This window comes from Equus caballus, chromosome 26, assembly GCF_041296265.1.
Source record: "Equus caballus isolate H_3958 breed thoroughbred chromosome 26, TB-T2T, whole genome shotgun sequence".
Taxonomy (NCBI): Eukaryota; Metazoa; Chordata; class Mammalia; order Perissodactyla; family Equidae; genus Equus; species Equus caballus.
The window spans coordinates 32,833,512-32,977,690 of record NC_091709.1 but is presented as its reverse complement, the minus strand read 5'-3'; the positions used below and the strand labels follow the sequence as shown (position 1 = coordinate 32,977,690).

The 144,179-nt window shown below is 39.4% G+C and overlaps 2 long non-coding RNA genes and 1 other non-coding gene across 6 annotated transcripts in view; 1 reads left to right on the top strand and 2 right to left on the bottom strand.

The window, feature by feature from the left end:
• Nucleotides 1–69,448: 69,448 nt before the first annotated feature.
• On the top strand, nucleotides 69,449–121,224 carry LOC111770772 (uncharacterized). Of its 4 annotated transcripts, XR_011432765.1 has the most exons (8): nucleotides 69,449–69,553; nucleotides 88,137–88,315; nucleotides 97,124–97,247; nucleotides 97,895–97,979; nucleotides 99,281–99,357; nucleotides 114,916–115,024; nucleotides 118,097–118,168; nucleotides 120,327–121,224. It is a non-coding gene; the product is annotated as an uncharacterized lncRNA (long non-coding RNA). The 4 variants fall into 4 exon arrangements; XR_011432766.1 differs by lacking the exon at nucleotides 97,124–97,247; XR_002804178.2 differs by lacking the exons at nucleotides 97,124–97,247; nucleotides 120,327–121,224 and having other exon boundaries at nucleotides 118,097–119,343.
• LOC111770862 (U6 spliceosomal RNA) lies at nucleotides 77,898–78,002 on the bottom strand. The gene has a single exon (XR_002804298.1). It is a non-coding gene; the product is annotated as a U6 spliceosomal RNA (small nuclear RNA).
• Nucleotides 121,225–144,044: 22,820 nt separating the features above from the next.
• The window catches only part of LOC102148879 (uncharacterized), an 11,871-nt gene continuing 11,736 nt past the window's right edge, over nucleotides 144,045–144,179 (bottom strand). Inside the window, exon 3 of the long non-coding RNA XR_289561.4 lies at nucleotides 144,045–144,179. This exon is cut by the window's right edge and continues 145 nt beyond it. This is a non-coding gene — a long non-coding RNA (uncharacterized lncRNA).

Sequence of the window (144,179 nt, the reverse complement as noted above, 5' to 3'; positions counted from 1 at the left end):
GGCGAGGAGAGAGGGGAATGAAGATATTCCATGGGCCTTACCTTACTGGAGTTGAGGAAGCAGGAGAGGTGAAGTAGAGCATCCTGCTGGGGAAAAAGACTAGTGAGAGACATGGTTGACAGTACAGACTGGGGTTCAAGTGAAATGTAGCTCTGTGCTCTTTACAAGAAACAAAACCTCATTTAGGCAGCGTTAACAGCTAAAATTAAAGATTGAACAGAGATATGACACAAATTAAAATAAAAAGAAAGAAGGAGTGTGTGTTGGAACTTTGTAGCTGTTTTATGGTCCAGTCACAAAAAGATAAGAACAAGGATAGAAGGTCTTAATAGTGGGATTACAGGCTGAGTTGGGTCAGCCTGACCTGTGAAAGAAGAGTCTGTTATTGTTTGAAAGTCAAAACCAACCACACTATCTGATGCAACCTGGATCGTGTTTCTACGAACATCTGACCACTCAAGAGCACTGTCCCTAGACCATATACAGTTTTGTGACGCAAATGCATGCTAGTTAAACAGTATAAAGACATATGGAGGGTAGCTCATAGACTACCTTTCCCAACAGGAGGGCTTTCACTGGCCGTTCTTTATAAGACTCAGAACAATTATTTTCTGACATGAGAGCAATTTGTCTTATGCAACAAATGGCAATATTAATAGTAGACAAGGTCAAATTCCAAGTGAAATGCACTGAAGTACATTATATAATAATAAAAGGAACTGTGTGTGAAGAGTACATTACATTTATAAATCTGCACCAAACAAGATAGCAGCTAACTATGCAAAGCAAAATATTTTAGGAATGGAGGCAAAATTTGAAAAAATTAAAATTATTGTGCGAGACAAAATATTTCTATCCCAGAAGTGGACAAGCTTAGTTAAAAACAAAAAAAGGACTCACAGGAAAGAATGATACAATGAATAAACTTTACTTAATGGATGTATGTGAAATCTTACATCCTTCTATGAAAGAATAAATTTTTTTGGCATGTGTTCACAGGACATTTACACAATAGATCTTGTTCTTGTATTGTACTTGGTCTCAGAAAACTTCAATAATTTTTATGGTAGAAATTTCGTAGCTCAAAATCTCTGATCAAATTCAATAAATTGAAGAAAAATAATTAAAAATTGGCCTAATATTTTATTATCTTTGGAAATTAATAAGCATACTTATAAATGACCTTTGGATCAAATAAAATATTAAAAGGAAAATTACAAACTGTATTGAAAACAGTGAAAGGAGGACACTTCAAATCTAAACCTTTGGAAGCCATCAAAATCTGTACCCAGAAGAAAATTTTTAGCTTTTAATGCCATCATTATTAAAGAAGAAAACCAAATAGATGGGATAATGACTCCACTTAAGAAATTGGAAAAAGAAAGACAAAATAAACCAAAAGAGATGAGTTGTAAGAAGTAAAATCTGAAATTAATGAGTAACAAACAAAAATTAGGGAAAACAAAATAAACCAAAAGAAATGAGTTGTAAGAAATAAAATATGAAATTAACGAGTAACAAACAAACAAAAATTAGGAAAAAAAAATAAACCAAAAGAGATAAGTTGTAAGAAATAAAATATGAAATTAATGAGTAACAAATAAACAAAAGTTAGGAAAAGGGATAACAAATCCGAAAGTAATTTTTTAAATACGTATAAAATAGATGAGCATCTCACAGCCTTGATTAAGGAAAAGAGTGAGAAAAAGAATAAAGATGAAGAACAAGAAAAGAAACACAATCACAAATAGAGAAAAGGTTAAAATAATTATAATATAAAAATGCATGCAACTCTGGCATATTAAATGTGAAAAACCTAAAAAATATTTCCTAACTAAAGTGACCAAAACTGATCTAAGAGTAGATTAAATCTTAGATTTAATATAGGAAAAGTGAATATAACTTAAACATTCAGAAAGCACTATGATCAGAAGTTTTCATAACTGAGATTTAGCTAATCTTTAAAGAGTGGGTAACTACAAAATGATTTGAGCCGTTGAAGGAAATCTTTCAAATTTATTTTACCAAGCCAAAATAACTTTGATATAAAACCTGATAAAGATGGCTAACAAATAAAACCATAGATCACTTTCACTCAGAAATGTAGAGGGTAATTCTTAACAAATTTTACCGAATAATATTTGTAGCGCATTTTACAAAGAGATTTCTCCTCCGCGATTTTCAGGAGTTGTTGAATATCAGGAAATCTACCAACATAATCTATTATATCAACACACTGAAGAAAAAATGTAATTATATCAATAGATGCTTAAAAAGGATTTGATAGAAATCATTAGTCCTTCCTAATAAAGTCACTAAGTAAAATAGCATATAATGAAATAAGAAAATATAAAGCCACTCAGGAAATATTTTAAATTTTAAAACATGAAATCTTTTAATTAAATTAATTACTAGATGGGGATATTTATTATCACCATTATACTTTACATTATCTTGGTGATGCTAGTGAATGTACAAGGTAAAATAACTGATATAAACTTTGAAAAAAGAGATAAAGTTATCTCTTTTTGCTGATGATATTATTGTATACCTAGAAAATTCGAGATGCCCTCGTAAATATCACTAGATTTAAAAAGGAGAGTTTGGTAAAGGCATGGATACAAGATAAACTCGCTAAAGAAGCAATGGTTTTTATCTCCTTTAACAAAATACTTACAAATAGAAATGGGAAAACTTTTCCATTTACTATCATTGGAAAAATATTAAATACTTAAGAATAAGTTGAATAAGAAAGGCAATAAGAAATTAAATAAGACTTGAACAAATGGAAAGGCATACCTGTTGGACAAGAATACTTAATAACACAAACATTAACTACACACACCTAATGGATGTGCAAACATAATGCACTAAAATTAGAATTAGCACTTTGGGGGATGATTCATCAAAGAAGGTTAAAGTCCATACCAAAAAATAAATGCCTCAGAATGGTTAAGAAAATATCCAAAGGAAGAATATGCAAGGTCTTATCTTACTGGGATTTTAGTATATATAATAAAGCTACTGCATTTCAGTCTTGTGTTATTGGTAAAGGAATAGAATAAAGAATGTAGAAATAGACCCCATTGTAGATGATAGTTCAATATATTTCTAAAGTGGTAGTTCACTTGTAGTGAAAATGGATCAATTATTTAATAAATGATGTTTGGACAACTGACTATCCATCTAGAAGAAAAGAAAAGTGGATCTCTTTTTTATTTCACATCTAAATATAAATTCCAGATGGCTGCAAAGCTTATGTGATCAAAATAAAATTGCAAAAGTCTTGCAAGAAGATCTATAAACTAAATGTATAAAATCGATTGACTGAGGAGCATCTTTTCCAGAAGGTATAAAAGGAAAGATAGACATACTTCAATTTATAAAAGCCAAGAACCTTGATATGACAAAAGATACCATAAATAAAACAATAGACAAATATTCAATTTAGAACAAAATATTTGTAACTGATTTGTCCAAATAGCTAAATATCAGACAAAAAGAGAAACAACGCTATTGGAAAATGGGCAAAAAATAGTGAATCCAATGGCTAACGAATTTAGAAAAAAATTCTTAAATTCATTATTAGTATGAAAAATTAAAATTAAAGTGAAAATAAAGTGTTATTTTACACCAGACTGCCAAAAATGGAAAAGACCTACGATAACCATTACTGGTGGTGATTTAGGGAAAAGATTATTCTCATGGCTGGTAGAAATATGAAGTGTTATAGGTTTTGGGAAATCCATCTGCCACATCTATTAAATTTTTAAAAATATGGATACTTTTTGGTCCAGCAATTCCAGTTGTTGGATTCTGTCCCACAGAAGGGAAGGCATCAGTATGTAAGGCTGTGTTTGTAGTGACAAAAACCTCATTAGAAATAATGAATTATTGCTATATCTCTTGACTTGTAGTGATTTCCATAAGGTATTTTTGAGTGAGAAGGGCAAGACATAGAAATTTTCAGATTCTCTTTTGTAGAGTAACCAATGATACTCATATATACATATAGACATGTTTACATGTGCATTTCTCATAGTCAGGGACTATGTGGAAGGTTAGGCTAACATGAGGGAGGGAGAGAAAGAAGATGGGTACCTGAAGAAAACTCTCTCTTCTCCACTTACAAAGGGTGAATACTAGCCATTGTTGAGGGTATTTAAAATTTCATGACATCGACTGAATAAAATTCCAAATGAGGCAGTAAAACAATTAAAGCTTGTCAAATTGAACACTTTGAAAGACATAGACTTTCTGATGTTTGTGTATATATATATATATACATATGTATTATGTATACTATACATAATGTATATATTTTTTGGTCACGTTTATTTATGGTCTCACATTTTCGGAAGTAGTGTTATATAACGCATAAATAAGCAATAGAGTTTTAAAACATTTTTCTAAAACAGTCATACCTGTAACACCCTAAATAGTGTATGTGAATATGTGTTTTATGTTTTATTTTTAATAGCTAATGGAAAAATAAAAATAAAGGATTTACTTTTTATTTAGAAGATGCTCTGTTTCAGACTGATGAAATAATTTATTCTTCTTAGATTTATATGTGATTGTTTGCTTCATGTTCTTTTACTTTCTGTGTTTGGAAAATCCTCTATTGAAAATTAAAATAGAACAATAGAATGCTTTTCAAGGAATATGGAGAATGAAAGCCAGGCATTTCCTGGGGCACAAGTGTCCTGCCAGCATCAACCTCAGAAGATCTTCTATGGAAGAAAGGTTAGGGATATTCTTTTGCTGTCTGTCCACTAATTATCTAAGGTATTTGAAACTTGGCATTGTTCAGAGAGGTTTAAACATTTAGATCCAGCAATTATTAAATCCATATTCCAATTTTAGAAGTATTTTTAAGTCAAGTTTTGGACCAGGCTGTGGGATGTAAAACTTCTCTTTATGGTCGTGTTGTATCAAGTCAAAATCTTGTCAAGCCTCATTTGAGGTAAGGTGACACAGGTTTGGACTTCTTGCTCACCTCCAACTCCTCACTTTAGTAATGAAAAATGTAGACACTGATACATTTTTCCTTGACAAATGCCATGAATTTTATGCTCACCAACACTGAATTTCAAAGAAGCATATATTTCCAATTTCAACTACTAAGGATTATCTAGAAGAGAATCAGCATAAGTCTTCAGAAGCAGAATTCAAATATCAATAACCATCTTTGGAGTAGATGACCTAAAACCAATTTTTAAAAGAAAATTAAAATATTTAAGCATTGGAAATATACCCAGTTCACTCACTGGATAAATGCAAATTCATCTTACGATAAGATGTCATTATCCTCTGACTTGTTGGCATCCAAAAGTGCATCTTGAAAAAAGTATGGAAAAACAGGGACTCTCATGTTTTCCTGGTGGGAATATAAACTCATGCAACTTTTTTGGAAAGTAGTTGGCAATGTCCATAATAATTTAAAATAAACAGAATCTTCAACCCAAAATTTACTCTTCTGGGGTTTTTCTACAAGCAAACTCTCACATGTGTATATGAGGTTGTTCTCTGCAACATTTTGCAAAATCTTGGAAACAACATGAATGTCTGCCAGCAGGGACCTGGCTAAATAAATTATGGTACATGCATAAAATGGAATATTATGCATCATTTATAGAAAAATGTGGCAGATCTAAATGTGTGAATATGGAAATAGCTCCAAAATATTTTAAAGGACAAAACAACGTGTGTATGGTGTGCTTATATTCGTGAAAAAAAGGAAAACATGCATACATAAGATGTAAATGGTATACGTAAGTATATGTATGTGTGTGTGTCTGTGTTTATATATACGTAGAATGTCTATGTACACATACTATATAGAAACTGATACTGGGGGTTATCCCTGGGAAGGAGAACTAGGAAACTGGAGGACATGGATGGGTTTAATAGTATATTCTTTTATACTATTAGAATTAAAGAAAAGGCAAGCATTTATTTATCACTTGCATATTTCAGATTTTGTTCTAAGCACTTTATGCCCATTTTACGGATGAGGAAACTCAAGCTCAGCAAAGCAAGGTGCTTGTGTTTCCACAGCCGGGAAGTACTAGAGTTAGTGTTTGAACCCAGGCAGCCGAATTCCAGAGCCTGTGTACTTACCCAAACATGTGTGTGTATGGCCACTTTCCATAAATTAAAAAAGATTCTTTTTAAATTAAAAACAACCTCATCAAGTTAGAAATTTTAAAATAGCAGAGCCAAGAAAGAAGTATAATTTAATTCACCCTGTTTAATTGGGAAATGGTTTCTTTCTGCAGCTGGTGAACCATTCTTGGTCTTGGACATGTTGTGAGAGTGACTTAGAAAAATCTTGAAATTACGTAACTGCCATTGCCAGACTATGTCACATCCATACGTTTATGTGTCTCTGCTGTAAAGTTACATGCTCCCAGGAACTGAAAAGATTTGATGAAGTGTGTCCCCTCTCGGGGGCTTGTGTTCCCTCAACCTGGTGTCACTAACCTATTGGCCTATGGGAAGAGCCAACCTGAACTGTGCGTAGGTTCCATTTCTTCCTGATCAGTCAGTGGTTTTGTTTGTTCTTGATCAGACGCTCTTGAACATAGAGCAGGGAAGTTAAGTCATGAACATAAGAGAGAAAATATTACCAACTGGAAAGAGCCAGAGGACGTAGGACTGAAAGACCAGTTTTAGATCTTGGCTGATTATATGACTTTGGACAAGTCACTTAATGTTTCCAAGTGTCACTTTCCTATCTGTAACATACAAATGCTAATGCCCACCACGGAGGTTGTTTTGAAAATCAAATGGGATAACATGTTAGAGTAACCAGCTCAATCGCTAGCACATGATAGGTGCCTACAGAGGTTAAAGTGTTCAGCTCAACGTGTGTGACTGCATGGCTGTTACTCTAAATATACGAGCTGAATCTGAATTTGAGTTCCTTGAGAGCACTCAATTCATAGTTGTTGCTTGAATGTGTGAATCGGTGAATGAATGATTATGGTTAACAGAGTCTGTACGTAGTACAACACCTGTATGTTGAATTTTTAATGATGGATAAGTGAGCCAGACCAAAGACCCACAGCGTGACTATTTGTCACTCAGGTGTGAGAATGGGAGAGGTAATGGTTCTTAGGTGGAGCATGATGTTTTAGAGAGTTTTAACTCTGAGTATAGCACACGGTTTAGAATAATCTTCTCAACTAATATCATTGTACAGGTTTCTTGGTGCAATAAAATCTGCCCTCAATTCAGTGATTCATTTGTTACTTTACTACTATTATTATATTGTGCTCCAAAGAGCTCAAGTGTTCCAAAGCTTTGCTTCCGGCTCTTATTACTAATTGTTTGCATCAGTGGTAACTGAGACTTCCAGAGAGTTAGAGAGGGAAAAGGACAGGAAGACTCGTTTCCTGTCTCAACCCAGCCTTGTGATCATTATACCTTTGGCTGAAACCACATCCTGAAACACGACTGTGCCTCTTTGTACCTGCTCAAGAATGCTTGTCCTACGATGTGAGATTTTGTGCCCCTTCCAGGGAAGGATACCTAAGTCCAGCTCTGATAATTAGGCAGAGCGACTCCAGGGAGAAATGCCCAGTGTCTGGGCCATCTATGTTGGGTTTACACTGAAAAACTGAAAATCAAAAGCCTTAAGCGCAAGAATTGTGCTTTTAAAGTCTAAAGCACTATATAAATATATGAACCCTCTTAAAAAGAAATACTTTAGTAGTTAGTAAATTCCCCTTGGCAGTTTGCTAATAAATCAAGCCCTGTTCGCCCTGCAAAAAAATTTTCAGTAAACAATTATATATATTATATATATATATAAATATACATATTACTTTAAAACAGTCAACCTGAACTGAACAACGCTTTTTGTTTTCCATGAACTTGAGCACAGAGAGTGAAAATGACATAGAATACAGATGGGCAGGGACATGAGTCTGACAATTCTTGGCATATGGACGTCAGGGACCAATCACTATTTGAAAAGTGATACATACCATTCCTTTTTGTAGCTTCAGATTATCAGGATGCTGCTGTTTGTGTAGCCACGACATCATGTTGCATCCCTCCTGTCCTCACAAATTAATTTCTACTCATTTGCTGAATACCGGGGTCAGTGGCTCATAAACCTGTAATGTTGAGTCCACTAGAAATCAGGATGGAAGACAATACACATTTTTAAAAGTTTTTTTCATTGATGGAAGATTAATTTTTCCCTTCCTTTTTGCCTTCCTCTCTCTCTCCTTTCTTTTTTCTACCCACCCATCTTTTTTTTAAAATTTAATTATTTTACTGAGGTCATATTGCCTTATAACATTGTGTAAATTTCAGGTGTATATTATTGTATATCAATTTCTTTACCCCTTTTTCCCTCCCCCCAATGCTCTTCCCTTTGGGTAACCACGAATCTGTTCTCTTTGTCCATGTGCTTATCTTCCACATATAAGTGAAATCATGCAGTATTTGTCTTTCTCTGTCTGGCTTATTTCACTTAACATAATTCCCTTGAAGTCTATCCATGTTGTTGCAAATGGCACGGTTTTGTCTTTTTTATGGCTGAGTAGTATTCCATTGTGTATACATACCAGATCTTCTTTATCCATTCATCCATTGATGGGCGCTTGGGTTGCTTCCATGGCTTGGCTATTGCAAATAATGCTGTGATGAACATAGGGGTGCATAAATTTCTTTGGATGGTTAATTTCACATTCTTTGGATAAATACCCGGAAGTGGGATAGCTGGGTTGTATGGTATTTCCATTTTTGATTTTTGAGAAATCTCCATACTGTTTTCCATAGTGGCTGCACTAGTTTGCATTCCCAGCAGCAGTATGTGACGGTTCCCTTTCCTCCACATCCTCTCCAACATTTGTAATTTTTTGCCTTGTTAATTATAACTATTCTAATGGGTAAAATGTGATATCTTACTGTTGTTTTGATTTGCATTTCCCTAATGATTAGTGAGATTGAACATCTTTTCATGTGCCTGTTGGCCATCTGTATATCACCTTTGGAAAAATGTCTGTTCATGTTCTCTGCCCATTTTTTGATTTGGTTGTTGTATTTTTTTGTTGTTGTATTGTATGAGTTCTTTATGTATTTTGGAAATGAACCTCTTGTTGGATATATGATTTGCAAATATTTTCTCCCAGTTGGTGGATTGTCTTTTTGGTTTTTTCATGGTTTCATTTGCCTTGCAGAAACTTTTTAGTCTGATATAATCCCATTTATCCATCTTTTAAAAAAATATTTTGAAGATATTTCCTGCTGTAAGTGTGTGCATGTACGATACCCAGGATTCTTTGTTTCAAATAACAAGATTTGACTCTGGTTAACAGAGGCCAAAAGAAAAGGAATTTAATGGACCTCTATGGGATAACTCACAGTTTGGAGGACCAGACTCTGGTAAGAATTCAGGAAGGCAAAGCCTTGCTAACATCTTGGTGGAGGAAAGATCCACTCTCTGACTGGGAACAAGCAGATCTCCTGTTTCTTAAGTTTCCATATGGGGAGGTGGGACTTCTACCTTACCCATTTCAGGGATTTCCTCCAAATGAGCAGAATGTTTCAAGCCACTGAGACTTAATGAAACATGTCTATTATAATGGGTATCCATGAAACTTTTGCTTTGATGGAAACCATGTCTCTGTTTTCCAGAGTTCTGGGAGCCAGTAGAGAGTACAGGTTGCTGTAAGCTGACTGATCTAAGAAAAATGTCTCTGTGAAAAGACATACTTAACTCTCCCCATCCAGATGCTTGAATATTTGTGGAGCTTTGTCTTTTAAAAGAAATTATTGCAGCTAAGAATGGGATACCAAGGGTCAAATCACAACTAACAAGAATTGGGTAATGGCAGATGCCTAAGAGTTTATTGTGTAATTAGACATTTCACTTGTTCTAAGAAGGATTGCTCAAGAGGCAGCCACAGACCATCTTCATCAAAATCATTTTCAAAAATGAAGATTCTTGAGAATCACTCCAGGCCTACAGAATTAGAAACTCTGGGAGTAGCCTAGACATTGGCAATGTTTACAAACCCCTAAATGAACTTCAAGCCTACTAAAGTTTGAGAAACGCTAGGAATGTAGGTCTATTAAAAAATTGTTAAAGTTTTTGTTACAATCGCTCATTTTCAGCTTCTCCTATCCCCACTTACACTTATCACTGTATGTGTTTTTATTAGATACTACATTTACAGTCATGCATTGCTTAATGATGGGGACACGTTTCTGAGAAATGTGTTGCTAGACAGTTTCATCATCGTGCAAACATTATAGAGTGTACTTACACAAACCTTGGTGGTGTAGCCTACTACACACCTAGGCAATACGCTACTAATCTTATGGGACCACCATGGTATATGTGGTTTGTTATTGACTGAAATGTTGTTATGTGGCACATAATTGTGTGCTTTACAAAGAAAGGTGCTGTTCTAAGGCTTAATGGATTTAAAAAATCAAAACAGGCTGTTGCAACTGAGTGGGGCTCTTTATAACGGGATGGATATTTGTAAAGCGTTAGTCGACTATTTGGGTAAAAGGTCAATGAGCCCAGTGAAAACTCATAGAAGGTGAGCAGATATAGTTTCTGGAAGGAAAGGGAACATTTTCTGACAGCTGTTGGTCAATGCAGAACTTTTCTCCACTGCTTCAAAGTTATGGAGGATTGACAGTTCGAGGGCTCCCTAAACTCAGTGGCTTAGAGTCTGTCTGTGGTCTGTTTTACCTGTTTGGTTTCCAGTAGCCTCTCAATTTGGACAAAACCCTGAAGCTTCAATTTTTTCCCAAATGTGTTGTCTAGAACTGGCACTGCTGTTGTGAGTGTTCACCTAGTAGATCTCAGAGCCTAGTAGGTGTCAGAGCCACCTACACGCCCTACTTCTCAGTGCTACATTAAGCATTAAAATGTCAGATTCACTGTCTGGGGAGGGCTCCCTTCCTGGTTTTTTAGATGGCTGCTTTCTTGCTGTATCCTCACATGATGGAGAGGGAAAGAGCAAGATCTCTCCTTTCTCTTCTAATAAGCGCATTAGTCCCATCATGAGGGCTCCACCCTCCTGACCTAATTACCTCCTAAAGGCCCCATCTCCAAATCTATCACACTGGGCACTCGGGTTTCAACATGTAAATTCGGGGAACAAACATAGATGTTCCTAGCACATCAGATCTGGCACTTAATAAGTATTTGTTGAATAAATAATTGCACGAATGAGTAAACGCGTGTTTCTTCTGGCATTCTCTCCAAGGTTATCTGGGAGATTTTCAGTCTTCTTCACTGTACTCTAAACTCTCTCTTAGACTCTGTGAGGGTGTCCTCATTGAGTGCCTCTGTTTCAGCTTATTGGGTGATGTGGCTCATGCAGGAAGGACATACTTGCATATGAAGACCCCGGTTATGCCGAATTCTTCTCCATCATGAATACTCAGCATATGAGAGCATTCTTTTTTCTAATCCTCTTAGGCTGAAGTTCATCACCACAGCGAACATTTTGAGTGTGACTGAGGAAATTGTTTCCATGAAAGCAGCATTTAACAGGTTTACTTGGTTGCTGGGAGGATGGATTTGTTCAGTGTTTACCTGCAGATTCCTTATGATGGTTTGGGTAATTTCCACCAAGGAAATTACCGCTTAAACAGCTATCATTATTTGTAGGATGTGCTATGTTGATAGTGGCCTCATGCTCTCCGTTGTAGTGGAACGTCAATTAATACTCAGTCAAGGAAGAGATTTGAAATGGCTCCAGCATGCTAGCTAATGGCACTAAAGATCTTAGGTGGAATCCACATACCAACCAGAGGATTCTTCCCCTAGATTTAAATGTCCTTTAGTGTTTTATCATCTTGAACTGTGTGTTTATTCCACTTAGCTTATTTTTTTTTATGGGGGGAACGAAAGTTACATGGGACACTCTGCCAATATTTTTTTTTCCTAGCAGGGTGTGTGAGCACATATCAGGGCCCTTTAAGGCTATACTTCTAATGGGATCTTAAGTGTGTGTGATGACTGTCAAAAGGCAGTGAGGGTGACTTCCATCTACGGGGTGTCTGGATTGCTCTGTTTGTGCTGAACTTTTCCACTTTCATGAGTTTAGAAAAACTGCAGGCCTGTGGAGTCATTTAACGTTTTTTGACCATTTAAAGCAAATGTATTTCAGCATTTATAGGCTACTTTTCTAGGTGCTCTTTTTTCCTTTCTTGAAGGCCATAGGCTGAAATGACGATCCTGGCTCTGTGCCCATCTCTTCAACTGGCCTCTCCTCTTCGCCCTGCGTCTTCCTCTCTTATGTGTGCGGCCACCTTCTAAGAAGATGCAGGTGGGTCTAGGCTCCAGTCTCCTGAGATCACTTTTAGGTGACCAACTGTCCTGAGACTGAGGAGTTTCCCAGACCCTGGACTTTCAGTGCTAAAATCAGGAAAGTCCTGGGAAAAGTAGGATGGTGTTCGCTCTATTTTTATTCTTGTCAAGGTATCTTTGAGAATTCCTAATTCACTAGTCCAGTGACAGACATTATGCCTGTGACCTTTCATTGTTGTCTCAGCACTGACTTTTGCCTTGATCTAAGGTCAAGAGCCTACCTTGCACCAATATCTAATACAAAGGTCTTGATCATACTTCTTTATGATTGACATCCAGTTCTGATTATCTGCCTAGTACTCCGGTTCCTCATAGCCTGGGTCCTGTGATGTTAACTCAGATAAACTCAGGGACTAGAGTACTGTACTTGGTCTTCAGCCTACATCTCCATCTAATGTGGCCTGCTTCTTTGGTGCCAAGATGCTACCTGCACCACCTGTTACCTATGCTCAACTGGAAGTCTACCTGGCACTTACAGCAGTGGTTCCCAAAATGTGAGCCTGGATCCAAGAGCATCAGCATCAGATGGGAATGTGTTAGATACGCAAATTCTCAGGCCCCACCCCAGACCTACTCAATCAGGAACTCTAGGGGTGGGGCCCAGTGATCTGTGTTTTAACAAGTCCTCCAGGTAATTCTAATGAACTCTCAAGTTTGAGGGCCGCTACCTTAGATTGTGCACTGTGCCTTGCCAGCTAGGCCTTGAAGCCTAAAGCCAAGTCTACCCACCTTGGTGGATATTTATTGTTTCACTCCCTGCCCATTGCTGGCATGGCCTATCTCCTTCGTGATCAGCCTCAAGCTCCCATTCCTATATATGTCCTTGAAGCGTGCTTAGTTCTACTTCTGCTGAGGACTGTCCAGATTCGCCCAGGACTGAGGGGTTTACTGGGTACGGGAATTTCAGTACTAAAACTGGGAAAACTCTGGGCAAACTGGGCAGAAGACAACCCTAACTGAGCAAGTCCATCAATGTACTCAATGTTGTTGACTTATGGACACAGTAGAAGCAGGGAAATAGAAGGAGGATTATTGATCCTTCAGGATATAACCTCATTTTCAACCAAAAGAAAGAAAAACCATAAGGAAGACAGTCTGTTATGAGGTATGGATGTGCTGATTGTATATTTGAATAATTTTCAGGATTGAATAGGTTATATTTCAATCAGGACTGTTTGGAGAATCTTTTAATTTCTTTTCTGGGAAGCAAATCTAGTAGAGTCAGATTTTTAGAATGAATTTGCTGTGTGATCTTAGGCAAAGTACTGATCTTTTGCTTTATCTATAATGAGGCTAGTAATAAATTTTTCTCATAATTACATTACAGGGGATGAATTGAGGATAAATGAGATTAAGTGGTATCTGTAAAAATACTCTATTTCTTGGATGGAGGGATGCTGTATAAATATGTCATTTTATTAACAATAATAAACTCATACAGAGACACTGTCCAAAGAGAACACAATGTCTTTCGCGAGATATGAGAAGAAACTAAAGATAGCATCTGACCTCCCCAGATGGGAGTCATTTCTCCCCCTTGTGAATTCCTATAGGGCTTACTGTCCAGGCTGGTTCTCAACCTTGACTGCATATGAGAGTCACCTAGGGATCTCTTAAAAAATAAAAACAAAAACAAAAACAAATGGATGCCAAGACCCCCTTTTCCCCTAGAGGGTCTGATTTAATTGATCCACTGTGGTACTAGGTCATCAGTAGTTTTAAATTCACCAGGTGATTCAAGTGAGTAGCCAGGTTTGAGAGTCATGGGTCTAGAATATGTCTCAAATATTAGTATAAGAATCACTGGGGAGTGTGTTAGAAATACAGAATTAGCCTTTTCTTCAATCTGGTTGAGTAGATCTGGGATGAGATTCAGGAATCTACTTAGTACATCAGCTTACTTAAGGGTTCTGATGGAGCTGGTTGGAGATCCGGTCATTTTAGAAAACTTCATTACTACATTTATTATTTTTTTGCGCAGTATGTAGCACATGGTTAGTAGAGGGTCTAACATATGGCAGATATTTAATAAATGTGTGCCGAATGAGGCTTGCTGACTTGTGTTCACCAAGTGACAGCGATGTCAGTTCTTAGATTGTAGGGCACCAGGCCTTAGGACCTGGGGGCTACTTTTTAAATTATTTGTGCTTCTGTTAAGTGTGACACAGACAAGGTAATGCAAAGCTCATATATGTCTCCATAGTGTTCAGAACCTTACCCAGCTGGAAAATGCCCCAACAGTAGAAAGATAACCTCACACCGCGTATTAGTTTGTAACTCAGTCTTGTGTTTCAGTTTCCGAGATGGTTCAGTGGAACCAGAGATCTGAAACAAACTTTAAAAAATACCAGCCAAGAGAAATTAGCAGAGCGCACCATGATACCCAGATCGATGATTTTATTCCATTATTTTTTTTCTCTTAGAACCCAGTTTCTAAGCTTGAATTCAGCAAACAATGATCCATTGAGTTTGCTACGTGTTATCGTGCCCTCAGAAATGAAAGCCCCCAGAACACTTTGAACTTTCCTGCTGAAAAAATCACAACAGAAAAAGCAAAGCCTTCAGATAGAAAATTGTCAAAAGCCTTTGGATATAAAATTGTTGACTTGGCGGTTTAACAAGGCCCACCCTGTGTGCCGAAAAGGCCAAAAGTCCAAGAGAAGCAAAGGCCTATAGCAATCATTTAACAGAATTAGCCCTGCTGCCCTGTTCACATTACATTACATTTGTCAAGCTCGATAGCATCTCTCTCTTCCTGGAGGAACCAACTTTTTTTTTTTGAAGTCGATTTTTGTTTTCTGAGCCATGCCAACATTCCAGCCACATGAGAAAGCCTGAACAGATTTAAACCCCAAATTCGAAGTACTGTTTGTACTACAAACATGTTACAGTTGTCAGTGAGAGGTACATAAACACATTAGGAGGGGGGACTGGAAACTGAATGGACATTAATTTCTGGGGTTAGCTGCCAGGTGGAATGCTACATTTCAGAAGGTCCATCTAAACTGTATTAGGCTTCCCAAAAGTCTATTTCAAGTCATTTTGGGGCAAAGCTTTGTTGATGCTAATTACAGCAGCTCAGCTAGATAATTAAGTCAAACCTTCAGTAACAATTTGAGAAAGGAAAGACTCCAGCTGGAGTTCCTCTACTCTTTCATAGCAAAGCTGGTCTAATGATCCAACTATTAAGAGGACCCAGGGACATTTATATATATATAAAAGTGTGTTGTAACCACTTTTATGGTGTGGCTCATTTTAAGGAAATAAACTAGAGAAATTCCTCACATGCTTTATTCCACAAATGTTCTATGAAACTCTTGCCGCAATTGATCCCTTATAATATCTTTTTAGAACAGGGGCCAAGAAATCTGGTATTTTTCAAGAAAATTACAATTTCATATGATTCGTGATTTAAACTGTGGATATTTTAATACTGTCAATAGGACCTAAAACACAAATTGCTGAATGGTTAAAATAATTTTTACCTTATTTTCTGCTTAATTTGGACTGATACCGTTACATAAGATGTAAGTTTGTAACTGCTGAGGAAAAAATACTTTATTTTTCTTTATCCCAAATGGTACATACGATACCGCCAAAGAGCTTCTAAACCCATTGCCTCCACTATAATGTCGGGTAGGAACATGACTTTTGACAGTTTGGCTAAGCTGGGGCCCTGAATTCTGTAGGATGAAATGTCCATAAAAAGGGAACAGGGAATGTAATATTCCACAAGATAGAATAACTGTCTTCTTGCAGCTGTTTGTCCAAATTCCCTGATTGAGTTACCCTAATATTTGTGTTTATGTCACTTCTTGGCACTCCACCATGTATTACTAGAATGAACTTCCAATATGTACCTCCAAGGAGGTAGACGGTGAAAATAACCAGAATAAACTACTAATAAATGTTCTTGTCAGCAAACAGAGATAGGACAAGGTCATCAGCAAACAGAGATGATAGGACAAGGTCTTAAAACACATTTTGACTTGTAAAGAAAATACTAAATTTCACTTTAATTTGAATACATTTGATTATATTAAGATTTTATTGAAGATTGAGCCACCGCTCTAGTCCAACAGCAAGCAAACATCAGATCTGTTGGTCTTATCATGCACAATTGGAGAAAGGGCAGTAGGAATTCTTGGTAAGAGTATTCTTGAATCTTCTGAGACTATGGAAACTTGGCAGTGGATTTTAGTGATTTTTTTCAGAGAAACATTTTAGTCTCTTTTCTTTGATACTCTGCCCTTGAATTTGCATTTAGATTGTTAAGATAAAATCTCGTGGTGGTCAAGTGACAACAGTTTACAGACACAATCACTATTCTTCTTCCTTCCAAATTTCTCAAACCGGGGAAGAGAAACTAGTTTTTACTGAGTATCTATCATAAGCCAGTTTCTTTCACATAGGTCAACTCATTTAATCATGTTAAGATTACTCAGTTTGTGCTACTAACTCCACTTTTACGGATGAGAAAACTGAGCCTCAGGGAAGTTAAGAATCCTGCATGATATCATACTACCACTTAGTGGGGCAACAGGGATTCAAACTGAGGTTGCTGATTCCAGAGCCCACACCCTCTCCCACTGCAGGGCTCTGTGATGCTAGGTCTTAGGTTTTGGAAGCTGTCAGTGAAACAAAGGGCTGGAGGTGTGATAGGGATCCTCAAGAAAAAGAAAGCAATGGAATGAGTCTCAAGTCAGACCAAAGCTATGTTTCAGGGATTTCACTACCTGTGCCTTACTCTGGCCACATCTTTAAGAGTCACAGTGGTTTAAATAGCGTAAGGAATGAAAGCATTTGGTTTGTGGAAACCCGAAAAGAGGAAACACACTTTGGTGGGAGTGGGGAATGTTAAGACAAGTGGGCTACATTTGGAATTTAGCTTCTGATGTAAGTGTTTGAGGAGAAGCCACTTTACTTGAGTGTTTTATGTATGAAGTTAAACGAAAGCATATAGGATTGCTTTTGACCCCCTGCATTTTAGGGTCCCCACATTTTTACTAGACAATCCCCCTGGCATTGTGAACATTCAAAAAATAAGTGCCAGGAATATAGTAAATCAAAAGCTATGTGCTTTAAAGCATTGGGACATCATGATGAAAACTGGAATTTTTTTGTATACTTAGCTTTTTGTGCAAAAGAAGTAATTTGCCTACACAAATTTTTATGGATTTTTAAAAGTATACGTATGTCATCACCTGTGATGAGTATACTCTACCAGCCTAACTTCACATATCCTACCCTTGAATTCACATCACTTAGAATAAATTGAAAGCCAGGATGACATTTCTGAGACATTTTAAAACAGGAAATCATTGGTAAAAAAGCATTGTGCACCTTAAATGTGATGTACTGACTGAGTGGGGGACCTGGGATAATTTTTTAAAGAAATAATTACAACATAAAGATGGAAAGCTAAAGGACTATTTTGCAAATCCTTCACTAACTAGAAATTCAATAAGCTAAAAAATTGCCCCAGTAGTCTCAAATATTTGAGTTAATTGATTTGTCAGTGACATTTACCTATGCTTAAATCAAAAAAGTTGCCTTCATATGTAAATTATATAAAAATACTAATAAACACATGAATGGCATAGATTTAAATTACAAACGTTTCTTTTAAGCTAATAAATTATATGGTTGTTATTTGGTTTAAATGGTACGCTTTGACTTTGCAACACAAAAGACTTTGTGTATCTTTACGCCATGCATCCCCAACAATACCCATCTAGTTTTACTTGAGGCTTTTCTATCCCCTATTATTTGATGGCTTTTTCTTGAGCAACTACCAAAGCTTCAAGAATTCCCGTTTCTTCAAGTATTTACTAACTGAGGGTAACTAACACATTAATGAACGACTATAGATAACCCACAGTTCTTAGGCTTGGAAATGGTAACGAAGGGACGTATAAGGAAGAATATTAAAAGCAAAACAATAAGTGTAGGTGATAGTTTAACATACCAAACAGCAACTTTTAAGTCAGCGAGAATATACCTCTGTAATTCAATTACTTCTGGCACGAAGAAATGAATCCTAGTACCTTTCTCTGTGGTCCGTTCTACTTCATTCTATGAGCCACCCAACAAGATTTGAGAAAGATGTGAAAAAATAGTTCTTTGCCTCGATATGGTGGCCATCAGTGGTGAAGCTAAGCTGAGGCTGCCAGAGCTTTACACCAAGCCTTCTAGGCTCAGATGAAGATCCTGTGAAGTTCTGGAGCAGACACAATGGGGTCCAGCTGCAGCAAGCCCACCATGACAACTTCCTTCACAACTGTCCCAGAGTTTGGATTGGCTGAAAATTCCTAAGGAGACTGTAGGAAAAGAAAAGGAAGAAGAGAAAAGCAGAAAGCAGTTTGGGGGGTGGGCGGGTGCGTCTCAGGCTCTGTCTAGACTTTACTCTATATTCCTGTCCATAAGCACAGATGGTTTGTCACCAAGAGAAGCTTACCTTATATTATTTTATTTATCAGCACAGCAATTTTACAAGGTGGTATTAATTCCGCTTTAACAGTGGACAAACCATAGCTCTGAGAAGGTAAGTATGGAGACTAAGATCACACAGTTAGTAAATGGAAAGCTGAGACTTAAACCCCAGTCCATGCTTTTGATCACCTTACTGTCCGTCTCTCAACACAAATGGCCAAGGATGGAAGGGGCAACTGAGGAAGGTCCTTGCTTTCTGCTCCTTTCATAGGCCCATTTTCTTCACCCCATCAGACATCTGTTAACAATTATTTGGTACAATTACTAATCTTAATAAGATCCATCATTTTCCTTCTTTACTGACTCTCACAAGGTACGTATTTCTCAAAAATGAGTACTTATGAAATGAACCATTTTAAGCTTGAATTTTTCAATTGAAATCTAGAGTTAGTAAGTATCTAAACGTTACCCGCAAACAAGAATTGTGCCTGCCCTTTCTTCCTCTTTAATTAACCCCATACCTGCTGTGTTGAAGTTATTCGTGATTTTGTTATAAATGTTCCTTAAATTTAAAAAAATACTTCAATGACTTTTGAAATGGCTATTGTTTTCTTCACTCTCCACAATTTATTATGTTCCACGTCTTCCTCTTTCCTATATTTTATTTTTATTTTTTTTTAGAGTGAATCCCGTGAGAAATTATTTCAGAAAATTTGAAAAAATAAGCTTTCTGAGTTATTCCCTATCTGAAAGTGCCTTTATTTTGTGTTTCCATTTGAAATTTGGCTGGCATAGGATTCTAGGTTTAGTGGTAATTGTTTTCAGAATTTTGAATATAGTACTTCAACATCTTCTCACACTTGGAGTTGCTGTTGCAATGACAGATAGTAATCTACTTCTCATTCTTTAGTTGATATTATTTTCCCCCTCTCTGGAAGCGTTTAGGATTTTCTCTTTATCATTGGATTTTTGAGGTTTCATGTGGATGTGATTTGCTGTGGTTCTTTTATCCATTCTGCTTGGTGCTTGATGGTCCATTGGAATGAAAAGATTCATGTGTTTCTTCAGCTCTGGGGAAATTTCCTCAAAACTTCTGTGTTATCTCCTCTTTTCTGTGATGTCTGTTTTCACTCTGGGATCCCTATGAGACAGCTGCTGAAGCTCCTGGATCTATCCCCCACGTCTTCTCTCTCTTCCTTCCTGCCTTCTATCTCATTTTTCTTTTGTGTGGCATTTTGCGAGAATTGCGTAGCTTGATCTTCCAGCTCACGAATTCATTCTTCAGCTATGTCGATTCTATTTAGATAACTTAAAACAATTTTTCAACAATAACATTTTAAATTTCCAAACTCTTTAGTTTGTTTTTCTTTGTGGCAATATCCTCCTGATTTCTCTCTGAGAACATCACTATGGTGTCGTTTTGCTAAGGCTGCCATGATAGACTGGGCAGCACAAACAACGGAAATTTATTTTCTCACAGCTCTGGAGGCTGGAAGTCCAAGATCAAGGTGCTGACAAGGTTGGTTTCCTCTGAGGCTTCTCTTCTTGGGTTGGAGATGGCATCCTCTTGCTGCTTCTTCAAATGGTCTTTCCTCTGTGTATACATGTCTGCTTTCCCTTGTATGTCCTAATCTCCTCTTCTTTTATAAGGACACCAGCTAGACTGGATTAGGGTCCATCCTAATGACCTCATTTTAGCTTACTTACCTCTTTAAAGGTCCTATCTCCAAATACAGTCACATTCTCAGGTACTGGAGTTTAGAGCTTCAACAGATGAAAAAATGTTTTTTCTCCCCAAAGCCCCAGTGTGTGGTTGTATATCTTAGTAGCAGATCATTCCAGTTCTTCTATGTGGGATGCAGCTACAGCATGGCTTGATGAGCCAGTGCATAGGTCCTCGCCCAGGATCCAAACTGGCAAACCCTGGGCCACTAAAGCAGAGTGCACAAGCTTAACCACTCAGACACGGGGCCAGCCCCCTCAACATATGAACCTTAGAAGGATTCAGTTCAGTCTATAATGACTATTTATAACTTTTACTTAAAGTCCTTTCATCACGATGGTTCTATTAATTCTGTTTTTTCAGATGTTGTTCAGTTGCTTGCATTCAGTGCCATTCTTTGATGGTGTGGTTTTTACTCAAAGGTTTGGTCATTTTTCATGTTTTCTCATCCTTATACTTTCACTTGTGTGATGATGCTGATTGTGGTAACTGCTGCTCACCTTAGGTGATTGCATGGGAGGGACAGAATGCTCTGCTGGGTGACAGGTGCCATGTGAGGAGGTTTCCTGCTCCTCCTTGGGTCAATTTTTATGTGGATACCACCTGGGTCTTGGACCCTTGAGCCGACATCAGTGCTTTAGCCCAATTGCCAAGGTCTCTCCTGGCAACTGGTTAGCAGGAGGTGGGAGGGACTAACCCATTTAGCATCTTCAAAACTGCCTTCAGACTCTTCCCTCGTGTTTTATCTATTGACTCTGGAACATCCTGGACTGGGAGTAGCCTTCTCCTGCATATGTTTCATGCTGAGGCTCTTTTCAGTTTTTTGACTCCGGAGATATGAGTCTGTCTGCTTACCACTTTTCAGAGATCCCTCAAAATGTCTTCAGATGGGACACTTTCTTTTCTTCTAACATAGTGGTGAATTTATCCTCTTTTATGGCTTTTTTTTTTTTGTTTCTCGTGAAATTTTGGGTGAGTGATTTTATATATATATATAATCATATATATATACATGTATATATATATGATCATATATATATGTATATATGTACATATATATGTATATACATATCTATGTACATAAAATTGCTTCTAAAATTTTACATCATTGTCAAATAAACTTGGAAATGCCACCATAGCAGTAGGTATTCAAGTACTTTAAAAATGCCATCAATATCTCTAGATGGATCACAAATAGTTGTTGCCCAACAATCTTCATTTCTACCTTCCTAGAAAATTTTTACTGCTACCATTTTTGTTACCACATCTCTTCTTAAATGTCTTCAGTAGCCATGTAGATCTATAAGACACCTTGGCCTTAGGAATTATCTGCCTTTTTGATGAACCATGTTGTTGAAACCTCTCTACTAACCTATCGAGAGGAAAACGATGTAAGGAACAGATGAATTTTATTTTGGATATGTTGTGTTTGAAGTGACCAAGTGACATATACATGGGAACATTGAATAGCCACTTGGCGACATGGTGGAAAACTTTTCAAGCCCCCTCTTACCATTCCATTTATTCATGGAAATCTTATTATATAATTGGTATTATGTCATGTGCCAGAGATATAAAGACTAGCAAATCATGATACTTACATCAGGTAACTGATAACCTAGTGAGAAAGTCAGACACACAAGAGAGTTAGACACATGTAGGATTACTATAAAAGGTGTGTACAATGGTATGAGGGATGAACGTAATAGAGAGAACAAGCCACTCCTAAATCTCTACTTACTCTGTGGATTCTCTTTGGATTGGAATATGCCAAAATAAAGTACCATGCACACTTCTGGATATTTGTACATGCTTGGCTGGCTAACTGGAGCACTGTTCAGTATGTATTGCACAACCTATATCTTTTTCATATTAGAGGTTTACTCTTGAGTTTGGTGAAAGTCTCCCCACACTATTCCTCCTCCACCTCTCTACCCACCATAACACACAAATTTACTTGAACTCTGGAAAAGTGACTCTTTGGAAGATGAGGTGTGATTTCCAGGGGAGAGAAGATATAATTACAAGAAGGACCAGCAGAACATAAAATAAGGAAGGAGGAACACTGAACTGAGTCTCTGGAGGAAAATCACCACGATGAGAATACCGGGGAGGAATGAGTCTCAATTTCCTGGGAGTGGTTTTTGCTATGGGTTGTGAAAAAAAGAAAGTTGTACTGGATATTGTCTGTTGGTTCTCAGCAATATCCTTGCCCTTCTAAGCTCCTCCCTGCACTGGAAGGATGGAATGCTAAAAATTACATTTCCCAGTTTACCTTGTCAGCAAGTTCCAGTCTACATCCCTCCAATGTAAGGCACGTGTGTGAATTTGAGAGAGCAGAAGAGAAGGAGGAGCCATTGATCTGTGAGGTCCAGGGGCAAGCAGGTGACTGAGCACCAGCAGATGACAAAAGTGAGGTTTTGCAAATGGCTACTGGGTGAGTGTCCTCCTGGGAATCATCCACTCTAATGCCAGTGGAAATTTTTTGGGATTCTTGCCCTTTCAGGTTGATTGAATGAAAATGGAGCCTTCCATGACCGTTGCTTCCTCAGTCCTTCTGACAGTTCTATAAGTCTCTGAATCCCTTTGTTAAATTATTTCTCGGTTGAAATACCTAGAGTGGCTTCTCTTTTCCTGACTGAACCCTGATTGACCAAAGAAAAATGACTTCTGTCTGAACTGGCAGGAAAGGTGTGTGTGCCATTTAGGGAGGCTAATTTAGTGCTCTTTCCAGAGATGGTTTCCCCAAGCACAGGGGCGTCAATGCTGCTGAATAGAGAGGAATGTGTTTCCGGCAGGGCAGAACATTGGCAGTGGACTGACGGAATCTCTCTGCACCATGGCCACAGTGGTGCCAGGCGTTCAGACTTGCTGGGCTTTGTTATATACCATTTCTGTAGCCTTGTAGACCATGAAACTGTGTCTACTAGGAGATCAAGGCCATGAGAGAATGCACGGAAATTTATACCCAGACACTGATAATCCCACAAAGTTTGGATCAAACCTGCTACCTATTCCTGGAAGCATTTCCCTGAGTATTTCAGACTTCCTTTTATATTTCAGAGATCAAACTGCTTTTGGATGCCACTCACAATAGATCCAACTGCTTATGAATTCTGTCTGTAATTAATAGCTTTATAATGAGATTTCAGCATAGTATATCAAAGCATTTTAAGAAAAACATTAGAACTAAAGACTTTTTTCCTGAATAATTTCATCCACAAAGCAAAAAGTGCTTCTTCATTTCAGAATATTATATGTATATTAGCCTTATATTAAGTCATTCTTATAATATAGCATCTGACATGGGGACTTCACGCTCTGGCCTTTTAAATGAAGTTGTCAGAAGGTCATCAGGAATATTAATTATTTATTTGGCTTTGCATAAACATGGGCACAGAAAAACTGTGTTCAACAAAATGGGAATAGATAGAAGCTACCTGAACATGATAACAGCCATATATGAAAAATCCATAGCCAACATCAAACCCAATGGTGAAATACTGAAAGCTTTGCCTTCAAGATCAAGAACAAAGCAAGAATATCTGCTTCCACCACTTCAATTCAATGTAGTACTAGAAGTTCTAGCAAGACAAATTAGGCGAGAAAAAGAAATAAAAGACGTCCAAATCAGAAAGGAAGAAGTAAAATTGTCTTTGCAGATGATATGATCTTATATGTAGAACACCCTAAAAAGTCTACCAAGAAAACTGTCATAACTAATAAAAGAATTCAGTAAGGTCATAGGATATGGGATCAACATACAAAAATCAGTTGTGTTTTTATACACTAACAATAAAAAATCCAAAAAAGGAAATTAGGAAAGCAATACCATTTACAACAGCATGAAATAATAAAATACTTAGGAATAAACTTAACCAAGAAGGTAAAACTACAAAACATTGCTGAAAGAAATTTAAAAAGACACAAATAGACAGCCTGTGTTTATTGATTGGAAGACCTAATATTGTTAAGATGTCCATACTACCCAAAGCGATCTATACGTACAATGTAATCCCTGTTAAATTCCCAATGGCATTTTTTTAAGCCATTGAGTTGTACATTTTATTTAATTAATTTACTTATTTGCTGAGGAGGACTTACCCTGAGATAATATCTGTGCCAATCTTCCTCTATTTTGTATATGGGACACCACCACATCATGGCTGCTACCAACTGGTGCAGGTCCATGCCTGGGTACTGAACCCTGGCCACCAAAGCAGAGTGCACTGAACTTAACCACTAGGCCATGGGGCTGGCCCCCCAGTGGCATTTTTTGCTAAATTCTTTTATTATAAATCTCCCTCTCAGAGTGAGTATCTCAGGGAACTGACCTAGCACATATTTTGGAGGTAGAACTCACAGGACACACAGATAGATTGCATATGGTAGTAGAGGAGAAGGAAGAAGTCTCCTGGGTGTTGAATAACTTAGTAGATGGTGATGTCATTTTCTTCTATAGAGTAGAGTAGGGGAAGTTTGGCTGGGTATTGAATTCAAAGTCTTGATTTGGTCATGCTAATTTTGGGATGCCATTAGATATTCAAGAGGTGCTATTCACGAATCAGTTGGAGACTTGATTCTGGAGCTCAGGGAGAGGTCATGAGTAAAGATAAATACCTTTGGAAGTCATATGATATAAATGGCAGTTGGAGGCTTGAGTTGGATAAGTTTACTGAAGCAGAGACCTTAGTTTAGTTCTGGCTCCCTCTGACATTTTCCAGCAGTCACAGCTGCAGATACCAGCAAGGGCTCTCCGTTAGTTTCCTAGGGCTTCTGTAATGAAGTACCACAAACTGGATGGCTTACAACCACAGAGATTTATTGTCCCACTGTTCTGGTGGCTGGAAGTCCCAGATTCAGGTGTCAGCAGGGCCATGCTCCCTCTCAGGCATCAAGGGAAATATCTCTTCTTGTCTCTTCCTAGCTTCCAGTGGTCTCAGGCATTCCTTGGCTTGTGGTAACATAACTTGAATCTCTGCTTCCATCTTCGTGTGGTCTTCTTCTACCCAGAGGCGTCTTCACATAATCTTTCTACTGTGTATGTCTGTGTCTGTGTCCAAATGTTTCCTTTTTATAATTACATCAGTCATATTAGAGTAGAGTTCCACCCTGCTCCATTATGACCTCATCTTAACTTATTACATCTTCAATGACCCTATTTCTAAATAAAGTTGTATTCATTCTGAGTTACTAGGGGCTAGGAATTCAACATATCTTTCTTGTGGGGCCACAGTTTAATCCGTAACAGGCTCCTACAAAGATTTTCTACCAAGTTTACAGAGTTAAAAGCATATTCGCAAATTACAGTCATATTACATATGATATATGAGATTTTACATTAACCAGAATATTAAATGTATTAAGCCATTGCATTGTACATCCATTCTGAATAAATAAGAACCGATAATTATCTATCCTGACAATATTTCCCTTAGAAAGTAAATGCAGAACACTTTAGAAGCATCACATGCAGATGAGAACAGTCAGTGTGGAGGTATGGAGATGTAATTCCTGGAAAACCCCTTCGGATTCCATGTATACGCTGCTTTACCAAATTTGTAGATGATAGTCAAACAGCTGACTCATGTTTCTGGATTTCTGGAAAACAGACACTACGCCACAGTACATACTGATGTGTGTACTCAAAAACAGACAAGGGAAAAGAGCTCACAAAACTGCTGAAGCTTCAGCGTAGGCAGAAACACTATGTACTGGCTGAGTTCTTGGACAACCTCAATTTCAACCTTCTGTCCAAGGTTTTCCTTGTTTCAGCTTCACATAATTTTTCATGGTTGTACACTTTTAAAGCCTGTAGCACCTATCATTACACTGGTTTCAGAGATAAGGAAGCCGAACTTTAAAAAAAACAATGTTAAGTCGTGCAGACGTGTCTGTGGAGACATTACCCGGCTGAAAGATTCAGGAACATGAGACTGTGTTTTGCTTGAGAAGTGAGTCAGCTGATGGAAGCCTCTGAATTCCTGACAAGTAGTGTTGATTAGAAATGGCTAGTTGTAATTCCCAAACATTTTGGTTTTAACCAACTGTTTTTCCTTTATAGAGTATACTTAGAGATAATTAGGAAATATGATATGGTACTCATAAGTTTGTCTTTTTGCTCAAGCTACTAAGTAAAAGTCCATGATATAATAAACAATAATAAAGTTCAAAAGCCTATGTGATGCTGGGTACAACGGGCAGGTGATGGGAAGGAAAAAGGCAATGGGAGCTCGTCCTGTTGTGGACATGCCACTGAAGCAACTATTGCAGGCACAGAACCCACATGGGGTTTCATTGGCTTGTGGCATGGCTTGGTGACAAAGTTGGCTTTGGAGCCACCTTCCTTGAGACCGAACACACAACTCTACCCTGTGTCATCTGGGTGTCCTGACAAATTGTTTAATTTCTCAGTACTTCAATTTTCCTGCTTTTGCAAGATGGAAACAATAAAAAAACCATTTTATGGTGTTGCAATCAAGAGTAAATTGTGTTAAAAACACGGATTCTTGGGCCCCAATACAGCCCAACTGAATCAGAATTTCCAGGGGCAAGGCCTGTGTATTTAATGACAATCCGGGTTTCTGTATATTTAACGAAATCTCAGGGCACTTTGAGAAACATGAATTAAACAGACAGTATGTAAAGTGCATAGAATAGAGTAGAAGGCATAATAGGCACTCCATGATTGTTGGCTTTCTTCCCACCCCTTCCCTTACTGAGTATGTAGAGATGAAGGAAGTGTGCTTATGTAATGTGGCCGTGGTTGAGCTAGGTGGCAGAATCATTCTTCTAGTGTCTTTCTAACTCCTGATTAACAAGTGTTCTGAGACATCAAACGTTTGGATAGCATTCTTGGTTATGACCCGCCAGCCTAACGAGTGTCATCCTCTCTTCCCCACAGGGCATATCATTTTGGGGAGTGCATATTACTTTTAAAAATGATTTCAACTTTTTAATTATATGACATGTTTAAATTGATTACTGGAATTATTGTTGATAGCTAGACAAAATATTTGGCTGTCATCTTTACTTTGGATTACAAAAACGTTCAAATTTTGTTTTGCACTTTTTTTTGTAAAGTGGAGGAACTTTGCCTAAACGTAGGGCCAGAGTGCCACAGTAAGCAATTCTTAGGCTGGTTTGAACTGCGTGGAAAATCAAGTAAATTTGTCAGAGCCTCTGGATGAGAGAGGCGACGGGGAAAACAAGCTGGTTTATAAGGCAGTAGCATTTCATTTAGAATGTTGGCTTCATTTTTCAGACATTGATGGAACACTTGTTCTTCATTACTCCATTCCAAAACAATTTTCAGTCGTGACTTTTCCTAAGGAATATGCTGTGCTCATTTTACGAGAACTTCTGTTAACAGCACAAACATTGTGATAATTGCAACTGTAACAGGGCAAACATTGTGAATGTGCATAACTAATTTCCCTTCTCTTGCTCACGACAGACAGACAATTCTGGCATTGCCCTGAAGTTCTTGCTCCAGCCCAGCCTTTATGATTTAGATTACTTAATTGAGATGTCCAAGCAATGGAAATGGATGATTCACATTTGAACACGGGAGAAGAGGGAAACGTAATGAAGGTAGAAAGAAATGGGATAGAGAAAGAAAACCCTTTGTGGATGGGGGATGAAGATGAAGATGAAGAGGAGTGGGTGGGGAGAGAATTTTGGGAAGCAACTATACCCGCTGCATGAAGGAATCTGATGGTGGCAACGATGAGATAGGAGTTTAAAGACTTTTTGGAGTATTAAGACAGTATTTCCTTCTTTGACATTTCCTTAAGAGGCAGAAAGAAAAAAACTTTGGAAAGTTCTTTTCATTATTTATGGCTGTCAACTATAGTTCTTTGATTACAACCCTAGACTAAGCTTGGACCACGCTGGGCTCCAGAATTTAATTGGGTTTCACAATTTAATTGAATGCGTTAAAATAAAACCTTTGATTATTTCAAAAAACCTGACTATGTTTACAAATACCGTTTATAGAGATTTTAACATTTTGGATGACGACGAATTTATGATTTAAGGTGATTATGTTCCAAAGCTCAAGATTTAAAGATGTGTATGATAATCCCATTGGATTAAAATCAATGTATTTTCAGATTAATTGTTTAGGAGCCAAGAGAACATGAAGTGTGTAAGAAATCGAGAGAAATGAATTTTTCTAAGATTTCTGCTGCCTGGAACTTTGAGAAGCAAGTTGCTCTCCTTTGGGAAGTACATTAGTATTTTGAGTTGTCTCTGCTGGCAAATACAGTCATGTGTACAAGCAGGGCCAAGTTCACGTGTGCATGACTTGTGTAGTCTCACAGGGCCCATACTAAGAAGGGCCTTATGCTTGGTTTCATGCTCTGTTGCTGCCATCTTTAGATTCTTAAAGACTTTTTAACACGAGGCCCCATATTTTCATTTTTCACTAGGCCCCACCAATTTATGTAGATGGACTTGTGTATAAATGATAAACAGACGTCTTTTCCAGATTCCTTATTAATTAGTCACAAGACTAATTTATTTTTAATTTACTTTTTTTTTTTTTTTACATTTTTTGAATAGGTAATGCATTCACCTGTCTCAAAAAGCTAAAATTATTAAAAGCTAGGCAGGAAAATATATTTCCCATCTCTGTCTCCCATCCATCTTGTTCCACTCCCTCTGCACGTAATTAATGTTATTCATTTCTTATGTTGTATCCTTTCAGAGTTTCTTTACGCATACAAAAGACTATGAATGAAGAGTCTCTTGTTTCTTTGTTTTATCTTACACAAAAGTTTACACGAAATACACAGTGTTCTGCATAATATTTTTTCCATTTAATATTTCTTGGAGATCTTACTATATCTATACATAGGGGACTTCCTCTTTCTTTTTTACAAGCTACGTAGAAAGTCATTGTATCAATGAACCGTTATTTATGAACTGGTCCCTATTGCTGGACATTTGGCTTGTTCCCACTCTTCTGCTACTATAATCAAGGCTGAAATGAATAATATTGTGCGCTCATTATTTTGCTATGGATAAGTATAGCCATAGGATAAATTCTCCAAAGTAGAATTGCTTAGCAAGAGGTTATATGTATTCATAATTTCAGTAGATATGCCAGTTGCCTCCAAAGATAAATTAACTTATACCAATGATGCTTAAGAGCAAGTTTCGCTACAGGCTAACCAATATAGTGAGTTTCCAAACTTTTGAAATGTTTTTTTGCCAATCTGATAGTGATGTTTTAATTTGCATTTTTCTCATTATGAGTGGGACTGAACATCCCTTTACATGTTTAATAGCTATTAGTTTGAACCAAATAAAATTGCCAATTTTCGAACATTTTTGACACACAGAAACTGCAATTTCGTATGATTTAATTTTACACTTCTTTTTTCTAAACTATCTGTTCATATCCCTTGCCTATTTTTCTGTTGTGTTAGTCTTTTCCTTATGAATTTCTAGGTGATCTTTATATATCAGTGAGATTAGTCTTTTGTGATATGTATCAAATATTTTTTTCCAAAATGGCTTTTTGACTTGCTTTTGATATTTCTATTCATGCAGAAGTTTTATGTTGTCAAATTATCACCTTTTTTCTTTTATGGTTTATTGAATTATAGTTAGAAAGATCCTCCACAGTCCAGAATTATAAAGGAATTTCTTTAAAACTCCAAGGTTATAAGGGAGCTATCGTTTTTGGGGTTTTTTTTGCTGAGGAAGATTAGCCCTGAACTAACATCTGTTACTCATCTTCCTCATTTTTTTTTGCTTGAGGAAGGTTAGCCTTGAGCTAACATCTGTGCCAATCTTCCTCTCTTTTGTATGTGGTTCGCTGCCACAGCATGGCTGATGATTGGACTAGGTCCGTGCTTGGGATCCGAACCTATGAAACTGGGCTGCTGAAGCAGAACATGCTGAACTCAATCGCTACACCACAGGGCTGGCCCCTAGCTATCTCTTTTTAAAAAAGAATATTTATAGTTTTATTTTTCCTATAAAATCTTTAATCCATTTGTAATTTGTCCTGAAATAAGATATGAGCCATGGATACAATTTTATTTTATTCTTTCTAGTTGGCTACCCAGTTGTCCCATCTGGGACCTTTCTCCCCACTGGTTTGGTATGGCGCCTCATCATATGCTAAATCTCGACAAACATTTGAATTTATTTTGAGACTTTCTAGCCTCTTCTACTGGTGTGTCTCTTCATGTGCTAGTACCTTACTGCTTTAATTATTGAGATCAGCCTCATGACCCACAGCAACATCGAGCAAGAGAGAAAAATCTGTGCCAACAAGGACAATTTTTCATCTTAACGCCCCATTAACTTCAGTTAAGGACATAAAAGTACTGTGTAAGCAGCTTTGTGTCAAAGATTTTTCTGGTAGAAGCTGACATAGCAGTAGAAAGTAGAAAAGCAATTGTGATTGTTAATGCTACGTGTCATCTTGGCTAGGCCATGTTTCCTAGTTTTCTGGTCACACACCAGTCTAGATGTTGTTGTGAAGGTATTTTTTTAGATGTGGTTAACATTTACAGTCAGTAGACTTTGAGTAAAGCCCATTACCCTCCATAATGTGGGTGGGCCTCACCCAATCAATTGGAGGTCTTAAGATCAAAGGCTGAGGTTTCCTAGAGAAGAAGGAATTTTAACTCAAGACTTCAACATAGAAATCCTGCCTGAGTTTCCAGCCTGTGGACCTGCCCCATATATTTCGGACTTTCCAGCCCCCACAATTGGTATGAGTCAACTACTTAAAAGAAATCTCTCAGAGGCTGGCCTGGTGGCTGAGTAGTTAAAGTTGGTGCACTCCACTTTAGTGGCCAAAGGTTTCGCCGGTTTGTATCCTGGGCGCAGACGTGGCACCGCTCATCAGGCGGTGCTGAGGGGGCGTCCCACATGCCACAACTAGAAGGACCCACAACTAAAATATGCAACTATGTACTGGGGAAATTTGGGGAGAAAAAGCAGAAAAAAAAAGAAGATTGGCAACAGTTGTTAGCTCAGGTGCCAATCTTTAAAAAAAAAAAAAAGAAATCTCTCTCTCCATATCCTATTTATCCATGGAACACTTTTGTCAGGGCTGGTCTTTGACAGAAATGTGAAGCTCAGCCCCCTTTTCCTTCCCCAGCAGTTTCTCTCCTCCTTCCTGGCAGCTGTCCCCTGTTTGGTACCCTGTCCTGCCCACAGACATCCGTCTTGCACCCTTTTCCCCTACCATTCTCTCTAGGTTGCTCTATTTTTACTGGGGAGAAGGGCTGTAGGAGATGAGTGGAAAGATTCTTTAGTCAAGAAAGGGCCTGAAGCTCATTTTATTTGGGGGATAATGTATTCTGCTTTTCTTTTGGAAGTCTGAGATTGCTACAGAATAACATGAGCCCCTTGAAATCATTGAAAATTGGCCTTTTCTAAAAGAATGTTTACTCAGGAATTGATATTATCACTTTCTGTTTTGAAAAAAAAAAACTTCTTTTTTTAAAATGCAGAGATTGGGCTGGCCTGGTGGTGCAGTGGTTAAGTTCGCATGTTCTGCTTCTTGGTGGCCCGGGGTTTGCCGGTTCAGATCCCAGGTGTGGACATGGCACTGCTTGGCAAAAGCCATGCTGTGGTAGGTGTCCCACATATAAAGTAGAGGAAGATGGGCACGGATGTTCGCTCAGGGCCAGTCTTCCTCAGCAAAAAGAGGATTGGCAGTAGTTAGCTCAGGGCTAATCTTCCTCAGGAAAAAAAAAATACAGAGATTATTTAACACTTTTCCAATCTTTAGAGGTCTCCCAATCCTCCACTTAAACCATGAATATGTATGTACACACACACACACACACACACACACACACACACGATGATGGTTTTACTACAAAGGGTGCAGATCAGGACCAGCCAAACGAAGAAACACACAGAGTGAAGTCTTCATGGATCCTGAACACAGAGCTCCCACACCCACTCTTTGCCTCCACTAAATTTTAAAAGAAAAAGATTACATTACAGCTTTGTTTTAACTAAACTTTTTAGTGGTTGAGTTGGTTTTTTTGTCACAACACTAAGCAATCCAAGATTGTATAGTCTGAGAATTTCACACGTACGTAAGCATAGTAAGATGAATAAATGTGGTGTTTATCTAAGTGCCACTGCTTTAAAACAAAGGGGCTGCTTGGAAGCAAGAGGCCGATAACTCATACATGGTGACAGTGTTTTGATTTCCCAACCAACTGTAGGTCTGGCCCAGTGAATACAACCATTAGAGGTTTCCCTGTCTTGGAAAACACCACGGCACATAAATTGCGCATTACACGCATAGAACAGGATTGGCAAAGCTATAACGTGAGTCTGAGTGTACCCTGCTCAACTCGAGTGTTCTCGGAAAAGACCATGACTTGCAGAAATGAAAAAAATGAGTATCTGGGTATTTGATTGAAGCTGGTCTTTCTCATCTCTCAACCACAAAAAAAGGAAACTCATAAAAGAATTTTCCAAATTTGGGCATGCCAAACTAAACCTGATCAAAATCAAACCATCAGGATAATTTTGTAGAAACAAAGACACAGACCTAGGAATGCAAAAATCAATAAAAAATGATGTTTCCTACTCACATAAGTACATTTTTGAAAATCTCATAGGACTTTGCAGGCTTTCAGGAATTAATGCTGATTTGCTTATCAAAATACTGCAGAGAGTTTCGATCTGTCACTTTACATGAGGAAACCAAGTTTAGTGCAGTGGCTTTCACAAATTTTTGAAAACTGTGAGCCTTCTGTCTAAACATTTTATGAATGAGGTCGAGGTGGGGGTGGGGTCAATGCAGAAGACAAATCAAAGCAGAAGTACTCTGAGTGAAAGGGGTCTGGCCTTGGAACCCAGCTTCTTGGCCATGCCACCTGCCCTGCTATTACTAGGGAGGAGCCGTGGAGTCTGGAATTCTTAGTGCTGTGCAGAATGCAGTTTGAAAACTGTCAGTTCAGTGTTTGTTTGCAATCTTAGCACAGTGCTCAAATTAGGGTTCCAGCAGGTTGACAGAGCATCTTGGAAGATCCTCAGGAAAGTACACACATCTCAACTTATCGAGTGAGAGAAAAGGCAGCCTCTTGCTGGAGGAGACGTGACTGCTCTAGGATAGGCTGCATCTCTGGCTGTAAGGGTAGTGGTAATGAGAGATGCAATGGAGATGTGTGTCCTTAGCACAGTCCCATCCACAGAATATTAGCTGTTACTATTACTGCAGCTGCTAGTACTAATGGCGTGATTCCTACTAGGACTGCCATTGCTACTGCTATTAGTGTCTACTGATTGATGATCTGACACTGCCATTTTTTTCCTGACCCCAAAGAGCAAAGTGTGAGTATCAAAATGAAAAAACGAATGGCCACAGACCTCTTATTTTAGTTTTCATTTATGCTCCAGAGTTCCAAACTTCATTGATGGTAAATAGAATAGTGAAATAAATAACTAAAAATAGTTGATCTCGTTTATCCAGTTATTGGCATAGTGTAGCTACAAAGTAACTGCTGGACATACAGGATGGCATTGTATTCTCATGGCAACTCTGTGGGGCGGGTACTTGTATTAGCCCCATTTTACAGAGGAGGAAACTGAGGCCCAGAGAGGTCGATTCAATTGCCCACAGTCGCAGAGCAATGAAGTGAAAAAAGTAGGACTAACTGTTCTGTTTATATTATGATTGTTTTGAGATTTCATCCAGAAAGGGTTAAGAGGCATTGAGGGAGTGATGTTAATCACCCAACCCAAACCCCACTCTGAGGTTTACACACTCAGAGCCCCTCTGTACCATGTGTGCAGAGAAGCCTTGGCAGAGGGCACCTGCTGCTTGATGATCGAAGGGGAGGCAACCTCAAGCAAGGGGAGCAGAAGGATGGTTCTGGAATGCTCAAGATGGCTTCTAGCAAAACGGGGTCACTTTTTTCCAGTGAGTCTCTGGACCGGGGGTTGGCAAACACTAAGCCAAAGAGGAGGCAGGGTTGAAGGTGCTCCAGCCAGAAATCAAAGGACTGAACATTCATGAATAATGGAGAATTGTTTGGTGGGTATCCATCAGTTCAGCCACGCAGATAGAAATCAACAGCAATCTTGATTGTCTATATCAGCTCCAAATACTCCTTTAAGTCTTTCAGTAGCTCCTTTTGCACCCCTACATTACAGAATCTCTTATTTGTACCTTGACTACCAGGCAGTACCTTTCTACCTTCCACCCATCATCTCCTATTTGACAGTAGTCAGTTTTCTTCACTATTAAACAGTTGGGTTTTATTTTCTTATGCCTGTCTATTTCAAGCTTTTAGCTCTCATCCAAGTTATTTTTTTCCTGTCCTTTAATATTCAGAATTGGATTCTTAAGTCTCTAAGTTCCTCTTTTTCTTTTAGAAACATCTTAAAAGCCTTTTCCTAACTGACCCCCTTGCCTGACACCATTGCTCACCTCCTGTCCTTCCTGTGCCCTTCAGGACAGGGGCATCATGTGCATTCAACAATGAGGAAGGCATTGGCCTCGGTGAAGAATTAGGGTCTACAAACTGTTGTGACGATTTATGCAAGGAGTGAATAAAACAAGAGTAGTCATCTCCTAAGGCCATTTACCAACGCCTCAGCTCTTCTGGTAGAAAAACATATTTTTCACCCTAGAAATTTCAGAAGAACCAATCAATGGCCAAAGGAAGACTTAGGGGCCACCAACAAAACTCAGAATAAACCAAAAATACAAAAAAAATAAAACAGGGACCCTAGAAAAGCTTAAATCACTTAAAACTTTGCCTAAGGTTCATATGGAAGTGGTTTTGATATTAGCTTTCACATCCAAGGGAAATACCAATAGACCTTTAAACAATCAAACTACTAATTGCTTCCTAACTCAGATTTGTTATATTTTCATCGCATACAGGCCAAACTTTCAGCATCACTTAGGGGTAATTTATTTTGGTCACCTACCCAAATATTACAAAATCCTGAATCAAATTTCCTTCTTGACTGGGCTCTAAGTTCCAAAGAGTATGCCCCAAATTCACAGTGCTAATGGTTTGCATTTAGTGAACATCGGTCTATTTTTAATGTATTTTATGGATCAACATGTTGGGATGTTTATATATGATTGATACTTACATATGGAAATGGCAAATACTCCTGAAATGTTCTCTATTTTTCTTCCGCAAACCTTTCCCTTTTTTTTCCTGTACCTTTAATGGGTTCATTTACTAAACACTCTTTAAGTACTTTATGAGATCTTATTGAGGATGGATGATTGCTGTGCTGGATGTTGCAGATGTAAAGATGACAAGACATGGCCACTGTGCTTTACAAATATCCAAGAGAGTCAGACGGAACCAGAGAGAGGAGGCTCTTGGCCAATGGTCAGGTGATTAGAAAGACCTTTATCTGAGGTCCTCATTAGGTAGTGTCTTGCCATCAACCAGGAAGTAGCACAGGCTCTGGGAGAGAAGGACTTTATTTATTATTACTTATTATATAATGCTGGGGAGAGTTCCTCAACCACTCTGAGCTTTAGATTTCTCATCTATTTAATCAGTATTATTTATCATAGGTTTATAAATGAGAGCCATCATTATCTGAGTAATTCTTTTGCTCTCTTCCTTCCTTCTCAGTCTATCTAAAAAACTTTGAAAACAACATAGATGAAAAATAATGGAATGAATTCAACAAAGACACCGTTCTCCTCTCCCCAGGGACATTGTTCGTTCTTTGCCAAAATGTTCATTTGACCCCACGAGGTAATTTAAAGTTTGATGTAGTGTTATGCTTGGATAGACTTATTAAGAAAAATGGCAGAACCTAATCCTATGACACATCAAAGTGATACAGAACCAGGTGTGGACTTCAATGGTACCCACTTGTAGACTCTTGGGCTCCAGAATTCTATCAGCACATTTAGTGTAACCATCTCGTGAGCACACCACAGAATCCACACTTCTTACTTGAGTCTCATATTACATTGAACCTCTCCTTCCCTAGAGAACGAATCGCCTTCACCGAGCCAGACTTCAAACAGAGGCTCCTGGTGGCCAATCTCCTGGCTCTTTAGTAGTTACTTGTCAACTCTGTAGTCTGTGAATAATTTAAAACAGACTCTTCATGCATTATTCAGTAAAGCCAAACCTGTAATACAGTGTGTGGGTACCACATTTCCTGAAGGGAATTTGCTGCCTTTGATTATTTGTACATTTCCTTTCCCCCAATTCCCAAAAATTCAGTTACAAGATTATCTGCTGATCTGAACCCCTGTTTTATTAATGTCCCCATTCAATTGTATTGACATTGTTGTTTTCAGTGTTCACATAGCTTCCAGATACCTCATATAATGGGCAATTCATGAACATTCCTGTTGAATTTACAGTGTTGTCCCAGCTGGACATGACTTCTGAGTTATTCTGATTACACATACCCATATTTAGGCAAAACTCTCATTCCTTCACTTTCTCTCTTAGAAAGGAGAATTTTATTTGACTGATCTTTCAGCTTCAGTATTTTTAGTGAAAAACTTCTGACATGAAAATTTTGATATCCAAAATACTTTTGGAAATAATGACTAGGCCGTGAAGTATGTATGCTATCAATTGAACAGCATTCTGTAATGCTGTAGACTAAAGAATCTAAAAGTATCATATTAAAAAAGAGAAATTTAGGGTACTAGTTCCTGCAGCAGCCCCAGTTTTGGGTGAAAGCTCCCCGATTTGATTGGGCAAATGTTCGCAAAAGGTTTGCTCTCCCACTTTACTGTTTTTTCCCTTGCCTTCTGTTGGGCCAAATCATTAAGCTCCTCCTAATTCTGTTTGTTATTGACTGAAAGGTAAGTACCTCCCCTGGAGAGGAGTCCTCGAGTCAAGCTCATGTTCTCTCTGGCACAAAAACAAACAAGTGAGCAAACAAACAACTTTAGGTACCCAGGTCATTTCCAAACATGCTATTTTTGTTTCCTGAAGGAATACAGTGAAGAGAAAACTGTTTCCTGTGCCTTCCGTAAAAAATCCCCACAAACTAGTTGTTCTGAAACAACAGAGATTTATTGTCTCACAGTTCTGGAGGCTAGAGGTCTGAAGTCAAGGTGTCAGCAGGGCCACATTCCTTCTAAAGGCTTTAGTGGCGATTCCTTCCTTGCCTCCTCCAGCTTCTGGTGGCTTCTGTGGTTCCTTGGCTCGTGGCTGCATTAACTCCAATCTCTGCCTCCATCTTTACATGGCCTTTGTCTCTGCTCCCTGCGTCTCCTCTTTTCTGAGTCTCTTACAGGATTGTCACTGGATTAGGGCCCATCCTCACTTCATTACACCTGCAGAGACCTCTTTTTCAAAATAAGATCACATTCATAGGCTCTGGGGATTAGGATGTAGACACATCTTTCTAGGAGCCACCATTCAACTCACACCATAAGCTGAGCTTTTATCGCTAGCCATTTCTCTTTGAGTGTATATAAACTATTTCGTAACCACCATTTACTTTCATCCTATCAGTCACAGAACTTTTGAATTCACTTAAACAAACTTACTTGCCAGAATCAAGAAATTACTTTTCCTTTATAAGTTCAATTCAATATCAATAATTTATCCTGGAGACTTTTGCACAAACAGCTTGAAAATGGCAAAGCTACTTTTACCAACAGGTGCAATTTGTTTTCGGCAGATGAGTTGTTGAAATTGACCAGCCACTTCCCCAAGAGCTTTGTTCAAAGTTGAGAAACCCAGTGTTTGCAATTCAGCGGTAGTCACCACTAGATGGCAGTCTTGGCTCATTGGAGGGCATTCATCGCTTGCCTGATAGTTTCTCCAGGAAGTGGTTGCACGGAGACCACCACTTCCTAAGGCGGCTTTTGCTTCCCTTTAAATACAACACAGTTAAGACACTAACATACATATGAATAAGTTTATACTCCGCAGGAAGAGAAATGAGATCCCGAATTAAAACAAAAACGCAAGAACAGAGTTCCCAGGCATTTTGAGAAAACTTCTTCAAGTTTTTTTTTATTTTGGGCTAACGCTATGTGTGATTATTAATCCAGGTTGCCTTACCCATACCCCTTTGGTGCAGTGGTTCTCCACCTTGGCTGCACATTGGAACCCTCTGGGGAGCTTTCAAAGGTACTGATGCCTGGGTGTCACATGAGAGATTCTGGTTTGTCTGGGCATTGGGAGCAAAAGCTGAAAAGATCCAAAGAGAGACAGAAAGCAGCTAGGTTCATAGGAAGGCAGAGGGAGCTGCACTCTGGAGTAAACACGGAGGTAGAGGGGAGATGCAGGAGGGAGGGGAAGAGGGCTGAGAAGGTAGAAGCCGACAGAGGGAGAATTGCCACATCACCCTAGTGGCAGAGGTTCAACAAACAGCTGTTGCTGAGTGGGTCCATTGGTGATTTGGAATTCACATTTCTTTCATTGCCCCAGATAGCCACCTAATAAGTCCTCATGACTTGAGACAGCCTGTGGGACTCTGTTTCTTGCCACCACAAGAGCAGAGCAGGGAGGACCTTCCCCCGGACAGGATGTGGCCTCGGGACTTGAGCACAGTTGATTTGGCTAATCCTCCTCCTGCTGCTTAAGGTTACCAGGTGACGGACTCATTGCCAACTCAGGCACCAATAAAGCCAGAAGCAGAAGACACTGGAGCAGGGGTTCCCAACTCTGACCCTCTCTGACATGAAATTCTGTTTCTATTAGAGATTTCTTAAAAGTTCGTGTGCGTCTCTTTTGAACATTAATGTTTATAAGTTTATGTCAAATGGAGCACCATAAGAGGGATCTTGCTGGAAGAGGAAGCATAGAGCACTCAACTTATCTTAGCCCCTGCCCCCCATTTTTGTGACCCCCCCAGCTGGGAACATAATGCAGAAGAAGATGAATGGTTCTCAGCCAAGGAGGGACGGTGCAACACTGTCTTAGAAATGGAGGTGGGTTTTATCCATTCTTTGTCTAGAATAGAGTTCTATGCACACTATTCTTGGACAGAGAGGAGAATCACTGTCTCTGTCTGTCATTCTCAACCTTGATTACATAATGAAATCCCTCTTTAAAAATACTGATGCCGGAGTTCTACACACACAGATTTTGATTGAATGAGTGTGGAGTATGGGCTGGGAATCGGGGTTTTGGAAAAGCATCTGAGGTAATATTAATGTGCAGCTAAGCCTGAGAACTCTTGGTCTATGTACTCTCCCTAACTCACATGGTTATAGCCATAATTTTCCATGTCCAACCACTGGCTCACGGTTAGAACGCTGTCTAGACAGAGGCATTTGTTTTACTTTATTTTCAACATATCCTTTAGAAAAGATAAAAAGGCATTTAAAATGTACATATACACACTATCACTGAGATTATTTCCAATATGCACTTAGAATTCATTTTTTTCCTTCATTAATATTTCTCCTAAAAGTTAGAGGGAAGATAGAGAAACTTATTGATTCAACGAGTGTGTATCGATCACCCCCATGTGCCTGGCACTGTTCTGTCAGATACTCACGGTGTGTTTTCTTCACATCAGCCATGGAATAATCTTGTGCTCTGTTTTCCACAGTTAACGACAGATGGAAACTGCCATACTCAGAACAGTCACATCGTGTCCAAAACAAAGATTCAGCAGAACACCTCAACTTTGGTACCCCCTGTGGCAGTCCGCAAGATGCTTGACAAGTGCTGGTTCAGTCATTTAAGTTCTCTCTGAAAAATACAAAATATTTTTAGCAACAACAATAAAGTCCCCAAACCTGACCAAATAGCACTTTGATATTCGATGGAACTGGGAGAGTGGTTTGGAAAAATGTTCCTAGTTTATTGCAGGTGTTTATCATCAAAATGGAGTCACGCTTCCAAGTTTTTGTTTTGAAAGCTGGCATTTGAAAAGATTTCAGAGATGTTTTACGGTGGAGTTCATCGCTTCAAGTTGCTGAAATTCATTTAATTTCTATAAATATATTATGTTATGAAATGATTTAGCCACAAAATGGCCAAGCTTGTTAAGTTGTTAGAAAGGAAAACACCAAGTTAAAAACTTAGTTAACTTAGGTGTAACTAAGTTAATTAAAGTTAACTCACAAGGCATTGAGTTAACAGTGCTATGTTGGTGTTTGACCTTTATAGTAATATAATAACATAGCCAATGTTTAACAATAATAATAATAATAAAAATCTTCATATAGGTACTGTCATAGTCTTCCATGGGTAGGATATCACTGAAGCCCTTGTCTATGAGTGGTTAAGGCTGTGATTTTAGTCTGGTCTGGGTCCAAGCCTTCTTTTATATTTTCTCAGGAGCTGCTGTCCACCAGCCCTAAGCTGGTGTACTTTGGTTCACATTTATTCAGGGTGGGTTTGCGGACCTGCCGGTCTAGAGGCTGAAACGAATATATGGGGACTTCTTGCTTGTAAGACTTTCTCCAGTTATTCATGTAATCCATATATGTGGGCTATTTTGTGCTAAACTTTCAGTAGGACTTGGCACCTTTTAGTGGCAAAAAAGAGTCGACTCAGAAAGCATCTATTTACCCCCATCCCGATGCGTTCATGAGCAACGTGGATTTTACTGACGTATTTGTAGAGGGTAAGGAAGATGATTTTACATCTCTGGAAAGTGGCATAAAATTTCATACATGTCCCTTCCTTGTGTCCCTTCTCCCATGCCCCTCGGACCTCCACCGAGTGTCTTGTCTTCTTTCCCTCTCTTTGCTAGCACTAATCTTCCCAGCTTTCGCTTGGTTGTCCATCTCTCTCCCTTTCATGTGAAAAGCTTTTAGTCTCAGCACCTTACAGTCAAGCTTGCATACTCAAATCCTTATAAAGCAGGAAGGCAGTAAAAATAAAAATAAAAAATAGCCTCCTATCACTAGGGTTTCCAGATTTAGCAAATAAAAAATACTGCCAAAATTTCATGGGACATATTTACACTAAACACTTACTTGATGTTTGTCTGAAATTCAGGTTTAACTGGACCTTTTGTGTTTTACCTGGCGAGCCTAACTGTCGCTTTCAGAAGACTTTTTGATCTTCTACCATTTAATATTCTTCAGGAGTTAAAATCTGACCATTATCATAAAAATTCGCCCTTAGCTACAGTTTTGCTTTTTAAAAGTTTCACATTTAGCACACATGAATTACAGTGTTATTTCTTTTTTGCCCTTTGTCAAACTCTGGTGAAAATTGTCAATGTCCAGCCTGACCTGGCTCTTTTAAGTGAGAACGTGCCACGAGGACTATTCCTCTATACACGGACTGAGGCTCGTCTCTGCCAAACCGCTCACACCAGTGGTACCCACCTTCCCGCTCTGCTGGATCTTATCCTTCCAACTTTCTGCATACGTTAGAATACGTCCAATGATAACAAACCATAAATTGTAAACTTCAGTTAGAAAACCCTGGGTGTTTTATCTATATACAGTCAAGATGGGGATATTAGATATCAATTTTGAACTCACTTTTTCAGTGTTTACAATTGGATGTTTGGTAAAATGTAGAAAAAATTTTAAACATATGTTGTGGGGCTGCATCTGCTTCTGGAATTGTCTGTGGAAATGGAAATTGTAATCATTAGACATGGCAACTTATTTTTCAGACTTGTGTTCAGACATTTGGTAGGGCAGCAAGAAAAAGCTTGAGTTTAAGATTTTCATGAACCTTTCCTACAAAAGAGGGCTTTTGGTCCAGGTCTCATTAACTGATGCTCTGTAAAATTCTTATGAGGTCTTAACATAAACATATTTAGAATTACTAAATTAAATTATGTTAGCAGTTGCTGTTCTTAAAGGTGTTGATATGAGGCATAGAAATTGCAATCTAAGCATGTGCTGCTCTGAATTTCTTCAAGGATCCTATTGATGGAGTTTTGGAAGATAAGAAACTTATGTTGATCGAAGTTAGAAAGTTGGAAAGGCACTTTTGGCTAAAGGAGGTGGATATTTGGCCAATGTGTAAAATCTCAGCAATTAATAGATATTTAGATTCTTACCAAAATGAACCAATAAATTGTCTTTCACAAAATGAACACAAGGAATCCTTTATCTATATGTTGATAAACTGTTTTTAATCACATGCGCAAATGAAAACATTTTTTCACAGTCACATGGCAGAACCAAAATACTGTCTCTGGGAGAAGAGGGCTGGCGTGCTGTTTCCCACGAGGCCAACAGGGTGGCATCATTGCCTTGGTAGATGTCATGTTTGCATTGGCCTTCTGTCTTGCAGGCTCTTAAACTGGATTTTGGCAGAACACTGAAAGCAGATCCATCTCTCATGAGCAGACTTGTTAAGCAAGCTCACAAGGCCCAGGAATGAAGTCAGAATGTCCATCGACCTCTCCCACTGCATCTCCAGGCCTCTTCCCCATTGTTCCTTCTGCTCCAGTCATATGAGTTTTCTTTTAGTTCTTGAATGTTTCCTGCTCTTTATTTCCTATCAGTGTACTTACATATTGTTGCCTTTTCCAAGGATGTTGATTTCTGCTATCAATGCCACCCCCACCCCATCTCTCTCTCTCTTTCACACACACACACACATACAACACAAGCTCAGAGAAGTCTTTATGTATGTGTTACCCCTGCCCCCTCCCCCTGGCTCAGATTATGTTAGGCCCCCACATGCCATAACTTTTCTCATGCATGGCATTTATCATTCTTATAATTATTTATTCAATGTCTACCTCCTCTTTGAGGTTGTGACCTCTACGAGAGCAGACGCAATCTAGCACTGGGTGGCATGATGGCTATGCAATTAACGGTGATGACTTCATTGCAGAGTGTTCTCTGCAATGTCCCTTTGACAGCTTGGGAGCTCATATCTCAGTTCTATGAGATCCTAGTTCTACTACTATGCTAGCCATCAGTGGGCATCTCTCTGGATGATTCTCAAGAAAGATGGACATTCTGCTTCTTGTTGTTCAAATATGCTTCTTCAAGGATTTCTGCCCATGTCCAAACAGAGAAAGGAAGCAGCACATGGCATCAGGACTTACGTTTGTGGTTTTCTACCTAAGCCATAGATTCTGGGAGTGAGTGGTGTCTAACCACGATGGCTGGCTCAGGCCTTGGCAGCTTGACGCGTGCTGGCTAAAGTTATTGGGCATTACACCATAAACCAACCCAAAAAGTTCTTTTGGGAACTTTTCAATGACTTCCCTATAATGACTTCGTCTTTCAATGTCTTCCTTTTAATGCCTCTTTCTTCTAGGATGAGAAAACTGTTTTTTGGAAATTAAATTAATGTCAGCAGGTTTTGTTTTGGCATGGATAGAATCAGACAAAGGGAGTTAGCTGATCTTGTAGATTTCCTTCTGGCCTTGACCTGGAAGGAACTTTGGGCTGGATTCAAACGCAGAGAAGTTGTGTCACTGATGTCCTGGCCTTGCGTGGGTCAATTTCCTCATTGACATGCTTTCTACAGTTCATTCAGATTTGAAATTTTTTATTTAGTCTAAGGGGAAGAACATATGCTATAAAGGAGTCCAGGGATCTTGGAATCCCAGTGCCACTGTTAATGCATGTATGATAAACATTCTGAGCCTCAGTTTCCATTTCTGTAAAATGGTATAACATTGGCATTCACTTAATAGAGTTATTGTGAGGCTTAAATGAGATAATCCATGCAAAGTCTTCAGTGTGGTTCTTGGCACAGGAGAAGCACTCGTTACACTGTTACTCCTATTTGTGAAATGGGATCAATAATGCCTCCTACCAGGGTTGTTGTGAGGATCAGGAAAGAAAGCATATGTAGATGCCAAGCTTTATGTCTGGCCATGTACTTATCCAGTAAAAGTAGCTTCTCTCCCCTTCTCTTTCCTCTTCCACTTCAGAATAATGATATATCTTCCTGAAAACTAGAATGGGCTTCCTTCTTGCTCAGATAGTTCCGAAAACACAACACATTTTCTTCTTTTTAAAATTATTTATTTTTCTTCCGACTAAGCTGGTAAGTGATCATTATTGCACTGATGTTATAATGACCAGCCCGTAACCCAAACCCTATGATTTTACTCCATTTCTTCATCTTTTCCACTATCATATATTCCTTGTAGCGATCTTGGTCTTGAGTGATTCTGAGTTATTTTATTTGTGGGTCTCCTCTATGTTATTTAGATCTCTGCAATCCTGAAGAAAATGAGGGCTACTGTGATTTTTGCCTGTCTCTTCTGTCATCTAATTATGTAGGTGCTCCTCAATTTTTAAACATGCTACACTTTGAAATTTCTTTTTGATTGCTTTTATGAAAAACGACACTGACAACTCGTTTGGTTGTGAATTTGATTCCTTTTAAGCAGAACAAATCTGAATTCTGAGCCCCCTAGCGAAATTCCAGATCAAACTCCTCCTTCTGTTTCATTCATTGGAAAATTAAGAGCTTTCTAGAAGAAAAGCTTCCTTTATTTCATGGGTCTTTTTATATAGGACTGGCACCAATATTATTTACATCTGTGTTTGTGACACCAAAGATGTCACATGCAGGTTTCTTTTACTTACTCCAGTACGTTTGTTTTGATTGAATGTTCTTTCTCCTAATGAGTTTTGGTCAATATGTTCCGTTACCAAAAGCCGTTGCCAGTTTTATAGCTTATTTTCCAAGAGAGGCTTTATTTTCCCTTTTTATAGAATTTACTTGAGTTTTTAAAAAATTTTCTACAGGAAAGTTAGAAAGAGCCATTCTGTCCCTTCTCTCCCATTTATGCTTGTGTTCATTCGTCTTCCTCAAGAGGCTTAGGGTCATGACCTGGGCTTCCAGAAATTCCATCCAGATTGACTGTGGTCTCATATGAAGTCATTGCTTGGTTCTGTCACCGTGCTCCCTTCGTTCAGAGCAGCTTCCTATTGCAAATAGAAAGAAATCTTGTCTTCTCGTAACAAGATTGCAGTTGACGGCTCTCTGAGAAGTTATTCTTTTCTTCTTCGCTTATGTAAGTCTGTGTCCGTGCTTACTCTTCTGTAAAGTTCAGCTCCTCTCAGCCACCTCATGACAATAATTTTTAAAAGATTAGATCATTGGCTTTTTTCAGATTCCATCTGGGAATAAATTTTTTTTCTAATTTTATATTGTTTCCCATCCTAAATTCAGGGCATGCAGCATGGAGAGAAGTCTAAATAAAATAAATACCTACTATATTTTCATTTTATATGTTTTTCTTTAAGTTATTCAAGCTGCTTCTATCAACAATTGAAAGTCTTACGATACTTTTGTTTCAGTTTTTTGGAGGTATAGCTGAGAAATAAAATTGCAAGATATTTAAAATGTACAACAATATGATTTGATATATGTGTACATTGTGAAAGGGTTCCCCCCATTGAGTTGTTTAAGACATCTGCTACCTAACATATTTAACTTTTTTTTTTGGTGAGAACATTTAAGTTCCATTCTCTTCGCAAATTTCAAATATATGATACAGTGTTAGCAACTATAGCTGTCATGTTATACATTAGGTCCTCAGAACTTATTCATCTTATAACTTAAAGTTTGTACCTTTTTACCAACTTCTCCCTATTTCCCCCACTCCCCAGCCCCTGACAATCACTTTTCTGCTCTCTGTTTCTATGAGCTTGACCTTATTTATTTATTTTTTTAGATTCCCCATACATGTGACACCATGCAGTATTTGTCTTCTTCTGTCTGGCTTATTTCACATAGTATAATGCCCTCAAGGTCCATCATGTGTCACAACTGACAGAATTTCTTTCTTTTTGAAGGCAGAATAATAGTCTATTGTCTTTACATTCACGTTTTCTTTATCTGTTCATCTGTTGATAGACACTTAGGTTGTTTTCCATATTTTGTCTATTGTGAATAATATTACTCTTTTTTTTGTAAAAAAAAGTAGTCATCTGCATAGAAGCATTTTGCAAATTGATTTTAAAAATATCATCAGTCTTTCTTGTATGAAAGTAATATATCTGACAACAGAGAGCATCAGTATTTCTAGAGAATTACAGTTCCATGATGGGGTATTAGATCACTTTTTCTTTTTTGTATTTTAGGACTATTTTTTAAGAGCAGTTTTAAGTTCACAGGAAAATTGAGAAGAAGGTAGAGAGATTTCCCATATATTCCTTGCCCCTACACAGGCATAGCTTCCCCATTATCAACATGCCCCACTGCATGGTACGTTTGATGAACCTGCACTGACACATCATAATCACCCAAAGTTCATAGTTTACGTTAGGGTTCACTCTTGGTATGTGTCGTACAGCTTCTGAGTTTGGACAAATGTATAATAACATGTATCCATCAGTATAGTATCACGTAGAGTATTTTCACTGCCCTAAAAATCCTCTGTGCTTCTCCTATTCATGCTCCCTCCCACTAACCCCTGGCAAACACCAATCTTTTTTACTGTTTCTGGAATTTTACCATTTCTGAGATGCCTCTTTCATGTCTATTGACCTGGCTCTGGATGAGCATATCCTAAGTTCCTTGAGATAGGACCTTGAAAAGAACCCGAAAAGTGAAAATAATAAAAGCCATGTTAGTAGAAGTTATTTAGGAACCAGAGAGAGAAAGGATCATGCTTTTGAGAAACTCTGGAGATCTATAAACATGATGAGAAAGCGCTTGCTGTCTCAGCAAAAAGCCTTGACTGCAGAGTAGTGTAGCCTGACTGGGGGACCTGGTGATGGCTGAGTGATGTCACTGAGCAAGGATATCACAGTCATAGCACAGGAGCAACATCAAGCGGGGAAGTGGTCAAGAGCCAGAGCTGCAGGGGCAGATAAAGGTCACCAGGAGAAGAAGATGGTGTCAACTGTGGCTACAGAAGGACTGTAATGGCAGCTTAGAGGAATTCCTCAGTCTTCCAGGACTCTTCCATAGAGTTGGGTATTGAGGGGTTTGAACAAATTTTTTACTGCGTAGACACTGAGTATGACCACTTTAGAGAATAAAGCCTTAGTTCAGCAAATATTATTGTGATCTCTTTGAATCTCAAGGTTTGAAGGAACTTTAAAAGTTGTCTAGCTCAGTTTCCCAAAGTTACCCTAGCAAAACCCAGTGAGGCATCATTTGCCGCATCAGTACCTGGTCCAAAGCTATGGTGTTCATGATGGGAATCCAGTCCTTATTGGATTCTAGGCCCTTCCTTCCATGGGAGGTTTTAGTTGGAGGGTTTTTGTTTGCTTAAAGTGGAACCCATTGGGCTGGCCCCATGGCCGAGTGGTTAAGTTCGCGCGCTCCGCTGCAGGCGGCCCAGTGTTTCGTTGGTTCGAATCCTGGGCGCGGACATGGCACTGCTCATCAGACCATGCTGAGGCAGCGTCCCACATGCCACAACTAGGAGAACCCACAACGAAAAATACACAACTATGTACCGGGGGGCGTTGGGGAGAAAAAGGAAAAAATAAAATCTTTGAAAAAAAAAAATGTGGAACCCATGATCAGTTGGCAGAGGGTGTTACATGTCTAACATAAAATAATGTGGCAACAAAAGAAGAAATTCTCAGGTGACAGCAATATTAATCTCAGCTATAGATGACTTCTTTTTTGTAATTTTAAAGAAAACATTTATAATAAGCCTTTCTTGCATACTCAAAGAAGGCCAAGAGCTGTCACAGGTGGGCGTTTGGAGTTGAATTCCTCCATCTTATAAAGGAATAGACATCTTGGAGCTGTCCCTTGGTGCTTGAGATGTTGGGAACTGGAAGAGGGATGACAGGAAAGGTCTGGGGAGGAAGTGCCTGAGAAGCACGGCAGGAGGCCGTGGACCAAGGAGACAGAGGACCCATGAGAAATGCTTGTGGAGTGGCTAAAAGTTTTCAAGAATAAGGTGTCTGATATTCTATTTGAAGTTCTTATTTTCCTTTCTGGTACGTTGTGTCTTGATTCCTTTATTAAAATATAATTTTCGAAAAGTTAAAATCATTATTCTCTTACAGAACTTTTATTTAATTCATAGTTTAAATTCACTTGTTTAAAGGATAGCTATACACATATACACACGTGTGCGTGTGCACACACACAAATATATATGTATATGTATGTAATATGTGCACACACACATACATGTTTAGATAGTCAAGAATGCTGAAATGGATGCAAAATTGAGTAATATCTTACTAGGCAATAAAATGTAATGTTTGGGGTCATTTTTATAAGGTAGAAATCAGTTGTAGTTATACTGGATAAAATTTATTTATGTCATTATCAGTTTTCTACAGTTTACTCCTACAGAGTAGTAAAATAGCCTAGTCAGTAGGTAAGACAATCAGAAGCGCATACTCCTGGGATCTTCCTCTAGACAATGCCGTCACTGTATGGAAAGGGCACCTGATTATTGGTTTTGCAATTACTGCACCCATTTCCAAGTCTTTGATAATTTATCTTGACAGCCTCCAGAACCCTTCAAATATCATAAAATTCTCTTACAGCAGCCATGTTTTAATGGTGCTTTGTGAAAATGAAAGTGGACAAATGTAGAGCAAAGCAGAACAGAGCGGAAACAGCACATAAAGAATGCCAGATTATCAGTGGATGCCAAAACTCAAGCTGAGAGTAGGATTGAAGCTGAGATCCTCAGGAATCCCAAGGAGTATCCTGGCCTTTGCAGCATTGGGATTGGGGACTTAAAAAATTTCATTTGGAGAGTAAAGTAAACGATATCTTGGAAGCCTGGAAGGCTTATGGACAATTGGGTTAATAGATTGTTTGATTAGTAGGATTTGTGAGAAAGGAGGAGGAAACACCTTAAGTGAATTCTTTGAACTTTTCCTCCCCATTAATGAGCATTTTTAGAGTTTTAAGAAAGATAATACATGGTAATTAAAAATAGTTTATAGATAATACTTTCACATAGTTCAAAATCTCAAATGGATACAAAAACACACTTATTGAGAAGTCTCATTCATGTGCTGGTTCCTGTCCATCCTATTAGGATAACATTTTATTACATTTATATATTCTCCGATTGCTTTTATGCAGACATAAAATTCTTATTTTTCTCCCTGTTTAACAATGTTAGCATCATTTATGCTGTTTCGTACCTTTTATTTCACATATCTTGGAAATCTTTCCATGTCAATACCTAGAGGTCTTCTTCATTCTTTTTGACAGTTACATTGTAAATCATTATGCAAGCGTACAATAACTTATTTTATCAGTTCCTTATAAATGGACACTTGGATCGTTTTCAATCTTTTTACGTTGTGTGATAATGCAATAAATTACCTTGAACATGCAATATTTCCTGTGAGTTCAGGTATAACTGTGAGATAAATTCCCAGAAGTGGGATTACTGGGTCAAAGGGGAGGTGTACTGTAGTCAGTTGCATTTGAATAATTGTCCTCTATGGGGCTGCACCATTTTGCACTCCCATCACTAATAGAGAGAAGAAGATATGATTCCCCACAGCCTTGCCATGCTCGATAGTTTCCATTTACTTCTCCCCACCCACTCTTCAGTGTTCTCCGTATTATCTGTACCCTAGGAGGCTAATCTTAATGTTCAGCATTAAGAGACTGCTTTGTCCTGTGGCTTCCTGTTGGGTTCATCTAATGGAAGGAAGAGAAAGAAGCCAGAGAGGGAGCAGAGAGAGGTCTCAGTACTTATTCTCATTCCTTTTCATGTTGTAGATTGACTGAATCCCTCCACCAAAGACCTCACCTCTGCCTCCTCCTTCTGTTCTCTCGGGGTTCGGGTCATAGCTTCCTCTCCTTGCTCCTTCAGGCCTAAGGGTGGTAATGGCTTTCAGCTTTTGCTAATCTGTGCCTGTTTTTTCCCCTTAACCCACATCTTTGTAAGTGTTCCCTTTGTAAATAGTCACCCCATTCAAGTGTGCCATCTCTTTCTATAAATGACCTTGACTGAAACATATGCCAACAGAATATGTGGCTAAACTTTAGTTGAAGGCTGACATGTGGGATCAGTATTTCAGTGCAGTTTTAACTCATTGTTTTTTCATATTTTGAGAAAGCCTGAACATTTTTTCATATGTTTAAGGGCCATTTGTAATTTTTTAATTCTGTGAACTGCTCGTTTCCTTTGTCCATTTTATTCACTTATGTCTGTAACTTCACTTATACATTATTCTGAAATATTTTTGTTTTACTCTCTTGTATCTTTACATTTGATTCATTTGGAGTTTTTTCTCATTATGATGTGAGGTATGGATCTGACTTTGTATTTTCCAGAGGCTACCCTGGAGAAGGGGTAACAGATGGATTAAAAAGACCATCTTCCAAAGAGTTCTTAGACTTGGCCCCAAAGCATGATGCATAAAAGGAAATTGATAAATTAGACTTCAAAGTTAAAAAGTTTGCTCTGTGAAAGCCCATGTGAAAAGGATGAAAAGGAAAAATATATCCTGGGAGAAATATTTGCTAACCACGTATCCAACAAAGACTTGTATCTAGAATATGTAAAAATTCTCAAAACTCAACTGAATTCAAGTAAAAATATTCAATTAGAAAATGACAAAAGACATGAGTAAACATTTTAGTAAAGAAGACATACAGATGGCAAGTAAGCACATGAAAAGATATTCAACATTATTAGCCATCAGGAAATGCAAATTCAAACCATGATGAGATACCACTACATACCTATGAGAATGGATAACATATAGTGACAACACCAAATGCTGGTGAGGATGCAGAGAAACTGAACCACTCACATGCTGCTGTGGGAATGTAAAATTGTACAGTCACTTTGGAGAAGTTTAGCAGTTTCTTATAAAACAAAACCTACAATTACCATATGACCTAGCAACTGCTCTTTAGGGCGTTTATTGCAGAGAAATGAAACTTTATATTTGTATGAAAACCTATACACAAATGTTTACAGCAGCTTTATTTGTAACAACTTAAAAGTGGAATCAGTCTATTTATCCTTCAACTGGTGAATGGTTAAACAAATTTTGGTATATCCATACCAATCCATACCATAGAATACCACTCAGCAATAAAAAGGAATGACTATTGGTACACACAGCAACTTGGACAAATCTCCAGGAAATGATGCTGAGTGAAAAATGCCAATCCCCAAAAGTTATATACTATGTGATTCCACTTATATGACTGTGGTAGTGGATACACAAGGTTTCTTGTTGTTTCAACTACTTCAAATCAGATATTCTGTGACTTACATAAAAAACATTCTAACAGATACATCTAATGCTTACAGAAAGCAAAAGGAACAAATTTTAGTGAAAAACATGTTCAATAATAAATAGAGTAATCACAGTTCACACTCCTTCCCTACTCTTACCACACTTGTGTGAGTACCTCCAGAATAGGATTATGTGCAGTAGCCTTGTGTATCATGGGGTGATTATTCTGTGACTTGCACTTCATTCTGTCCCCACTGTGAAGTAGGCTGATGGAGCTGAGCACAGGCAGATAAGCTACTGGTCCTGTGACCTCCACTCTCATGTTAAAATTGTGTAACTTTTGTCTTAAGCCAGGCTGCCTATACAAGATGTAGGAAATTCTACCCATGTTTTCTTCATGCCTCAAGTTTTGAAAAGCAACCCTGACTCCAGTATTGCTTACCCTTCCTCCATGCTGGAGGTGTCACCGATGAAAGTCTCAAAAGTCTACCAATTCTTCTGTTTGTTGCCTATCTTTTCTGTACGATCACTCCTACTTACCTCTTCAATCTCTAACTCTCTACTGGATCTTTTGCAGCATAACCTAGACAGTCTGTCCTAGCTTAACAAGATCTGCCCTCCACCTTACTTTCTCTCCCAGCATTGCCCAATTTCTCTTCTCTTCTCCAGTAACAACTGGAGAGTGTGTACTCTTAGTGTCTGTTTCCTTCCTTCCCACTCACACTTCAATCTTTTATAACCTGGCTTCTATACCTATCACTCCACTGAAACTACTCAAGTTAATGTCAACCAATGACCTTTTATATCACTAAATTCAAACACCCTTTATAGTCTGCTTTGTTGAACTTCTCAGAAGAATTTGATATTGTTGGGAAAAAAACCAAAACAAACCCAACCCTAAATCATTTCTTGATTTGCATGGAAACTCATTCTCTTATTCTCTGGGTTTTCCTTCTGACACTTGAGTTGCTCTTTTTCTAGCTCCTTTGCATTCTCTTTATCAATCTCCAGTTCATGGTTAGGGTTAAAGGTTATATATATATATGTATATATGTGTGTGTGTGTGTGTGTGTGTACACACGTTCTCCTGAGCATTAGACCTGTGTTATCCATCTGTTTTCTGGACATGTCTACCTGAATTTGTGTAGGCAACTCAATAAATCTCAATAAGTGCAAATATCAGATCCTCATCTCCAACTCTCCCTTCTACTCCCCAACGCCGGACATCATCTTCTACAGCTCCCAATTTCAGTAAATGGCAATATTAGTCACTCATTTGCTCAAGCCATAAGCCATGGCCTCAATTTCTTAATCTCTAAAAGAAAAGGGTTGCATTAGATTATCTCTAATATTACTTTCAGCTCAATAATTTTTAAGATATTAAAAAAATTAAATGAATAAAAGGGATTTGAGATGAGTTTTGCTTGAAGGTCCTCCTTCATTAAAATTTCCCCATTACTGAAGCAAAACTCTTCCTTTCAGGAATATGTAATTGTCCTTTTGTAAGTTTCTTTCATACCAGATTTTCCTCATGGAATTCTTTAGTAAAAACAAGACAGATACAAATTTAGATGCAAGTTGAAGATAAGTTGAAGAGATACTTCTTCGCAGAATTAAGTACATATTATCAAGATGCTCATCTTTTCATTTTTGCACATCATTCAGGAATACATAATTTAGGAACAAAGGAAATAATGCTTATGTCTTCCAATATAGTCTTGAAGTACAGAAACATTTCTACTTTTAGTGACCTTGATGACATCCATATGAGATCATCATATCACTAGAGAAAAGAAAGGAATCAACAATTAACAAAATTTCAACGGAAGTGTGAATGGTTATCTATATGGACATTTCTTCATATTGGCAAAAATTTTCAGTAGGTAAGCTTGATTCTCCAGATATCTTGATAGAATGCTCTGGGAGGAATCTCAGATTGGTTGAATTTAGAAACCAAGTAAATCATAGTTAAAGATAACCTTATCCATCTCTTTTATTTTGAAAATGAGAAAACTGAGCCTGGGATGTTCAGTGATTTACCCGTACTTACACAACTTGGCAAAACCAGCCAACTCTAGGATCCGGGTCTCTGTGTTTCTAGCCAGACTTGCAGGATTAAGAATGCAAATGATAAAGAAAAGTTGGGAATCTACTCTTAAATTGTGCTTGATTTCCTTCTCTACAAACATAATCTCACAGCATCTGTAAGATTTGTGCCATTCTCGATATTTGTAAGCAGAATCCCGGCCACAAATTGCAGCCTGGGAGTAGTTTTCCTGTTATAGGACATCAGGTTTCAGGTCATAGAAAAACAAAATCCAACCACATTAGTGAAGTTTTGGCTTTCAGGGAGATGTGGTGGTGAGACTTGTGCAGAACGTCAGTACAGCATCACAGCTGGAATTTTCCCAGAGATGGTCCCTGTCTTTGGATTCATCTTTGCAAGTACTCCCTCCATGCATGGCTGGTGACCTTGGTGTGTATTATTCCTGTGATCTCCATGGCACATTGTATATATTTGAAATGTAATTGCTAGAACAGCCCCTGTCTTTCCCTGATAAACTCTCCTTGTCCACCCAAGGCGTATTCTGGATGAACATTTTCTCTTCAAACAATCTTTTAGATTTTTGGATATTAAGAGGTAGAATCTTCTATTGATATGCTCCTACGTTTCTTTATATGAGGTCAGTTCCATGTCCTTACTGAGCACTGTATTTCCAGTTGTTAAACATGCTGAGTGAAGGAATAAGTGGGGGAGTTTAAAACAAAGCATTTATAGAAGAGCCTGCCTTAATTAATCATTAGCCGGCTTTCCTGCAAGCACCTAAAATCAGGCCAGATATCTAGCGTATCATTCACGCACTTGGACTGTGCGATCTGGTGTGGTCCCAATCCGAGACAGCGTATGAATCAGAAAATGTTTTGCTTATCTTCTGGCACCTACTGGAACTCAAAATTAAGACTGGAGGAGAGAAGGTACTAGAACTATTTGTCCTAACTGATGGAGGTTTGGGTCTCATAATTATTGAAATGAACAAACTCCTTCAAACAAACCGAGAGTACAAGCTGCAAAACAATTTCTAGCTGATCAAACCCATACAATTTTATGTAAGTTAATCAATCACTATTGGATGCTTACTAATTCCAGGCACCCTATCACTTTCCTGGGATGCAAAATGAATAAGATGCTGTCTGTCCCACTGAAAGTATCATAACTCAGAAAGACAGACTCAGGCAAGTAACAGTAACGTAATGCAAAATGATCATTATAAATTCTTAGTGACGACAGAAGCAATGTAGTTGGGAGCAAAGGAGAACATTTGGTTAATGCTGCTGGAGAATTAGGAACAGTTTCATGGAGGAAAGTGGTATCTGAGTTAGGCCTTGAATGATAAGGAGAATTTTAAGAGACAGAGAAGGGGATAAAAGGACATTCTAGGCTCAAAGAATTACTGGAGCAAAATTTTCCCAAAACGTTATAATTTAAAAAGATATTAAATGAGGTAATAATTGTAACTCATTCCAGATTTTTCCTCTGACATGAAGCAGTTAAGAACATTCTTAGGTATAAATAACCTCTATCCAGAATTGGATAAAATCTGAAATGGTTTTTAAAAAACTGACATAATGATGAATAATTCTTATGGTGTTAAGACAGTGTAATGAGCTGTCGTATAGCCAGGGACAAGTCAGGCAACATTTTAAACAAGCTGAATATGCCCCATAAGAATATTTTAAAGGCCAATTAAAATATTTTCTTGAGTCATAGCGTGCTTTCAAAGTTTACGTGTAAATCTTTTAATGTAAACAAAGATGTTCTCGGCTAAGGTCGTCTTAACATCTCTCATTTTTTGACTTCTAGGTCTTGCTTAATATAGGCAAGGTTGGGACATACATTTTATTACTGAAGCCTCTTGAATTTATCTTCTGACTAATTGGACTGTGATTTCAGAACCACAGAACAATACATTTTCTCCACATTGTCTCTTCCATTCTTGCAAACCCCAGAAAACATGCCATTTGAGTGTGATGGAAATTATTTCACTTTCTCTTGATTTATGGTTAGTGGAGAGAGTATTGAAGACGGGCATCAGGTTACAGGTTTTTTTTTTTTTCCTTTCAAGTTTTCTCATTGCAACGGCATGTTCCAGGGTAACCACTCTCCCCACCCCCAACCGCTTTCCTGAAACAAGATTCCAGGAAGCACCAGTCCTGAAAGTGATGGGTGTGGAAATGACAAACAGTTGGTCTGCTGGGTCACGGTTCTGAAAATAGTGCCCTCAGAGCATTTTGTTCCGAGCAAGGTGCTGTCCCCTCAGGGGATTCTTGGAAAGTCAGTTTGTGTGTCCTTTATCCACATTCTTCCTTCTTCCTAAACTTGAGGTGCCTCACAGTAAAAGATTAACATAATATCAAAACGGACATGGAGAATAAAAATCCACAACAAAGATTGGGATGGAGAGTGGGATATGTGCCAACTAGACCAAACCCCTAGAGCTGGTGTCTTGCCCTAAGCACAGTTGACATCCTAGGCTGGGTAATTCTGTCTTACGGGGAGTCCTCCTGTGTGTTGTAGGATGTTTAGCAGCATTCCTGGCCTCTACTCACTAGATGCCAGTAGCAGCCCCCGGTTGTGACAACAAAAAGTGTCTCCAGGCATGGCTAAATATTCCCCAAGGGCAAATCACCTCCATTCAGAACATCTGCCATAGACTAATAAGAAAATATCCACTTTACACTTTCAATTGCTCTCTCCCTGAATCATAACTCCAGATGGTGCATATACATTCCAATATTGTAATCTAGCACTTAGCTGTCATACTTCCTGTTCTCAGAGCACAGTGGCGACTACAGAGTGGGATTCAAATCTGGGCTCGCCACTTACTAGTTGTATGGTGACTACTTCTCAATATCTTTATCTATAAAATGGGAATAACAGCTTTATTTGTGAGGCTGAATTAACATTGTGTTTCTAAGGCACTTATCACAGTGTCTGGCATGGAGTGGGTGCCCCATAAACCCTAATGAGTAGAGTATGGGTCTTTTTTTTTTCCTTAGGAAAAACAACGTCCTTTCTCCATCCTGCGTCATTTCTAGGGTAAGAGAAGAGAGGTGGCGTATGGTATTTACTTGAGATGGAGGAAGAGACACATAGCATAATTATTTCAGGAGATATCCAAGAAGAGTGCTGGGAAAGGTCTCAGGGTCTTGTAGATATCTGACTCATGTTGGGAAGCCTCCTTCCCCATCCTTTTCCCTTCTCCTAGAAAGAAGTGGAGCTGAATAGCTGAGGAAAACTCAAGGAGAACCCAAAGGGAAAAGAATAGGAGTTTAAGGAGACTGGGTGGCCGTGGAACGTAGAGAAAAGGAAAAGTCCCAACAGAAGGATTTTTTCCTATCTATCATGAACCCAGTGGCCCGTTGAGGAGGAGGATGTGTGTGAGAGTTTGTGGAATGCACGTAAGTGGAGGAGCTTGTCCCCAAACTCTACCTCTTTGTGGAATCCTATGTGAGCTGGACAAATCTTCTTCAACAACAAAAAACCTTGCTGCAGAGATTGCAAATAAGAATCACTCACTTATGGTACAGTCAGAAGGTAAATTCAGCCCTCAGACAGTAGTTACTCTGGCCTTGGAAGTACTACCCCCTTGTGCCCAGAGTGCTGGTTGATGACTTTGGTGCGTCCAGATTTAATTATGATGTAACCCATTAACTTAAGGGCAGAGGATGGTTAGTCAAAATGTGACCCTTGTATGCCATTCATTCAGTGAAAACTATTGCTCACACAAGAAGTCTTTTCAGAAATGATTCAGAATAGGAAACCCTTACAGTTAAAAAGCTCTGAATTTTTGTCCTTGGAACTGGGCAGCTAAAACTTGAGAAACATAATTTTAGCCTGTGCAGGCTCTTTTCACGTAGGACAAGAGAGCCTTCACTTCACGGATTTTCTGGAGAAATTTTTCAGTTCACTGCTCCCCTGTTTGAATCATTATGACCAAGTAGGAGAGTATGAGGAACTGTTCCGATGGGAAATATTTAAATTAGGAGGGATTAGAAAATATCTACCAAAAATACCATTATTTTATATCATCTCCAAGGGAACCCACAACCTCATTTTAATAATATGCTAGGAAATTTCCATCTGGAATAAAAAAGACAATGGAGTCCAGTTATAGGTGTCCTAGTGTACACATGTGGTGCTGTTAGGACCCAAACCTCTGGCTATGTCCTGCTTTGCTGAAAGTTCTAGTAGGTCTTGAGCTTCATTTTGGGGGAGACAACCAGGACACCTTCGATGTGTTACTGAGCCGAAGTGTAAGTCCAAATATTATGTTGGCTAACTCATGGCCTAGCATAAAACTTTTGCAACTTTAAAATTTTTCATAAGTACTTGAACATCAGCCAGGGGCAATGCCAGAAACTGCAGGCCAGAGATTGGGTCTTTTTTTAGAACCTGGGGGTCCTAGGTGGACCTAAGATAATTGACACCTGGAGACATTTCATATCTGCTGGTGGACCAGTCAGGATCCTTATCAGTGTACAAAGTGCACCTGGATCCTAGAGCAATGGTGCTCAATCCATCAAGAAATTGGTGGAGGAGGAACCTGGTCTACACACTTTGGTACCTGTGAGATGCTGCATTGGTTGTGCTCTAGATGAGACTGAAGAGGAGCTGGATCTTCCCTCATATCCGCCCTATCTAGGAGTGAGTGGTAGGCTGAACACGAGGAGAAGGGTACTTCTTGGCTGAAAATTGGGGAAGAGGAGAGAAAGGCCCCAGTGACTTTGAGCTAGGAAGTGAGGTGTGAGATGGTTGGGCCCTGAAGTGGAGAAGAAGTGGTATGTCCATACAGGGGACACTTGGAAATCCTCCATGCTTTAGGCTGACACATGAAATAAGGTGGATGTGAAGAGTGGCCATTGTCCAAGTGGCTGGATGCTGCTCACTGCATGCCTAGGCAGTAAGATACCTCAATCCTTTTCCAGGATTCTGTGGCTGTAATGGGGAAGGAGAGGCACTCATCCTTTGAGCAGACTCAGAGAGTTAGTTTAGCTAGAGAGTGTGGCTGGATGGCCTTTTGCTTTCCCTAATCTCTGAAGCTCCCTATAGCCCTATTGCAGCTTGGTACATGGGTAAGAGAGTGAAGCCCAGGGTAAGAGAAGTGCATGCTGTTTGAGCAGAGGAATAGCACATGGGAAATGTGCTCTAAGAGGAGGTTACCTCCAGCTGTGAGATGACTCAGTCCCTCGGAGATACAATGAGAGGCAGATTGTCTTCTCCCCCTTTCCCACACTTTCCTGACACCTTGATTGCCTACTCCTCATCCATAAAGGAATCAAATGGAACAGAACAACTGGCAACCATGTTAGAGGATGAGATGAATAAGAGGGAAACAGGAGGATGCATACAGGAGCTAAAGGGACTGAGCGGCCCTGGGAGAGGACATTTATTTCTACCAGCCGTAAGACACGTGGCTATGAGGGAAAGTCTTATGAGCCATGTCTATCAAGAAATTGGGGGGCCAGCCCGGTGGTGCAGTGGTTAAATGCGCACGTTCCGCTTCTGGCCGCCTGGGGTTTGCCGGTTCGGATCCTGGGTGTGGACATGGCACGGCTTGGCACTCCATGCTGTGGTTGGCATCCCACATATAAAGTAGACGAAGATGGGCATGGATGTTAGCTCAGGACCAGCCTTCCTCAGCAAAAAAGAGGAGGATTGGCAGCAGTTAGCTCAGGGCTAATCTTCCTCAAAAAAAAAAAAAAAAAAAAAGAAAGAAAGAAAGAAAGAAATTGGGAAGGATGAACTCAAGAACGAAAAGAAGCCACTTCTGAGCCCTATGAACTACCACCCATCCACATACACCCCAGCCATTTATGGGTTACAAGATGTGACCTGAATGTGCAGCAAAGGCCTGTTTTATCTGCTCTTCTGGGTTCTATGTGTGGTTACAACAGATTACAGTAAAGACATTTCATAATGAATTTTACAACCCCTTTCTTTCATTATTAAAAGCATTACACTAATTGGCACTATATTGTTGTTCTTGTCAATTCTTTGACAAGTATTCTTAATCAGATAGGTTTATGTGCAGGCTGAAGTCCTCATTTCTGAGTTCTGGTCACTGTATGGTAATTTCACCAATTTTTCAAGAACATGATTTTTTTTTTAAATCTCATGACTGTGTTTCAAATCATGGCTCTTTAGCTAGTCATTACTCACATTTCTGACTTTCTCCAATTTTTCCTGAAGCTCAAATGGAGGAAAATGAAGCCCAAAGCACTGAATATTTCCTTCTGTTTGGAGGTTGATGCTGACGCCTATCAGGCACAGTGGGACTTCTCTAGTTCCCCTTCAGATCTGGTCATGGTCGGTCAGGTTTCCTCTTGTCACCTCCTCAAGGAGTTGTGTGTTGTTGGAAATCTTTTTGGCCAGTTTGGAAGCCTCCATATTCACTATAACAGATTTTTGAAAGGCAATGACAAAAATCAATAATTTTCAAATCAAATGGTTTATTGGTTAGAACTTATTCAAGATAAACAGCCCAATTTTGGGATTAAGAGCCAATGATAAGTCAATACAAGATTATTGTTAGCATGTTAGTTATCTATTGCTGTGTAACAATATTACCACAAACTTACTAGCTTAAAACAACATGTATTTATTATTTCACAATTTCTGTAGGTCAGGAGTCTGGCCTTGGCTCAGCTGAGTCCTCTACTTCACACGGCTTCAATCAAGATGTCAGCTGGGGCTGCAGTCTCATCTGAGGCTTGACTGGGGTAGGATTCACTTCCAAGCTCAAGTGGTTGTTGATAGAACTCACTTCCTTGTGATGTGATGGATTGAAGGCTTCAGTTTCTTGCTGGTAGTTGGCTGGAGGATGCCTTCAGTTCCTTGTCTCATGGACCTTCCCCACAGAGCAACTTGCTTCCTCAAAGGCAGCAAAGGAGAGAGTGCCCTTGCAAGACAGACATTACAATTTTATGTATATCTCTCCACCTTTGACATATTATATTGGTTAGAAGCAAGTCACAGGTCCCACCCACACTCAAGGGGAGGAATCACACACGGGATTGAGTACCAGGAGGATACTATGATTATCAGGTGGATCATGGGGACCAACTTAGAATCTATCTGCCGGTTAGCAGTGCTTAAAAACTAATAATACCCATGGCCAGAATTAGAAGTCAATGTAGCTGTCACTGCACACTCATGCTTTGCCAAAGCACATGGGGGAAAGACATGGAATGATCCTATTACCGATTCCCGGGCACTCAGGAATGGTGAGCCTGTCTCCCTCTCTTCCCGGATGGGCACAACCTTCTGTTGTACAGGAGGCAGCATCTACTCAGATCTGCAAATACTTCTATTAGGGGACAATATTAGATAGGGGATTAGCTGCCCTCTCCGTTCTCTCGTGGTAGGTAGATGCAGAGTCAAATTGGTGGACTGCCAATGGGATATGAGTCTTTATTTTTTAAAGGACTTTTGTGTATTTGTGCATGTTCTGATCCAAGATAGGTGTGTCAGAGGTAAAATAGGCTTCATTGTAGCTTCTCTCAGTCCCCTACATTCTTTATTTATTACTAGGTCTTTCCTGTTTTCATCTTCTTTTGCTGCCTGTTGGGCCTCTGCAGAAGTATTTCCTGCTTGAGTTTTCTCTTGCTCTTAGGAGTTTTGAACACACTTCGAAATTTTTATGTTTAAGCTAACTCACTCTAAGCTCTCTTTTCCACACCGTAAATGGGCATGCACAACAACTTACAGATACAGTTTGTCCTTCTGACACAAATCTTAGGCTTGTATCTTGGACTAGTGCTAATGCTGGGTGTTTCTGCTTGGCTATCTTGGGTTGGATCTTCCTAGTAACAGATTCTACGAAAAGGATTTGAGTATAAGTGGTTTATTTGGGAGGCAATTCCAGGAAACAGCAGCAGAGAGTGGAGAGGTGAGATAGGAAAGATAGTGAAGCTATTAAAGGGTATGATGTCAAGCAGGTTACTGCTGTGTGTGGCAGCTCTTTAGTTCTGCCAGGGTCTCTTATAGGACCTGCTTCAGACGTGTTGCCTTGCTCCCGCCCCCAGGGCGAGGGAGCTGGGATTTTTCCGTCACTGGTTGAGGAATGCCTCTGGGGCACACTAAATCCTTAGCATTTTTTGCCTGCTCCATCTGGTCCAAATGGGCTACAAGGGCCAGAGATTATCTTAGGGAGAGAGTGGCTGGTGCTTGCAGTTGAAAGCCATTGGTTTGGGAGCATCTATCACATCTGCTTAACTGTCTCTCAGTTTTTCCCCGAAAAGAACATGGCCATACTCATCACCTCTTTTTCTGTCAACATATCTCTTCCCCTTAACACCTCTGTCTGTCAACATCACCACTCCTCCGTCACCTAGGCTTGAACTTACTGGATTATCTTCATTTTTCCAATGAGGAAGCTGCAGTGCAGAATGCTCAAGTGATTTGCTCAAAGTCACATGACTGGTTGGTAAGAGGTCTTTCCACTAGTCTGTGTCGCAGGGTCTCCCAGGAATGTAAAGAGGCCAAGCAGCTTTGCCTGCAGACGCTCTGGCTTCGACAAAGTCAATGACCTACCCTAAGGCAACAGGGGTCACATTCCAGTAGCATTTCTTTCCTTCTGTTTCTGAACTTCCTGTTTCCTCCTAGCTGAAACTGGTGCACCAGCTCTCTGTAGTTACGTAGATGGTTTAATAATTCTCCTGAATCTTTGCCCTGCTCCCAATTCCAGTTAGTTCTAGAAGCTTAGACAAAGCACCAGCCCTCTCTAGAACTGATTTTTCTCATTCTATGAATTTTGGGCACCCTTCGAATCCTGACAGTGTGAGACAGGTGACAGAGGCCTTGCTTTTTATAGCAGGCTGTATACAAAGGGAAAAAACTCAGCCTTATTTATTTTTAATATAGAATGTGGTTTGGATAATAACCTTCATATGTCAAGCAGAAAATATTGTAGACCTTTTCAAAAGATCCATGGGCATGTTCTTCGTCTTCTTGTGCAAAGACTTAACACTGTGACAGGAAGAGCAGCCGATGTGACTAAATACGGCCATAACAGTGGCCGTGACACGTAATGTGCTAGAGGTGGCATCTCCAGAAGTAACACACAAGCTGCATTCCTCTCTTCCTGCGTGAGTTCCTGCAGGTTGTCAGCAATCTGAAGGCGACATCCTTTCTTAGGGTAAGCGAAGATATTCAGTTTTACCCCAGAGGGAGTATCAAATTATCTGGGAGGGTAAGGAATACACAATGGGAGAGATTTTATTTCTAAGGAGCAGAGATTGAAAACACATTTGGAAGTCTATCGTGATGTTTCTTTTCCTACCTCAGTCTAGTGATCTCATTGGGTTGAATTCTCCGTGGTTTGGCTTTGAACTTTTTTCGTTCCCATCCTCATCTTTCCAATTTGCTGCCCCATTTTTATGGTATGCATCTCTCCCTCCGAGTTCTTGCTCCTTTTCATCTTCTTGATTCCTCATCTTTATCCAAGCTGCTGCAAGCCCCTGCACTTAGTTTTGTAAAACAGATTAGCGCATGTGGCAACCGGGGAGACAGAGCAGAAGAGAGACCAGCAAGCGTCTCCAAGCCAGGCTGTATGATTCTCCTTTATGGCTTTCTATGCACCCCCCAAATATCAGATAATAAATTGAAGAAAAGCTTTGTACAGCAGACAGGGAAAATGAGTCACCATGGGAGTAAAGACTCATTTGGGGTTATACAATGTAAGTAACCAAAAGAACAAACTTCAGGTCATTTGATTTTCACTGTAAGCTTTGATTCAATGAGATGACTCTTCCCTCTAGAGGTGGGGTTGGCAAACCTTAACCCCTGGGCCAAATCCTGCTCACCACCTGTTTTTGCAATTAAGGTTCTATCAGCATACAGGCACGCCCATTAGCTTACGTGTCATCTTTGCCTGCTTTCCTGTTATCATGTGTTGTCATGACAACACTCAGTAGTTGCAGCAGAGATGAGTGAGCTGCAGAGCCTAAGATGTGTCTTCTCTGGTTCTTTGCAGAAAGGGTTTGCTGACTCCAGAGGTGATGAAAACTTCGAATTTCATGGGTTTGATATTTCTCATAATAAACTCTAGAAATATGGTTGGAAGCCTAACTGAAGCTCCAGAGGCCTCCAAGAAACTCGTCTATGTACGGCGATTATCTTTCCCATCATTGTATGAGTCAGGGTTCTCCAGAGAGACAGAACCAATAGGATGTACGTATATAATTTATGTATATATGTATTCTGTATGCATATATGTTATATAATTATATGTGTTTGTGTTATATATAAGAAGTTATATATTTATATATTATATATCTTATTATATATTCTTATTTTATATGTGTAAGATATTATATAAGAGATATATACATATATATGAAATTTATTATAAAGAATTGGCTCACACTTATGGAGGCCAAGAATCCAGACCTAGGAGAACCAATTTCGAGTTCAAGTCCGAGTCCAAAAGCAGGAGAAGACTGATGTCCCAGTTCAAAGACAGTCAGGCAGAGAGAAAGAATTCTTTCTTATTTAGCCTTTTATTCTATTCAGGACTTCAGCGGGTTGGATGGGGCCCACCCACCCTGGAGAGGGCAATGTGCTTGACACTGTCCACTGATTCAGATGTTAATCTCATCCAGAAACACCCTCACAGACACGCCTAGAAATATCATGCTTAACCAGATATCTAGGCACCACGGGGTCCTGTCAAGTTGATGCATAAAATGAACTATCACAATCCTTCTTCCCACCCCGGGAGAGGGAAGTCGTGATTTCAGCCTCTTCTCCTCCGTCCAGATAGGAGCTGTGAGACATCCTGGACCACTGCTGCATTATGAGACCTCCCAGTCTCCATGTGGTAGTTTGTGCTCTGAGGACAGAAGTCCTGAAGAGAGGCTGTGCATTTGTGGTCCCAGAAGTGAAGACACATCAGTCCTTGTCCAGTCAGAGTAAACGACAGGGATCCCAGACAGGACCAGCTCCATAATTTGTGAGGCCCAGTGCAAGATGAAAATTCTGGGCCCTTGTTAAAAAACATTATTAGGAATTTCAAGATGGCAACGCAGAGCGTTAAACCACATGCATGACCCATCTGAGCACATGTACAGGTTGCATGCCCAGGAAGCCAGCCTCGATCCTAGGACATTGGAGCTCAAAGGGACATCAGAGGGCAACTATTCATAGATTATGGTGGTTGCACTTTGAAGACTGGCTCTGCCACACTTCTCAGCTGACTACCTGAAGTGAGAGTGCAGTCGACTCTGGCAGGCCTGGAGAAGGGCCCCACCAGGAGTGTCTGCTTCTCCAACTTGGCATGAGTTGCTAGACTGTGCACTTTCTGGATCTAAAGAACAAGTCTGGATGCACAAGCCACTCAGCTCCAGCCCACTCCCCACCTCTCCCAGTACCTGGATATTATTTTTAGGTGACTCGTGGTGGAGAGGTTCGACTTGTAATTTTCATGTCTGAGGATGAGGTTTCACAGGAAATGTTTCAAAGAATTTAATACAATGCACCACACGCATATGAACAAGGGTATGTTGGCTTTGTTCTTGTTGCCTTACCATTGAGTATTTCTGTTCTTAGTCTCTCTCTCCTTCTCACTGCTCCTTCCTAACTCAGTTTTCTCCACCTTCACAATTCTCTCTTGTGCCGGTTCCTGAGCCCCTCACTGCCACACGGAATTTCTTTCCCTCATTTGCTGCCAACCCCTCTGGTTCTCTACAATGAATGAGTTTGTGTTGTTACCAGTTTCTTTTTAGTTTTTTCTAGACTCCCTTCTTTTACTCTTTGCTCTGATTAGATTCTCCTAATTTTTAGACCTTGAATCTAAGGACTGACTTTCTCCCTTTGTCCCTCTGAACTGATCTCACAGCGTAACTCATACTTAATCATGGCTCCTGCCTTCCTGTTGTTTTCTCAACCCTCTCCTCAGACTTCCATCTTCATTAGATTGGTAAAGGGTCAGGAAATAAGTGACTGGCCACTCTGAATGCCTTAGCTCATTGATCTTCTGTCTTAGTTGTACTTACCCTCCCATCTTCTTAGAGCTTTACTTGGTTTAGATGTCTAATCCTTTTATATTGCTGAGAGGAAAATCATCCACTGTACTCCCCTGCCCCAAAGTAAAAAGAAAACCTGCACATAGTATGTGCATGATCTGCCTGCATTGGAAGATGAAATGAAGAAGACATTGGAAGTTAAACCACGTAGCGATTTAGCTACCAGGTGGTGCCTGGGTTAGCCGAGGTCAGCCTGGTTGTGCTATGAGGTGGCCTCAGGGTGGGCGGGTGCACAGCTCATAGGGAAGGCATGGTTGAACAATGCGCCTATTGTTCAGAATAACCAAGTCTATCTATAGACACTGGTAATGAATCAAATGCCTGACTTTTCCTTGTGTCCTTTTGAGTTACAGAGAACATTCATGAAAACTGTGCCAATGATCAAGTCAACTTACTTGACTTCAGTCACTAGAATTCAGGTCTTAGAAATGTGGGGTTGGACTTACACATTTATTTTAATGTTTGGTTCAATATACATTTTTTTTTTTGGCTAGAATATATCTTTTGTTTTCTTTCTATACCTTTCTCTCTCCCTCATCTAATTTACTAATAGATGGGCCAATCCTTTCTTCATAAAGATAGGGCATTGCTCTCATTTGTCTTATTAACTATTTTCCAGGCATGATTTTTATCACCTCATAGGTGTATAGACATTGGGTACTGAGTAACTGCTTGTTGAACGACTGTGTACTAGCCACCTGGCTGGCTCTATCTGATAGTGTCAAAACGTGGTAATACATCCTCTCCATAAGTGCTAGATAGTTCTTCTTCATCATTTTAGAGGTAAAAATAAAGACAACTCCTGAGAAATTCTCCCAAATATCTTACCATCCAAGATGTTACACCTCTTGATTTACTCCCCCAAACTCTACAGTGGAAATATTGTTGAAACCACGAGGTGCAGCTTTTTTTGTAAATCTCTGATGGGTGGAAGATATTTAAAGTAAAATCCAGAACCAAGAAGATTTGGGTTGCTGAAAAAGAAAGAACGACTGTGCGGTGAAGGGCCTTGAGTGAAATGTACATACATATACATTTGCGTGCACACGTATGTGGTAGCCTAAGGACAGCCCTTTAACATGCCACCAAACGAGGATCAAGCTTGGCTTACCTTCAGCTTCAATCACCACACTTGTGGTTTTGGCCATTTTGCAGAAATGATATTTTCCCTCTCGTTTAGAATCTGCTGCTTTATAGTGCATTTTCTCCATTGCAGGGATTGTGGGAGCCATTATCCTGGTGCCATTAGCCTTCTCATTTTGGAAAACCCCATCCCTCGTGATAATGAAAACAACTTGAAGATCTCACATCCATTTTTCTAATGCCCTGCACTTTCTATCTCTGCATACTCATGTGCTTCTTCCACCTAGAGTTCTTCTCCATCTCTGCCTGGCCAACTCTATCTACTCCTAAAGGCCCAGATCAAAATGCCACCATCCTCATGAGGCCTTTGTCAGTCCTCGCCAGCAAAATTAATCTCTTCCTTGTCTCTTCTTCTCTAGCTTTTGGTTTATGCCTCTTCTAAAGCAGGGATCATGGTTTGTCTGGCCCAAGAGCAGCTCATTCCCAGGAAAGGTCTCAACTCTTCCAGCACTGCAGTCAGATTCAAAGTAAGGACGATTACTTGCTGGATCTTACATTCTTCATGGGGCCCAACAAAGTGCCTTGTGTATAATAGGTTCTCAGTAACTATTTGTTGAATTAAATTTGTTTACATGTTATACATGTTTATAAATGAGAGAGCACTGCCTTATATGGTTTACAAAAAAAAAATCTGTTGGGATGAAGACAGACAAGTTGAAGAGTTACGTCTTACACAATGAGGTTGTGTCATTGAGACTTTTGGAAAGCCTCTCGGAATTTATGCTTCCTAAAGTTCCTGCTGCTCTAGCGTTTTGCCCTCATGCTAAAAGGCATCAGAATGGGTTTTGATAAAAACAGAATATTTTTAGGCATTCTAATCAGTCCAGCTCTGACAAATTCCTGGCCTTTGGTATGTGCTGCTGAGTAATGTCAGATGCTCACACGTACACACAATGACATTTACAAGGCCTGAGGTGGGCTCAGCCAAGTTCACAAACAAAGCCCCCTTTTGATTGGTTCACCAGAACTTCCTCAGATGCCTTTATGGTTTGCTACTAGAGGAACTGACAGGCTGCTGGGACCAAACGAATTTCCATTCATTTCTTCACTCCTGGAAATAACATCTGCATACAAGGGTCAGGTACTCCGTGAAGTTTTGGACTCACAAGGACTCAGTCGTATTCACTCATATTCAACTGTGTGAGGGGGACCTCGGGCCCCCTGGCGTTGGCACTGATGGAGTCTGCGTGTAGGGCTAGGGCTGTTTAAGAACTCTCTGGAGTAGGATTCGTACAAACGAACGTGAATAGGTCTCCACTCCAAACACGTACTGGACGATCTCAGAAAATCCAGATAAAAATCCAAGAGGCCTACTCTCTTCTTTATGAAAAATGTTACCTTTTGCCTAAAATAAAATAAAATAAAGAGAAAGCACTCTTTTATTTTTGCACTCCATAAAAACACCTGAATATATTTAGCAACCTCTGCAATTCCACTGCATTGTAGATAGGGGGGCATCCCAAAAAGGAGAGAGCGGGACAGTGTGTGTGTGTGCGTGTGCATGTGTGTGTGTGTGTGTGTGTGTGGAAGGACTGAATCTGTCTAGACAAAAATAATAGCTAGGTAGGTTATAGGAAAGAATTTTATAAGACTAAACAAAATGAATTCTATTTCCAAAATAGAGCTGTCTTATGAAAGATATTTCTTTTCACATTATGTAGTTAACCCTATGAGAGTTGTGAGTAGCTACTTCCAGAGATGAAGTCCTGCTGGGAATTCAAATCGCCACTCTTAAAGGCTCATACAGGCTTTCCGAGTTCCTGGGCAGTTTTCCAGTTAAGGCCCAGGGTACCACCCATTGCACCTTTTCTTCACCTGCTGAGAATGTTCAACAGTAGGCTCCCATCAGGGCTCCATGGGATGGGGAGGACCCTGACAGTCTGGAATGCAGGCCAAATGCAGGAGGGCACGTACTTTTACAATTGAGGGCACTTAGGCATTCTGGAAACATCTAAGCTGTGTCCCAGCACCTTTTACCTCTAAACCCTGATGCATCGTTATCGTTAAGTTCTGAAGTCATTCTGTGGAAATGAGGCTGTGGCGAGGCCCATTCAGAGGGCAGCCATGGATGGAGAAGGATGGGATCCCTCTGCACACGGGGACGTCTGGTAATACCTGCCGCAAACCGCCTGGCCTCTGCCTTGAGTCACTGCGCTGGGACAGTGGGATGGTCCTGGCTGCAAGCTTTGGGTGGTAGCACCTCCACCTTACATTGTACAGTGATTTCTACTTTTCAAGTTCTTCTCACACTCACTGTCTGTAAAATAACCCTGGGAAGCATGCAGAACTGGCTTTATCCCTTTCTTCTCTCTTCTTTTCCCCATCAGAGGAAGACACGTCTAAGGAAACATGGTCAGTAAAAGACCAAGTTGAGAGTGTAGCCTGACAGCTCATTCAGGACTCTGCCCACTGTGTGCAGGCACCAGTACCCACAGCCAGGCAAGTTCTGTCTTTAGATGGAATAATGCAAGCAGGGCCATGTGAGCACCTGTGGCTAATTGAAACACTTCCATTTTTTTTATAGTAGAAGAGGAAAACATGTATCTATATGGCAAGAAGAATAATTTTCTAGAAGAAGCTTCCAGGTTATTGTAGGGCATTTCTATGTCTGAGGTATGACTGGGCAGTCTCACATACCTCATTTAAAAATGTCTTAGAGGGACTTCATGACGTCAGAGACAACGCACAGCTGGGTGAGGTGTTATTTACAGAAATAGCAGCTGTTTATTTGGTCTTTTAAGCTCTCATGAGGATGAGTTGACTCACTCTGGTTGTTAGGAGGACCCAGCGGACCAGATGATGATCCTGCTTTCAGGTATTTTGAATTTTTATTTGTTTCAGCTCTGTAAGAATGGACTTTTTTGCTTTGGGGCCAACTAGTCTATTTACTGGCAAATAGGAGCTGATAAAATGTAGGTTAGAAACTGGTTTCACATCTTAAATGCAACAACCAAATTTTAGAGATTTAAACAAGTTGAGTGGGAACCAGTCATTTTACAAACAGGATACGAGACTAACTGATTTAGACTTAGTAAAAGAGTTTTATCTTCTGTTCAATTTACCATTTTTCTATAGCCTCTCTGTGAACTAAAGTTATTTTTTTTTAAACAGAACTTTTGGTCATAGCGGTTCTGAAAAGAACAAAGATGTTAAAAATTGGCTTTTTAATTTTTCTGTTTAAATCTTCATTTGTAACATCTCTCTGCCTTCAACCAACTGCTGGCTTTAGGTACAGGGTATTTCAAAAGAAAATGAAAAGAGAAATATTTTAAGTCTACTCCTTCTAGAATAATCTGTCGCAGAGTTTTTACTTAGCACATGGTACCTATATTAACTAACCGTCTTCTCTATCAATCATTCTAAGCTCAACAAAGTCCCTTTGAACAGTAGGTGTGTTTACAAGCATCATGCAAAATGATACCTGGTTCTTTTCAATGTCATTTAAGAATCTGTAGATTTGATAGGATGCCAACAGCCCTCAGAAGTATTAGGCAATGAATGCCTTAGGAGTTCCCTGTGTCACGATCGTGAACTAATGTATCTTAATGTTCTTTGGAGTCTCCAAACATGGTGAGTTTGGAAGAGCTGGCTGAAAAGTTGTGTAACTAATATCTAAGGCCCAGCTGTACTTTTGTTGCCCGAAATTCTTTCTTTCATTTTTTGCAAGAGAGACTGAACCAGCTTCTACACTTGACTCAGACACCAATGAGTTGTATGAACCTGGAAATTCACTTAATTCCTCTGAGACTTTGTTTTCTAATCTGCGGAGTGGGTTTGGCATAGTAGACATCAACGGTTGTTTTCAAAGCTATTAAATTAGTCTATTAAATCGTCACATTCTGTACTGTGATGTTCTATACAACAGTGGCTCACAAAGTGAGAACCTTACAGCTAAGGATGACAAATCTAAAGAGAACCTGCTTTCATACTTAAAAGTTTTTTCTTTTCTCTCAAAACTCATTCTATAATAAGATTTTCAGGTGCTTCTTTTTTCTTAATTTAACCTAGATATGTGACTGAATTCCTTCATATATGAATATATTTCTCCACTGTGTTATGAACACCATAAATTAACACACTGTCTGTGAATTTCAGAAATATTACCTGGCCATTATTTCTTTCTGCCTTCAAGCTGAGCATAGATTATCTGTTCTTGGCAAAGCAGGGGCCCATTCAAACAGGTTGGTTAAAATAACAGTGATAAAAGGATTGACAATAACTGATTATTTTTATTTCTCAGCTGGTTGTTTGGGTGTGAGTTTGCTGTCTTGTCAGAGATTATGCCAATTTTTGGAAGAGAATGTCAGTGTTACAGAGACATGAAAACACCTCTGATGTTCTTGTAAGAGGTGCACACACTTTCTCTGGCCATACTCATTCTCATTTCTTGATAGACTGATCTGTTAAATTGGCTGAGGGCCATGTCCTTCTAGCCTTCTCCTGACATATTCATCTTGCTTTGGAAATTACCACCCTCTTAGTGCTGAGAGCAAAGACCATGTTATAATAGCAAGATTGCCTCTTAGAGGCTCATACTACGAAGATCAAGGTCAAGGTTGCCAAGTGCTTAACCGTATTGCTATTCACACCTCTTGATTCGACTCTTAAACTTACAAAAATAGCTTTTTGGAGTAGTTTTAGGTTCACAGCAAAATCGATGGGAAGGTACAGAGATTTCCCATATACCTCCTGCCCCCACACATGTATTGTCTCTTCCTTTATCAACATCCCCCACCTCAGTGGTACATTTGTTATAATTGATGAACCTACAGTGACACATCCTAATCACCCAAAGTCCGTAGTTTACATTAGGGTTCACTCTTGATGTATATTCTATGGGTTTGGACAAATGTATAATGACATAAACCCTTCATTATAGTATTACCCAGAGTATTTTCACTGCCCTAGAAATCCTCTGTGTTCTGCCTATTTATCCCTCCCCCTCACCCACCCTCTGGCAACCACTGATCTTTTTACTGTCTCTATAGTTTTGCCTAGAATGTCATAAAGTTAGAATCATACAGTATGTAACCTTTTCAGATTGGTCTGTTTCACTTAGTAATATGCATTTCAGATTCTTCCATGTCTTTTTGTGGCTTCATAGCTCATTTCTCTTTAGTATTGAATGATATTCCACAGTCCGGCTGTACCACAGTTTATTTACCCATTCTCCTACTGAAGGACATCTTAGTTGCTTCCGAGTTTTGGCAATTACGAATAAAGCTGCTACGAACACCCGCATGCGGGGTTTTGTGTGGACATACATTTTCAACTCCTTTGGGTAAATACCAAGAAGGATGATGGCTGGATCGTATAGTAAAAGTATGTTTAGTTTTGTAAGAAACTGCCAAACTCTCTTCCAAAGTGGCTGTACCATTTTGCATTCCCACCAGCCATCAATGAGAGTTCCTGTTGTTCCACATCCTTGTCAGCGTTTGGAGTTGTCACGGGTCCAGATTTTGGCCATTCTAGACTCTTAAACTTTTTAAGCAGTGACGTGGCTGTTAGAAATGTTTTGTGGAATTTTCACTGTGTGTCTTGTATGCCAAGAAAGAGATTTGTGCTCTCAAGTATCTTAAAATGGACTCTGGAAGCAAGTACCTTTGAGCCTCCAACCTTGAGGAAGTTATTTCAACTTTCTGAGCCTCAGTTTCCTCCTCTAGAAAATGCGACAACAATAGCACCTACCTTATAAGTTCTTGTGAGAAAATATGTGCAGAACAGTGCTTATAAGTATATACTATTATGATTATAAAGATATTGATCATTATTTTTACTATTGAGAAGCAAATCACATTCTTCTTTCTGATGGAGGCATAGAATCACAGGATTTTAGGGTTCTAAGGGCCCTTAAAGGTTAGCTAGCCCAACCTCTTGGCCAATGCCCGAATCTCCTACGATAGCAATGTTAAGAAGTGGAACAAACCTGGAGAGCTGAACACAGCCCACCACTGGGTGGGCAAATTCACCCTGGCTGAGGAATCTGAAATACCAGGTCTCCAAAATCTGATGTCTTAAAAGCAGATCACAAAGTGCCTGGTGTTTATTGTACATCAAGATTTATCAAAAATCTAGACCAATCTGCTCAAGCATAGATGATTTAGTGGTTTTGGCAACATGAATAATTCAGCTGCCCTCCAAGTATTTGGAGAAATCAAACTAGAAAATGGAAATTCTATAAAAGTTCTAAGGAACAGGGCAGAAATATTCCCACCCCACCCTTACAGTCTCCCCTCTGAGAGCGGAAAGAGGGACCAAGTTTTAAACGCAGCTTAGCTCCTATAATTGATAATTCTGCATGTTTTGCCAGAAGATGGAATATTTCTTTCCATTTCTCTATTTTCACTTCACATATTCTGTGTCCAGAATCTTTTTGATTCCCTGGAATTTTCTGTAAGAAACCCAGATATTCCAGCAATAATTCTCAAACCTCACAGAATCCTCTAAAAATAACTTGAGGAAAAGAATTGAACCCAAGTGGTCCAATACTTGAAGGAAACTGGTGTAAAAACAATGATATTGTCAAATGAAAAAGAACTTACTCCAGTCTACAAGATTCGCTACAAGTGTCTATAAATCCACAAGCACAGGATACTTCTGTTGTCTGGAGGAATTTTCCCTCCAACGTTTTCAGAATTATGTAACATGAAAATTCATTTTAAACTAGTAATGTGGTAAGAGTATTGTGACTCTGGAATGTAACTTCATCTTCATTTCTGGAAGTTTCTTTTGAGGGTTGGGTACTACTAAGGCGTGTGTGTGTGTGTGTGTGTGTGTGTGTGTGTTTTATGTAGGATCATCCAAAGTAAGCTAATGTGTATTTCCATCATTGCCCATGGGTTTGGAAGGTTTTAAAGCCGTTCTGTGCAAACTGCAATAAATCCCGCACAGACTCAGAGAAGGAGCTGCTAAGCAGAAGGATCTGCTCCAGCATTTTAACAGATGAGTACAGTGGGGCTCAGTGAGGCTCAATAAGCAGGCTACAGCCATACAATCAGAAAGACAGAATGTGGCTCCTGCTCTGGGTCTTCAGCGCAAGTCTAGATTTGCTCCCATCCACTCTTACACTTTCTCCTCCCCAGGACATAGCCACCCCCCATATCTGAGCATTATTTTAAATTCATCTTCTCCCCTCCTCTTCCACATTGAAAGCATCACCTACACCTGTAGACTCCACGGCCACAACATACACAACAGATCCCTCCAGATCTGCCCATCCCCATTCCTGTCAGTAGAGAGCATCTTCCCATCCTGTGCCATTGCAAGTGATTTCTGCCTGGGGATCGTACTCCGTTCTTTTCTCCTTAATACTCTTTCTCCATAGAGGAGCCAGAGTGATCTTTTTAACAGGCTTAAAGTCTTCCAAAGGCTTTTCTTCCCACCTACTATAAAATCTCCACGCTGGGCTGGCTTATCCAGTCACCCAAGGTGCAGCCAGGCCTGGCTCTCAGACCTCTGTCCGCCATCCTCTCCCTTCCCTTCTTCACTCCTGACGACAGGCCTTGTGTGTGCTCCTCAAGCACGTCAAGATGCTTCCCCTCTCAGGCCTTTTCACCAGCTCTTATGTCTTTCTGGAATGTTCTCTCTTCATAGAACTTCACATAGATAATTTTTTTTTTTGATTGGCTGTAGCTTAATATCACCTCTTTTCAGTCCACTTACTATAAAATAGCCTCTCAGTCACTTTCTATCACATCACTCTATTTTGCTTCTCAATATAGCTTATATATTTTATAAACTATATTTACCACACATATATTCCTTTTTTGAAAACATCTATTATCTGTTTTTCTCCTTCATATTGCATGTATGGTAGTGAGCAAGGTCATTGCTTGTCTTATTCACCTCTGCGTTCTCTGTGCCCAGCAATACTTGTGAATGAATGCAGGCTGGTGCTATGTCTAATTTTTCTTATCTCACAGCATCACACTTTCTTGCTATCATCCGGCTTAATGAAAGGACAGGGGTTCATGCAATGGCGAGGAACGGACTCTGAAGCCAGATATGCAGGGCTCCAGTCCAAGCTCAGCTACTCACTAGCTGGGCTGCTTTAGACAAGTTAATTCCTTGGAAACTCAATTTCCTCCTCTGTAAGACAGATAGGCTAATAATAGTATCCACCTCATGGAGTTGTTGAGACAATAAAATGTGTAAACCTGGTAACATTGATAAAATACACAGAACCTTGTCTGCCACAGAGTAAGCCCATGTCAATGCCAGTCCTTCCTCCTGTAGGATGTGTCTATATTATTCATATCCACACAGTTTTGTTATATATATAAAACATGACATTTATTACTTATTATATATGTCTACATTATATATATAGTGTTAGCTGTTTTTATCATTCTCGTATTTGATAGAGTAGCAAATAAAACGTGTTACAAGATTTGTGAAATGCCAAATACTAAATGTCAACCACTCCTCCCTCTCTCCATTTCCCCTCCTTCCCCCGCCCCCTTCCTCCTTCTCTATTTGAAATAGCTTTTATTTATTTGTTGTAAGAGCACTCAACATGAGATCCAGCTTCGCAACAAAGTTTTAAGCTCACAGGGCAGTATTGTTAACTACAGGCACGATGCCGTACGGCAGATCTGTAGAGCTTGCTCTTCTGCTGTAACTGAACTTTATGTAACATTTTTAGAGGAAGTAAACAGCCGCAGTAGAACATGCTGTTACGACAAACGTCCTGGAGGTGGCAGCAGAGGTCTAAGGTTTGGAAAACGCTCCAGGGTTCTTGTAGACACGATACGTGATTTGAAGGGGGTGGGAAGGGTTATCCCATGGGCCTGTTTTTGTATTTTAAAATTCCCTTTCATTATTATTATTGCTGGGAAGGGGTGTGTCTGGATATTTCGGGAAGCTGCTCCAATGCAAATGATATCTGGGAAGCGGGAGCCAGTTATTATTCATTAAAACCTCAGACAAAATGAGAGCGTTAGTGCATAATAGGATGCAAGGAAGTTGAAGCCTTGGTGGAGGCCACAAAGAGGGTGAGAAGCAGGAAGAGAAGGACTTGGGTCTGCGCGGGCATGTCCCTTGGCTCCAGGACTCCTTGATCTGTAGGGAGGGGCACAGCCAGGGGAAATCAGAGCTGAACCGTCTAAATGGGAGGCGTGGGGAGCAGAGCAGGATCCCTTCTCGTCCGGGTCTAAGGCGGTGAACGCCTGGAACAGCCTCATCCATAAGCTTTAAATAGCATGTAGATTCTACAATGTCTATGCGTACAAATCGGATTCTCTGTATCTGTTAGCGATCAGGGAAGTAATAAATGGGCAAAAGGAGACCTGGAACATTGTCAAGGGTTGGGATAGTCCCTCTCCAACGGACTATACAGTGCATATAACAGGACTAAAGTGAAATACTTTGTATAGACCACCAGATGACAGTATTGCCCCACAAAATGCTACACCAACCAGTTCCCTCTTGTAAGCTCAGTCAAACGCCTACAGTCACATGTGTTTCCCATTTGTGGCAGTAATTGAAATTATGCTTATAAGGAGCAATTATTCTTTATTTGCACTTTTTCCATAAATGAATAATACTCTTGTTGCTGTTAATAGCAGCTGCTTTAGGTATACTTAAGTTATTATCTTGGGAAGATGGGAGTCTAAAAGTTGTGTTGTCTGTGACTCTATGCATTTACTGATTCAAAATTATCAGTGAAAAAAAAGTAAGTGGTCTGTGAGTTGACGTATAATATCCCCATGGGCAGAATATAGCAGCTGCTGCAAAATCGCAACAGAAAAACAATATAAAACTGTTCAGATCATAATTTATTTTTTGCTTTGCAGCCTATGGATTTCTCCTGAAAGCATAAAACAAAATGGTAACCATAAATGTACAAAATGTAAACCATATTTTGTATAAAATAGCTCTCTGTGGATGCATTGATGTTGTTGAAGAATTTGAAAAGGGGATTATCAAATAAGATCATGTATGCAAAATGCCTAGCAAAAGCCTCACAAATAGCTGGAATCATAATAATTAGAGGCTCTTGTTCCATTTATCAAGAAGCAGTAATAGATTAAGGAATAAGGTCAATACTCCTTTACTAGCGTGTCACAGGAACAGCCAGACAGTGAAATACCAGGCTGTTGCTTTAGTGGAAACATCATGGGGTGAGCTGTCTGCTCTGCATCCCTAGCTGACTATGTCAGGGCCTGAAAAACAACTTAGGGTTCTCTCCTTCAACCGATGCTGTGGGCCAAAGTGTTCAGCAATGAAGCATTAATACCTTTTGAGGGTAGAGCATCCACGTTTTTCTATTTTACTTAATTTGGATTATATCTCCAGCACAAATTTGAAAGAAAACTTCAGGGGGCAGTTTTGGCTGGGATCTGGCATCTGGTTTCTTTGGGAGCCTCAGAGCAATAGGACTTTTGGTAACCATGGTGACATTGCAGTTTCAAGACTCTATTGGACAATACAGGACATAGCCGGCAAAGATGAATGGCCTTAATGGTGGGGATCGTTCAGCTTTCACCATCTTCTTGTTTTACACTCCTTCCTCCTCCTGTTAGGCACAGATGGGGTGAATTCTTTAATTAAGCAAGATATCTTGTTTGGACAAATTTAGACTCTATTTATTAACTGAGGGGTTTTTTTCTCCCTTCCTTCCTTTCTTCCTTCCTCCTCCCTTCCCACTCCCTCCCTCCTTCCCCTTTTTCTCTCTTGGCATCCTAAGGCCTTGCTTCTTACTGTATTCAAATCATTCTAGGTCCAAACCTTAGAAGCACATACTTTATTTAGCTTGTCTCCTGTTATGAGCTGAATTGCGTCCTCCGCTTACCCCGTTCATATATTGAAGTCCTAAGCCCTGTATCTCAGAATGTAAGTGTATTTGGAGATGGGCCTCTAAAAAGGTAATTAAGGTTAAATGAGGTCATTAGGGTGGATCCTAAACTAATGACTGGTGTCCTTACAAGAAGAAATTGGGGCACAGACAGACACAGAGGAAGGACCATGTGAGGACACAGCGAGGAGGTGGGCGTCTGCAAGCCAAGGAGAAATCAACCCGGCCAACACCTTAACTTCGGACTTCCAGCCTCCAGACTATGAGACAATAGTTTTCTGTTGCTTAAGCCTCCCAATCTGTAATACTTTGTTATAGCAGCCGTTGCAAACTAATAGATCCTCTTAGATTCTTACCTTTTTGAAAAAATATGAAACACTTCAGGAATTTGTACCTCATCCTTGCACGGGCGCCATGCTCATCTTGTCTGTATGTTCAGTTTTAGTGTATGTGCTCCTGAAATAAGCACTCCTCTTAGATTCTTTAACCCTCAAATACCGAAGTTTTTTTTTAAAAAGTTGGCTTCCCTAGACTTCAGGTCTCCTCTCTGCCGTTGCCACACCCCACCGTTGCAGCACACTTGGCATTTGCCTGAGTGTGAGCACAGAGTGAGTCACAGCATTTCTGACCAGTTTTGTGGCACTTCTAACAGGTCCGGCACACTAAGTCATTTTCACGTGGAATATCACCATGCATACATCAGCACGATCAGGAAACAGAACAAACTTAAAATGGTGGCGTGTGGGCAAGGAAGAAAGCAGACCATGACGAAAGAGAAAATTTTGGTCTAAAACGCTTTAGAGCTTTTGTGCTGGCAAAACTTTTCTCCCTCAATCGGTTGGTCACGTATCTACAGAGCTCATTAAAATTCCCGCGTTTGGATGAAAATATTGAAATACTGCAGATGGCAGCATGACATTACACATGATTATTTTAGAGCAAAACCACTGTGTACTGTCCTCCTTTAGTATTTCTTTTTTCCTTTTTCTTTTTTCCTAGTGGGCAGATTACTGGAACCTTTATAAAATGATTATTTATGGTGAAAACTTGGAAAAGCGATTATGCCTGTTTTTCAAGTTCACTCCCATGGCCTGTGCTACAAAGTTCCAATCAGTAACATCCCTTTGCAGAGCCTCCAGGCGAATACATTGTTATTCTAACTCCCCACCTGGAGGATCCCAACATTAGATGTGAACATATTTTGAAATTAAATCTCTGAGATGTCCCCAACCTTCTTTCAAGTCCCTAAAGATAAGCTCACCAAACGTTAGCAAAGAAATAATTATTCTCAGAAATTAAGGCAACAAAGTGATGAGACTGTGAGCTGCCATTCAGAGTGAGACACATGTGCTACTGTGACGAATGGACAGACACAGTTCAATGTCTCCTCCATTCATTTTCTAACCAGAAAAAATTGCTTCGGGGAACTCCAGTAATGAGTGTTTTCAGCAAAACCTAAAACTCTAAACCAGGGATCAGCAAACTCTTTCTCTTCAGGTCCAGGCAGTAAATATTTTCAGCTTTTTGGGCCATGTGGTCTCTATCACAGCTCTGCTGCTGTACCCAGAAGGCGGCAGCAGAAGATACATACACCAGTAGGCGTTGCTGTGTTCCAAGAAAACTTATTTACAAAAGCAGGCGGGCAGATTTGTGCATAGGCCATAGTTTGCCAGCGTCTGCTCTGACCCTGGGTTGCTGTCCCTCTGAGGAAGATTGTTCTTCCTGTATTAGATTTCAACTCTTCTATAGCCATTTTGCCCTCCCTCATCTTTCTTTTTTTCCTTCAATGCTCCACTTTACACACATATTTCACGCATGGTCTTGTGTCATCTTTTTTGGAGGTAAAATGTTGGGTTGGGTGGAGTAGGGTACTGACTCTTGAGCTTGACATTGGAGACGAGTCTAATCAGAATGTTGGCCTGGATATATCTCATCTTTTTCTTATTTCTTCCCGTGGGGCCCATCTGGCTTGGTCTCAACCTTAGGAATTAGAGTTTAGACTTAGGACTGTACTTGGGTCAGAACTGGCCCAGTAAGTGTGAAGGTCATGGAGCAAATGCTCTTCAAGTACCTTAGAAGTAAAGTGTGCACCTATTAAGCAAACAGCCACCTTAGGGAGTAAATTACATTAGTAATTATATTAGACGTCATGTGCATATGCATGTATGAACAGTGCCCTGTATGTAATGAAGTGCATTAAACAATTCTCAAAAAGGTGATGTATTTATTATTATGTTTATCAATAGTAAGGTCCCACAGATGCTAATTCCAAATACAGTTCTCTCAAGGCAAATGTCTAATCTCTAGTTGAAGATGCTCCAGATGTAGATGATGATGATGAGTTTGTATAAATCAACAGACAAGAGCTCCCCAAGGCCACCTTAAGGCAGACCTGAGACCTAGTTGGCCCCAGACTCTTTTGTTTCTTGAAGGGATTCCCATGAAGGGGATTGATTCAGTAGATTGTTTCCCACCTATTTAGACTGGAGCAGACCCCAGAAGAGTAGAGTGAATCATTTCCAGGAATTCTCCATGGTAAACTTCTTCTGTGGCAGGTAGAGATGGAAGGATGCTTTTGATAGCTTCTGGCCTCACTTTAATTCTAAGCTTTTAAGAACATTATAAGAAAGATGCTCTTGAGCACGAAACTGAAACTAGTTAAGGATATCTCTTCTGTCACACAAAATCCACTGAGACTACTCTTGATATACTTTGTATGGATTAATTCATGAATAAACTCCATCACCAGCATGTGGACTATGATGCCCATTGACTGCAAAGTCTGTGGTTGGCTTTCAAACTTTAACCTGGGGTCATTTGAATTCCCGTTTCATGCCAGCTCTCGTAGGGAAGGCATTCCAGAGGCTTACCTATATACAAGGAAGGACCTTGTCTATTTTCATCTTTCTTGCCAGTTTGGAAATCTTATTGCGTGGTTTGGGTTGCAGAAATACACAAAACTAAATAGACAAACCTGCTTCATGGAATAGCCTTGGAAGTGTGGTTGCTAAGATATAGATAGGCTTTATGTAGGGAGAATTTCCATTATAAATATGCTCAAAGGACCAGAAAAGTGAATTCACATGAAAAACATACATTGGGTGCTTGGAAAGTATGCTTTCTATAGACAGGGTGTGTAAAACCATATCAAGGGAATTCTCCAGAGGAAGACTTGAGAATTTGCTCAAGACCTTGGGATGAAAAGTACTACTAACTTGTTTTAATTATTGGCCAAAACTTGATGGAAAAAGGAAAAAATTCCACAGATCATACAAAGTGGACTTTTTTTCTCATGCTCCACAGAGGTTTTTTGGGAAACATTTTCCATTTCCACCCTTATTTGGCAAGCTTTGAATATGGATATTCACTGCATACCTAAAGATCTTTCATATTTTCTAGAACTTGCTGTCCAATGTGGTAGCCACTAGCTCCATGTTGCTATTAAGCACTTAAAATGTGGCTACTGTGATTGAGGAACTGAATTTTTAATTTTATTGAATTTCAGTTAATTTGAATTTAAATAAGTTGTGTGACTTTTGGCCACCTCATTGGGACTGCACAGATATAGAACATTTCCATCATCATAGGTCTCGTCATTTAGACCACACCCTGTTCTAGACTAAATTTTTGCTCACCGGGTTGTTTTTAATAGTGAAGCCTTAGTTTTCCACCAACTGACAAGTTCACAAAAGAATGCTATGGAGACGACAATTCAACTCCCATTTTGTTCACACCTTTTTAAGATTTGCTCAAACTTCTTTTCACCCCTCTATTCTCAGTAATTCTTTTTATTTTTATCGGTAGCATTTTATATTTAGTTCCTTCAAATGTTATTAAATCCAAATATACTAATTTCAGGAAACGCTTCTTTAATTAGTTGTGCTTGAAATGTCCTCACTAATCCTTACTGTAATAACTGAATGGCCAATTTCATGCTCTCAGTGGGAAAAACAAAAAAAGAGAAAGACCTGTTTTCTTTATTCATGCCAAACAGGAAAATGCTGTGGTTTAGCAATAGAAAATTAAGAGGGAGGAAGCTTTTTAGGTCTTCAAAATGGAGTAAAAAACACAAACGTCAACTTACCTTGCTCCTCTCCCTAATTTCTCAGAAGAATATCTGTGAATACGTAACTTTGGCTTTTTTAGGGTCTCACTTTAAGTACACGTTAGCTTCAGGAAACAGGGATCTTTATTTTTTAATCATGGTTTACAACATAACGTACATGTTTCAGGATGCGGCTCATGTTCTCAAAATGGTCATATACCGTCAAAACGGTCATTTTCTGATAATTCTATCAGGAAAAACTATTTGAAAGCAAAATGCCCTCAGGGTGCAATTCCCCCGAGGGCACCAGTCATGTCTGTTTTGTCCCCATGGTAAACCCACGGGCCCCCAAAATGCCTGTGCTGTTGCTGGCTCTATGGAATGAATATATTTAAATGTGAGAGCCAGGTCAGGTAATATTATTAGGGGGTGAGAAATGTTATAACTACAGAAATGTTGGGGATCAAGGCCGTCTCTGTATGATTTTCCTGGGCCCTAAGCCCTGCTGGGGTCCACACAGCAACTTGGAATAAGTAGCCCTGAGCGTAGGGAGCCAGGCTCCTTGTCTCTCCATGTGACTATTTCCTGTGCCACAGAAAGGGTCTTGAAAGGCAGACCCTGGTGTCAAGAGACTGACAGACTGAACTGTCCTGGCGGGCATTTACACTTTTGAGAGGGGAGTGATTCCCTAGGTCCGCATCACCACTCAGTTTCCCATTCCCTTCCCTTTGTCTTGTCTCATCCTTACATTGTCAGAAAAATACATCAGCAACACTGCACCCCACTCGAAAGATTGCCAACACCTTCTCCAAATAATAGTGATCAACATATTTAATAGACTTCAGCTGTCTTTTTGGGAGATCTGGCAACAAATTTAACTGAACCAAAAGTCAGATTTTTAAAAAGGAACACTGCTTTATTGCTTAAATGTGGAAATAATACAGACCACCAGCTAAGCTAATGGTTTTTTGAGAAAAAAACTTAAATGTGTCCGTTACTACTTCAATAGCACATACATAAATGGAAGGTGACAAAAATGACTTGTATTCATAAAGGGGCTCATATTTGCCGGCAAGTTACTGCTGTTCTGAACCTTCCGCCTGCAGCAATGATCTGATCGTCACCTGAAGGAGCCACTGAAAGACAGTCCACAGACCCTTCAATAGCGCTGTCGTGAAATAAATAAAAACACAGCGCAATTCAACTTTTCCGTCTCTTCCTCTAGCCTGCTCTTGACTTGTGTTTCTCCCTGAATGTGATTCTTTATTTTCTGCTTCCCTTTCACCCTTCTTGGAGGCTGGGGTATATTGCTGGCTAGACTCCAATCAGCAATGGAAACTTCTGAGAGTTCTGGCAGACCCGGCCTGTGAAGTTATGCAGAGCTTGGTAAATTTAGCCCATTTAGCTGAGATGTGAGAGCAGTACAGTGATGTATATAGAGAAAAGCATGATTCCCGACAGCTGTTGAGAGCCCTTAAAAATAATATATGTTCCCTACAAATTTTCATTCTGAAGTTGGTGCACATTTCCAAGGCGGCCCGGGAAGCACATATGGCGGCTCATTTTTTTCTTTTTTTCTTGACATTCCATGAACCAATTAAGCTCTGAAAAACCATTTAAACACAAGTAGGCCATGATTTCAACACTTCCACAAAAATAAAAAATTAAAAAGAGGCTGATATTTGAAGTCCTGTTTTCTCTGGCCCTGCCCCTAAAGCCTCAAAAACATTTGATAATAAATAGATAACACTCCACTGAGGACAGAAAATCTTTTTTTTCCCACCTAAAATTTTTTTGTATTAATTTTGCATGAGTATTGTACTAGTGGGGACTCTTGTCTCTTTCCACGTCTGAGTTTAAACCTCCCCAGCCCCTCAGTTTTAAATATGGAAGGGAGACGAGAACTCCTAGGATTTAACATAAAGATAAGATTTAAAATTCCACGAATTTTGAAATATCAGTAAGTGAAAGGAAACCTATCTGCCAATTTTGACTTTCCCATCTGGACTGATTGCGGCTTTTATTTCCTCTGCACCTGCCTCTCTCATCCTTTTCGTTGGGAACAAACACAGTCAGCAGATTCTCTACAAAGGATATTAACATTCTTAGGTTTCTGGTTTGGGAACAGTAAGCTTCCACCCCCGGTGCCCAGCAAAGTGAGGTGTGAGAGCATCCTGAAGTTTTATCGCACTGACGAGAGAGCAGGAGGCAAAGACAGATTGGTCTTTGTGAAGTGGAGCAGACAGGAAATAAAGATGGCCGGGTCTATTTCCAGGGACAGTGCGGGCCTGACATTTACTGCCTCCTGTCCATATTCCCATCCTCGTAATTAGAAGTGGGCTTGCTCTCCAGGTCACTGTGTTGCAGCATGGACTTTGTAAGCAGGTCTCATGCCTGCTGTCTTGGCAGATTGCAATATATGGTCTCAATCCCTCACCCCTCCTTGTGTCTACACTTTCTGCAATGCAGCTTTGAAGCTTTTTCCATCAAAAGTTAACATCTTGGGGCCAGCCCAGTGGCCTAATGGTTAAGTTTGCACATTCTGCTTCAGCGGCCCAGGGTTTGTGGGTTTGGATCCTGGGTGTGGACCTACACACTGCTCATCAAGCCATGTGGTGGCAGCGGCATCCCACATACAAAAAAGAGGAAGATTGGCACAGATGTTAGCTCAGGGACAATCTTCTTCACCTAAATAAATAAGTAAATAAGTAAGTAAATAAATAAATAAATAGGATAGCATCTATTTCCCCAGCGTTTGCAGTTGGGCTGACCCACATTGGTCTTTAGAATGTGGTGGAAATGTTGATGGGCCAGTGGTGTCCAGGCCTCTGTAGTAGGCAGAGTTCCAAGGTGACCTGCAGTGACCTTCACTCTTGTGTCATCTCCTTGCCTTGACTGTGGTTAGCACCTATGAATATGATGAGCTATTGCCCTTGTGATTCCATAATAGGAAAAGGGATTTTTCAGATATAACTGACTTTCCAAATCAGTTGACCTGAAGATAGGGAGATTATCCAGGTGGGCCTGCCCTATCACATGAGCCCTAAATCTGGGTCTCGAGGTCAGAGACTGAGGAAGTCAGAGATCTGAAGCATGAGAGTGATTTGAAGTGTCCTTGCTGGCTTGGAGAGGGCCTTGTGGGAGGGAGTGTGGGCAGCCTCTGGTTGGCGAGAGTGGACTCTGACTGACAGCCAGCAAGGAAGCAGGGACCTCAGTCCTATAACCGCAAGGAATTGAATTCTGCCAACACCAAGTTTGAAATTGGAAGCAGATTTTTTCCCCCAAAGTCTCCAGACAAGTACTCAGACCAGCTTGTTTTCAGCTTTGTGATGGCCAGAGCAGAGAAGCCAGTCATGTTGTGCTAAACTTCTGATTTACCGAACGGTGAGCTGATAAATGATTGTTGTGTTCAGGTGCTAAGTTCGTGGTAATTGTTATGCAGCAATAGAAAACTAAGACAGTTTCAAAAGACCTGTGCACGTCTGTTCTCTCCTGAAACCTTGCCAAGGTCATGAGACCGTGCCCAGACTAGGCTGCTGGAGACTGAAAGACCACGTGAAGCAGAGCTGACAGCTGGCCAACTTCTAGAAGCACAGCCACCTAACCAACCCGTGGTTGACCCCACATACCTGAAGGAGCTCAGCTAAGATAGAGCCACACAGCTGATCCTAGCATAGGCTGCTGACTTGCAGAATCATGAGTGCTGTGGTCTGAATGTTTGTGTCCCGTTAGATTCATATGTTGACATACCCAATGTGATGGTATGAGGAGGTGGAGCCTTTAGAAGGTGATTAGAGCATGAAGGAGGAACTCTTATGAATGGGATTAGTGCTCTTTTAAAGAGGCTCCAGAGAGATCCCTGGCCCTTCTGCCATATGAGGTTACAGTGAAAAGATGGCCACTTATGGACCAGGAAGCAGGCCCTTGCCAGATACCCAATCTGCCTGCACCATGGTCTTGGACTTCTCAGCATTCAAAACTGTGAGAAATAAAAAATGCTGTTTATAAGCCACTCAGTTTGTGGTGTTCTGTTATAGCAGTCCAAACAGACTAAGACAATGAGCTATAAAAATAATTGTTGTTTGGTCCATTATGTTTTGGTTGGTATATTACACAGCAATATCTAATTGACAGGCTACCTGTCTTCATGAGCAGGCACCACACCTTGATGTCTTTACTTAATGCTAAGGTGTACATTACCGCGTTTAGAGAGGATGGAACTGATGGAACTGACTGTGCTGAAGATACGAAGCTTTTCTCTGTCTAGTGATGAGACCTCGTTTCAATGAGATATCCAGCCGTCTACGACCTTAGAGCTGATGAAAACTGTGGCATGGTTTTGATCAGGATTATCACACAGGCTGTGTCAAAATTCCTCATTGCTTCTCCAATTCGTGGTAGAAATATAATCAATTTATAAACATTCGTTATGACCAGGAGCTCAGGGTAAATTATTTTAACAACCCAACTCTTCATAATTGTAAATATGACTTTAAATTGTAAATATGTAAAAAATAAAAGAAAATTGTCTTGCCAAATTTCTGACTATAGTCAAAAGCAGACAGGCTGTGGCAGGCAGCAAATGTGAAAAAAGGAAGATGGAAGATTTCAATGGTGTACTCATGTTGACAGAGTTTACAGCTGTACAGACATTTATATATAAGTGCAATATGTCTGCATGTGAGTCTGAACTGTCCTCAGTAAACTCAGGGAGGCTGTTTTACAAAGCTGGGTTTCTTCTTCAGCAGATCACAGCTTATTTTGTTTCCTAGATGAACAAGTAGGTGTGAAACAAAGATGTGGGTTGCTCAATTTCATTTTGAACTCCTGATATGGATGTTAAGGATCTTAGACTTACAAAGTTCGACTTCTATAGTATTATAATAATAGGAAGACTGCTATAGCATCTAATGTTAGTATCTCCATCAAGGAGCTATGATGATGGCTTGCCCCCGTTCCCAAATACACCAGGAAAGGAGAGAACAGACAACTGCGGTTGGAGGTCGCTGTAAGACTAGTGTGAAGGAAATAGATCAGCAAAAGGGCTGCCATTGCTGACAGATTCGGTGGTGGGGGGGTGAGTGCTCTTGCAGGGGAAAAGTAAACAGTGGCTTGCAAAAAACAGCAAGTGGGTTGTTAAAAGGTCAGACAGGGACAATGTCTCTGTATGAGAAAACTGGAGGTGGAGAAGTGGGTAGGAAATTTAATTCAAAACATTAGTGACCCATAGAGAAAAGGAGAGCCAGTGTAAGGTGGGGATGGAGGAGGTGAATATTCAAGTTCAACTGCAGAGAGACCCATGGATATATTGTTGGTTTCGCTGATACAGAGACCTGCAGATATCTCCCAGGAAAAGCCAAGTACTGGATGCTTAGTGTGTTTGACAGGATATTCAGCTGGACATTGTTGTGGATGCCTAGATGAGAAATACCATCCTTGTTACCTAAGAGGAATTCTGCCACATCCCAGTAAATGAAGATTGCATGATTTGTATAAACAAAATTGCTCCTCATTTGCTATTTGGCTGGAGAGAGGTGATGAACAGAGGGCAAACTAGCCCTCAGTAACTCCTCAATCTTGCATAGTTCCTATTCTAGAAAAATCTAGGTATCACCAACAAGCAAAATTTGATCTGGAGGGAGAGAGAGATTTCTGTGGGAAATTCAGAAGAGGAGAATAATGATTAGGACTCAGCAAAAGCCTAGGTTTTTCTTGTGTAGGTGGAATCTTTCCCTCTGGCGGGTGGGGAATCTCAGAGGATTTGGATGTGCATGTCGGTCGTTGCTGGCCATCCATTATGTGAGTCTCTCTGGGAAACATTATTCACACAAGCTCTTTTATCCTGACTTGTGGACCCCTGTCTAGTCCCTTTCCACATCCCATTCCTCATGCCTACAGCTTTCTCTTGTTCTGGGCAAGGGAAGAGCAGCTTAGTGAGGTGGGTATCAGAGAGAAAGACTCGTAGGTGTGCCCATGACTCAGAATTATCTGCCTTTGTCAGTACCATTCACATGGGCAGCCCTTCCTTGGAGACCCCACATGACCTGACACATCCATTTACGACAGCACTCATTGCATTGTTTTTGGGAGTCCACTGATTTCCCCCCCACCCCCCCCCCCCGCCCCCCAACTAGACCTTGTACTCCTGGCACACAAGTCTTTGTTTTATTTATCTCTGACCCTCAGTGCACATCACCGTGCCTGGCACACAACAACGGCACTCAAATATCCATTGAGTCGATGAGACTAAATATGAGAATACACATATGACCATGCTTCCGTTAAAATGTATATTTTTGGCCATTTCCTTTAAAAAAGGATGTGAAATGTTGAAGAGACAAAGGTCTCCAGACATTATTTTTCTGTGCAGCACGTAGGGCTAGAAATAGCTGTCTTGCTGACCCTGTACTTCAAAGGCAGCAGGAAGCTAAGTGTCGCCATCTTTGATCTATAGCCTACATCAAAGAACAAAAGGGCAGGAGTGAATGGGTAGTTGATGAAAGCGAGTATCTTGTTTCAAGTTCAAAGCAGTGCTTTTGTGACCTGTTATGTTATCAGGAGTGACACATCCTACCCGTGCACTCTGGACAAGCCTTTGGATGTCACCACCTCTGTCTGGGCTACAAGCTATTGGCAAGTCTTCCAGCTGAAAGTGCCAGTTGCACAGTCCCAAGGCGCTCCACAGCATTCCCAGGTCGCCGACAGTTGACTCCAGAGACTGCTTGCTTCCAAGCCAGGTGTGTATTTTATTTTCTGGCAGAGCTATTATTTCATCACTGTCACAAAACTTCAGACTTAGGGGACATTCAAGGACGCAGAAGGAACAATTAAGTCTCATTCCTGAAATGAGATATTTTCACTGGCAACTATAAATGGCTTCATCAAATAGTTGCTTCCCAGCAGATGCTGAATATGGGGAAGTATAATTATAATACAGAGTATGGCACTCTTTCAGAAGTTGGGTATTTATAGACTCTGGCTCCATCACATAGTATCTGCATGACCTTGGGTTACTCAGTCTTTCTAAGCTTCAATTTATTTATATGTAAAATGGACATCATAATATAAACAGGGTATTGGTGAGTGTTGGGGGCCGCTCGTTCCTTACTCCTGATGTTTCTTTCCATCTGAAAGGATCTCCTCCTTTTCCTCTGTTCCCTTCCCTTATTAGCCTGAGGCTTATAGCCTCCCTCCACTAACCCCTTGCTTATTCAAAATTTACTCACCCAACTGGTGGGTGTGAAAGAGCAAGTATAGTGCAGTCCATCCTTTATCATTTCTCCTGGGGCAAACTGCTTCTGGGGAGTAGGAATTTTTTTCTTCTGGGTTGGGGCAGGGAGAGGCCAATGTCCTCCCCCAGCACTGCCTGACTTGTCTGTCATGGTGGGCTGCCTCTGAGAAGATTCTGTATGATCGCTGCCTCATGGTGTTCATGTGCTGATGTAATCTCCCCCTCTTGAGTGTGGGCTGGACCTAGTGACTTGCTTCTAACAAACAAATATGGCAAAAGTAATGAGATGTCCCTTCTGAGATTAGCTTACAAAAGGATTGTGACTTCTGTCTTGCTGACCCTCTCTTTCTCTGTCTTATGGAGCCCTTGCTATGGAGGGAAGCCAGCTGCTGTGTTGTAAGTAGCCCTACAGAGAGGTCCATGTAGCAAGGGACCAATGTCTCTGGCCAACAGCCAGCAAGGAACTGAGACCCTCAGTCCAAACAGCCTGTGAGGAACTAATTCCTGCCAACAGCCAGTGAGTCTGGAAGCCAATCTTTTCCCAGTTGAACCTTTAGCTGACCACAGTCCTGGGCAACACCTTGATTGCAGCCTGTTGAGAAACTCTGAGTCAGAAGACCCAGCTATGCTGCACTCAGATTCCTGATCCACATCAACTGTGAGATAATAAATATTTGTTGTTTAAAGCTGCTGAGTTTGGGATTATTTGTTACACAGCATAGGTAACTAATACAGCTGGGTAGGTCTGGTTCATTCTTGTGTTCAGTTTTAGGAAGCCCTTTGTCTCTCTGACGAATCTTAGCCTCTGTTGGTCATGAAGGTGATAGTTTGCTTCCCATCTGTGTTTTTCTTTTTGGGTTACTTCTCAATTGTTTATTAATTAGAACCCTGGACAAGGGAGAGGTATGTTATTTCCGTCCACTGACCCCTCCACTAAAATCTTCAATTGAAGGCTCTCCATAGATGTTACTTGCCTTCCAGAACTACTGTGGGGATCGCTGCAAGCGAAGTAGTAGGGATCCGGCTTTGCTGGAGACAGAGCTTTCCCAGTTCCTCTTCTATCAACAAAAATGCACACGCTCTTTCTAGGCACTGCTACTGGACCTGACAAAGGCTGATGTGCTTTGAAGTTCCGTCACCTCCAAACCTAATTCACAAACTTCTCCAAGGCCACTGTCTTGGCCTCATCATTTGCTCCTATCAGAACATCCCCGTTCAAGCTTAGATCTTAGCAGTGGAAACCTCAAGTTCATGTGAAGCGAGTGTAGGAGGAATTCTGGGGCTTAAACAGCTGCTGAACTTTGAGGTCACTTCAGGAGGAGGACAGGCCTTCCCACTCGATCATAGTGGCAAGCCCATATAACTTTAGGGAAAGCAGACAGAGAAACCTATAATATTATTAGACAGTTAAAGACTTTCCAGAAAGTGTTAACAAGGCCACAAGCATTTGGGCACTCGTCGCTTTTTCTCACTTGTTCTCTCTCGGTTTAGTGAGTTTAAATGTGTGCACACTTAATTTCAAAGCTTTGGCCACTCCTGGACATTTTTCACACGTGGTCCAGGAGTGGGCAGTCTATGAACAGCCTCTCACTGGGAGTCACAGCTCCCTGGAGGGAGAGGAGTGGGCTTTACTTGACCCCCTCCGGAGAGATGGCCTGGCAGCTCAAGAAGGTTAAAATGTGCTGTCTCCACTTCTTCCTTTGCGTCTCATTTCAGATTCTGTTTATTTTTTTAAAAAAAATATTTAAAAGCAGAAAAACAGCATTTGGATTTTATAAAATACAACAGATCAATTCCTACTTGTGGTTTTACCCTGGAACCTGGCATAGAGAACAGTTCTAACAGATATTTTTCAAAAATCATTAGGTTCACCAAAATTCAAGCTGGCCCACGACGTTTGGATAGGATCCATTTTTTTTAATCTAATATTTTTCCACCCCAAGTGGTCTCTGGCCTTTAATCCTGTTCTCTGCATCATGAATTTAGGAAAAAACCTGGATTTTCCCACTGAAGATCTATGAGTTCTTCATATCCATGGATTTCTGGGCAAACATAATTACTGGAGTAAGAAGGAAAAGCACAGTTGATAAATTTCCTGCCATTTAGGGAGGCCCCATGATTTTTAATAACCTCCCAATTTCTGCTACTCTTCTCTCTCAATTTCCCTGGGCCTCCCTTGATGCTATGCTTATTTTCATATCTGCGTTGGATGACTTAGGCTAATCAAAAGTCATAGGTGATAATTACGAAAAAAATGTTTTATGTTAAATATAATTTGTATGGGGGTAGAATGATAGGCAAGATTTTTTACTTCTTGTTCCACAATTTCTGGATGTATTATTTTTGTGATTAACAACAGTGTGTTAAAGTAAGCCCAGCCTATTTCTGCAAAAAATAGAAAAAAATATTTTATTTTAGGAGACATTTATAATTTTAAAGTGTGGTTAATATATAATATGTCTACATAGTTAATTTGTAAAAGTACATGTCATTTCATTAGGGCGCTATTAGATTCCTATTGCTGCTGTAACATATTACCACAAACTTAGTGTTTAAAACAACACAAATTTGTTATCTTACAGGTCTGGAGGTCAGAAATCTGAAATGGGTCTCCCTGGGCTAAATTAAGATAACAGCAGAGCTGGTTTCTTCTGAAGGCTGCAGGAGGAAGCTGTTTTCCTGCCTTTCCCAGTTTTGGGAGGCTGCCTGCATTCCTTGGCTCATGGCTCTGCATTGCTCCAATCTCTGCTTTCATCATCACATCTCCTTTGACTCTGACGTTCATGCCTCCCTCTTTCACTTATAAGGACCCTTGTCATCTCGTTGGGTCTACTCAGATAGTCCAGGGAAAGCTCTCTATCTCAAGGTCCTTAACTTAATCGCATTTGCAAAGTCTCTTTTGCCATGGAAGGTAACCTATTCACAGATTCTGTGGATGAGTATGTGGATACCTTTCAGGGGAGGGGGTCATTGTTCTCTTTACCATAGGCATTTTCAGAAGAATGCTGACTTGGGGGTCATGATATAAAAGGGTCCTAGACTGTCTCTGCTTGTTGGTATCAAGGCCAGGATGAGACAAAAGACAAGAGTCCTTACCATTACTATTGCTATTATTTAGAAAAGATACAATGAATTTTGGGCTGGCTTGGTCATGCAGTGGTTAAGTTCGCATATTCTGCTTCAGTGGCCCGGTGTTTGCCAGTTCAGATCCTGGATGTGGACCTACGCACAGCTTGTCAAACCATGCTGTGGTAGGCGTCCCACGTATAACGTAGAGGAAGATGGGCATAGATGTTAGTTCAGGGCCAGTCTTCTTCACCAAAAAAGAGGAGGATTGGTGGCCGATGTTAGCTCAGGGCTAATCTTCCTCAAAAGAAAAAAAAAGATACAACAAATTTTTATTGCTGTTCTCTTTCTCAGGTAAAACTAAGGTAATTCAACTCTAACTGAGACCATTTTGGTATGCCAACTTGCCCTAGTATAGAGGAATCACCCTGAATTCAATAAATAAACCATTCTGTAAAGAAATTATTAGTTTAGGAACCAACTGGTTTAGACTGCCTGAAACTATGCATATATTGCTATAATTGAATAACAGACTGTTTCAGATTATTACATGTATGCATACACACACTACGGGTAAAAAAAAAGGCACATTTAACATCCACATGAATCTAAAACCAATCGCTGGAAAGTTTGCACAAAGGCAAGACATGCCAGGCTGTTTTTTGAGTTTATCTACCTGCAGATTTTATTTAATGTCCTGACATACTTCAAGTGGAATAAAATCCTGATGACCTGTCCATATTTCATTTGCCGTAATGAACATTACAGATCATTAAAGATGGCCACTTCATGTGACTCTCCAAGCTGGAAATCTCCATTCATTCCCCACTGACCACTTTAACACTTTCTGTATGTCTCCCCCTTGTCTGTTACATGAACATCAACAAAACTCATGTTTCCACTTGTTCCTGAATATCCTTAGTGATTTCCAGCATCTCTATCTTTTTTCATCTTATTGCCCTCTGGCTAGAAGATGCTCCCACTTTCTCCACTAATCTTAAATCTACCAACCGAAGGCTCAAATCAGGTTATTTGGACTGGGTGACTCCTATAGCACGCAGGCTGCACCCAGTTTGCTTGTAATTTTGAGCAGGTTCTTTTTATTTGTGGCAAGATGCAATTATGAAGTCTACTCCAAAGCCAATAAATGATAAACAGGGGTGTGTGTGTGTACCCTGGAGTACACAGGGAGCACACAGGGACATGGGCAGCATCAAGAAGATCAGCTTCCGGTCCTAAAATTCCCGACATCCTCTTTGCTGAAACGGATCTGCCTATAGGCACATGATCTGCAGACTTTCTTCTTCTTTTCTTTTCACACTCACCCTTTTCCCATGTTTCCCCTTATTCCTCCTTATTCTTGCTGGGGGAAGACCCCTGAGTGCCAAACCAAGGGACCCTGTGAAATACTGATAATGAGAAAGCAAAGTACTCTAATGACTGGCAAACACATCCTTTTACAACTCAGGTGGTTTCTAATGTTTTGCTCTAAGCAAAATTGAAGATTTATTATTATTCAGGATTATTCAAAATAATGTTTGATGATAGACCTCTATGCTATGTTTAGGATGTAACTCTGAAAAAGGTCAAAGAATTGAAGGACATTGCTGTAACAAAATCTATTCCATTTCCAGCTACTTGTCTTTTTTTGATAAGTCCTATCAGTGCTATTTATTAAAATGAAGAATAACATTAATGCTGGCCTCTATCTCATTCTAGCAACAAGTAATATTCATTCCTGGAGATATGAACTAATTAGGAAAAACAAACCAGTCTTAGCTGTCTTATTAAGAGGTAAAATTCTGGTGGAATTTGCATTTTTATGTTTATCAACTTTTAAAGTATATTTGCATTCTTTTGATTAATTGTGTACTAAATGTGAAGTATTATGATAACTTTTCAGAAGAAAATTTTTTAAAAAACGTTTGGATGTGCATGGTCACAGGGAATTTAAAAAAATTGTCAATTTACAGCCTGTTTTTTTTGGAGTGAATTATGATGGGCTTATTTAGCAAAATTCTTTTAAGTATAATATATTATTGTATTAGGATAAAGGTCTATGGAGAAGATGAAATGGAAGTAAGACTTGGAGGAACATTATAAAAGAGATATGTATGTACATTTATATTTTTAAATGGACAATGCTAAGTATCAAATTCCTTTGGAATTTAGATTCCATTAGAAACATGTAAAGAGTGTAGTAATAGCTTTATTTTAGACTTGCAATATTTACACTTCACTGGAAGTCTTGTCTAGCAACTTCTTAACTTAGGATAAAAAGTGAATAGGTAACTTAAAAATGTGATAGGTAGGACACAGTCCTTTGAAATTACTTTAGGGAATAGATGAGCAAAAAGTGTTGAAGAACAGACAACCAAGATCATCCATAATGATTTAAAAGCAAGATTTCAAATGAGATTAATAACTATAGGCTAGGGGTGGCAGAGAGCATTGTTTCAAAGAATGATAGAGCGTGGACTGGCCTCTGACAGCAGGTGGGGTCTGGGATCGGAGGATGATAGAATTTGCAGAATCCAATCTGAGAATTGGCAGGACCCAAACCCTCACTCTCGTCTGCAACCCCAGGGAAGCAGAGGATGTGTGGACAGGAGCAGGAGAGTAGAGATGGCTGCATGGGGGAAATGCCCGGGATTGCATAAAGTTCCACTCATATGGTTCCTCCTAGTGTCTGCTCTGGGTTGGAAGCCAGTTGTCTCATTAATGCACCCTGTTTAGCTTATCTCCCTCCCCTGTCTCACTTTCCTCCATGCCCCTCCCAAAGAAACTACCTGCATCCGAGTTCTATCTCAGGATCTGCATTTGGGGGAACCCAAACCAAGACATGTGCAGTCAGTTACTTTCTTAAATGGAATAAATTTAAGTTCCATTCAATTTAGCGTACATTTATTGGGTGCATTCTAGGTTGGCTCTAAGGATACCCAATAATTATTTATTGATTGATTAATCAGGATGGCATGGCCAGGAGTATCAACTGATCCCGTCTCTACTGAGCGTACATAAACAGATTTGGAAAAAACTGACCTTGAAGAAATTAATCTTAGAAAGAGACGATATGTGTAGTGAGAAGCTGATCTGTCAAAAGCCAGAAAGGAAATGGAGAGACATAATGAAAGTTGAACATTTAGTGCAATTCTTTTGGAATAACTGTAATTTTTCATTAAACATTTTTTCCTTCTTACGAAATTTGCTGCTGTTCCCTTGTTGCAACCAGGAACCTTAAAAGAACCCAAGTGCAGTGTCTGGTTTTAAAACAACAGTTCAGCTTTATTCATAAGGGCAAATAAGAATCAGGTTCTAGTCTGAAGTTAATAGGAAATAAGCAACATTTCCCCCTTAACTTTCACTATGGCTCATGTAAGTGCTAGAAATGCAATTACGTAAGCGTCTAGCTGACGTTTGGAGTGTTGCCTTGATTATTTAACTGTAGTTATAAAATGTCTAATTTGCATATTGCATTTTTTTCTTTTGCAGCAGTGGTCTAAAGCTTATAAACAAGGCTTTATTTCTTAAGAAAAGTGTTTAAAACAGAGGCTTCTGGCAGTGAGAATACAGAGACTTAACCAGCATTTGGCTTTGAGCTTCTGTAGGGAGGTATGTTTATAACTACTATTGGAGAAAACCAAAATTAGAGAGAAATAATGAGAGAGAAATAGAAAAGTTATTAACGAGTAGAACCAGAGAGCTTGGAGGAGAAACTGAGTTTCAAATCTCTCTTAAATGGTTCCTCCAAAGGTGTGACCTTGAGCAAGTGGTGGCCTCACTTCTTCCATCTGAAATGATGAGGACCACTTGTGATGCTTAGAATCATCACTGGGGCTTGCTGTCAACTGGTTGCTTTTTCTTTTCTGTAAGGAAGATTGGCCCTGAGCTAACATCTGTTGCCCATCTTCCTCTTTTTGCTTTAGAAAGATTGTCGCTGAGCTAATATCTGTTCCCATCTTCCCCTGTTTTTTATGTGGGATGCCGTCACAGCATGGCTTGATGAGCAGTGCTCAGTCCACGCCCAGGATCCAAACCTGTGAACCCCGGGCCGCTGAAGCGGAGCATGCAAACTTAACCACTACGCCACTGGGTTGGCCCCTGGTTTGCTTTTTGATGCTCAAAATTATTGAATAAGTTCTTCCTTCACCACAGTGTTGCAGTGTTTTAATAAGGAACAGACACAGATCAGAAAAAAAAAAAAAATAGAGCATGACAAGGCAATGCTGGTTCTTATATCCATAGAATGTCTGAGTTGGAAAGAAAATTATCATCAACTACTTAAAAATCATTTTAGGGCTCTTACTATGTGCTAAGCACTCTGCTGGACACTTTACAAAGATAACCTCATTGCATCATTTCACCAATCCCATAAGGGGGGCATGATTATGTACATCTTATAGAGAAAGAGACAGGCTCCCAGAGGTAATGTGGCCAACGTCTTAAACTAAAAGTCAAAGAGGAAAGATTTGTTATGCTTTTTTTAGCAACGTTTTTTTTCTTTTCTCTTTTTTCTTTTGGTGAAGAAGATTTGCCCTGAGCTAACATCCGTTGCCAATCTTCCTCTTTTTTTATCCCTGAGCCAACATCTGTGCCAATATTCCTCTATTTTTTGTCTGTGGGATGCCTCCACAGCATGGTTGATGAGTGGAAGAAGTCCATGCATGGAATCTGAACCCGTGAACTCAGGCCACAGAAGTGGAGCACATGGAACTTTACTCAGCCATGAGGCCAGCCCCCCTTTTATAGGAAGTTTTAACTGAATTTTTGTTAGATCATTTTATTAATTGATATATATCTGTAGTGTTCATTTTTATTTTATTTTATTGTGGTAAGAACACAATGTGAAATTTAGTTTCTTAAATTTTTAAGTGGACAATATGTTATTGTTCACTATGGGTGTGCTGCTGTATAGCAGATCTCTAGAGCATATTCATGTCTTGCTTAACTGAAACTTTATGCCCATTGATTAATAATTCACCATTTCTCCCTCCTCCCTGCCCTTGACAACCACCATTCCTTTCACTTTTAATTCTATGAATTTGACGGTTTTAGATACCTCATATAAATGGAGTCACACAATATTTGTCTTTCTATGACTGGTTTATTTCACTTAACATAATGTCCTCAGAGTTCATCCATATTTCTGCATATAGCAGAATTTCCTTCTTTTTGAAGGCTAAACAGTATTCCATTGTATGTATAAAACACATTTTCTTTATCCAATCTTCTGTTGATGGACGCTTAGGTTGTGTCCACGTCTTGGTCATTGAATAGTGCTGCAATGAACATAGGAATGCTAATATATCTTCAAGATCCTGATTTTAATTCTTCTGGATAAAAACCCAGACGTGGGATTGCTGAATCATATGGTAATTTTACTTTTAATTTGTGAGGAACTTCCATACTGTTTTCCATAGTGACTACACCATTGTTTTCATTCCCACCAACAATGTGCAAGGGTTTCAATTTCTCCACATCCTTGGCTGACAACACTAGCTGTCTTTTGTCTTTTTGATAATAGTCAACCTAACAGGTGTGAGATAATATGTCATTTTGATTTTGATTTGCATTTCCCTGAAGATTAGTGATGAGTATTTTTTCATATACTTGTTGGCCATTTGTGTATATTCTTTGGAAAATGTCTATTCAAATCTGTAGCCCTTTTTGCTTTTCTGAGGAAGACTCACCCTGCGTTAACATCTGTTGCCAATCTTTCTCTTCTTTTGCTTGAGGAAGATTAGCCCTGAGCTAACATCTATGCCAATTCTCCTCTATTTTGTATGTGGGTCGCCACCACAGTATGGATGACAAGTGGCTTAGGTCCCTGCCCAGGATCTGAACCTGTGAACCTGGGCTGCCAAAGCAGAGCTTGCCGAACTTAGTCACTATGCCATGGAGCTGGCCCCAGTAGCCCATTTTTCAATGGGGTTATTTGTTTTATTGAGTTATGTTGTATGATTTTTAACCACTATGCATATGTCTTCCTCTTCTTCCTCCCCCTCTCTTTTAAAATGAGACTGTTGGAAACTCTGTGATGTTCCAAGCAAGACGCCTGGAGTAATAAGCGACAGAGGACGTAGAATGCAGGCGTTGACTCTCAGGCAAGTAACTTGGTGCTGCACCGCTTGCCACCACCCGAGGCTTCCCTGTGCGACAGAGGAGATGGCTGACATGCGAGTGTGCCGTGACACGTAGACTGATTGTTCTCAGTGTTTCAAAATGACATCTACAAGCCCTGTAGCAGGTTTCGGAGGCCCAGATCCCTGGGGTACAAAAGGGAGTCGAGCTCCTTCGCTTCCTTTCCTGGACGCCTTCCTTCCCAGGAATAAAGAGCACAGGAAAGATTTTAATGGCCTTTGGCTGATAAATGGATATAATTATTATTCTTTAAATGGAAACAACTCACTCAAAGACTTTTCGGATGACTTTTGAAAGAACAAACAAGCAATTTTATGCCGGTAGCTTGGGTAGTTCTGTGTTACAAATCCCCTTTCCATTCATTTACCAGTTTCCTGTCTTTTCCATTAGACTCCTATTCCTGTTGACTTCGCTTTTCGTTTACCTAGAAAAGCTTAGTTCATCTAAAAATGGGGGACTTCGCTGTACACTTTTTAGTTTTTTTTTCACTAAAAAACTTTTTAGTAAATTTAGTTCAGTTTTTCAGTTTTTACTAAAAGTTATTCCTAAACTCTATTTATTTTATTTTTAGTATTCTCTTTTATTATTATTATTTTTACCATTCTCTTATTTATTTATTTATTTATGTTTTAAAGATTTCATTTTTTCCTTCTTCTCCCCAAAGTCCCCCGGTACATAGTTGTATGTTCTTCGTTGTGGGTCCTTCATAGTTGTGGCATGTGGGACACTGCCTCAGCGTGGTTCGATGAGTCATGCCATGTCGGCACCCAGGATTCGAACCAACGAAACACTGGGCCACATGCAGCGGAGCGCGTGACCTTAACCACTCGCCCACGGGGCCAGCCCCTACCATTCTCTTTCTACGATTTCTTTTTACTTTTTGACATCTGTTTCTACACTACTTCTAGACTGAGACAAAACAGTCACCTCAAACTCATGATGACTCAATTTTTTTTCCCTTGAAAAATCTCAAGTAACATTTAGAAGTTAGTGATTATTCTTTACAGACACGTTTGTGTCTTCAAAGAGCACCACTGAAGGCACAAACCAAGTTTTCTTTCAACCAATAAGTAATTTTTATTTCAAGGGTTCGATGTCCACATCAAATAATCATCTATTGATGTGGATGTGTGTGTGTAATAGTTAAGAATGTGACCTAAATTACCTTCGTCAAGTCTGGCTCAAAACTGGTGTGACTTTGGGCAAATTACCTAACCTTTCTTTGTCTTCTTCTTCTCATCTTTAAAATGGCAAAAAACAATAGTACCTATCTCAGAGGGTTCCTGGGAAGATGAATCAAGTCAATACCCGGAAAGTACATGGAATGGTGCCTGGTTCAGAGTAAGTAGCATATAAGTGTTAACTACTATATAGTAGCATGAATTCTCACAACTCTGCTATGGCTCTAGTTCAGCCTTGTCTAGTGCAAACATAATGAGGGTCATATACACAATTCAAAATCTTCTAGTAGCCAATTTTAAACAAGGTAAAAAATAAACAGGTGAAATTAATTTTAATAGTACATTTCTTTTAACCCACCATATAAAAATGTTTCAATGTGGAATCAATATAAAAATTATTCACAAGATATTTTACATTATTTTTTATCATATTGCATCTTTGCAATCAGTGTGTATGTTTCACTTACAGCATCTCTCAATTTAGACTAGTCACGTTCAAATGCTCAATGGCCACATTTGGCTATTGGCCACTGTACCGGGCAATGCATCTCTAAAGTGTCAAGCATTAAGATGAAAATTCTGACATAACACTTCTTTTGCCATGGATAGTTTATGTAACATTGTTGCCAGACTATTTTAGTAATACTACTAATCTAGGAATAGGGTTGGGCTCAAGAAATGTTGAGAAGAATTTGAAATTTGTCTCTGGAGTTCCTCTCGCCCTGGCTCAGTGCCTTCCTCCGATCCGACACAGTGTTCCCTGCTGCTGTCAGGATCTCTGATGAAGCCCATCCAACTTGCCTCCAGGCCACACTGCTATCTATTCTGTGCTCTGTACCCCCAGGACCCTCATGTGATGAAGTTGTTGTCGATTCTTCTTATTTATGGCAGTTATGTTCTATAAAGTCTTGCAAACACCGAATTAGCAAATACTGAAGCATTGCTCCTAGGAGAAATACAGGGTTAAGTTCCTGTGAGCCTCTGGTCACAATATTTTCATCAACTGATTAATACATAACCTCATTTGATGTGTTTCTGTTTAAAAACACCTTATTTACCCTGCACTGTTGATTCGTTAACATTCAACTCATGGACAGCAACATTTGAAGTCATGCCAGAATGAAGCTTATTTAATAGACATGCTGGACAGTACTTCAGTGCAGTGCTTGGGAGGCCATTTTAAATAGTGAAATCACCATCCAAAAACAAAAAAATGCAAGAAAACATTGGGGTAAATAGACTGCAAAAAGGACACTAGTTTTATGATATGAGAGCTGTAACGAGAAGGCAGAGAGCCCCGCCTTCTTCGACCTCAGCTGGGAATGTGTATGTTGGGCAACTCCAATTTTTTGCTGCTCTGTGTATATCCATGAATGACCGTGAAAGCTCCATGAGTACTGATTTGTGGGTTGCAAATAAATTTTAGTGAGTAGACGAATCTGGGAATAATGAGGATTGGCTGTGTTCCTTTTTGACAGCATCCGCATTTTCAGAGATGTGGGTGGGCAATTGGGAAGCTACTGAGTTCCTTCAAACTTTGTCACATGGATGATTGCTCATACATGGTGAACTGCTCCTTTATACTCCTGGGGAGTGGAGCAGCCAAATGAGTGCTCCCTGGGACTTGGTTGGGCAGAGTCAACTACAAGCAGAAAGAGCCATAGAATGAGCAGGGCTGCACCTTGGGAAAAGGTAAAAGTTGAGGAGCTCAAAACAGTAATTCTCAACTGCAGCAGGGGTGGGAGATAAGGTCAACTGATGAGGATAAGAGGAGGCATTAACTGAGAACCAGACACCACCCAGAAGTATGTGGAACAGGCCAGGACTCTTGGCTGAATAGGGCTGGGGTGTCCAGAGTTGCCTTTTTTTGGGAACTTGCTGTGTGGTGCATAAGTAGATTTCTCTGGGATAAAGGCACAGGGTCGTGGGCCAGGACAATACTCTGGCTCACATGTAAGCTTGCCGCACACGATCAGTGACAGATTATGCAAGAATTGTTGGTACTTTCATCTCCTCTTTTGTCTCCTCATTAATCTAGTTGACCTGGTTTTCTTAATTCACTGGAACCTCACCCTTTGTCTCTTTCTTCAAACCACTTTTTGTTTTAAACAAACAGAAGTGTATGTATATGTTGTAAATGATTCTAATTTTACCAAGAAAACAGCAGCATATTTAAAATATATAGTGATTCTATTATTATACAGTTTTACCCATTATTCTGAGCTCTTCTTTCGGTAAATCTTTTTAAATAATTTGGGGTTTTTTTTGGAACAAAGATTGTGTTTAGCTTTCTGTGTATTACTCAATCCCATGGCACAGTAGACAATTTTTTATTGAATAAATTTCATGTGTAATATTGCATAAGTTTAAGGTGTACAGTGTGTTACTTTGATACATTTATATGTTGTAATATGATTGCTAATGTGATATTTATCATATTACAGCATTAAGTACAATATTATTGTCTATATTCATTATACTGTGCGTTAGGTCTCCATGGCTTATTTATTACTCGTTTTAAGTTTGTACCCTTAAACACCATCACTCTTAGCCTACCCCTATCCCCTGGTAATCAGAATTTTACTCTGTTTTTTACAGGTTTAACTTTTTTAGATTCCACATATAAGTGATATCATACAGTACTTGTCTTTCTGGTTTTGACTTATCTTGCTTAGTATAATGTGCTCAATGTCCATCCATGTTGTTGCAAATGGAAGGACATCTTCCTTTATTAGGGTTGAATAATATTCCGTTGCATATATGTACCACATCTTTTTTATCCATTCATCTGTTGATAGGCGTTTGGATTGTTTCTATATCTTGTCTGTTATGAATAATGCTGTGATCAATATGAGAGTGAATATATCTCTTCGTAATCCTGTTTCCATTTCCTTTGGGTATATACCCAGAAGTGGAATTGCTGGATCTCATGGTAGATCTATTTTTAATTTTTTGAGGAAATCTCATAATGTTTTCCATAGCAATTGGACCAATTTACATTCCCACCAACGATGTACAAGAGTTCCCTTTTTACCACATCTTTGCCAACATCTATTGTCTCTTGTCTTCTTGATGACAGCCATTATAACAAGTATGAGGTGGTATCTTATTGTGCTTTTGATTTGCATTCCCCTGATGATTAGTGATGCTGAGCATTTTTTTCATGTGTCTGTTGACCATTTTGATATCCTCGTTGGAGAAATGTTTGTTTAATTCTTCTGCCTATATTTAAATCAGATTGTTTGTTTTTTCGTTATTGAATTGACTGTGTTTTTTTTTTTATATTTTGGATATAAATCCCTTATCTGATCTATGGTTTGCAAAAATTTTCTCCCATTCTGTAGGTTGTCTTTTCATTTTGTTAATTGTTTATTTAGCTGTGCAGAAGCTTTTGAGTTTGATGTAGTCTTATTTATTGATTTTTTCTTTTGTTGTTTGTGCTTTTGGCATCATTCCCAAAAGATTATTGCCAAGACCAATATCAATGAGCTTCTTCCCTACGTTTTCTTCTAGGAATTTTATGGCATCAGGTCCTATGTTTAAGTCTTTGATCCATTTTGAGTTAATTTTTGTAAGTGGTGTGAGATAGGGGTCCAATTTCATTGTTCCGCATGTGTTTCTCCAGTTTTCCCAGCACCATTTGTTGAAAAGACTATCCTTTCTCCATTGGGTATTCTTGGCTCCTTTGTCAAATATTAGTTGACTGTATATGCTGGGGTTAAATTCTGGGCTCTCTATTCTGTTCCATTCACAGTAGGCATTCTTTAACCATATTTGTTCTTTTAACTGGAAATACCATCTGATTGCATTGTTTCCAAACTGGAACTGATTTTTCCTAGTCTTTATTCTATGTACAATTCAGCCACATCTCATGGTCTCTTCCTGCCCTATTCCAAAACACTCTCTACACCCTACCTGTACATGAAAATGCATTTATATTTTGAACAAAATTAACAAGTCTCAATTGGTGTATTTTCCCACTTTTTTGCAGCTTTACAAAAATTAGGGGAGAACATAAGCAAAGAGTAGGAAAAATGTATCTGGAATGATATAATATGGTACCATTGGAAGCTAAATAACCAAATTGGAAAAGGATGCTAAGAAATAATCAATAAATTAGAATCTGGATAAGGCAAAGCTTCGAAAAATTCATCCATCATTTAGAAGACCACTTTTATTGATGATGTATTAGGACGATGATATGACAGAAAATTTTGAGAAATAGAAAAAGGATCCCATAACTCTTAACACTAACATGACTCCATAAATGTTGCTTATTAATTATTCTGCCATGCAGTATAGAATGGTGGTCAGGAGTGTCAGCTCAAGTCAGACAGACTTGGCAATAAATTCCAGGTCTGTCATTGCTGATTGAACAAGTTATTTAAATGTCTCTGAGCTTTAGCTTTCTCAGCTGTACATAGGCCTAAATAGGTAATGCATCTAAAGTGATTAACAAGATACCCGAGGCAAGTTAACTTATTGTTAATATAATTTCTTTCAACATGTATCTCTTAAGCCCATCTTTATGTGCCGTGTGCCATCTTCATAAAGCTATCTCATAGACCATAGAGCTTATGGTCTAGAGAGGGAGGAAGACAGTCAAATAAGCATGCAGATGGACAATGGCAGATGGAGGAGGAAAAATGCAGCATGTTAGGAGAGCATCAAACAGAGAGATCTGGCTTGATCTGGGGGCCCAGGGAAGATTGCTTGAGACAATGAGTTTGGGCTGAGAAATAAAGGAGGATTGGGGTTAAATAGGTTAAGAAGGAGGGGACCTGGGAAAGGAGCGTATCCTAGCAAAAGAACTTTACATATAAAGCCTCTGAGGTAGTGGGGGTCGCAGGCTTTTCGGGGAACCGAAGGTTGGCTAATGTGGCCGGAGGACCAAGAATGAGTGTGGGAGTGGCAAGCGATGAGCCTGAACAGATGGGCAGAGGCCACATCACACTGAGCCTTTATCTTAAATGCAGAGGGGAGCCAACGCAGGACTTTAAGCTGGGGAGAGGCACGATCTCTGTGAGAACAGAAGGAAGCAGGACAAGGGTGAATGCGTGCTCTGGCCATCCTTAAAGTGAGAGCTGATGGCGGCTGGGACAGAGTGGTGACACAAGCAATTGAGAAAAATGAAGAGATCTGGCGAATATTTAGGAAGTAAGATGGCCAGGAGTTTGATAGGCTGAGTAGGGCGGTTGAGGAAGAGAGAGGTGTTGAAGACTGGAAATTGAACATGTCGTGGCACCATTCATTTGCCATAGGCAATACAGGAAAGCTACCAACTTGTAGGGTACTTTTGTCCTTCCTTACATGCAGACACATTTCACAAATCTGAAACCACAGTGTGCATTTTGCCTAAAAACTTACTTTTATTCATGAAAGAGCATCAGTATTCACATGTACATATCTATGCAAACACAAGTCAGCCAGCCTGGGTGGTCAAGCGGTTAAGATTCTGCACTCTCACTGCCACAGCCTTGGTTAATTTCCTGGTCAGGAAACCACATCACCTGTTTGTTGGTTGTCGTACTGTGGTGGTTGCTGGGATGCTGAAAGCTATGTCACCAAGATTTCAAGTACCAGCAGGGTCACCTGTGGTGGACAGGTTTCAGTGGAGCTTCCAGACTAAGACAGACTGGGAAGAAGGACCTGGCCACCCACTTCTGAAGAAATTGGCCATGAAAAACCTATGAATAGCAGCGGAGCATTGTCTGATAGAGTGCTGGAAGGTGAGAGGATGGTGCAGAAAGACCAGGCAGGGTTCGACTCTGCTGTGCACAGGGTCGCTAGGAATCAGAATTGACTTGATGGCACTAACAACAACAAATGCAAGCACATATGCACAAAAATATTATGTTACCCATGATTTTTGTAAGCTAGTCAAAATCTTTATTCAGCTTTATTTATTTTTCAAGAAATTTGAAAATTTTATACCATTATTATTTCTAGAAGTCTGTCTTATATGCTTTGTTTATAGGTTCTAAATAACTGTAATCCATTAAACTCCCAGTCAAACATTTATTTTCTTCCCATAGAAAGAAATTCATGCTCTAAGGATTTAGCATCATGTTCAAGGCCCTGAACTACTTTCCTTCCTCATCTTCATCATTTCCCTGAGGGTTTTGTGTTTTCTTGGTTTTGATTCTGTTGGTCCCTCTGCCTCGGATATCCCCTAAATACTTCTGCCCTAGTTGAACTCCTATTCATCCATCGAGGCCTCTTTGAAACGTCACCTCCCCTCTGAAGCTTTTCTGGATCCCTGTCAAATTGTTTCTAAACTGCCTTGTTCTGGGGTGAGTTTATATCACAGACAGACTTGAATTAAAGTGAAGTTGTTCCTAATCTCCTCCTTCAGATCAACAGTTTCTAAAAATTTTGATGAATTTTCCTCCCTATCAGTAAACACTGTTCAGTGTATCCTCTGATTTAAGTGGGTTTTCCCCAGAAGCAGGTCCTGAGATAAGGATTTAAGTGCAAGGAGTCTCTTTGGGAGGGAATCCCAGGAAGTACGTTTCGGGGAGTGGGGAACTGAGACAGGGCAGGGAAACAGGGCAGGGAAGGAAGCCTGGAGGAGGAGCATTAGTGAGCAGATCACCAGGTAGGCAACCAGGGCTCATTCCCTCTGGGACTTCTGAGGGGCTGTGCAGAACGTGCCTCAGGGTTGTCACACCTGAAGGCAAGGATACTGGAGAGATTGTCCTCTAATGTCAGTCAGTCAACAGTTGAGGCCTGCTTCAAGTGGCCTTGACTCTCCAGCACTTCGGCTGGCCTGGACTGCTCTGCTCCTGGGCCAAATACACTCCAGCACCAGACAGCCCCTCATGCAGAGAGGGGCAGCTATCTACAGTCAACGGCCATTGGCAAACAGGGAACAGTGAGTGCTGAAAGCACTGATGATGTCTGCAATGCCCCCATATACACACAGAATATTTTCTTATTTCTAAGTCATATGCAACAGTGAAAGCTTCTCCTTCCTCTGAAACAATTAAGAAGATGTGGTATTTGGGAAGGGAAAGAGGGTATTACCAGAGGGAGTGTGGTAGGAACCTGGGATTTTTATGAAATGTACCTAAAGTTTTTAGCTAATATATTTTAATGGCAAACATATTAAAAATCAGGGTCTCGAATTTATAGTGGCTGTAGAAGGAAAGTGAAAAATAACAAGGCTCTGGAGTCTGACTGTTTTTAGTGTGTAAATGCCACCAGCAGAAGGAAAGAGTTGTAAAATCTTATCATGGGATACGGGAGGCATTAACCACATAATTAAAAAAAGGAGCGTTTTCTCGGGAACAGTGTAATGCAAAGCCTGTTTAATGGACTCGGAATGTGGACGGGGCCTTGGTTTAAGAATGTGTTACCTGAAGTCTTGAAAAATAGCAAGCGTATGTTATGTGAAGTCTACGCATGGAAGCGGGCTTGTCTGATGCTTTCCCAAGACAGAAAGGAGAAAACTAATTCTTTTCATTCCATTTTCCTTATTTTTGTAGCACTCACTGTCCTTTGATTCTTTTCTATTGCATTCTCTCTTCACTCCTACTCCTTAGTACTTAGTACTCCTTAGTCCCACTCCTTAGTACTGGCTGCTTTTTAAGGTGATGCGATTTCCGGATTCGTGGAGTACGTTAATTTTTCAAGAAAGGAATCGGTGCTGAATTGCAGCCACCGTGCCTGAGTTAGAAAGTATTTAGGCAATTCGTTGTCTGTACACACACGGAGAAAGTATCTTACTTGAGAGAATGTGTATAGATTCTCTTATTCATCTGCAAAGTTCCTATCACAAATAACATTTTAAAATCAAAGGGAGATAAAGTCTTGGTGGGCTTGTGTTACTTTAAATTACTTTCAAGAACCAAATCACACCACTCATTGGCTAGTTTTTCTATTTCCAAATCGTATTCCCAGCAGAATGCCAATACAGTCCAGCAGTTTAATTCATTATTATACAAAGTCCAAGTGAGTGAAATTTTAACCTCTGCTTCTAACCACTTCATGTTGGTTTTATCTGTAATTAACTTAGTGAAAAGCATTTGATGACAGAGTCTTCTTGTGTCCCAATTACCTAACTTATGAGGTCCTTCAAGGAGTTTAATTTAACCACTTTCTACTGAAGAGTATCATGTGGTAGAGCAGGAACATTACGTAAGAATTCTAGGTGTTTTAACAAGGAATCTCGAAGGCATTATTGGATGAGCCCACACGGGGAATGTTTGTAAAGCCTTGACTGGTGTGGTTAGGTCTGGGGCATATTGTGGTCGAAAGAACACAGCACTGAAACCAAAATTAGCTTCAGAGTAACTTAAATCCTTAACATCTCTCAAAAGCAACGCTTTTAAAAATTCCTTTTCCTACCCCATTCTCATTCACTGCGCACATTCTCTGCAGGTGAATCTGGGCCTTTATTTTTCAAATGCTCTTCACCTGGGAAAATTTCTCCCCTAGCCTCAACTCTCCAACTTCCTATGCTTTTGTCCCCTGCCATCCACTTGATTCTGCCTTAAAAAGCTCTGAAGAATCAGTCCTGCAAAAGTGAGTGCTCCTGGGAGGGCAGAAAGAGGAGGACAGACTAGGAAAAGCTAGAACCCTTTTTTATGGGAAGAGGGATAGGAAAGGCAAGGAATCCTTATAAAATAATCTTTCTATTGAAAGTATAAAGATATGGGTATGGGAAAATTTTTTATCTGACATCACAAAGGGGAATTTTATTAATGGTAGACGTTGCTGTCCTTTATAACAGCTACCTGGAGACATTTGAGAGATGCTCAGATTTGGTAAATAACTCTATGTGCTATCTACACCTTTCACGATTTCGACTTCACTCTTGTAACCCTCGTCTCTTAATCTCTCATATTTGAGATGTATGTCTATTCTCTTAAGCGTTTTAATTAACTTCTTTGGACTTCCTCCAGTCAGCTATGTTTTCTTTGAGGTATGGTAGTCAGATTGCTCACAGTACTCCAGGTGTATGAGCCACTTTTGTATGGGAATGACAGATTTGCTTGATCAACTTTTAGCATCCTTTTTTGCTAATGCCCAGCATTATTTTTGTTGTTATAAATTTCCAAAGCACCAATATCTTTAAAAAACACACCATACCGACTCTTACACCATTTTCCTTAGCGGTAACCAATCTTGAGAACTGTCCTAATTATCCTTCTGGAAATATGGTTTGAACTAATTGTTGCATCTGCCTGACCTGTACCCACAGAAAATATTATTTGCTATTTTTCACCATACCCAGGGGATTATAATCAACCCTCGGGATTATAACCAAGAACAACATGATGGATATGCTAAAATACATAATAATCATTGACTACATAAGCATAGATAAAAAAATGGGTCGAAGAAGGTACTTTTTGAGAGGGACACAAAAGCATTTCTGGTAGGAGGAACCAGTAAAAGTGAAACTTGATTTTCAAAGATCTTTAACAAAAGATTTTTAAGTCCACACATAAGTTTCATATTACTTGGTAGAACATTTTATTGGGAAGAAAGAATTGTCTACATGTAGGAAGCAAATTTTATTTACAAGAGAGTGATTGTCTTGCACTCTGTCCTGACTTATTTTAAGGGAGGCCCACAGAAGGAAAGCTAGAGTTTGCTTATCAAGCCAATGCAGCTGGTAGACTGCAGCAGTGGGTTTAAAGGGTAGTCTGGGAACTCCAGGGGTTCCCAAGATAAACTGAGAGGATCTTTGAGGTCAAAACTATTTTCATAATCATGCTAAGATATTATTTACCTTTTCTGTTTACATTCTCTGACCAGAGTACGAAGTGTTCACTGCAACTCATCTTCAAAAAATACCAGTTGTTGAATTTTGGTATAGTATCAAAGAATACCCACGATTATCTGAAAGAGTTGTTAAAATACTCCTCCTATTTCCAATTGCTTAGCTGTGGGAGGCTGAATTTTCTTTATGTATTTTAACCAAAAGAGTGGATTGCAGCATATTGAATGTAGCAGCAGACATGAATCTTGCTGCTTTCTGTTGAGTCATACATTAAAGAGATTTGCAAAAATATAAAACTATGTAACTCTTCTAAGCTTTTTTTTAAAAAAACATAGTTTTTTGGGCTAGCCCTGGTGGCCTAGTGGTTAAGTTCAGCGCACTCTGCTTTGGCTGCCCAGGTTCAGTCCCCGGGCACGGACCTACACTGCTTTGTTAGTGGCCACACTGTGCTGGTGGCCCACATACTAAAAGACAGAGGGAGATTGGCATGGATGTTAGTTCAGTGCAAATCTTCCTCAGCAACAAAACCCCCCAATACATATATATATATATATATATATATATATATAGTTTTCTTGCATAAGAATGTTAACATTTAATAGGTTTATTATTGTTATTTAAAAATGAATAAATAGATACTCTTAAAATTCCCAGCTTAAATTTCTAATATAGGAAATATCAATTGACATAACCCATATAAACAAAAGCCCTTTGGAATTCTCAATAATTTTTGAGAGTGTAAAGGGATGCTGAGGCCCAAAAGTTTAAGTGTCGGGCTTTGGAGAATCCCGATATCATTTACACATTCTCTGTGCAGATGATTATTTACTCCTTCAAAGGGTCCTGTTCTATCTCTTTCGCTTGCTAAGGTATTTTTATTTATCTTAGAGCACAGAGCGGTTTCCTACTGGCTTAGAGTTCCGAAGTAGAATAGAGGACATGTAACAGCAAGGAAACACAGTAGTAATAGTAGGATACAAAGAGTAATGTCAATATTACCTTTTTGTAATTCAGAGCGAGTATCTAAAGTTCAGTATTTAGCTTCCAAATAAGAATTTTATAAATTGGGCTTATTATCTTGAAGGCACAGTCTTTCTTTTTCTGTGGTAGTAATGACCATCAAGAGAAAAAAAAAAGTGTGAAGTTTGGGAAAGTCATCTAATTCTTAAAAAGTTTAGGAAATTCTGTGCTTTCATAGATGGGTAAGAAAGAAGCCTTCAAATTTTAGAGGAAATTGAACAAGGTGAAAAAGGAAAGTTTATGAAACTGGTTGTTTTCCCACTCCCAAGATGAGTAAGGTTGACACTAGTGGCGCCATCTCATGGCCATATTTTATGGGCACCTCCCTCCTGGCTACATGTGAGATAAGACACGGCAGCATTTTATTGAGACCTACCAAGGACCAGCAATTTCTCAAAAAATACAACCAGATATTATAGAATCTTTAGATGATCTTTCAAATGGAAACAAAACATTGTGCAACAGATCAAATGCTATTGTAGTTGCAACTGACTGCTTGGGGTCCCTCAAAGAAATACATGAAGGAACTCTTCTTTGTGAAAACAGATGGGATCTGGAGACAGATTTGAGGCTTCCTGTGAAAAGTTACATTTACTGCAGAGTAAAACAACTAACGTATGACTTTGCCTGTAGGGAATGAAGCACTGACAGCAGGTGTGGTAAGCAGAATGGCCTCCCAAATATGTCTATGTCCGAATCTCTAGAACCTGTGAATACGTTGCCTTACATGGCAAAAAAAGACTTTGTAAATGTGATTTTAAAGACTGTGAGATGAGGAAATTGTCTTGGATTATCTGGGTGGGCCCAAGCTAATCACATAAGTTTTTAAGAACAGAGAATCTTTCCTAGCTCTGGTCAGGAAAGGGAAATGTGATACAGAATGATTAGAGATGCAATGTTGCTAGCCTTGATGATGAAGGAAAAGACCATGAGCTACGGAATGTGGATGTCCTCTAAAAGCTGGAAAAGGCAAGAAAATGGATTTACCGCCAGAGTGTCCAGGAAGGAATACAGTTCTGCAGACATCTTGATTTTGTCCTAGTGAGACCCTTATTGGACTTCTAATCTAAGAAATGCAAGACAATAAATTTGTCTTGCATTTAAACTTCTAAAGCTTTAAGCTTCTAAATTTATGGTAATTTGTTTTAGCAGAAAGTGAATACAGTTGGCTTGAAATTGATAACCCAACCCCCAACTCCATTTTTTCTTCAAGTGCACTATTGTTTGGGTTTCTAATATGCCTTTTAAATCAGTTGACCAAATAATAAGATAGGAAGTCAGTAAGGCTTATTCTATTGTCCTATAATAATGTTCTGTCTCTTTCATGAGGACCCCATTGGAACCCATTTCTAAGTCTTTGATATCAGAATGAGAGAGGTAGAAGAGCAGACTCTAGAATCTTGCCTTTTCTTTTGGTGTGAAAAGAGAAAAGAAGTAGTGAAGAAGAGTCTTAAAAATTACTTGAATCAATGAAATAATTTATGGTGGTTAAGATCCAGAGATACATAAATTTTAGTTTACGGAAGAGAATAGGTCCAAAGAAATGTTAAAAATTGTTTGTCAATATGTTAAACCTTGGCCCAATGGTATGACAGCGGTAGGGGACAGGTCAAGGTGGGGCAAGAAAAAAGAAAAGATACAAAAATTTGCTAAGCTGTTAGGGAGAGAAGAGCAGTTTCTGTTTCTTCATCCTCAGGCAATTTTGTTGACTTAGGGCCAAAGAAGGCTGGCGGAAGGTGAGAAGGTACAAAATGACAGCAGCTGGGAATGGGAATGAGGCTGCTACTCTGGATGTAAAATCAGATGTGCTAAAGCAGTTTGAAGCCAGCCAGGAAGTTTGCCAAGCTATGAAAATGTCAGTGTGTAACTGGACTCAATGGGTCTGTCTCTTGGTGAATGTGGAGCTGAAAAACACAACCAAGGCTGAAGTTGTGAAGAAAAAAGGTTTATTGCTTGCACAAACAATGGAGAACATCGGGGATGGCTCCCAAAGCAGTGTCCCTCTCCCCCCGTCCCCCCAACCAAGCTCAGTGCATTTGGAGATTTTATACACCAGAGTGCAGAGGATGTGTTACAACTGTATAACAGCTGGGCCCAATCAGGGCATATGTGCAGGCTACTACATAATGAGTTCTATGCCATTACATAACGAGCTCAAGGCAACATGCCGGTACATAACAGTGCCGAGGTAATTTTTGGACACTTAGAGCTGGAGCAATTTGCCAGGGTCCTGCTGCAACCGTGTAGGTTTCACTGTAAGATGGCAACATCTGCAAAAACGAGGACATCAACTTCTGAAAAATAGCACATTTAGTTTTCTCCTTGTCTGGAAAACATTTGGCAGACTTTGTTTAGTTATGGATCAGATCTTCATTAACCCTTTCCTTCCCTGGTTTCTGGTCACAAATGCTTACTGCCTTTCCATGGGAACCGGGACAATTTCAGTTATGTTACATTTAGCATTTTTATTTTGAAACTTGTACACTTTGTCATGACTTTTATTTAAAGTAAATAATTTAATTTAAATTATTGGCTTTAAATTACTGAAGGGTCATTTTAATACATCTTAGGACCAGCAGTGTTCCTAGGAGATGACAACTAGAAGTCTGGGGGAAATTAGGCTTACCTGAAAGAATTGGCGTTTTTAGATGACTTTTCCTCACTGTGTCCCCTTAGACCCTACCTGCCTTGCATAACCCTGGTGGAAGGGGAATAATTATTTGCCAAAACCGCCTAGAACATGCTGAATACCATGGTAAAAAGAACATAACAGCTAATAAAATTGCTAAGCAAGGTGTTTAGAGGTACCATCCTCATCTCTTGTGTCTCACTCAGATGGTGTCCCAGATATAAATTTCTATCAGGAGACAAGGAAAGCAAACCTTTAACCAGCTGCACATTTTATTTGAAGTCTCAGGGCACTTAGAAAATGCCTCAGGAGTGCGAAGAAGTTTAATTGCAAGAGCAATGAATTTGGAGGCCTTAAAAAGAAACAGAGTGGACAGAAAAAGAGTTTTGTATGTGGTCTGCATTATACTCCTCAGCTAGGTTTAGCTTATAGAAAGTCAGCACTTTTAGCTAGTCCTGGCTTCCTTCTACTGGTCTAGGAAGATTCAGTTAACTTAGCTAATTTCCAAGGCACAAGAAGGTTCTATGAACTCAGTCTCCCAGCTGATGTTTGCATGTTCAGTGTTCTATTTCTTCTGTTCCTGAAAGTCACAAAGAATACTTTGGACAGCATTTTAACTGTAAGTTGACATTGGTGGACACTATTTCATAAGTATATGATATCAATTAGCATTAACCATGATCAAATAAGCTGCAAACCCACGAACATGGGGTAAAAGGTTGGTGTTATGGCCTAGAACAATGTCTAAAATACCAAGAGGAGGATGGAAAAAATGTATCACCTTGTTAAATATAATGTTATTATACCATGATTTTTTTTCCTGTAACTAACTCTGAATCAGAGCCTCCAATAAATTTTACACAGGATGAAAGGCCTTCTATAAAAACCATGTTCTTTCCTGTGCCAGAGGATGCTGATAAACACAGGGGATGGGGAACATAGGAAGTGAAGTGTAATGGGAGTAGCCACAGAGAAGTGCTGCCTTTAGCTTGAACCCATGGACAGAGCACTGGAGCAGGAGTCAGGAGTCTTGGATTTTGGCCTTTCTTCACCCTTAGCTTAAGGATGAGAATGGTACCTAATAATTCCTCACATGGATTTATTCTTCTGTAACATGGTGTCAATAATACCTACTCTGAGCATTATTATTATAAAGAGTATATTAGAAAAAGGAAGCAAGACATCCAACATGGTGCCTGACACTGGTGCTTAACGATGCTGGATTCATTCTTTCCTTAGCCTACATTTAGAAAACAAGGATAATAATGCTTATTTTATCCCCTCCCCTAAGCACTACCTCTATCCAGCCAGAATTCTTCTGGAAATTCCACCCCCCCACCTTTTTTGAGAAAGCTAACTATAACTAATAGTTCAAATACCATTGATTGTGATAAAGTTGTTGTAACAGAGGTACAATTGTGAGAACAAAGTTGAGGGGGAACAGGGAAGACCACATAGTGGAGGGGACACTGGTCCCCTGGTAGGAGAAGGTGGGAAAGGGGTGACCCCTTGGGGAATGGAAAAGGGGTGTAGACCCCCTAAGGACAAACTTCTCCTCCTTAATGGTGCTAAGGCTCACACATTTTGTGGCCAGGAGCTGTTGGTATTAACTCTTTCTCATCTTAAGGATCAGTTGCTGGTTTATTTAGCGTCTGGTTTTTGGGGAAACAAAGTTGGTCTGAACCTATTAAATTATATTGAATAAATCTAAGTAAAATGGAGAATGTGTTTAATATTTCAAGGATTTAACGGTGAAATTCTATGAAGTTAATTTGAGTGAGGCTCCTTGGCATGTGACCCGGCTGTTTACAGTTCATGTTTCACTGGGCATGACAAACCCTGTCTGAACTATCTGTTCTGTGCAGTGTTAGCAATCTCCAACTTGAAAAGAGGACAGACACGTTCGTGCTTGCAAACTTTTTCCTTAAAATACATTTAACAAGGAACTTACATGCCTGCCTTTGACCCTCCATCCTTTTATCAGTTATATCTTCTCGGCAGACAAATTTCTCTTAAATTTGATAAGACCTGAAACGGAACTAAAGTTCAGTGTACGCAATTTTATTTTACCTTTCTTAAACCTCAAAATGTCAATGATACTTTAAAAAAAACCCATGTTTGTCTTTTCTTATTTTCGTTCGGCCCATATTTATCCTCTTAAAAAATATTCAACTCAGCAGGCTGATCCACTTAGCTGATGATTTTGGCCCAGTGTACTACCTTTAGAATCTCCCTTGGACAATTTTTGTATATTTAGAATTTTCCCTAAGTGTGGTGGTAGGGTCATCCACAGTGTTCTCTAAGCCCTCATAGTCTGTTTTTGTTTTACTGTGTTTCAGGATTCTCTTGGTAAACATGTGGCAAACGTCCAATGACTCTAACTTTCTAAATTTGAGAAATGATTTTTCAAAGAGCATTTCTAGCACCCGAGTAAGCAGACTCCTGTGAGTAAGTATACTTTCCTGAGTTCAGTTTTTCTGGGATCTGTTGATTCACTCTTCCATTTAGATAGTAAATGCTTCAGAGCACAGTTGCATCACTGATGGGTATTTCTTTTCACCTTCCACTCCCCCATAGCATCAGTTGTTTACAATTAGGACGTGCTATCTGCTTCTAGTTACTTGCTTATTCAGTGAGAATATTAGTGCACATTCTACCATATAGAGATAAAATATGCAGTATAAATAATAAGAAGAATTGTTCTCTGGGACTCAGAGGGAGAGGAGCCCTATGAAAGCTACAATGAAATTGATTTAGCTTTCAAACTATCCATTCACTTTTCTTCCTTTCTTCTGCCTCAAAAAGTACTGTCTTTATCAGTTAGTTTGAGCCAAGTTATGATGCAGTAACAAACAGCTCTAAAATCTCAGAGGCTTACAGCAATGACGATGTATTTCTCATTTGTGTAACATATTGGATTTGGCTTGGTTATAGCTCTTTTCCATGTCTTCTGCACTCTGAAGGAGCAGAGAGCATAGACTAATGATAGAACCACACAATGGCTCTTAAAGGTTTTGTTCAGAAGTGACCCATGTCACTTCTGCTATTTCATTGGCCATAGCAAGTCACAGGGCTAAGCCTGATGGTGATGGAGTGAGCAGGACAATCCTCCTGCAAGGCGGGGACCGGTAGGGATAGAGCATTAGAAAGGAGCTGGTATGGAAGAACAGCAAATAATTTGACAAAATAATTCAATGTACTCTCCAATCCTTGCTAATATCGCTCACAGATACGCACAGAGACACATGTGCACCCAATGTGGCTGTAAAGTAATGAGCGTGATTCGTCCCTAAAATAATCTTATCTGAATTTTCAATCTCTGAATAACAGATGGCTCTCTGAAATTTTTGGCAACTTCTCCAACATTATTCAAAGACCTGTGCACATTATCGGAATATCCTCAATCCTTAGAGGGTGGTTTGAAATTCGGAAATTGCTAGCCCTCATTTCTAATCAATCTGTGTAACTGACTTTAAAGTGCTTACAGCCCGTGTGACATTTGGTAAGTGCCAGTGAGTTAGGCTTTAACTTTCCGTGCAGTCGATTCAAATGAACAGAATGGATCATACACTATTTTATTAAAAAGCGAATTTTAACTGAAATTTTAGATTTTCTTCTGTTTTCACAAAGTGATACTGAAGGCCATTCCAAAAGATGAACTCCAACAATATTTTGAACAATAGTTGCACAGATTAAAACATGTGCATAACATTAAGAGGTGAACACTTCAGAGGTGAAAAACTCACTTGGATTCTTACATTTTGGTTGATTTTATAAAGAATACAGCAAAACCATGGGATGATGTGAATTCTGATAAGTTTTGGCTGTGGGCTCTCATTCTCCACCCAAACGGTGAGACTTGGTTGGGGAAGGTATCAAGATTCAGTGCATGGTTTAAAAAAATAATTGGTCTATTTCTGACACATCTAAGAAGCGAAAATATTTTTGTTCGAAAAGTTACTAGAAGATAGAGTGGAAAAAATTGTTTTTCATTAACCTTACAGTAATTCAATCTTAGCTTTCATGAGCTTGCAACTTTTGGATCCTGTTTACAGCTTTGGTTCATTTCCTGTATTAGTTACAATATTTTATAGTCATTCCTCATTTCTTTTTTTTTTTTTTAAATAATTTTAAGTCCCTTGAGGAGATGAAACCAAGTCTTTATATTCCTGGCATGAACCCTATAGTACTAGTAATTATAAATTACAATATCAATTAAAAGGAACGTGTAGTATATGAGTTATTTATCATGTGCTCAGCATTATTTTAAGCAATTTCTCATTCTAACTATTTAAAGCTGTGAGATAGTCAATTTATGTTATTTCCAGTTTATAAATGAGAACACTGAGTCAGAGAGGTTAAGAAACTGTTCTCACAGCGCACAGCTAGTAAGTAGTTGACTCAGGTGGCTGCAGAGCCCACGCTCCTGTTAAAAGTACATATGCTTCCTTCTTTATGTTTCTAAGTTGATTATTCATTAATGTAGGGCAAAAACTTAAGCAATAACTATGCGTCAGGCAATATTTTGGGCACAAGAAAGATAAGATAAAAGATCACAGTGTTGGTCTTCACGCTTGACTCAGCCTAGCTAGCTAGGAGGAGAAAGTTGAATAAAGTTTTCCACTGTTAAATCTTGAAGAAGTAGGGTTTACTCAGAGAACCGGAAAGAGGTAAATGTCCCAGCCGAGAAAAGAAAATTTGAGAAATAAAATAGAGAAGAGATATTAAACCTTTGGGAAGTGCAAGTACAATTACATTCGGGTCTGTGTAAACAAAGGGCAAGAGAGAGGACAGGAAAGCTAGGCAGAGGCCAGATGATGGCTGGTTTTGTTCCATGCTAAGGATTTAAGACTTTAGGCAGAAATGATGAGGGGAGGCATTGGAGAATTTTAAGATAAGCTTATAATGTTGGTGACTTCTCAGTGCTAACCTAAAAGATATCTTGTACCTTCCACTGTTGCTTTTCTCATAGTACTTTGAGCATATAAAGATGATGTGTATGTTGGTTAAATGGGATAGTGGCGCATAGACCTATTAAACATTCCTGCAAATTAGGTCAGAATAAATTCTCTATGTTGGACACTCTACAGTTCAAGGCAAGGATGTCCATTCGCTGATAAAAGAATGGAAAGAAAACAGAAAATGAACTGCAGAGTGTACCTGGTATAAATATCTAATGTGCTTGAGGAATTGAATTGTCCAAGAAGTTGTTGCCAGGGCCATTGAATACAAAGAGGCCCCCTGTCTTTGAAAATCTGCCTTTGGAAGTGCATTTGTAATTACATCGTGAGAACTGAGCAGATGTATTCCGTAGTGGTTCAATGTTTTGTTATTACCATCCACTGCCTCTAGGTTTATAAATCAATCTCTAAATGGGCACATTTTCTGAAAATAGTTTGAAAAACAATTCTCTTTTGATCATGTGAATAAAGAAGTGGAAAAATCCATGTTGAATTTTAATTCAGCTAAACACTGATGCAAAAAGACAAAATTAGCACTTTTCTTCATTCTTTCTGACAGCTCATAAAAGATCATTGATATATGTGCATCCAAGATGGATGAGATTGCAAGTGTATAACTGCTATGCTCAAGGCAAGTCATGTTATATAAACCATCTGGACCTAGGAGGGCTCGCTGTGCTTTAACACGATAAAGAAGAAGCCACGGTTTCTTGCTTGTTCTGCTAACACAAAGTGATGTGATTTCTAACAGATAAAAATGTATTTACCCTTGACAGGCTGTGGCATGCTTAATGGGTATCATCTTAACCTAGCCATGGAAATGTTGAAGGAGGGAGTCAGAACTTTTGGTTAAGAAATACATGTACAATTGACAAAATTCCTCATTCTTTTGAGGGCTTTTCAATACTTGATATTTAGCAGAAATTTTTAGCCTCCAGCTGAGCTGGCTTAAAAGTGAATCCTTGTTAGGTTAAAAACATTACGAATCATGTTAGCCAAGTGTTTATTCCTCTGATAACATTAGCTTTAATCATTTGTTATGCTTGCCAAACTTTGGGCAAAATGTTGACATGCTTCTACATCTAAGACCTCTCACAAATACCACTTTCTTTGTAAAGACTTCCCTGGTCCCTCCCACCTTCTCACCTTCTTGTTTATAAGGATCTCTATAAAATTCACATATGTGTTGAATGAATTATATTACTGTTCATGTTATGCATATTTTTTTCATTTTTAACGGAGATATAATTCACTACCATAAAATCTCCCCCTCTCTAAAGTGTATATTTCAACGGTTTTTAGCGTTTGCACAAGGTTGTGCAATCATGACCACTATCTAATTCCAGAACATTTCCATCACCCCACAAAGGAACCCAATACCCATTAGAAGTCACTCCCCAGTCCTCTCTCCCTCCAGCCCCTGGCAACCACTAATCTACTTTCTGTCTCTATGGATTTGCCTATTCTGGACATTTCATATAAATAGAAGCTTACAAAATGTGCCCTTTTGTGACTGTCTTCTTTCACTTAGCATGATAGTTTCAAAGTTTGTTATGTTCTAGTGTGTATCAGTATTCCATTGCTTTTTATTATAGAAAAATATTCTATGGGTGGATGTAGCACATTTTGTTTCTCAGTTCATCAGTTGATGGATATTTAGGTTGTTTGCACTTTTTAGCCACTAAGAATTTTGCTGCTATGAATATTTATGTGTGAAACACATTACACATTTATATATTTCATTAAAATTAAAAAATTATTAACATTTAGATATTTATTAAAGAATTACTACAACATTAAAATATTTAAAAAATATAATGTTAACATTTTGGCTTATCTTCTTTTAGATTTCTCTGGTTACTTTTATAATACTTTCATTTAAAAAAGCCAATTTTGTATCAAAATATGCATACTGTTCTATTTTCTACTATTGTTACCTTACTTCCCCTAAAGTATATGGGGTATATATAGTGCTAGGATAGAATTTTTATTAATTCTATAAATGTCTATATTTTATTTTAAATATTAGATTATGTTTCTGTACATTATAGTTATAATTCTTGAGGGCAGTTACTTTGCTTTATTTTTTATTTTATCCCTTTCCTTCCCTTCCACTAGTAGCTAACAAGAACCTAGAGTAGTATTCTCTCAAAAGTTTGCTGAAATGAATTTACAATATATATGGAGTCACAGAATTTCAGGTTTGAAGAGAATCTTAGGGGTCAACTGGTACTGTCACCAACATGGTGATACAGCATTTTAGTTAAAAGTGGATTTAGTTAATGACTATCATTTTGGCTCTTAAACTTGCATACTTAACTACTATACTATATTCTTTGATGAAACCATTTGGGAAGATTGAAAGAAGAGTAATAGGAAATTTGTTCCTAAGTCAAATCAGGAGTAAAGTTTAGCAACTTCCTGGATTCCTGTATGATAAAATTTGAAATTTAGAGAGAGCTGATGAATGATTTTTTTGCCAGTTTAACACTTCATTGTGAAAATACATATTATTTTCTGAAATTACGAAATGCTCAACAAAGTCATTAAGAAAAATCTCAGCTATCTCCGATGTGGTCAGATGTTCACAGCTTGTTTCAAAAGAGTAAAATGTGTTTATTCTGCATGTTGGGTCCATATTCTAACACCCTTGTTGACACCTTATCTGCTGTTGAATCATAGTAACATCACTAGCTGTATATTGCCAAGTTGAGCCTGTTCCAGTTTTTAAAAATACTATTAATCCTAGCACCTAGATTGTGGTATTGAAATACTATTTCCCAATATAGGAATCCAGGGCTTCTTGGAGAAATGGCTGATTCCAGGTTTTGGGGCAGGATATGCACAAAATCAGTCAACTTGTTTTGTCCAATTCAAGGAAGTCATCAGGGACCACCAGGGCCAGAGACTACCAGGAACCAACCTGGAAAGACCAACTCACTGGCCAAAGATTGGAAAATTGGAGGTTTAGTAATGATTTTAATTGCCACGAGGCAAGCCCCATCAAATATATTTAAATTGCTAAATTCATAATTAAAAAAATTATTGGTCATTTTTGGAAGATGATAGAGAATCAATTCATTGTCTTGAAAACTGGCTTTTAAAAAAAGGGAAGAACCAAGCGTTTATTCTGTCTTTCTCATATGAACTGTCCTACTGGGTAACAAATAGTAGTTGAGAAGCATGTCTTCATAAAGAGTATTCCAATAAAGAAATAAAAAGAACTGACATAATTATAATATCACCATTTTGCAATACACGTGGAATATAGATCTAGGCATTGAGCTGCTGTCACAAGAGAGAAAACCAGACTCGATGTGCTTCCTGATGAAAGAATACACCACCACCTGTGGTCTCGCCAAAGGGGTCAAATCTGAGACTGATCACGGCCCTGGATCCAGCTGCCAATTTGCAGGAAGAGTGGGCAGAGAGCTTGGTGATCTGCACCGTGAATATGCAATCGACAATATCCAGACTGGGGGAAGCTCTACAGGCTAAATAAATAGCCTGTGTTCTTCCACAGATACACTGAAAAGAAGAAGGGAATGGAAAGGGACACTGGAGGTTGAAAATGACTTAACAGGTGTTGAATTTTTTTAAAAATTGGGTAAGACTGAAGTACAGACAATGTCTGGGCTTGTGTTGGTGATAACACTATAAAATGCAATGAAGCAATTACTGTAAAGGCAAGAGAGTCGTTTCTTTGTGAGGAGAGGGGTGGCTGTGTTTGGGATGGGCCACATGGAGGGGTTTCTGGGTGACCGGCAAAGCTATATTTCTTGACTCAGGTAAGGGTTTCAAGGGCATCGTATTAGTTTCCTATTGTTTCTGTAAGAAATTACCAAAGAATTAATGGCTTAAAACACCAAAATTTATTACCTGACAGTTCTGTAGGTCAGAAGTCCAGGTGAGCTTGCCTGGATTTTCTGCTGTGGGTCTCACAAGGCGGAAATCAAGTTCTTGGGCAGCTGGGCTCTGATCTGGAGGCTTTACGCTCATTCAGGCGGTTGGCTGAATTCAGTTCCTTGTGGCTGCAGGGCTGAGGATCCTGTTCCTTGCTGGCTGTCAGCCAGGAGCCTCTCTCAGCTTCTTAAGACTACCCACATTCCTTTTACATTGTCCGCTCCGTCTTCAACGGCAGCAGGCAGCAGTGGGTTGAGTCCTTTCTGTGCTTTGAATCTCTCTGATTTCTCCTTCTGCTGCAACTCTTTTGCTTTCCTCTTCTGTTTCTAAGGGCTTATGTGATTACATTGGTCCCACCTTGATAATCCAGGATAAGTTCCCTATTTTAAGGTCAGCTGATGAGTAAACTTAATTCCGTCTCAAAGTCCCTTCACAGCAACGCCTAGACTGGTGTTTGACTGAATAACTAGGCGACCAGAATCCTGGGAGGACATCTTTAGAATTCTCCCGACCACAGGTGTTTTTACCTTACACATTTGTTTCCTATTGTTTTATATATTTGTATTTTATTTTACAAATATAAAAGCTAAAAAATCATTGAGACATGCAAACAGGTGCCTTCTTGTGATATTTGAAAGACATTTATCAAAGATGCTTACCTTTTTTTAGGGAAAAAAAAAACCCAAACAAAAAATGATTTCTTTCCTTAGCTGAAATAATTTGTACTTTCACCTTGTCTGAGGATCGTAAAAATTGTAGGTATAAAAAAAGTAAATTTCTGGAATTTGCTGCTTTTATTACTGTAAGTAACTCTAGAACATTTGCAATAAAAGGTTATGTTTTAATAAAATTCACAAATCGTATGGAGTTATTTGGCATGGTTGTAAAGGTACACACTTTATAGTAGGTTCCAGATTCGTGGGATATGCCTGCATGAATCCATTTTGGCAATAGCTTTTATAAGAGTTGATACTTCTTTGTTTTTTCTGTCATTTCATAGCTATTTTGGGGGATAGCTGTCATTGCATTTTTGCTAACTTAATTGATAGTATACCAAAATTGATCTACACCATGGGCGGGCAAACTTTTCCTGTAAAAAAGCCACACAGTAAATATTTTCAGTTTTGTAGGCCATATCGTCTCTGTTGCAGACATTCAAATCTCATTGTAGCCCAAAAGAACACAGAGAACACATAAATTAATAGGCATGGCTGGATCTGGCCCATGAACCATGGTTTGTAGACTCCTGATCTGCACATTTAAATATTTCCTCTCTTATTGTGAGAGTTTGCTATGTTATTACTAACATATTTTCATTGTGTGCATTTGTTTGAGCATATCATAAAAAATAAGCAAAATGGAGACAGTCAAAAAAATCTATATTCTCCTTTGGTTGTAGCATAACGATTTCAGTCTCAGAATCACTTTTTCAAGTTTGTGTAATGTGCGTATCTGGAACCTTCTGTGAGCTCTGATAATAAAGCGAGGTATATTTCTGTATCAGCTGTCTCACTTTCTCACTCATTTATTCATTCAGCAAATAGTTATGGGGCACCCAGTATGTACCAGGCACTATTCTACCTCCTGGAGATAAGCAGTTAACCAAACACAGTTCCTGCTGTCACCTCACACACTCTGGTTGACCTGCTGTTGATGATGTCAAGTGTCCAGGATATAATAAGCTTTTTCTAGTAGTGTTTCTCTGACCTCCAATATGAATATAAATGTTAATGCACATTTATTGTTAGGTTTAAATATTGTTTGCATATGTTTTCCTAAAAATTGACTGTTCAATTACTGTTGAAAAAATCTGAGAGATTATGTTGCACATTCACTATATTTTGTATCAGATTTACGCTGGAGTATGGAGGAGTCAAAATTATTTTGCAAAATTTTACTGAGTAAATCCCATTGAAACCCTGAGTAATGTACCGTCACACTTTATTGTCTTCAAGTTGTATTGTGTGAATTTGAGAGACGTTGCTTTCATTGTACGTGCTGCTATGATTCACATCAACCCTAATGGAAGAATCAGCTGGAGATAGTTGGACCTTTTGACAGTTGAATTTGAGCCTCGTCAATTCATCATAGCCATCAACAAATTTTCTTTGAGATTTCATCTTTAGCCGGTGATGCCTATCAATTTTTGGCTTTAGAGGAATTTAGTTTTCTTACCTGGGGAAAAGAAAAAGGTAGATAAAAAGACTCCAAGACTTACAGTAACCCTATAATTAAAATAAACCATCAAACTTTAACCAGAACTTACAATAAGTACACAAAGTGTTAGGCATTCAGTTTCTATTGCATAACTAACAGTTATGCTGTGATGAGAGCATCCATCCTATGCCCCTGCTGGCATCTGACTGAGGGCATCACATATGTCCTGCAGTCACGTCCCTCCTCGTGTTCTTTTATATGAGTTGACACGCATAAACCTAAATTAAAAAAAAATGTTGAGCTATTTACCTCCTCAACCACGTTTACAATATAGTTATATCTCATTTACAGATACGGTAAGAAAAAGTTCAAGATCTGAATAAAAACAAGTTGTTCTGGTAGCACTAGTTTCTACTCTAGCATGCTAGTTTGCACAGAGCATTTTCTTTCTTTATTTAAAAAATACATTACAAGCAGTTAAACTATAAAAAAGAAAGTGAATGACAACTTTGTAGATTTCCTGGAGCTCCTCCATAAAACTCCAAGTTTCTGATAAATTTGATCTAAGTCAATCCCTTTATCTTCTGAATGAGGAAAGTGATGCCCAAAGAGAAGATGTGTTCAATGTGGAAGCCTTGAAGTCAGACACAGGGGGTCTAACTCCTGGCGTGGTGCGTTCTCCATTGCTACAGTTTGACTTTGTGTTCAACAGGTGTTCCAATCTCTGTAATTTACTTTAAAGTACTTACAGCCCTGGTGACATTTGGTATGTGTCAGTTAGTTAGGCTTTAACTTTCTGTGTGGTCAGATATGCTGCTGGCAGGACAGCACAATCCAGTGGTGGCAGGTGGCCGTATGTGAGAGTGGACCCACTCCAGAAACAGCTTCTACACACTTTTCTGTTCTAGATCCTCTTGGTTAATTGTGGATACTTTATGCCCTAGCACACCAATTCAAAACTTGGGTTTCCATTGCCGAATCTTGTGTTTGTTCATTAGGGTGATGGATGTTAGAAATAGGCTCGAGTACTCACAGATGAAGTCAAACGTATTTTGTGCATATGGGTTGGCTTCCACTCTTTAATGAACAGGATATAAGAATCCTCAGAGGCCTGTACTGGTCTCTTTAGGGATAACAGTCCTGGTTTGATTCTCTAATTGGTTCTCAGTTCAGACAGACATTGGTTTCGGAGAACTTCTGATTACGTGGTGCCCTCTAGGCACAGAATCCTGCCTCACAAACCTTGCCGAGTGTGTTTCAAGCGAACTTTCCATACCCAGATCACCTAAAAAGGATTTATCCAATGTGTAGAACACGTTGTATAAACTCTCTTATGGTTTCTTGCTGATATGTATTTGCTAATAAATGTCTGTCTGTATGAAGGAATTTGGAATTTCAGTAAAACCTTGTAGCCAGGTTGTGAAAGAGAGTTGTAAACTCTCACTGTCTCAACCTTCTCTGGTGGCCACTAAAAAGAATCCAAGAGTGCATGACCAAACTGGCTGAGCTGAGTTTGCACTAGAGGTTATCTCATTTTGGGAGTCGGTGGGGTCTTAAGTCTTCTGCTCCCTTAATGTATAGTTTTCTTCTCCCCTATCCACAACCTTTTGTTAAATTTACAAAAAAGAAGGAGTTGCTACTCTGGCTTCTTGTGACTTCCTGGGAAGTGATTGATTTTGTTGTCCTTCAATTTATTTTCCTTGCTGCTACTATGACTTTTGGGACTCAAAGATCATGATTGGTTGGGCCTCCAGCACCATTCCATATGGAACAGAGCCAGATCCACAGGTACTTGGTCTTCTAGGTCAGGGAAGGGAGTTGGATGTTTGACCTGGGGGCTTGGAGGTCAGGTGAGTTAGAGGTTGGCAGGAGATTCTAGGTATTATGGGCTGACTTGGCCCCCACAAAATTCTTATGTTGAAGTCATCACCCCTAGTATCTCAGAATGTGACTGCGTTTGGAGATAGGGTCTTTAAAGGTGTCACTAAGTTAAAACGAGATCAGTTAAGGTGGGCCCTCATCTAATATGCCTGTTGTCTTTATAAGAAGAGGAGAATCAGACACAGACAATTACAGAGGGAAGACCATGTGAAGACACAGGGAGAAGACGGCCGTCTACAAGCCAAGGAGAGAGGTCTCAGGAGAAACCAACCCTGCCGACACCTTGATCGCAGACTTCCAGCCTCCAGAATTGTGAGACAGTAAATTTCTATTGTTTAAGCTACCCCATCTGTGGTACTTTGTTACGGGAGCGCTAGCAAACTAGTACACCAGGTCAGCTTGTTTCAGGTCCACCTCCCTTACTCCTCTCCTGTATGTGCTGCTGCAGCTTTGGCCCTGACTCCAAAGGCTCACACATTGGAATTGGGTTGAAGCATGTGAGGTGCCTTGTAACATTCGCTCCTGTGTTGGAGTGAGCTCCAGAAGGCAGGGGAGAGCCCAGCGGCCCTTCAGGAGGAACTGGCTTCAGAAAAGAGAGCACCTCAGACTCTCAAATGAGAAACTTCCTGCAGCGGCTCCAGGCCCAGCTGGGAAGAGCTAACAAAGATGTAACATTCTGGATTATTTTAGTCTCCTTTCTGCAGGTGAGGAAAAGTCTCTTGCTCCAAGTTAAAAACACACTCTCCAATACCACAGGAACTGAGAAGAGCTCTCAACTTTGTGTTCTCAATCCCTAAGGATGGGATGGGCCCAAGGTTTGTGCCTCCCCCAGTCCCCAGTTAGGTTAGCCATCCTTGAAAGTCTCCCTTATCAGTTGGGAAGCAAGCCATTCAATAAACCCCAAATTGATTCTGAAATTGGGAGGAGAAAGTTATACCTATCTTCTTCAAAATGTGAAATAAATCAGAGGGAGAAAGGCAAATACCGTATAATTTCACTCGTATGTGGAAGATAAAAATAACAACAACAACAACAAGCCAACACATAGACATCGAGAACAGATTGGTGGTGACCAGAGAGGAACGGAGGAGGAGGGAGGGCAAAAGGGATAGAAGGACACAGGTGTATGGCGACAGATGCCAATTAGACTTTGGGTGGTGAACAGAATGTAGTCTACACAGAGAGTGAAATATAATCTTGTAAACCTGAAATTTATATAATGTTATAAATCAATGTTACCTCAATAAAACATTAATTAAAAAAGTAAAAGGAAATAAATAAAATGCATCATCAATCCTTATAGTCTTAACGCCATGTCCAGAGTGAGGTTGGGATGTATCACGTTGTGTCTCTATCTTGTAATATTTGTGTTCAACTGGCCCTCTGACTGTTGTCAATGATGGATACCCTGTTCCCACCACTGACAATCTGGTTAGCAGCCAGTTTGGATGTTCAATGCATTTAGAAACAGTTAAATAAGTCATGAGTTTTCCAAAAGAGGGACACTGGAGTGGGATGAATCAGACTGTGGTGTGCCTAACACACTTTGTGCTCTTACCAATTCGAGACCTATCAGTTATGATCTTTTGGGATTGACGCATTTTTCGTGGCACATCACATTTAAAGAGCTGTATTGTTTACTGCAGTAAAAGGTTACTATTTAACTTCTGTGACCCTTGTCTATAAAGCAGGAGCAACTCTACCTATTCTGTCTTCTTACACGTGGTAGACAGAGGAACAAGACCGTTGTTTCGAAGCACTTGGTAAGTGTGCTAAAGTCACGCACAGAGTGTAAACCTCCTGTAATTATCAATGCTTTCTAGCTCCTAGGGCCCTACCATCATTAATGAATCATTCAGAATTACTGGGCTCAGTAAAGAATTCTCAAGGGCTAGAATCTGGAGATAAAAACTACTGCAAAAAAACGTATGTGGATAAAAAGGAGCTAGATGGTGGAGTGACCTCCTTGTTCATCTCTGGAGGGGCCAGATAGTCTTACTGGGAGAATCGTTCTGTTATGAGTTAGGCTCTTGTGAATCCTGCATTCTGAGTTCCTTGATGGGGTTAAATTATCTGGATGATCTAAGTTATCTGGATGGTTTAGTCTAATGAATGTTTTCTCTTCAAGTCTTGAAAGACATTAGCAATTGCAGTGTAAGAGACAGGTAGGGATTTTCACACTTTTTTCACTTATCTAGTGTTTTCAAGTCATACAACTGGTTTGTATCTGAGCTAAGTGTTTGAGTTAGGACTGTGGCTGAGAGTACCATTTTATATATTAAGTTCATTTCTGGAGTGAGAAACTGAATTTAAATCCACTTCCAATAATGTGAGAGAAATAGTGTCAGACACATTTCTAACTGGAGAAAATAGTTATGAAGGATCTGACTTAAATGATTGATAAAACACCTAAGCCGTGTTTATTTCTTTCTTCTTTTTCTTTTTTGCTTTTGCCACGTGGAAGGAGGAATAAGAGAGCCAGCACCGACTCGTCATAAAGGAGGTGGTTTTGATTGCTCACTTGAATCAGGAAATGTGAGATTAGGGGAATGGCTGAGACATAGCTCACATCTGTGAGGAAGCTTTGGGTTTTTAATTTCTTTAATTAAAACAAACAGGGAGAAATGGAAAGAGAGAGTGAGAGCCAAGAAGAGAGAAAAAGCAGGGCATCTGGGTGCTTTGAGACATACGGGTGCCCTGGACAGCCTGATAATGTGGCACCACTTCACACCTTATGTTTATTTTAGAGGAGAGGCAACGTACTGCTTGGAGAATGATGGAGGAGGGGGGCTCGCTGGTGGCAGAGCCCACTCTCTTCTCTATTGTTAGAGGGATTCAGCTCTGGCCGCAAACTTGCCCATCTTCCTTTACCAAGCAAGAGCCCTGCACCCCACTGGGAGGAGTTGAGCGAGCACCTCTGTTTAATTCTAGCCTCACCTAAAGAGTCTTCTTGGCCACAAATGACTTATAAAGTTCTCCTAAACACGGGCAGTCCTCTCCTTGGAAAATATTGTGGTAAATACCGTTTTCTCCATCTTCTTGAATTTCAGTGGAAATTTAGCACCCTAGTGACATGTCACATCCCTTATAGCTTGGGACATGGGACAGTTGTTCATCTGAGAGAGGCAGAGGGTGGGAGAGAGCCAGAGGACAGGGCTCAACGAAAGGAAATTCCACATGATTTAAAATTTGTTTTAAAGTGTGAAGGAGAACTAGAGAAATGTTTAAAACAGCAATCATGAGGACGGTAGCAATTCGACCTTATGCTTCTATCTTGGGAGTTTACTTTGCAAGAGGGACTACCCTTTAATGTTTATGCTCTGCCGCTTGAAAAGCAATGTGCGCTTTAGACAATGAATCTGACTGGTCATAGGACGGAGGGACCCGGGATTGTTATGGTCCACTGTAGAAGGAATGTCACAGACTTGAGCAATTTTCTGCTTTTCAATGAAGTGATAGAAAAGACCATATGTTGGCTTAGAGATTCTGCAAATTAAATTATGAATATTAGTACTATCGCAGAATTTATGTGTGACACTGAAACCAACATTTCCAAAGGGTGGGAATGATTCAGAGGATGTGTTTACGATTGTGGAAGCCACCGTCAAATGTACTTAAAGAAGCCACGTGTCCTAGTGACTAAGGGCATAAATGAAATTTATGGAATGATGAGGTCTCTGGCATTGCTGGACCGAACTCAGCCTTTTGGGAAATAGCGTTAAGTTCCCTGAGTCTTCTAAAGACATTATGAAGAGTAAGTAATTCACCCTCCACTCTACTGCCGGTCATCCAGGTGGTATTTAACATCACTGTCTTCCAGGCTTAGAAATAACTTCATTTAATCCCATAAATTGCTGAGTTCATATAGAATGAATATAGAGTTGGTCTTTGTTTACCTACAGGGCTGGACATCTTTAGGGAACTCTTCCTTTTTCAATAACCTGAGGGTCGTAGCATTAACCCGAAACCTTCTTCTCATAATTAGGGCTCATTTTTTGCCTTGAGTTTTCACACAAGTTCTATTTGGACCTTTAGTCTTCCTTCTTCCAGCCCTCTTTTTCCCTCCCTCCACTGTCTGTTCTCATTTCTTTCCAAGATGTGACTAATTGTTTCCACATTCTGTTGGACCCCTCAAAGGGCAAAGGTGAAGCACAGAGGAAATATCTGAATGAGCAGCAAGACCCCAAGCTGGCTGCAGTCTCTGAGGCCTGCATCCCTCCATGCAGGCTCCATCTTGCTCCATATGGTGCATCTCCCTCCTCCATAGTGAGGTATTTCCATTAGCCCCGAAGCCCAGAGTGCAGCTCAGACACAAACTACAATACGTCGTCCCTTTCAACAGGACAGAGCTTCTATGACACTTCTTGGACGCACTAGCTTAGTAGAAAAGATGACTGCCATGCACTGTCATCCTCCAGGGGTCTTGAAATGGTAGAGGCTGTCTGTATTTGAGAAGTTTTTTTCTGAGTAGTTTTATTGAATAGAGAGAAATCATATTCTTAAGACCTCAAGGCCATACACAGCAGCAAGAATGGAAAATATACTCGGGAGGTTTCAAAGATATTCCACATGGCTAAAGTGCCTGGTTGAATGGGAGAATAAATGTTACTTTAGGTTTTTATTTTGTTAAAAAAAAATAAAAAGTATTTTTAAAAATCACGTGGGACAGAGTTATTTGCATCAGACCCTTTGCACATTTAGATGGCGAGGACTGTTTCTCAAGACTATAAATTCTGTATTCGATTTAAGAAAGTGTATTTTTGATTGAGGTCAACACAGTATTTAAGTTAATGGAAAACATGCTTCCATTGCAGAGTATTTCCACCAGAATTGCTGGATTCTGGACAACAATCTGTTTCTATTTTGAAAAGAAAAAGAGCGGTGCTGTTGTATGACCTAAATATTCCTTTTTTTTTTTTTTCTTATTTCATCCTTCTAAATTCATGCGCTTGCATCTTCAGGTATATTCAAATAAAGGATGTACTATGAATTCAGATGAAAATGTTTTCTAGTGTTATGCATCCAAATGTTTCAGAAAAAGATTATTTTGCTTAGAGTCTGAGCTTCATTTCAATCCAGGGAGCTTTGAGTTCCCATTACTACTCTCCAAATCATGGTAGAATTGGGAAGAGAGAAGCAGACTTCTTAGAAAGTGACTCTTAAGCCCTGTGTGAATTAGCTTTTTCTGAGTGACACACCACTTCAACATTCATTGGCTCAAGCAATCATTTTTTCTTGTTCACATATGATTTTCAGGGGGAGGTTGGTTGATCTGGTTGGTCTTGGGTACAGCTGGGCTTGGATCCTTGCTTGGGGTTAGGCCGATCAATGAGTATTAATTCTGGGGCCCAGTCTGGAGAAGCAGCAGCTAGTGAGGGACACCCTTCTCAAGGTGAGATTCAGGTGGGCAAGCAGGAACATGGCTTAAACTTGGAACTGGCTCTCTGTTACTTCCGCTTGCATGTCACTGGCTAAAGTAGGTCACATGACTAAGTCTAACGTCAACAAAGTGGGAAATTTTAGTAGGAAGAGCTGCGGCGTCGAGTGGCATGAGTGTGGAAACATGGAGAGGAGAAAAACTGGGAGTCATTAATTCAATCTATCAGAAACTCCAATTCAGTCTCTTTTTTCGGCAGGCAGGAATGTTATCACTGTGTTAGCCTCCCTTCTCCACCGTGGCAGCAAGACATAAGAGGGAGGCGATTGCTGTCAGGAATGACTTGCTCTGATCTCTAGGCATAGTTTTTCCCAGTGATTCTCAGACTTTGGTGTATGACGGGATTATTGGTGAGGCTGATAACAGTACGGATCCTGGGTCTCATGCTCAAATTTACTAAATCAGAATCACTGTGGAAGGGCCAAGCCATTTATATTTTTAACAAGTTACTCTGGTAATTTTGATGCACTTCCACACCTGAGACTCACATCACAGAATAAAGTTAATTGAAATGGTCAGCCTCAGTCTTGAACTTGGTGGGGCTCTGGTAGTTTAGCAAGTGTAATAGATTGTATTATTATTCAGCAAATGTCGCCCCCACTACCCCTGCACAGGAGGCATTTACATCCTTGTTTCAAAGCTTTTGGACCTGGTTATATGGTTGATTTTGGCCAAAGGAATGTGAGTAGCTATGACACACTTTCTGTTCAAGCAAGGTTTTAATTTTGTTTATGTCATTAGGCTTTATCTGTTGTGCTCCTGCCCTCTACCATGAGAAGAACTTGGCCTAGAGGCTACAGGCGCACCAGCCTGTGGGGGATGTTGTGTGTCCCAGAATGAGGGACATGAACCAGGTACACAGCCTGGAGCATAGTCACCGTAGCTGCCTCACAGACTCACATGTGAGAAATAAATTTTAGTTGGTGTAAGCTGATGAGATTCTGCATTGATTCTTACACAGCATTATTGCAGTAAAAGCTATCAAATATAGCCGAAAACTAAACAACGCAACCAAGGAAAATACCAAACAAGGACAAAAATGGGGCTCTGAATTCCTTTTCACATACTACTCTCAGATTTCTAGAGGCCTTTTAATGACTTATTTGAGGCTATCTTTAGTTTTGTTTTATTTTGACTTGACCTACATGAAAATGCTGGAAAACAGGAAAATTACCTTTGAAAGAGGGTTAGCCAGGACCTAGGACATTTCCAAGATTGGTCTTGATTCTGAATTTTCCCTCTTAGGGTCTGTTTTTCCCAGATAGAGTAAGAGTTTTTGCTTTTTTGGCTATTTGGTTGATCAGCAATAATAACTAGTAATAAATATTAGTACATGCCAGGAGCCATCCTAAATACTTTCTGTGTATTAAATGGTTTAATTCTCCCAACAATTCTATGAAGTAGAGACTATTACTGTCCTCACTTCATGGATGAAGAGCTGGGCTCACACAGGCCACACAGGTAGGAAGCCATTGCACTGGGAAGTCATCTTTGGAGGCTGTTCTCTTGGACACTGTGTGGTAGCCTCTAGAATAATTTTCATGCACACTTCCCCCCTCTTTATTTAAAACAACATAAACATTCCTCCTAGAAAAGCAAGTTGCCTAATTTTCACCTAGAATAGAAAGATTCCAGGGGTTGGCCCGGTGGCGCAGCAGTTAAGTGTGCACATTCCGCTTCTCGGAGGTGCGGGGTTCATGGATCGGATCCCAGGTCTGGACATGGCACTGCTTGGCAAAAGCCATGCTACGGTAGGCATCCCACGTATAAAGTAGAGGAAGATGGGCACGGATGTTAGCTCAGGGCTAGTCTCCCTCAGCAAAAAAGAGGAGCATTGGCAGTAGTTAGGTCAGGGCTAATCTTCCTCAACGAAAAAAAAAAAAAAAAAGAAAGATTCCAGATCTCAATGACGAGATGTGTATACAACTACTTCTCTTCCCACTTTATAATCCCCTCATCAGAGAAACAGAAATTATGGCTTTTCATTTCATTGTGACCCAGAAACCTGAAGGCAGATTATACAATATCTAGCAAAGCACTTCGTTAGAATAAAAATCCAACAAAGCAACATATTTTTACATATTGCATGAGTTCATGGCAATAAGATACGGCTTGCACAGGATAAAGTAGCAATTTGAAAATTGTGTAAAATAATAGCATCTATTTATTCAGGACGGACTCTGAGGCATTTTACATATATTAGCTTTACTTCTAAGAACAAACCTGCAGAGAAATTATGATTATCTTCTTTTATAGGCAAGGAGATTGGATTTTAAGAAAAGCACATGACTACGTGATGGAGCAACAAGGGAGCCTGATTTTCGTGATTCCAAATTCTGTCTTCCTGGACTCCGAACCTCATTGTTTCTCTTACTTTGAAGAAAAGATTGTTAAAAATCCTCAAATTACTGCATAAACACTAATTTTGCCTATTTATTCCCATAATATAAAAAGCTCTGAAATGGATTTAGTTTTCTATCTCTTTTCTACATAGGAAGCTTAATTAACTGGCAGAGAACGAAGAAATATATTTTCTCCTAAGTACATATTGTTGTTAGATGAATGGCTAAACAGGGTTTAAATATAGCAAAAGAGATCTCGTTCCTAAAAAGAAGTTGCTATGCTTTTCACTGCTTTTTTGTTTTTTGCTCCCTACTGGGCAAAGATGTTCTAAATCTACTGCTTTTAATGATTAAGTAGAGGACAAATTCTCAACTGTTCCCTCTAGTCAGTTTTATCATTTCATGTCTTTGTTCAACATCATGTAAAACAGTAGTTTGATCTACCAAATTGTCCCTAAATCTGTCTGTAAGAAGACAGTATTCCTAGAAGACAATCCTTTCTTGTTTGTATGTCAGATTCTCCGAAGACATATATTAACAACCTTAACTCCTTTTTTGGTATTAAGGGCACAATAAAAACTGTTAGAACAGAAAACTGCTTTAAACAATCTTGAAATTATCCCCTGAAGGAAATATAGCAGTTAAACACAGAAAAACACATTCTGTAATTTTTTGACCAAAGTCAAACATTTTCCTAAATATTAAGGAAAAAAAAGATAAACAAGAGGCAGAATAAGAAAAAATTGATTTCCAATCTGTTTCCTTTCAAAACCCAGATAAATGGGAACAAGTCAGGGTTTTCCAGAGAATCAGGGCCATTAGGATGTGTATATATAGAGAAAGAGATTTATTATGAGGAATTGGGTCATGTGGTGATGGGGGCTAGCAAGTCCAAAATTTGTAGGGTGGGTCAGCAGGCTGGCAACCCAGGAGAGCTGATGTTCCATTTTGAATCCAAAGACTGTGTGCAGTAGAATCAGAGCTGATGTGGTAAAAGAAGTCCAAAGGCAGTCTGCTGGAGAAATTCTGTCTTGCTTGGGACAGGGGATGGAATCCAGTCTTTGTTCTAGTCAGGCTTTCAACTGATTAGTGGAGGCCCACCCGTATTATGGAGAGCAATCTGCTTTACTCAAAGTCCATTAATTTCAATGTTAATTTCATCCAAAACATCCTCATAGAAACACCTAAAACAATGTTTGACCAAATATCTGGACACCCCATGGTCTAGCCAAGTGAACACATGAAATTAGCCATCTCAGCAGATATACAGAGGATCGAGTCATTCCACAGTGATGTCTAGGCAGGCTGAGTACCACAAGTTCCATGGAGAAAAGCAAAAAGGAACACTTTACTAAACTTGGAAAGTCAGAAAATTCTTGTAATGAATACCTGCCAACCATCAATGAGCTATGCTGAGAAGTTGTGACGTAGAGTCAGCCATGTCTTCTACGACCCAAAATAGAATTGGGATATCATTCTAAAATGTATTTAAGTTCTGACCCCAAGAGATAAGAAAACTATGAAAAGAAGTTGGAACAGAATATGCTTATATTCGGTCGACCCAGTAAGAGGTGTAACCACCAGGTGGGGATTACAGACCCCAACTAACATGATTTGAAAAGTAGATAATGACAGAACTCAAAACGAGTTTCATGGCCTCCACACCCAAACCTTTCTTTAAATTTGGAGCCCACAACATACTGTCTACATAAAAGGCTTAGCCTGGCATTCAGGTCATGAGAAAAATTGCTCTATTCCAGATTTTACTTCCTTGTTACTATCTTAGGCTAAGAAAATTCAATAAACTGAGAAGACATCCTAAAAAATTACTACAAGAGATAACTCCAAAATTGTTTGAGATGATTACTCATTCAGTGGGCAAGCGTCTTTCAACCTCAGGAAAGTTTAGAATCAAACGTAGAAATGTTTAATAGGGCCAAATCTACAGTATCAATAATTTATGGATTGCATTTGAGAATACTCTTGTTACATCGGTATTGTAAGTATTTATACAAGTTAAGAGAATTTGGTCTACGTATTAGGATAGGCTTGGTCAGGCTATGATAACAAATAACCCCCAAATCATAGAGACTTACAAGTTTTTTCCTGCTTATACTGTATGTTTCCCAAGGATAGGCAGGAAAATAGGCTTTCTTAAAATTTTAACATATTTTGGGGCCAGACCAGTGGAATAACGGTTAAGTGCGCACTCTCCGCTTTGGCAGCTGGTGGTTCGCAGGTTCAGATACTGGGTGTGGACCTACCACCACTTGTCAAGCTATGCTGTGGCAGCAACCCACATACACTGGAGGAAGATTGGTGCAGATGTTAGCTCAGCGACAATCTTCCTCACACACACACAAACAATTTAACAGATTTTACTTATTTTTTTCCAGCTTTATTGAGATATAATTGACACATAACCGTGTGTAAGTTTAAGGTGTATGATGTGATGATTTGAAACATATATATAGTGAAATAATACCACAATAAGGTTCGTTAACATCTCCATCACCTCTCATAATTATCGTTTTTTTCTATGGTGAGAACATTTAAGCTTCACTCTCTCAGCAAATTTCAAGTATATAATACAGTATTGTTAACTATAGTCACCATGTTGTACATTAGATGCCCAGAACTTATTCATCTTATAACTGGAAGTTTTTAGCCTTTGACCAACATCTCCCCACCCCCTTGTAACTACCATTCTAGTCTCTATCTATGAGTTCAGCTTTTTAGATTCCACCCATAAGAGAGAACACACGGTATTTATCTTTTTCTGTCTAACTCATTTCACTTAGCATTGCCCTCAAGGTCCGACCATGTTGTTGTAAAAGGCAGGATAGGAAAATGTGCTTCATACTGTCCTCGTCACGGACTGAGGCTGATGGAAGCGCCACCATCCGGAGCGCTGCTGGTAATTGTTTCTGCGGGAACAGAACACAGAATTGGTCCTTGAAGTTTTCTGACCAGAGAGTGATGTGTTGCTTCTGCTCATATTTTATTGGCCAAAACAAGTCACATGGCCAAGGCTAACTTCAATGGACAGGGAAGCACATTCTTACCGTACATCTAGAAGAAAGGAAAGTGGACTTTTGGCTATTAACCTTAATGCCTACCATCAGCCATTAAAATAACATTAGATAAGAATTCTAATTTGAAATGTGCAATCTGCACAGTCATTTTAGACTTGTGATTTTAAGGTCAAAGGTTGAAGTTTATGAATAATATTGGAAAATTTAGGAGAACTTGATTCCATCATATTTATAAGCTTAATTTATTATAGACAGAAGAATTACTTGAACACTTAGAAAGTGTTTTTTTTTTGTAAATTTCACAGTTAAGTACCCACATTTATAAATGCAATTAAAAATATTTAAAAAGGGGCTGGCCCTTTGGCTGAGTGGTTAGGTTCGTGCACTCCGCTTTGGCAGCCTGGGGTTTGCCCGTTCGGATCCTGGGCACAGACCTACATACCACTCATCAAGCCATGCTGTGGCAGCATCCCACATAGAAAAACTAGAACGATCTACAACTAGGATATACAGCTATGTACTGGGGCTTTGGGGAGAAAAAAAAGAGGAAGATTAGCAACAGATGTTAGCTCAGGGCCAATCTCGTCACCAAAAAAAAAAAAAAAAATTTAAAGAAACCTAAATAATTAAGTTTTTAAAATAGTATTTATAAATTAATCTCAGACTCTTTAACAGTGACTGTTAGTATTTTTGGAGGTATAAATGGAGTAATAAGATTTGTATGTTGAATTTAACAATTTAAGAAGGAATGAGGTTTATGAATTTATTACTTTAAAAATAAACATTAATTTTAAAACCAAAGTAAACTTTTGGACAGAAGCTACCCCTTTGGGGTATCAAAATCTCACATTTAATCCTAGCAAGTGCTGTTATAATCTAAAAGCCTACTTTATTTTCCTTTCTGAGCATATAAGCCTGTGGAATGATTATGTCTAGAAACTTCAGCATGAAGGACACATTACAAATGTCGGGCAAAATAGACAAAGATCTGAAGATGCAATCTGTTAGAGTTCTAGACAGTGATTGTCTTTTCTCTTTAGCTTACATAAATGAAATTTTAAAAAAAGACAAAGTTTTAAGAGAAAAAAAATCATGCTTTCAATTCTCTCTAATGTCCCTCCTTTACAAGCCTGAACTGCAGTAAAGATAAAGTTGATGGCAGTTAGTATAGGTAAAGGACTTATTTGAATTGGATGGAGGTAGAAAAAGAAGAGAAATATTGTATTTGACGAAACCCACTGTTTACAGCTCTGTTAAAGTGTGGGCCTATGTACTGATTTACTTCTGATGAGTAAGAGCAAGTAACATACTCAAAAACATTTAACACAATTTATGCAATATGTGTGCATATATTTATTTATAGCTTCATCTGTACCACCAGAGAAATTATAATGGCTTTGCGAAGACCACAAATCTTTTTCGTACAAGTCAAAGTGTCTATTCCACGTGGCTTAGGAATATGTGTAAGCTTCCACATGGGAAAAAGATTTTCTGATACTCAAATGAAGAATCAAGCTTCAAAGAACCTACTGAAAAGTTTGACAAATATAAAAAAACACCACAAAATTTTGAATTCCAGTTTTAATGTCTACACATTTTATTTTGCAATATACTTTATCATTTTGTAATAGAGCTGTACAGAAGTTTCTGCCAAAGACCACAGGATTTAATATATGATTATACTATAGGTACAATGCATGTATGTATATATCTATATGTATATAAACATTTATTTCAAATTGCTGCCAGTTTACATATCCTACTAGATGCCCCAATGATTGACTATTGCTCTCACAGTGAAACTAAAGAGGTGCCAACTTTCTTGAAGCAAATTCCAAACCCCAGAATAGTGATTATATATTTGATTTATACAGTTTCTTTCTCCCAAAGTGTTCGTTTTAAATTAACTCCACATTGACGTGCGTGATCATGCTAACACTGACAGCACTAGGTTAGGCTGACTTTGTGTTAACGTCATCAAGAATGATAACAAAAAAAGAAAGAAAGAAAAGGAAACAAAAAGAAGCCTAACACAAGAAACCAACATTGCATTAAAATTCAGGTTATCGCATAATGTTGAACTAGGCTGTTCTTTCCCATAGGCCACGTGACGTGATACTTGAGGTCCATATATTGCCGCAGATCCCCTTTCGTCTGCATGCTGCACTGCATACGTCCCAAACCATGGCCCACAGGCTAGATTTGGCCCATTGCAATGTTTCATTTGGCTTGTACAATGTTTAAAACATTTTTGAGCCAACATCTTGAAATTGGAAGCTTTCACATAAAAATCCAGATTTCTGGCATCTCTCAAAAAATTAGGAGATCTGGGAACACTGGACTCACATTACCACATTGCAGTCTATGGCTGGCTGGGCAGCTGCTGCCCTCTTTAGACAGGCATGTGTTCTCCACGGTCCCACCAATTCCTGCTGCTTCACAACACTGACGGTGCCAGTTCCCACTTACTGCGCTTGCCGTTTCTCTTTTAGTAGAAAACAGTTCTCTCTACTGGTGTCTTTGTCAAAAGTAGGTAGAAACGTGGTAGAGTTAAATCTTTAAAGTAGACTGTTCTTTGTGGATTCTCTTCTCCTTTTCTCTCTCATGCGTTGAGGCCAATTTCTCTTCCCTCTCCCATGAAATTGAAGCAAGGATCTAAGAAACTGCTGACCTGTGGAAGTACTGGAAGTTTCTCAGAGGCATGTTTGCTGGCTTGAGATTTCTCCCAGAGACCAGATAAGATTGGGTTTGAGGAAAGTAGGAACGAAGGGGAGAATGGAGACACAAATAAGAGAGTGGGCCAGTTGGCTTCCAAACCACCGTCTATCATTCGCTTAGTGATGCTGGGACCTGGACTCTGCAAGCCACCTTTTGCTTGCCCTGTTAGGCTCTACCAGCAGAGAGTCCAGAGGGAGACTTGCAAGGCTGGAGGAAGCTGAAGGGACTTGCTCCTTCTTGTGGGTTCCTGTGGGCTTCTTGTTTGCTCGAAGCTCGTGTGAGCGTCACGCCAGCAATACTCCCTCACCTCGGCAGCAGCAATTCCTTCGTGACATGGCAGCTGCACACAGTTTGCAGTTTTTTCTACATTTACCAAACCAGCTTCATTGTGTGACGCCTTCCTCCCACCCGCATTTCCTCTTCAGAGGTCTAAGTCCCAGCTGTGGGGACCTCTCCTCCATGCTTCTAAATTTAAATAGAACTCTATTAAATATTCTACTCTATTTAAATACTCTATTAAAACTCTATTAAATATTTCAATTCTTCTCTAATTGATTTAGATTCAGTGTCATCCCAATAAAAATTCCATCACGTTTTTGTGTGCTTGCATTTTTGTGTATGTAACCTGATAGGATAATTCTAAAATTTATGCGAAGATGAGAAAGACCCAAGATAACCAAGATAATCATGCAGATGAATAAGGCGAGAAGACTGACCTTATGAGATATCAAGATTAGATATCAAAGTTTGAGTAATTCAGACAGCGGATTGTGAAAAATGTTACATTCTGAGCTGAGCTTGAGATGTTCCATTACCTATTTCTGTTTTGTTAGAAAGACCCCCAAAATTTTCAAGTCAAATTTGTTCAGTCTTCATTATTATTACAATGTTGAATCCAGGGGACATGAATATGGAGGAAAATCCTGAACTCACGTAATCCTCTTTGATTTCTACATTTCCTGATCAACAGAGATTATGACAATGAGCTTCTCAACTTCTTTTGGCTTTCTTGAAACGTCTTGGACAATGACGGAGGTGCTGAAACTAGAAACGAGCAAATGCTGTCAAAATAGGCATTAAAATCCTGAAATTAACAAAAAAAGATTTTGAACACTATGGATTGGTGAACTTGATGATCAACTTGAGACAAAGTACTCCAACAAAGTAATTAAAAGATATTTTTGGGGTCCTGTGGAAAAGCACAAGTGCTTGTGACAAGTGATTATGAATTCGTTTAGAACGAGGTTCTTCAAATTTCCCAAATTCATTTTTTTAACAAGGTGTCCAGGTTGATTGATGAGGAAAATGGTACAAGTATATAAGCCTGTTATGCTATAGAGATAATATCTTCTTGAAAAAAAGAGAAATATGGTCAGGATGATAACTTATTTAGGGGAATTTGTGAATCTTTGAGTGCTAGGTTGCACCTATAAAAATAATCAATATCAATATCTTTGACTGTCAGGAGGTCGCTGGCTAGGTGCAGCTGGTGTTTGAGATTATGCCTACTCAGCATTGTCCATGTGCTTAGGAAATACAGAGTTAACATGAACTTCGGCGGGTTAGCTAATATATTGGATAACAGAATTGAGATCTGGAATCAGGTAGAAATAAAGGACCAAGTTTAACAAGATGAAATGTAATAGGGATTAATGTAAATTGTTACGAGTTAAAAACTCAACTGAACAAATATAGAATGGACAATATGTGTCTTAACATTAATTTCTATGAAGAAGACTAGTGTTTTTTGCCAATCATGAGCTCATGACAAGTAAATGATGTAATATGTCTGCTTAAAACCATATTCAATCTTAGGTGTCCTAAGTAGACAGGTAGGCCAGAGTGTCAAGGAAGTGACAAGTATAGAGTAATATTGGTCCACAAGCCAATCTCACCTCATTCATCACACTTCATGTGGACATCACATTTGAAAGGTGATGCTGATAAACTGAAAAGTTTTCATGGAAAGTCACATAGAATAAAGAAGGGATTTGAAACCTAAAAATATTAAGAAAAATTGTACACATTTAGCTTAGAGGAAAGAAAACGTGGTATCATTTTAGGAGTTCTTATCAAATATTAAAGTATTTTTTCCAGTTTTCTAGGAGGAAAAATTAGGAACAATGGGAGGTAGATGTAGGGATGTCTCCTCTACAGATGGAAAAGTTTGCAATCATTAGAAATGTCCAAAAATTAAAGGGTTACCGTAGACGAGACTTTGGTTTCAAAGTGTTTGGGTTTTGAATGGTATGCCTCTAATATTATTTTTCTCCTAAGTCCTGTTGTTATTTTAGTTATTTAGAGCCAAATACTTGAATGAGATTATTTGAAATTTGTCTATACTACCCTACATTTGGCATGCACAGAAGTTGTGGAATCATAAACATAATTTTAAGCACCCTATAATTTCCAGGATTTTTGTATACTTGGCAGGAAATGGCTTGTTTTCACTCAAAGAGCTACCACTCAAAAGGTCAATGTCCCCATTTATTAAAAATTTGAGATATTTTAAGAGTTAATTTAATTTATTTCCATTTTGTGTTTGCCTTTCTCCCCCTCTCGATGTGCACTGGTGTACTGTCAGTAGCCCCAGGGTAAAGAGCTATTACAATCCAAGCCTATCTAGGAAGTTTGGCCTAAGATAATGTCATTTATGGTTAAGAAAGATCATTGTTGTGCTAAGTAATTTTTTGTGGTTGGCAGCCTTAAAGTTTGGGCTTGCTGGCTGCCTTTTGGATATTATATCATAAGTATGGATGAGTTGCAGTACAAACACTGAAAAACCTTCAGTATGCTTTGTCCAAAGAAAAGAACAGCCATCCAAGTTATGAAGAGGTACATCTCAAGTATTCTGACTTCTTGAGTTTTTTGTTTTTTGTCTTTGCTCTCCAGTTATAATTTTTCATGGTGTTGTAACCTGCCAGTGTCAATAAATTTGTGTTTTCTGGTAGGATACTTGAGTTGAGATTTTTCTCCTCCGACATGAAGTCAGAGCATTGAGTTACAAACCTATGCATTGGATCTTTGTAGTAGAGAAAGCTGATTCCTCCCGGAAGTCACCCCTGGCATAATTTAGATACGACAGGACTAATGCCTTTTTGGATAAACAGTTAATTTCCTATTATTCAGGAGCTGATCTTGCAAGTTGTATATCATTCAGATTTTTAGCCTTTCCTTTTTTGAGATTTTGCTGTCAACTCTTGACTGTCTCTATATCTTTATATTTAGACTACCTAAGCAGGAATAAGACATTGATCATTTAAATTTGAAAATTTCAGCAAATGAAAAGTTTATGCAATATGCAAACATATGCAAAAATATGCTGGGGTATGAAAGCAATTTATTGAGCATCAGGAAATGTCATCAGCAAAAAATGTTAATTGATCCAAGCCACTTAAAATGAATCTTGATAAAAGCTAATACTTGCTGTGCACTTACCATGAGCCAGGCATTTCATGTCGCTAATACTTGCAGTAGACAGAATATGTTTTCTTGTTTTTCAGCTGGAGAAGTTAAGACTCTGAAAGGTATATAATTTGCTGGAGATCACACACTGGTCAAATAGGAGAGCTAGGATTTGAACCTAAGTTTTTCTTACACTGAAGTCCTTGTATCATATTTCCTCTGGACAATGGACTTACCTTGCTTTGTATTTTAAAGAATTAGCAGTGATGTGGACTGTCTGTCTGTCTCCTCTTGTTGAATGGTTAGCATGTCTTTGGTTGTGTGAAGGATAGTCACATTAGTGGAAGCATGATGTCATCATTTTTATTTGGAAGTTAAAGATGGTAATAGTAATGGGATGGATGCTGAATTAATGAATTAACAAGGGTATTGTAAGGACTGCGCTGGATGGGTTGTTTTCAGCTTGGTACCATCGCCAACAGGCCCTTCTAAGGCAGAGAACCACATTTCCATGAATCCCCCTCTTTGTGTGGTTCTGGGTTAAAATTTGTGAATGAGAGGAACTTGAGTGAGATTTGGAGGGTGGAAGAGAAATGGAAGCGGTTATCCTGGGAAGGTCCTGATGGTTAGATGCGGCTGGCTTCTAGACCTTTCCACAAGCTTCCACTTAGTGGTTCTGGCACTTTCTTGGACTTCCCCAGATTATGATTTCTCTAGGTTGTGGCAGAGGAAGTGGTTTCTAGACCTCTCTGCAAGGTCCCACTTCATGGTTGTGGCAGTTTCCTGAACTTCCCAGGCATAAATGGCTTTTTCTCCCTCACCAGTTGAGAGATTGTCCGGCCACCATCTTCTAAAACCTTCAGTGCTGCATCCTCTCATATTTATGTAGCCTTAATTTCTATTTCCATCCATTTTCTCCATAATGTTGATATTGACTTTGTTTTCCTGATCAAGTCCAGACTGGTATATAAATGTGACTTATCATACATTTAAATAGACTGTAATCATGTGCTAATTTTCCATTTTGGTTTAGGCGTGAGCAGTAAGATAGGAAAAATATCAATGCAAAACTGGAAGCAATGAAAGGCTTAGAAGGATCAAAAGTTGAAAAAAGTCCTACTAATTGTACTTATTCCTTCTATAATAGCACATATTTCACAGCATGGATATAGTACTCAATTTTATTTTGTTCAGGAAACATTGACTGAGTAGCCACTATGTAAAGCTGTGAGCTGGATGTGCTGGGAAATTCACACAGAGCAGATACTTATTGAGAGCTTACTATGTTTCAGATGTTTAGATCTTCAGTTTACACCACAAGTCCATCAGGTAGATATTATTATCCTTATCTTACAGATGTGAAATTCAGGCCTAGCGAGAATGAGTAACCTGGCAGAGGTCACAGAATGGTTTAAATACTTAAGCTACTGTTTTGATCTGTCTGAATTATCTTAAGGGACTATCATATGTTGTTGGTATGTTAGGCTGCGGAAGTTCTAGTCATAACATGGTTAGATTATATTTGGTACATAATTTGTCCTTAGTTGGCCTCTGTATTCTCAAATGTATTAGAAGTATGCCACCCAAAGTTGTGAGGAAAGAATAAAGTAAATACACAATGCTATTTTTAAGAGTTTAAGTAAGTTACACTTGAGAGCTTTTGGCTGTGTATTACAGAAAAGCTCCGTTTAAATAGACAAACAAAAAGGACATTTATTTTCTTCCATTTCTGGCAATCCAAAGGGTAAAGTGGGCTCCAGCGAT